The 144179-nt window shown below is 42.4% G+C and overlaps 1 protein-coding gene across 1 annotated transcript; it reads right to left on the bottom strand.

Annotated features, from left to right (window-relative positions):
- Positions 1-54535: 54535 nt before the first annotated feature.
- LOC124606063 (facilitated trehalose transporter Tret1-like) lies at positions 54536-116867 on the bottom strand. The gene is made up of 5 exons (XM_047138025.1): positions 116810-116867; positions 101293-101685; positions 77768-78027; positions 62820-63032; positions 54536-55012 (listed from the first exon to the last, which is right to left on the bottom strand). The coding sequence occupies exons 1-5, from the start codon at positions 116865-116867 to the stop codon at positions 54536-54538; spliced, it is 1401 nt and encodes a 466-aa protein (XP_046993981.1).
- Between the last annotated feature and the right edge of the window lie 27312 nt (positions 116868-144179).

Here is a 144179-nt window from a genome sequence, read left to right as displayed (position 1 = left end):
TCTGCTAGAGTACCATCCCACGTCCATCTTTTTAATGATATATGGAAGGTAAAAAAAATTGAGACCTAAAACAGAATCTAAAAATTCAATTAGTGCTGCACATTCTGCAGCACTGTTCTTGTTATGGGTTAGCAGATTACGTCTAATAATTTCTATAGTTTCTGTTATGGAGACATTACTGTAGAGGTTTATTACATCCACAGAAACTAATGTCACATTGTTTGGTATATGTATAACCTCGATTGCATTTGCAAGCTCAGAACTGGTTTAAAGGCCAGAAAAAGTAGCGAGCATGTAAACTGATTTAAGTTTATACCTAAGAAATTTATTTAATGTATAGCATGGTGATGAAATATTATTCATAATCAGATGAACCGTATTTCCATCTTTATTAATCTTAACTTCAGCCTTAAGATAGAGAAGTTTCGCAATCATCATTTTAAGCGATTTCTTTAAACTGGAAGCTGTCAAGTTTTTACACAGATCATTCTGGAGTTTTTCTGTTTGACCTCTGTAAATTTCTATTATTTCGTTTTTTGCAAAGAATTCTTCCACCTTCCTAACACAGTTATCATCATATATAAGTACTGCCGTTTTCCCCCTGTCTGCTCGAGTGACCACTGCCTTCTCCTGCTCTAACTCTGCATTGAGATTTTGTAAAATACGAATCTCGTGATTAACAACATTGTAAGAGCTATTTTTAATTGGTACAGCGTTATTGACCTTAATGGTTGTGTCCGCAATTTCTAGTTTCGTCATACTAGCTGCTTCGCATGCCATCTTAGTCTCAACTATTACTCGCTTAATACTTTCCTTAGAAGCATTTTTATTGATATTATGTTATAAATCTTTGTTTAGCAAAGTATTTTTCTTCATCATTCAGTACAATGTTTGATAAATTAGCTACCCCATCATTGGGGTATTGTTTCCCAACGCTAACCTTACTTTTTTACGACATTTACATTCAGAAGCATCATCAGTTCATTCAACTTTTTGCTGTGCCTCTTTTCGGGTTTCTCAACATTATTCCTGAGCCTATTAACAATCTTTTCCCAGAATCTAAGTTTTGCTCAGTATCTAAGCTCACCCCCCCCCCACCCCCTAGTTTCAAGAAACTACATGGAGGGGACGACTCAACGCTGTTGCCAATGTGACTGACGAGAATATCACTTATTTCACAAAAAAAGGGAGCGCAGGATAAACTTCCCACTATTTGTGTACAAAACGCACGTTAACAAACACAAGGTTAGCACCAGCTTGGAGCGGTGTTTCTCAATTGTTCGGGTCCTCCCCACCACGTGCAGTGGTGGGACGACTCAATTCAATGGCTAACAAGAATTTTGGAGCAAAAGCAATCATCAACCATCGTTCTCAAGCTAGCTGTGTGGTGACACAGCGTCTCCGCCTTTGAACTTATACAGAAAGGCCAAAACCACAAACTCAGTTATTCGCTAGGGATGGCTGTAGTGTACAACGGATCTTTTAATGGGGAAAAATTTATTGTATTTTTGTTAGATGTTTTCGTTAAATAGCTGAATAAATTGTAATTACGAATAATTTAATAAAGCAGAGTAGAAAAGATAAAGTCAAAGATGTTCATTGGGCGGACACTGTCGTAATGTAACGTCATTTTCGAGATAATTACATTCATCCATAACGCCAAAGTCATTTACTGCCAAAAGACTGCAATGTTACACTACTGGCCATTAAAATTGATACACCAAGAAGAAATGCAGATGATAAACGGGGATTCATTGGACAAATATATTATATTAGAACTGACATGTGATTACATTTTCATGCAATTTGGGTGCATAGATCCTGAGAAATCAGTACCCAGAACAACATCCTCTGGCCGTAATAACGGCATTGATACGCCTGGGCATTGAGTCAAACAGAGCTCTGATGGCGTGTACAGGTACAGCTGCCCATGCAGCTTCAACACGATACCACAGTTCATCAAGAGTAGGGACTGGCGTATTGTGACGAACCAGTTGCTCGGCCACCATTAGCCAGGCGTTTTCAGATGGAGAGAGATCTGGAGAATGTGCTGTACAGGGCAGCAGTCGAACATTTTCTGTATCCAGAAAGGCCCCTGCAGGACCTGCAACATGCGGTCGTGCATTCTTCTCCTGAAATGTAGGGTTTCGCAGGGATCGAATGAAGGGCAGAGCCACGGGTCGTAACACATCTGAAATTTAACGTCCACTATTCAAAGTGCCGTCAATACGAACAAGAGGCGACCGAGACGTGAAACCAATGGCACCCCATACCATCACGCCGGGTGATACGCCAGTATGGCGAAGACTAATACACGTTTCCAATGTGCGTTCACAGCGAGGTCGCCCAACACGGATGCGACCATCACGATACTGTAAACAGAACCTGGATTCATCCGAAAAAATGACGTTTTGCCATTCGTGCACCCAGGTTCGTTGTTGAGTACATCATCGCAGGCGCTCCTGTCTGTGATGCAACGTCAAGGGTAACCGCAGCCATGTTCTCCGAGCTGATAGTCCATGCCGCTGCAAACGACGTCGAACTGTTCGTGCAGATGTTTGATGTCTTGGAAACGTCCCCATCCGTTGACTCAGGGATAGAGACGTGGCTACACGATCCGTTACAGCCATGTGGCTAAGATGCCTGTCATCTCGACTGCTAGTGATACGACACCGTTGGGATCCAGCACGGCGTTCCGTATTACGCTCCTGAACCCACCGATTCCATATTCTGCTAACAGTCATTGGATCTCAACCAACGCGAGCAGCAATGTCGCGATACGATAAACCGCAATCGCGATAGGCTACAATCCGACCCTTATCAAAGTCGGAAACGTGATGGTACGCATTTCTCCTCCTCAAACGACGCATCAAAACAACGTTTCACCAGGCAACGCCAGTCAAATGCTGTTTGTGTATGAGAAATCGGTTGAAAAACTTCCCTCATGTCAGCACGTTCTAGGCGTCGCCACCGGCGCCAACCTTGTGTGAATGCTGTGAAAAGCTAATCATTTGCATATCACAGCACAGCATCTTCTTCCTGTCGGTTAAATTTCGCGTCTGTAGCACGTAATCTTCGTGGTGTACCAATTTTATGGTCAGTAGTGTAGTAAAGGCATTTGTCATCAATAACATATTCTCCTTAGGTTTTACAAAAGTGTGCCATCGCTGAGGTAACTTTTCGATTCCAAGACTGTAGAAATAAAGTGGTTTTGAGGCGAATAACTCTTCGAGCCATATTAGGAGCGTATATTTTTATTGGGAAAAAAAGTTCCTTGAAGGTCGTTCGCTAGAGAGCGGAGAAGGTGAAAATCTGTGGGCGCAAGATCAGATGAATAAGGTGGGTGCGGAATGATTTTCCATCTCAACTCCAGTAGATTGTTTTTTGTTAGTCTAGGAGAATGCGGGCGGCTTTATCACGCAGTAGCGTCACTTTACACAGTCTTCCTGTTCGTTGTTCTTGGATTGCGCCTGCAAAATGTCTCAGTTGTTGTTAACAAATGTCAACAGTGACACACCTCGGGTAAGCAATTCGTAATACGCCACACATTCGCTTTTCCACCAAATGCATAACACTATTTTTTGTGTATGTGCTCAGATTTTTAGAAGGGGAGCTATTGCTTTGTTTGTGTTCAATCATTGCTTCCTTTTCCGTATGTTAGCAAACGACCCATAATAGGACTGGTTGATATTGTTCATGAGCCAATTGATGACGAGCAAGCAGAGATGTACATATGGCCACCCTCTGATTTTGGCTGAGACCATGCGGTACTCATACACTGGGGTTTTGAAACTTTCCCATTGAATGCAAATGTCGCACGATTATGCAATGATCACATTTGACGCGTCTCGAGTACACGCTGGAGTGAATAATTATGTATCAACACTTTTAAACGATCCTCTTGAACTTCGAGAGTTACTAATTGCAAAACGGTTATCCTTAAAACGAGAAAACCATTTTCTTGGCGTGCTCTGTACAGTGCCATTATCTCCATGCATGGTGCTAATGTTTCTGGGTGCCTCAGTTATTGTCACACCTCTACTGAACTCAAACAGATGAGTATGTCGGAAATGTTCATACATCTCCACTTGACACTCCATTTTCTAGCGTCCACAGCTCCACTTACTATCACCAAATGACAAAATGACAATATCTAAACTCAAATAGCAACAGTGAACTACAAACAAAATATGATAATCGATAAATAAACACATAAGAAATGGAATACCAAAACGCAAAAGAAAAAAGCTACGAACTTCCCACCAACTTAATAGTAACCTACAACGTGCCACCGTTTGGTTCAAATGGCTCTGAGCACTATGGGACTCAACTGCTGAGGTCATTAGTCGCCTATAACTTAAAACTAGTTAAACCTAACTAACCTAAGGACATCACAAACATCCATGCCCGAGGCAGGATTCGAACCTGCGACCGTAGCGGTCTGGCGGTTCCAGACTGCAGCGCCTTTAACCGCACGGCCACTTCGGCCGGCGCCACAGTTTGTTGAACAACGGTACGAATTATGTTTTCTGCTACGGTGTATGTCTGGGCTCAATTAATAGAAACATTCCATTACATTATTCTCAACAAGTTCGAACAAAAATTGTAATGAATCTAAACTAATTAGTATGTCAAGATTTAAATTCTGCAATCTGTTCAGTACCCATTAACATTTCCGCTGGTGCCGCTGCAGGTCGACGGGCGTTTTAATGGGTACTAGCAGTTGAGGAAGCCAGCAGGCAGGGACCTACGTCATTTTTCAAATATCGTGCAAAATGTTGAAATCTGATCCATGGCTGATTTTCACTTTTACAAGTATAGTCTCGACTGCAATACGCTCCTCTTCGAGCATAAGAGTCTCGCCTCCATTCCTGCCGTCATTCCCGGTTCTTCTTCACCTTTCAGACTTGTTGAACCACAGCGGAAGCACATACATCAACAGACCACAGTGTCATATGATAGTGCATTATTTCCGTACTGTTTCACTAATCCAGCATGGAGTGATGCACCGTTGTTCCCCTCCATGTGCGGAAAACGCATTACACTACGATACTAAATTGGGATGTACCATTTTGTTTGGGTTCTCTAGCTGAGTGATAGGGTAGTGCGACGCTGGGCTTCTTGACATGTACCTGCAGTGAAACAAATACTCAAATACGTAACTATATTTTTTTCGACCTGATAATTGAAACCTTGTGACTAATCCTCGTATGCAGTCTGCATGCTGGGATAATTCTGCTACGCTCGATTTAATTATACGCCACGTGGAAAGCATGTACAACACGTTACATAATGCGCATCGTTTTAATTAACGCAAACAGGGAATATCACGTTTGAAATAGTGCAGAGCCATTGCGTAAGACTCAATGCTGTTATACGGATGTGCCTCGTACAGTAACTTTCGCATTACTTCGCAAATGACAACCGGTTATATTTCCAGAAGATATACACAAGACGCATAACGTAATACATACTCTCTATACCCGTCAATTGTTGAACGATAAGCTAATGATAAGTTGTTGAATGAATAAAAAATGGTTCAAATGGCTCTGAGCACTATGGGACTCAACTGCTGAGGTCATTAGTCCCCTAGAATTTAGAGCTAGTTAAACCTAACGAACCTAAGGACATCACACACATCCATGTCCGAGGCAGGATTCGAACCTGCGACCGTAGCGGTCTCGCGGTTCCAGACTGCAGCGCCGGAACCGCGCGGCCACTTCGGCCGGCTGTTGAATGATAAAACCAAAATCTGAAACACCAGAGTGGCACCATTACAATACTTACCTACGACATATGTGAGAACATCTACTGACACATGTCTCGCAGAACAGAGCCTATACCAGGGCCGGCCAGAAATTCTGCACGCGTGCGGTGCTCTTGCACATGTGCAACTTCCGGGTCACAGCGTGCACGCCGCAGCCGTCAGCGTTCATGTAGTGCATGTTTCTACCCACAGATGTCGCTCCTCTGTTACACAAAGTGCGTTATCGACACCTCGTATGTATATCACAACCTGGGCTGTAACTGTAAGATCTGTTGCTTCATCGAGCGCAACAGAGAAAGCAACAAAGTATTTAGCCTTATTTATTAGCTGCCTGTGCAGATCGCCGGCCATAGCACTGATACGTCTGGTCACTGTTTGTTTGGATAGACCGATTTCTTGAAACCTGATAACGTTGGTGGGACACACAAGTTCTGCAGCATCAATCAGACACCCTTTCACAAACTCCCCTTCGGAAAAGGGTTTCCCAGATTGTGCAATTCTTACTGAGATTTTAAAACTTGCTCGCAGTGAAGATTTAGTGTGGTTGTCATTCTGGAAAATTGAAAACAGTACATTGTACAGCGTACAGTAAAACAGACATAAATGTAACACAAGAAACTAAGAGTTCAAGAAGTATCAGTTACTCTGACGTACAGTAAAATCGAGCTGATGTGTCTCATCCATTTTCTGAAGGCCATTTAATTTTGCTTGTTGAGTACACTACACTCGTTTTTGTGATATGTATTGTCTTTCAATTGAAAACTTATGCTGGACGCCTATTATTCGGCGGCACAGCAAACACTGTGAGTTTTCACCAACGGCTACAAAAAAGAATTGCAGTTCCCAGTCATTTTTAAACGACTGAGAACATAGATCTCCCGTCCTTTGCTTTTTCACAGTACTTGCCATTTCTCAGTACTTCTCTGTTAAGCTTACGGTCACCAGGAGTAAACGAGACTGGATAGGTTGCGCTCTTGCTTGTACCACAGGGAAGTGGAGCCGCCGCCGTTCATTTAGGACACATGTCTAATAACAGATGTCGCTGTCGCTCGCTGTCGCACACGTGCGCACATGAGCAGCACTTCCGCACGTTTACACAATGTGCAGCGTTTGGCCGGCACTGGCCTATACAGAGATCAAATACGTGGGTAGGAATCTTAATAGTGCCAACTATTTGTTTACAGCTCGTACAAAATAGATACGTGTTTCAATGTTTTACTGACCTTCAGAGTAGTCTCCAGCATTATAACCCGTTGCCAGCGATGTGGAAGTCGTAGGATACTCTTAGCAGTTCCAGTTGTGTTGACAGTTCGAGAGGCGCGGTCTATTGCCCGACGAATTTGTAGCAGTTCTGAAGCGAATCCGTGAAGTGTTTCTTTCAGTTTAGAAATCGAGTTGAACTCACGAGGGCTTAAGTCAGGGGAGCGCAATAGGTGGTATAGCACTTAGCAGCCCCATCAGTGAAACAAATCAGTAACAAACTTCCTGGCAGATTAAAACTGTGTGCCCGACCGAGACTCGAACTCGGGACCTTTGCCTTTCGCGAGCAAGTGCTCTACCAACTGAGCTACCGAAGCAAGACTCACGCCCGGTACTCAAAGCTTTACTTCTGCTAGTACCTCGTCTCCTACCTTCCAAACTTTACAGAAGCTCTCCTGCGAACCTAGGCAAAGGTCCCGAGTTCGAGTCTCGGTCGGGCACACAGTTTTAATCTGCCAGGAAGTTTCATATCAGCGCACACTCCGCTGCAGAGTTAAAATCTCATTCTGAAATCAGTAACAGCTTGCACTGTACGTGCTCGAGCATTGTCCTGCAAAATGATGGTCAGGTCCTGCAGAAAGTGTCATCACTTCTGTCTCTAAGGTGGTCGTAGGTTGTGATCCAAAAATGAACAGCATAGAGACAGAAGTGATGACACTTTCTGCAGGACCTGACCATCATTTTGCAGCACAATGCTCAAGCACCGTCAAGTCAAGCTGTTACTGATTTATCTGACTGATGTGGCTGCTAAGTGCTGTACCACCTACTGCAATCCCCTGACTTAAGCCCTCGTGAGTTCAACTCGATATCTAAACTGAAGGAAACGCTTCATGGCATTCGCCTGGATTGCGAGGAAGGTAAACCTCTATAACAAACCCTCAATCTTACGGTGTGCTGCGCGCCTATAAGATGCAGGGCTGTTGGAGTGGAACAGTCGCAAGCGGGCAACCTCTGGGGCACCTGCCGCAGCCCAGTTGTATAAGGCTTACCTAGGCACGCGGGGCTCTGTCTAGGTGGACTTCTAGTTCTCTAGCTGCTCGTGGGACCGAGATGGAACCCTCGAACTTTTATTCTTCTCCTGCCAGCGGAAAGGGTGGACCGCTGGTGGGTTCTAACACCCAATCCAACAAGAGGGCTCGTGTAGCCAGTCCTCCTGATTCAGGTAGTAGTAACAGAGCGCATGCTGCTTCGCAGAATGTGTTTTTCATAATTAAAAGAAAAGATGGGAGTTTTGAAAAAATTTCGCCCTTTTATATACAGAAGGGGTTAGAAGGTATTGCTGGCACATTAAAATCTGTAAAGCGCTTGCGAAATGGCACCTTGTTGGTTGAAACATCTAGCTTCCAGCAAGTCCAGAACCTTCAGAAGGCACAATTTCTTGGGGAGTTTGCGGTAGAGACTGAATTTCACAACACCTTGAACTACAGCAAGGGTGTTGTGACTTGCAGAGATCTCGTTGACATTCCCCAAGACGAACTGAAGGCTGAATGGTCCTGGGAAGGAACTGTCGACGTGCAACACATTATGAAACGGGTGGATGGTGCTCTCATAAAGACTGACTCATTTATCCTTACATTTAACACCACCAAATTGCCAGAGCATGTGAAGGCAGGGTTCCTACATCTCAGTGTACGGCCTTATTACCCCAACCCCATGCGGTGTTTTAAATGCCAACACTTTGGACACACTACTCTCGGCTGTAGATGGGAAGCCACTTGCGGGAATTGTGGTAAAGCCACCCATGAGGGAGTTGGTTGCTCCTCTCCTCCCAAGTGTGTCAACTGCTCTGGGGATCACCCTGTGTGGAGTAGGGAATGCAGAGTTTTCCTTGAGGAACGGAAGATCCAGGAACTAAAAACTACAAAACGCATCCCGTATGGTGAGGCGAAGAAAATCTACAAGTCCATGCAGCCGCCCACGTTCGCTGCTTCCTTTTCTTCCGTTCTCAAACAACCAGTCTTGAAAACCGATGCCGCTACACAAACGGAGGTTGCTACTGTCAGCACTAGCACCTGCGCTTGTCAATGTACGTGTACTGCTGCCGTTCCTGTGAAGCCTGCTGCTCCCCCCCGGCCTTCTGACCAGGCCGTGGTAGCTGACATCATGGAACTTCCTGCCCCTTCCCGGGTCCAGTCTTGTGCGTTGCCCAGCGCTGCTACACCCCCTACTGCTTCTGAGGTTTTGGCTCCAGTGCCACCTCAGACCATAACATCGAAGCCAAAGACAAAGGTGAAGATTCGCCCACTAAAGGAGACTGCAGTTATACAGTCTCCTGATGTGGATGTCATTCTCTCTGACGTCTCTCTCGACTCCTCTTCTGAGGCGATGGAGGTTGATGTCAGACTGGGGCAATCATCTCGCCCCAAAACTGAGCCTCCACCTCTTGTGGGCTCTTCTCCCCGACAGAAAGTGAGAATGAAGGTACTCCCACCCTGATAGATGGTTCCCATTATACAGTGGAACATGAATGGATTCCAGGCACATGTGGAGGAACTGAACCTCCTAGCACGGAAGGCCCCCTGTGCTTGTGTTTACAGGAAACGCATTTAAAACCATCTGATGCTCCTGTACTAAGGGGCTATACGTCATATCGCAAAGATGACCTGACTGGAGAAAGGGCCAAAGGCGGAGTCGCTGTGTTTGTCAATAATGACCACCACTCCTCTGCTCTCCCCCTGGATACTGACTTGCAAGCAGTTGCAGTTGAAATTCATTCACCTCGGAAGCTTACCGTTTGCTCCCTTTATTTACCCCCTCTGGATGCAATGACCTTAGACGCTCTCACAGATCTTATTGACCAACTCCCCCGCCCATTTCTCCTCCTGGGAGACTTCAATGCCCATCATGTCCTGTGGAGCTCCACTTCTCTTTGCGCTCGAGGTCGAATTTTGGAGAGCCTCCTAACATCTCAAGCGCTGTGCATCCTCAACACAGGTACTCCGACTCATTTCTCTACTGCTACTGGGTCATTCTCAGCCATTGACCTATCTTTTTGCTCTCCAACCCTCACCGACTCTGTTCACTGGGAGGTCATTGACGACCTTCATTCCAGCGATCACTTCCCTATCCGCATTCATCTCCTGGATGGTGTATTGCTGGAGCAGCGGCCACCATCGTGGATGATTGGCAGGGCTAACTGGCCACTGTTCACTCGGTTGGCTGTCTTTGACCGCCACAATAACGTACAGGAATGGGTGGATCACACATCACGCTTGTGGTCCATCATGCTGCTGACCTGTCCATACCACAGTCTTCTGGCACTCTTAAGCGGCGCCTTGTGCCTTGGTGGACAGAAGAGTGCCGTTCAGCCATCCGGGACAGGCGTGCGGCTCTTCGCCGATTTAAATGCCGCCCAACAGCGGTCAATCTTACCGCCTTTCGAATCGCGAGAGTCAGGGCACGCCGTGTCATCAAAGAGAGCAAGAAAAGGTCATGGCAGGAGTCCCTGGACTCCATCAACCGTTCCACTTGTTCCACAAGAGTATGGGAAGCCATCCGGAGGATTTCCAGTAAACATAGCCGTTTACCAACAGCTGCTGTCCTGAACCAGGGACGCCTCCAAACGACACCCAGAGCCATTGCTCAGACGCTGGCACAGCATTTTGCACAAAGTACTGCCACTGCAAATCAGGATCCAGCGTTTCTTCGCTACCGTGCGACTGTCGAAAGAGCGACCTTGGACTTTCTGTCGAACAGTTCTGAGGCCTACAATTCCCCTTTCTCCACGTGGGAACTTGAATCGGCACTTACTGAGACTTCTGACACTGCACCAGGTTACGACCGCATCCGGTACTCCATGCTTCGACATCTGCCAGCGGCGTCAAAGGAAATCCTCCTCGAATGTTTTAATCTCATATGGCAGACAGGAGTGTTCCCCACCTCGTGGAGGGAGGCAATCCTCATCCCTCTCCTCAAACCAGGAAAGGACCACACATATCCCGGTAGTTATCGTAGTATCGCCTTGACAAGCTGTGTCGGAAAGACCCTGGAACGGATGGTTAACCGGCGTCTGGTCTGGCTGTTAGAGACCAGACAGCTCCTTAGCCGCTTTCAATGTGGATTCCGAAAATTTCGGTCCACGGTCGACAACCTGACCCTCCTAGAGGCGGCTATTCAGCAGGCTTTTCTCCGTCAGCATCACTGTATCAGTATGTTCTTTGATACCAGTGAGCATATGATACTACTTGGAGACACTGTATTCTTGCACAAACGCATCAATGGGGCTTTCGTGGCCGCCTCCCGATTTTCATTCGGTCTTTCCTGTCTCAGCGGTTTTTTCGGACCCGCGTTGATAACACACTGTCTGATCGCTTTGAGCAAGAGAACGGTGTCCCCCAGGGCAGTGTTTTAAGCGTTACCCTCTTTGCCATAGCCATCAACAGTATAACGACTACAGTGAGGAGTCCAGTACAGTGCTCCTGATTTGTGGACGACTTTGCTGTTTTCTGTTCCTCCTCCAGTGTTGCAACCGTGGGCCGTCAGTTGCAGCTAACAGTGCGGCGGTTAGAGGAGTGGGCTGCAAAGACGGGTTTTCGGTTTTCTGCCGATAAGTGTGTTTTTGTTCATTTTAATCGTTCTCGTCATCTTTTTGCTTTGCCTGCCTTGCATATGGGGGGTACTGTCCTACATTTTAGAGACACAGTGCGGTTTCTGGGCCTAATTTTTGACTCCAGGTTGTCATGGGTGCCACACCTACGTGACTTGAAAGCCAGAACGCTGAAGGCACTGAACATTCTCAAGTGCCTCAGCCACAGGTCTTGGGGCGCGGACAGGGCGCGCCTCCTTCAGTTTTATGGAGCTTTTGTGCGTTCACGGCTGGACTATGGGTGCACAGCATATGGGTCAGCGAGGCCATCTTATTTGCGGATCCTTGACGCTGTTCACCATGCTGGGATCCGACTGGCCACAGGTGCTTATCGGACCAGTCCCGTACCCAGCCTCTGTGCTGAGGCTGGCGGACCGCCACTTACCATCCGGTGGCAGCTCCTGCTGGTGCGCCAGGCTTGTAAGTTTCTTACAGCTCCCAGCTCGCCTGATCACCGTCTTGTTGCCCATCCACCTCCGGACCGCCTTTTTTCCCGCCGTCCCCGGGCTGCGTTGCCGTTTGGGATCCGTGTGCAACGTGTACTAGAGTCCCTCGGTGTGGAGTCTGTACAACCCCAAATCCAAGGTTTTAACAGCCTGCCACCCTGGTTACTGAAGAGGCCCGGCGTGATTTTAGATTTATTGCAGTACAAGAGAGATTGCACTCCTGCCACCGTTTTTAATGCAGCATTTTCTGCCATTTTATCTGATCACCACGACTATGTAGCTGTTTTTACGGGTGGGTCGAAACAAGGGTATTCTGTTGGTTGCTCAGTTGTTTTTCCATATCGTGTCCTCAAGGTCCGACTGCCTCAGACTTTTACTGTCTTTGATGCAGAATTGTTTGCGATCTTGCGGGCACTGGAGCACATGAGACATTCCTCCTCTCCTAAATTTCTTGTCTGTTCCGATTCAGTCAGTGCCCTTCACTCATTGCAACGTTTGTATCCGGCAGACAAAATTGTCCAGACCATCCAGGATGCCCTCCTCCGACTACAGCGACTGGGGAAGGTTGTAGCTTTCTGCTGGGTTCCGGGGCATGTCGGCATTGCTGGGAATGAAAGGGCAGATCTCGCAGCCAAGGAGGCGTGTCTCGCCCCACAAGTATCTCAGTGTGCTATCCCCTTGCACGCACTCACCTCGCTGTTGAGCTCACGGGTCATGCGTCGGTGGGAGGATGAGTGGCTGGAAGTGACTGACAATAAGCTCCGTATAGTCAAGCCCACAACGCGTGTGTGGTGTACTTCCTTTCAGCCCCATCGACGGGACGAGGTTCTCCTCACTCGGCTTCGAATAGGCCACAGCCCTATGACGCATGGCTTCCTGCTCCGGCGAGAGGACCCTCCAATGTGTGGTGCCGGCATCCAGGTCACTGTGCGCCACGTTTTATTGGATTGCGTTTTATTTTCTGACCAGCGGGTCACGGCTGACTTGACAGCGGACCTGCCATCTCTTTTAGGCAACACTCGGACGAATGTGGTTAAAGTTTTAAAGTTCTGTGCCCTGTCGAATCTTTTTACAAAGATTTTAGGGAGAGGATTTTAATTTGCTCACTGTGTGACAAGCTCGCCCATATTTTATGTAAGTGGCCAGCCAATAACAATTTCCTGTGACATTCTTGTTGCTATGTTTCCCCTTTCCTTAGGTTTTACTTTCTTATGTAGCATTTTCCTTCTTTTCCTGCTTTCTTTGAGTATGTGCTTTAGTTTTCTTAGGTCTGTCCACATTCGTTCCTTTTAATTTGTGTCAGAGCGCTGATGACCTCGATGTTGAGCGCCCAGAAGCCCCAACACGCCACACCACCACCACCACGGGTGTTTCCGCAATAGATATACGAGACTTAATGGAAAATTGAGAAGGATACCTGTTTCAACCAGTTGAAAGTTACTAAGCCAGACGTATTGTGGAGTAACTTCCCTATAATACCAAAAACCTATGAATCGTTGTTTGTACGATATAATAAATTGATATATTACGCAATGTAGAGTAGATCTACACTGTCATCTCAGAAACGTACATTATGAAGGCTGTGGGACAGGAAACACCGCTTATATACAGTATTTGGCGTGATGTATGCGCTGATTTGGTCAGTCCTGATGTGAAGCTCTGCAAGTTTACAATCCATGATTACAAGCTGAATTTCACAATCGATCAGCCCTAGAAAAATGGTTTTGTGCCTGGATTTTCTTATATGCACAATTAAAAGGAAACGGTGTGGAAGGTGACAGGTTGCGTTGAGCTAAGCAAGGTAATGCCGTTTACTTTGCACCGCTATCTAAACTGAATCAAATGTGAAAAATTAGGAGTGAGTATGCTGCAGCATTGTAGCAGCTTCAAACCAGAGCTTACAATGTCATTACTGCAGACAATAAGTTACGAATATTTCGAACGTGTACTGTACTGTCATGTGTGTTTTTATTTTAATGGTTTTAATATATATCTGCTGGTGTATATATAAAAGCTAACAAACGGATTATTTTCCAGGGTGGGTAAGTTGTCCTATAGATTTTGTTAAAAGAGCACTTAATAGCGTAAACAATGAAGTACAGTGTGTTTCAGAAAGGGTGACATGATTTCAAAGCTCCATATTTATTGATAAAAACGTACTACAATCATGGCAGGCATTGTGAAATAGTCACAAAAGCCTAAAGTTTTTGCTAGTCTATTAGAAATTCCTGTGTGTCCACCAGCAGTAGAACGAACAACATCTAGGAGACAGCTAAATTCGTCATAAATTTTACACAATGTATCTGCTTTTACAGAAGTTATGGTGGCTGTTATTATGTTCTTCACTTCTAAATCACAAGATAAAGAAGAGGTAAATACACTTTCCTTTACATAACCCCACTAGAAAAAAACACATGGCTCATTTCCGGCCACCTTCAAAGCCAATAATGCAGGGCAGCGTCTCGGGGTCCAATGCGCCATATCCAATAATGGTTCAAATGGCTCTGAGCACTATGGGACTTAATATCTGAGGTCATCAGTCCCCTAGAACGTAGAACTACTTAAACCTAACTAACCTAAGGACATCACACACATCCATGCCCGAGGCAGGATTCGAACCTCCAACCGTAGCAGTCGTCGGTTCCGGACTGAAGCGCCTAGAACCGCTCGGCCACAGCGGCCGGCACGCCCTATCCAGCGTTGAGGCAGGGAGTCACTGAGAAACTGACGTACGTTGTTGTGCCAGTGTAGCGGAGCTCCAGCCTGCTGGCAAATGAAGTCGTCGGATTCCTCCAGAAGTTGTTGCAAAAGCAAATTCTGCAGCTTTTGAAGAGAGCTCAAAGCTGGATAGGGTGCACGCGACCCCGAGAAATGGCTCTGGATTCTTGGGCTCCAAGATCCCAGACACTGCACCATGCTTCTTTTTCTTGTCGGGATATATGAAGGAAAGTGTGTTCACGTACCCTTTACCTCCTGACATAGGAGAAGTGAAGAACAGAATAACAGCTGCCATAATTCTGTAAACCGGATACAATGTTAAAACTTTGTACAAATTTAACTATCGTCTAGATGTTGTTCGTGCTGCTGGTGGTGAAAACATAGAGTATTTGTAATAGAGTAGCTATAACCTTAAGATTTTGTCACTATTTTGCAATGTTTCCCATAGTCGTAAAATGTTTGTATCAATAAATAAGGTTATTCTTTTTGAAACACACTGTATTTCCTCATTTGCCTGTGCACATTTCAGTTCAAATGGTTCAAATGGCTCTGAGCACTATGGGACTTCACTTAAGGGGTCATCAGCCCCCTAGGACTTAGAACTACTTAAACGTAACTAACCTAAGGACTTCACACACACACAACCAACCTAAGGACATCACACACATCCATGCCCGAGGCAAGATTCGAACCTGCGACCGTAGCGGTCGAACGATTCCAGACTATAGCGCCTAGAACTGCACGGCCACTCTGGTCGGCGAAAATTAAGCAAAAGAACAGATACTGGTGGCGCACTTGCCTTTCGTCAAGTGCGTCAGCATCCTAGTAGGCAAGGTGCTTCACCGAAGGTGCTCCAAACCAGTTTTCCTGAATGGCAGGAAAATCTAGAATCTGATAGGTTCCGCGATGGATGCAGTAAAATACCGCATCAGGAGAAGTCTGTGGGACATTGTGAGTGCAGTGTCGCCTCCATTGTGGAAGCTGGAAGGCCTGTTAGAATCTGTATAGGGCCTTGTTTGACTGGGGCAGCACAACAGATCGGCACTTGCGGAACACTATCGCGACTATGGACAGCCTGTAAACTTTCTAGCATCCAGGGACAGCCAAGGATGCACACAAGCAAAATAAGACATTTAGCTGAAATCCAGGATCAGCCTAACAAGTATGACGGCTCTAGGCTCTCGACGTCCTAGTTGCCGATAGTCTCGGTACGACTGGACGAGTGTGACCACAGGCAGTGCCCCACCGGACACAGCTCCTACTGACTAAACATACAGCACTTCAATGATGGATTCATTTCGAGGCCCTGACGGAAAAGCCTGCCCAACCTCCCCACGAAATTAAAAATTACTGCCCCCCCCCCTTTCCCATCCGGAGAATTCATATCTAATCGTATATAGCATTTGGAGTCATAATAATATATGAATTTAAATTATCGTCTGGGTGGGTGTAATGTAATAACTAATAAGCTTGTATTGCTTTTACAAATTCCAATTGTGCCGCCCGCTGCTGCCTACGAATTTTGGAATCAACAGCGGAGAAGTCGTGATAACTCTGCATATGCTGGTACCACCAAAATATAACGGCTAGCAAAAAAAAAAAAAAAAAAAAAAAAAAAAAATGGTTCAAATGGCTCAAATGGGACTTAACATCTGAGGTCATCAGTCCCCTAGAACTTAGAACTACTTAAACCTAACTAACCTAAGGACATCACACATATCCATGCCCGAGGCAGCATTCGAACCTGCGACCGTAGCAGTCGCGCGGTTCCCGACAAGCGCCTAGAACCGCTTGGCCACTGCGGCCGGCTAACGGATAGCAACTACTTCATACTACGATAATAATAAGCTTCGTGAGCCGTGTGGCTCGATCAGCGATATTCCCACCGCCGGTATGGGTCATCTTTCCGGCGGTGTACGAAGAGCGCGCGCTGGAGCCACCTACCGGGCCGATAGGGAGCGAGAGGAAAAGCTGAGGAAGAGGGAGTGATTTTGCTTTGGGACGCCTAGCGGTAACGGCTAGCACGAAAAGAAAGCAGTACCGAGAAAAAAAAGAAATGATAGGAGAGGGGAAAAAATTTTTAATCCCTGCTTGTCGCCACTTTTTGTATCCCCCTGGAAGACGGCACGTAGGTTTGCTCCTGTAAACTGAAGGGTAGGCCGAATTTAGGAAGTGAGTAGGATCAGGGAAAGGTGAAATACTTTGGTACTGCATTTAACTTTACAGAACATTTAATAGAGAAGGCTAGTAAATGACATACATAACTTCGCACTGAAGAGCACATAGGTGAGAAGCTGGATAGGCATCAACACTAATAGCCACCAGTTGTTGGACAAACTATTATTGAAGTAACGGAAGCAACAAAGTCTGTAATGGCTAGCCGCCTATGAAGTACAAGCTAAGTTGCTTGGTCGTCGGTTCGTAATCAAATGGGCTGAATCTGGAGCAGAGCTCGTAGAGCTGCCCAGCGCCAGCTAGAGGGCGCTGTCGTCAGTGTCGGTGTCGTAGTGCCAAACTAAGAACTTGCACCTACGCCATGGCATTGTAGCTATCGATACGACATCCTACCCGCTGAAACGACGCACTGTCGCTGAGTATGGCTTCCAACGGTGGGTAGAGGGACCCCGGGGCAGTGCAACTGAGGGGGTGGACAGCGGAACTGCCAGGGTGCTTGTCCACCTGCGACCCCGAATTGCTCGCGAGGGGGGCGAGGAAAAAGCCCTGTGGAAAAGCTGCCCAGGCCGCGCAGCACCACTGGGTAAGTTCGGATGAGGAGGTGGAGCAACGACCTCCATGGGCGACGGCGGCAGCGGCGTGATGCCAGCCTCAGAGTCCATCGGGTCCGGCACCACGGTGGGAAGGTGGCGGTGGATGTGGCCGGCGAGACGCGTCCCTCCGGTGCAGGTCACTGGACTGGCAGTGGCGGCAGCATCGGCAGGGGCGACCGCGACGGAGGCGCGAGTGGCGGAGTCGCCGTCGGTGGAGTCGTGGGCTGAGGCGGCGGAAGCCGTGAAGCCTCCAATTCCGCCGGAAAACAACCAGCGGCAGAAAACCGCGGACGGAATAAACGGATCTGGTTTCGGTGTCTCTTGGTAGTGCCGTAGGGAGCAGAAATGACAAATAAGACTCGGCCAAGCTGGCGAAGAATGCGGAACTGCTCCCAGCGCTGCTTGCCAGAGAAAACGCGATAGAACACCAAATCATGTGGCGCCAAGTGTAACACCTTCAGCGTCTCTCGGTGTTGAAAAAACAAAAATAGCTCCCAAATTAGCTCCCATATCCTTAAAATATCAATTCACAAAATGACCCAAGTCCCTCCACAGGTAGTAATTACGAAAAATAAATAAAAAACAAATAGAGGGAAATATCTAGTATAGGAAGCTAAAGAAAAGAAAAGGAACATTTAATTTTAGAAACATGGGAAGGGGGAAAAACAGTAGAAAATATTAAAATATTAGTTATTCCAATACGTAAGAAAATCAATATTATAGTCATAGAACGTAGGTCTGGGAGACCGAGGATAGTGTTTATTAAAGTATAAATAGCCATACGTTGTAATTACGATACTCCAGTCTCTAGTCTGTTCTAGTTCGGAAGTTATTTGGGACGTACAGCTTTTGAGAACAACAATTGGAACTTTATTAAACTGGGATCAAAAATAGATCGTGACGAGATTGTTTTTGAGGGTTGTCAATTCAAGACTAATTTGGACATTTATCAGATTAGACAAACGGGAAGGTGAATAGTAATCTGTTTGGATTTAATGTCAATTCGTGTGAATATTTTAACGCTTTACTAAATTGAGAATTTTAACCGGATTCGGTCTTTGAATTGTGATTGTGGGAAACTAACTTCACGTGACTAGTGATCGTAGTTAATGACAGTGCGCGAATATAAAATAGAAATAACTTATTCACCGAAAGTGACAGGATATTATCTAACATCTCTGATGGTAGCGGGAATCCTACTTAGACATCTAATTAAAGAACTTCTTTGAATAAGATTGTATGAGTGAAATCTTGTCAATAAACTGACGTTGTTAATTTGAAGCACAGTACAAGTCTTGAACATTAATTTAACTTATATTGATAAACGTTAAGGTTACGTGATCCATGCCAAGAACAAACTAGCGATTCGTAATTAAAACAATTGAATGAAAGGTTAAAGTATCGTCGTCTGTAAACATTGGTAGTAAAGCTACTAAAGATATTTTCTCTCAGAGTTGGGAAGACTATACGTGTAGTGACCCACGTTTAACACTGGGTTTTGAAAGTAATCAAACTGATACTTAGCCAGGACAATATTAAATAAAAGTAAAACCCTTCAATGACAGTCAATGTGTAAAAAATAAAATTCACCTATTAGACGAAAAAGCGAAAACAGAAAAAGGGCTGCTACACAAGCCAGAACGAGGCGAAGCAGCGGGAGCGCGTGGCGGAGGATGCAAAAGCTGCAGAAGCGAGGGGCGCGGCCATGTAGCTATTCCGCTAGAGAACAGGTGCTGCGTGGCTGGGGGCGATATGAAGGAAGGAAAGTCCATAGTGCGCGCTCGCGAGAGTACGTGGCACACAACTTGCTCATCTGCGAATTAAATGTACGCACAAAACGTTTAGCCTCACCGTTCGACTGGGTGTGGAACAGAGCTGAGATCAGATGGCGAATACTATGAGCAGCACAGAACGCTTCAAATTCTGAGGACACAAATTCGGGACCATCTTCGGAGACAATAACTTCAGGAAGGCCCTCAATGCAAAAAATAGATGCAAAACCCCGAATAGTACTGGCAGATGTAGTAGAAGACATAGGAACAACAAAAGGGAAGTTCCTGTATGCATCAATAACTATCAACCAGTGGGTGTCCGATAAAGGACCCGAAAAATCGATATGAACGTGCTACCAAGGCGCAGTAGGGGTCGGCCAGGCAAAGAAGCACTGGCGGGGAGCAGATTGATGCTTCACGCAAGAGCGACAGTTAGCAAGCACATTCTCAACTTCTTTGTCAATGTCGACCCAAGCACAGTGATGACGTGCTAATTGCTTCATCCGCACTATACCCCAATGACCAGCAGGCAACAATCGGAGGATTTCCGACTGCAACGAACGAGGTACAACCACATGAGACTGATCATTGTCAGTTCGTAACAAGATAACACCGTGGTGTACAGATAAGTTGTGACGTACTGCAAAGTAGCGTCGAACAAGTGGCTCACGAATCTGCATAGCAGATGGAGGCCATTTAGTACGAATCTACTGCAAAAGGATCTGCAAGGAATCATCGGCGGCTGTCGCGGCAGCAATGCGACGAAAGTCCACCGGAAAACCATCAGCTAATTCCTTATCTTGCGAATCAATAAACATGCATAATAATTTGGAAGAATCAAACACTCCGTCAGGACCGATAGGGAGACGAGACAAAGCATTAAAAAAATGATTCAAATGGCTCTGAGCACTATGCGACTTAACTTCTGAGGTCATCAGTCGCCGAGGACTTAGAACTAATTAAACCTAACTAAGCTAAGGACATCACACACATCCATGCCCGAGGCAGGATTCGAACCTGCGACCGTAGCGGTCGCTCGGCTCCAGACTGTAGCGCCTAGAACCGCACGGCCACTCCGGCCGGCATTGCCATACTGGGCCGTAGGCTGAAACAAAATTTCATTATTGTAGTTAGACAAAAATAAAGACCAACGTTGCAACTTTTGTGCTGTACAGACCGGAATTGGCTTTGACGGGTGGAACAACGACGTCAAAGGCTTATGGTCGGTGACCAAATAGAACTTGTGACCGTGCAAAAAATCATGAAACTTTGACACACCATATACAATAGCTAAAGCTTCTTTCTCCACTTGAGAATAATTTTGCAGGGCAGACTTGAGCAACTTAGACGCAAAAGCGATCGAGCGATCGACAGAATTAATGCAGTGGGAGAGAACCGCTCCGATGCCGTGAGAAGATGCATCGACAGCCAAAACACTGGTTTGGAGGGATCGAAAGGAATCAATCTGCGATCACTCAACAAAGAGATTTGAGTGTGTGGAAAACAGCGTCACATTTCGAAGATCAAACAGAAGGAACGTTCTTACGCCGAAGGCGATGCAAAGGCCCTGAAATCTTTGCTTCATTTGTTATAAACCGAATATAATACGTAATGTTGCCCAACACAGCCTGAAGTTCTTTCAAGTTCCTGGGTGATGGCAAGTCTCTAAATGCACTGAGATGGGACGGCGAGGGGTGGATACCCTGTCCGTTAATCATGTGTCCTAAATACTGAATCTCAGTTTGAAAAAAAAATGCACTTGTCTCTGTTACACTTTAGTCCTGCCTGCAAAAGTACAGTAAATAAGACACGCAAATTCTGCAAATGTTCGTCAGGGGTGCGGCCTGATACAACTATATCGTCGAGATAATTGGAACTACAACGGACAGTGGCACATAACTGCTGCAAGTAAGACTGACAAATAGCAGGAGCCGAAGCACAACCCAAGGGAAGGCGGCGAAACATGAACAATCTAAGGTGGGTGTGGATCACAAAATAACGCTGCCACTGTTCGTCGAGCTGAATCTGAAAGTATGCGTCCCTCAAGTCAATCGTGGAAAAGAATGTTCTCGCAAATTTATCAAAAATGTCTTCAGGACGCGGTAAGGGAAACGTAGCTACCACTGTCTGGGGATTTACTGTAGACTTAAAGTCAGCACAAATACGGAGACGACCGTTTGGTTTCTTCAGACACACTACAGGCGAAGCCCATGGCGAAGCAGAAAGAGTTTCAATGACACCACTGCCTTGCAAATGCGTAAGTTCAGCAGCTACAGCGTCGCGCAGTGTGTGTGGTACCAGGCGTGCGCGTCGGAAAATAGGCATGGCATTGTCCTTAACTACAACATGCGCTGCAAAGTCTGCGGCGCAACCAAGGCCAACAGAAAAGAGTTCAGCAAAATCATCGCACAGTGCGGCAACACTGTCTGCATGGTCACTAGCGTTGATGCAAAGTACATTGTCCTGAATCACGAGGCCAAAAAGTTCAAAGGAGTCCACGCCAAAAAGTAAGGAGCATCATTAGAGCTGAGCACATGAAAAGACACAGTTTCCGTCGTTGCACTATACGTGGTGGGCAAACTACACAGGCTGAGCACTGAGATTTCCTGTCCAGTAATTGCAGTCAGTGTGGAATGTGAACGACGAAGCGGGGACGAACCCAGCAATACACACATTGATTTGTTCAGTAAAGAAACCGACGCACCAGTGTCCAGCTGCATGCGAACAGAACGTCGACAAATGTTCAAAGGTCACAAACAGTTTCCTCGCATCTCGCTGAATGCGAGAGTAAGTGTCTGGCAAAACTTTATCCACACGATGAGCTGTTGAAGCACGTGAAGCAGAAGGCTTTCAATAAATGGCATTAACGTCCTTAGGCTGACGTGAACCATGATTATGGCAGTTTCCGTTGCGGTGACGCCCACGTGAGTCACGCGAATGGGAGACAAGTTGTGAATTAGAGTTTCTCTTACTGCACACAGCTTGCACGTGTCCTTTCCTATTACAAAAATAACACTGTGCTTGATGGAATGGGCAACTGTCCTGTGGGTGGGCATGAAAGCAGTTCGGACATGATTTCAGCTACCGGAATGAGATTTTCACTCTGCAGTGGAGTGTGCGCTGATATGAAACTTCCTGGCAGATTAAAACTGTGTGCCGGACCGAGACTCGAACTCGGAACCTTTGTCTTTCGCGGGCAAGTGCTCTACCATCTGAGCTACCCAAGCACGACTCACGCACCGTCCTCACAGCTTTACTTCTGCTAGTACCTTGTCTCCTACTTTCTAAACTTTACAGAAGCTCTCCTGCGAACCTTGCAGAACTGGCACTCCTGAAAGAAAGGATATTGCGGAGACATGGCTTAACCACAGCCTGGGGGTTGTTTCCAGAATCTGCCAGGAAGTTTCATATCAGCGCACACTCCACTGCAAAGTAAAAATCTCATTCTGGAAACATCACCCAGGCTGTGGCTAAGCCATGTCTGGGTTCTGTGCGGATGACTGTATTTCTTTGGGCGGCCGTCGCTACTCCTACTGAGTCTGCCCTACAATGTGTTGATTTTGAATGGTTTAATACGTAATGTTTTAAGTTGTATGTGGTGTGATCATTTACATTTACGTGGGCCTGGAGTGCTGAGACATTCCGTTGTAAATCCCTAGTGTCAAGGTTTAACCGCCATTGAAAGCAGTTTCCTGGTCATTGTTGAAGTACCACCTGGTTACTGTATTTACATCACAACACGGTGTGCTTATCTCTGAATTGTAATAACATTACTGTTACCTTTCTGTTTGAACTAACAGCGTGTCTTAGGGAAATGTGTATAATTTTGAAATCAGTAGTTTCCTAAATTCTTACCAGTTATTGAGAGGTCAGTTGTTATTGTGTGTTTAATGGGCTGAGACGGATTCTTTCTATTGATGGTGACACTAGAATTCCTTCAACGACAGTAGATCGATATTGTAATTAATTTCATGTACTCATTTTACTAATGTGTTGTAATGAGGTATTGTGTTTCTAGTTATTTAAGGCAGATGTCAGTCTGTTGTAGATACCCACAAGTTCTGGGATTTCTTCTTGCCCATTCATGACCATTGCTGTTGCCATCTAGGGGTCCATGTCGAGCCTGTATTGGAAACAGCTGAACGGGTGGGCGTCTGTCTTCTGAGCATAGTTGTAGAATGTCACAAGCTTTCCTGCTCACATGCAATTTTATGTATTATACGCTAAATTAACTGAATTATTTTGGTAATAACAATCACTGTCACATTAGTTATAAAATTGAATTCCTTTCAGTAAATGTGGAATAGGCCATAAGTGCCGCATTCTTATGAATGTTTAAAATTGAACTAATTTATTTTCACCTGAATGGTGAGTTTTAAAGACGTGTAGTAGTATTAAACATGTGATGGGTTTATTTGTCAAGTTTTCTTGTTTAAAGGTACCATATAAAATGTTAGGAGCAACTGTCGATGGTGATTGCCTGATGTCTTACTTTGGTCCAGTCCTAACACCCTATAGCCTATTGTGCTGAGTTTGTGTTGTTACGTAAAAGGTGTAATTACATGTTGTCTCGTCACTTCACTTCGATTGTTGTAATAAATTTTAAATTCTTGTAGGAAACTATTTTAAGCATTACTTAGTCAACGCAACAAGGAAGAGAGATGTGACAATGCAATGTGCCTGCGGTCTTCATCGGTTCATTGTATAGAAAGAGGTGTTAGTGTAGAAACATAATGCTGAAACAAAAAACTTCATTTTCTTTCTTTTCTAATAAAAGATAGCGAATTACAAAATTAGTGAATGGGTATTGTGAGTCTATTGAAAGACTTCATAGTGAATGTGATGGTCAAACGCGTACTGGCTGATCAGTTACTTTTCCTCAGTTTTCGAAAGAAAAATGTATTTGTGACCTATCCTGAAGTCGTAATCCTAGACGAAGTCATCAACGATATGGAATGTTACAGTTGCAAAAATAACTTATTTATATAAAAGAAATCACAACCTGATTTCAGGATGATTGTCCCATCTTCAGGGCTATATAAAATGGGAGTCCATAAGAAATGGATAACAGAGATTAAAATAGGTTAAAATGTTTTAAAATAATGCATCCCTAGTACACAGCAACCTCTTCAATACTAGGCTTGCCAGAAAGTTGCTCACAGAGGAGATTGGTCCATCTTCATGGGTATGCCGCACAGATGTCCACATGAAAATAAATAGGTGGTCTTTCGAACACAGTGCTGTGTATACATTATCAGACCTGTTCCAAGCACAACCCAAAGTACTCGTAGAAATCATGGGGGTATAAGTGCAGTTGGTAATACTTTGACCGCATTCAGGGTAGGTTTCTTGCCAAATCATATCAAAGCGATACAAAAATTAGGGGGAGTGTTCATTTCTGTACCTTTCAAGTAGAAGCTAAGTGTAGGCCCTAACTCTCTTTTTTCCTAGCTAGCTCACTTTTTGATACACTTCATGAGTCAAAAAGTTGCCTACCTTGTAAGAAAGTTATCCAGAACTTACACTTACCTTCTGCTAGATTCCAGTTTTAGGTCTAACTCACTTACTTTCATTTAAAAAACCCATTTTATTATCAATTACATAGAAAATTAAGGAAATATGAATATTTCTTCTTATCACATTCACTTATTATAAAAAAATATTTTTTTCACAAAAGATTCACATAAGAAAATAAATTTAATGTTTTCTGAAAAAAGGAGAACCTAAGATAAAAAATAAAAACAGTTTTCATTTCTTTATATCTTTAGCTCCATACCTAAAATATCTAACTATTTTACTGGCTCTCTAGTTCAGTATATACTATTATAAGAGGTGAATAACAACTTAAATAAATTCATTCTCAAAAACTCAAAAACAACCCCCACATTGTCCTGAACACAACTTCTGTTTTTGCAGACTCTGCTGACCCAATGTACACAGCAATACATGAAAACTTCTTTGGAAGTGTATCTTCTATTTCAACTCCAGCTTCATTATAGTCTGGGCATCTAAGAATAGGATCTCCAAAATTTGACTCCTTGTGAAAATTACAGTTAAATTCCACATAATTTCTTTAGAATCTTTAAAAAGTGCATGAGGTAGTCCAAGTGGACAAAGTACCTCGTTTTTTACAACTTATTTTTCCATTATTTAAACTACAACCTTCCATACTTATCAGTGACAAATGAAGTCAAATTCAACATAACCGCTGAAGAAATAAAACTATGATCAATTCTAGATGAAATATCATTCCTTTTCTTTATGGTTATAAAAGCGAACAGCTTGTCACATAATTATCAATGTTTTATTATATTTTCCATCATATGTTGGATAATCTGATTCTGATTCATCAGGGTTAGCTATAACAATTTTAAAGTCTATGTACAATAGGACACGATTAGGATGAAGCCATCTATCACCAATAATCATATTAATCTCCCTATTGGGTACATTCAAATTATTTTTACTCTTCTCATTCATAGGGAATGAGTAAAATTGATAACTCTCGATTTTGTTCATGATTTATTAAGGAAACAAAATTGTTAAGATGTTTCTGAATGAAGTGTTACACAAGCACCATTAAGGCAATCAAACTATCGTTTTTATCAGTTATAGTTGTCATAAATTTTAACATGAATTGGACTATATAAAATATAATGTGGTCTATAAATTATTGGTCCAACAAATTCTCCATTTGGTTTAAATGAAGCAATAATATTATTATCTATATGAAGATGATTAGTTTGTTTAACAAACATTTCATCAGCTAGATTAAAATTCATATTTATTGGTTCAAATGGAATAATTTTAGGAACATTATTAGCAACTGTCTTTTCATTAGCTTCAATAATTTGATATTTTAAATCCTAGCACACTTGCTATGTTATCTTCTCGTACATCAATATACAACTTAAAATCGCTCTCAATAGTAACTCTATTTGAATTTTCATAAGCATTAATGTGAATATTTGCGTTTTTCAAATGAATAAATTTTTCTAAATGTTTAAAACCCTACTGACCACAGGAATTTCTATCATTTCTCCATCGCAATATAGTTCACTAGTTTTTGATGTACTATTTTGAGTAAAAAATATTGTATAAAAACCAACTAATGTAACATTCATATATGTTTCTCTTCTTGGAACAGATAATCTCTTTTTGAGAACAGATGATTTATCACTCAACAGAAGTAGACATATCATCAATATGAATAATTTAAATAAATGACACATTAGGAACCAAAAACAAGAATCCCAGAAAATAAATTAAAAATAAGTATGGTAAACTTTCACCAAATACTATTCAATGTCAATAATTGTTCATAGTGGTTCTGGTAAGACACCAGGAATGACTGATAATTATATTCTAGGTCCAGGATGACTGAACTGAAATAAAATTAATCATTTGTGTGTGTATTAAAAAGGTTTACATCAACCAAAATACTCAGAATTAATAAACAAATGTTAGAAAATATAATATGAGTATAACCAAATAATTTCTACTTTTATTGAAAATAATAATGAATTTATTCCATTAGATCAATGTCTAGATAATTCAGTTGTGAAATTTTATGATTTCATTCTTGAAAATCAGGATTTAGATAGAGAATATTTTACTAGTGGCAGACATAAGGGAATTGACTGCTTCTATTTGGCTCAGAAATAGCAAAACTCATTCAAAAATAGCAAAACAATTAGTCGTAGATAATCTTATTTTTTTATCTTTTCAGACAAGGTGACATAAACTTAAACCATGTTTATCATGAATTTGTTGGTGGTGATTTAAAGTTAGATGATTTTAAGAAAATGTGTAGTAAATGTTGGAATGATCAGTTTGCATTTTTTATGGTAGATAAGACTAGATGGATAATTCAGAAATAAAATAAAACATTTCTTAACAACACAAGGGTAACGAATCCAGTATCTTGATTCTGTAACAACATAAATGTTAACCATAAATGTTTAACATTTAAGAAATAATTGTTTAATGTTTTTCCTTCTCTAATAAATATTTACAAAATTCAACCTGAAGGTTGTTAAAAAAAGCCAGACAAAAGAGAAGAGTAAAAGAACAATTCCAAGAAAAGCTTAAAAACTAGAAAAACAACCAAGAACAGAATATCAAAAAGCGACCTGATAATGATGCAATTGGGCAAGTTAAACAAGGAATCGGAGCTTTAGGTGATAATATTTCGAAAGGTATTGAAGAAACCAGAAAAGTTGAAAAACAGATGGTTCCTTATTGTCAGTTTACAGAACATTTTTGAGATTTAACACCGATTAAACAACTACATGATGGGTCTACACAGTATGTTGGTAAGTATGACTATACATTAAGTGAATCAGAAATACAAGATGCATTGAATAAATATGAAGAATAAAGAAACTAGGGAAAGAAGAGAGAAAAATACTAGATCCCAAAAGAGATGGAGAGAGATGGGTGCAAAGACCTACGGAAGAACTGTACCAGAACATGAGAACAATATCCAGGGAAATCAGACTCAAAATGGCAAAATGTGCTGGACATGTGATTAGGATGAATATGGTCAGAATGATGAAGAGAGTGTGGGGAAGAGGGAGGACAAGGGGAAAAACAGGAACCAAGTGCGTTGTTGAACTTTGGAAAGACTGATTGAATCTGAGGATCAAGGTTGAAGGGAGGAAAATTGGATGAACAAATATACACTGACCAATATGCACGAGATAAACGACAGAGAAGAGTACAACAAAAGATTAGTGTGTCACCAGTGGAGCTGACAGGAGAAAAGGACACTGAATATCTCAGAAGAAGATCACAAGAGAAGAAGAGGATGAAGAGGTTTTGGAGGAAGAAGAGGAAAATGCAGTCCACAAAGAAGAAGAAGAACAAAGAAAACTTAGAGTGCAGTGACAAAAGTTAAAGAAACAGTATTAACAGTATTAACCATTATTCAACATTACTGCATTAAAAGCATCTTTTCTTGAAAGATTTAATAGAGCATTAAAATAAAAGATCTGCAAAAAATTTATTCTTCAAAGAAATCATAAATGGGCTGATTTAGTTAAAAATCTAGTTGAAGAATATAAAAACACAAAACAGTCAACAATAAAAATGAAACCAATGGAAGTTAATGAAAAGAATTACAAATGAACTATTGCTCTATCTAATGATAAGGCAAATTTTTCACACTGAATCTGATACTCATTGTATTCAAATTAAACATGACTCAAGAGATGTACATATGAAGAAGCAGAAGAACAGTGTTGTCAATATGAATTTCAGAAAACAAAATATCCTGATGTATATCAATTTGAGAAAGTTTTGGGAAAGAAAGGAGGTAAAGTGTATGTTAAAAGGTTAGGTTCCGATCATTCACATTGCAGTTGGGCCAATAAAGGTAAAAGCGTTTTGTAAAAGTTGCCTTATTAAGATTTATTACATCATTAATCAATTGTTCTCGTGTATAGTCATCCATAATGTTAACACATTATGTCCCACTATCAATTTTTTTTAGATTTTGATAAAATATCAGATTCACTACCAATATGGATTAATAATCACATTATGGTAATTTATGTTAACTTACAATGGTTCTCTTAATTTCATAATTTTTTTACGTATATCATACAGTGTGTAGTAAGGGGTAAAATTATTGAGGTATGATTTATCATACAATATGTAGTAAGGGATAGAACTCCTTTCACAAATTTGTCACAAACAATACCAGTATGTTCAATTTTTCGTGATTACCATTCATTACATGAATAAATGAAGAAAAAGTACAATAATAATTTTCAGGTATTTTAATGTTCATTTAATTTATATGTTAAGGTTACATTACTTATTTGTGTATTAAGTACATGTGAAAAATTCATATAGTAGAATCAACAAAATAACTGTACTGCATTACATGAATAAAGTAAGGCATTGCAATAATAATGGTCTTCTTAGCACCAGTGATACAAAATGAAACTTCACTTTTGTATGGAGTCCCACATTGCATTTTACACAGTGAAATTTTGTGCATCTATCACACTGTTGACATCTTCTTTGTGTGCCCTGCTCATCAATCATGCAACCAGCATTATCAAATCATATGTCTTCTTGCACCTGTGACAGAAATCTTGGCCTCACACCTCTTGTCAGGCAAAACAAGAATTGAAAGTAATATACTGCTGATAAATTCCAGTAAGCTTACATTGTTACTTATCTTCCATTATAGGATCCCCATACTCACAACAACACCTTTTAGGCAGAACCTGATTATTGCCCAATACCATTTCTTTGATCTTATTCAAACATGATACAGGCTTTGTAGATTGTCAAAAAGATTTACCCCTCCCATGTTGCGATTATATTTTTGTACAAGGGAAGGCTGTGGTATGGAAGCCTTCTGTCATCATTCTCTATTCCACCTCAGGCATGTATTTTCACCTAATACACCTTCATGCAGTACATTTGCCCCCAGAGTCACTTGATTATTATTGTTTCATCTTACAAGTGTCATAGAATTCTCTTTATCTTGCAACATATTAGTACCTCGTGGTGCCTTCTTTCTGGCATGGGTGCCTTCTTCAAGCGGTCATTTCTCACAGTTCCTACGCATTTCACTCCATATGAAGTAAGATGCTGAAGCTGGGGCACAGAGCTAAAGTAATTATCAATGTACAATGTGCTGTTATGAGGGATGTAGCCCACACAGAGCTTTTCAACTACAGAATGTCCCAGTGGCTTATGGGGAACTCTTTGACTTGCTTCAACATATGGCTGAAATTTGATGATGTATCCGTAGCTAAACACCACCATGTGAAACTGTAGCTAATTGGCTTGCCTCTTATAAACTATTTCATAAAGTGGTGGCCATAATAAGGCTCCATGGGCTTGTCCCAGATGAAGTTTGATGCTAGAGGCTCTATGATGTCTCGAAATTATTTATTTGGATGTGAAATTAATGGCCATACATTATAAAATTTATCTTCTTTTTCAATGCTGTCATTATCACTTATATTGAAGAATCTATGAATTTTGTCAAAAGTATTTCTCGAAATAAAATTCGAAAAAAGTACATTGTTTATATCAGGTCTTGTCTTCCACTACATACCTGTATGCATGACCTTACAATATCCAGATAACAGCAAAATATTGACATATTTGTAGATGTCATCATGACTTGTTTGTATGTTGTGTCTCTTTTGAGCAGCATATTTTGCTATCTCTCTCGTCGGAATCTCGATCAAATCAGCATGAAAAACTTCACGAAAAAGATCTATTCGAGCCAAGTCTGATGTGTGGAGATGTTATATAATATCAGGTGTCGGTGGGTCCTCCTTCTGCATCCCTACCTGCGTATCTATATCAATGTCCTCACCAACATAAGGTGGAACAAGTGAAAATTTGAGCTCCTGACGTGTATCAAATATGTCAGACAAAGTTTCATCTTCTTCTGTGGAGAAAATGATTTTAAGAACCTCTTAAAGTTCCTCTCTTGTTCCAAATTATATCTCAAATAAATTAGACCAGCTGCGAGAAAATGACCCCTTACTGCTCACCATACGATATTTCCTATGTAAAGATATAAGCCACTACTGCTAAAAAGCAAATAAAGGACTTTTTTCCAATTTCTACTTATATACTGCAATTAAGTATTCAGATTACTAATCCATAATAATATGAGCGAAATTATCAACCATCACATTGTAATTTTTTTATAACTTACAGCCTGTCCATGAAGAGATGCAGCAGAACCAGTAGCACCAGAACAAATGCTTTCCATCAGGAAATAAACAGTCCTTATCTCCACTGTTAATGTTAGTTTCAACAATGGACTTCCAAACTAATAATAAATCATAAAAGAAATATTTCAGTTGTCAAAAAGGGCTTCTGATAACAAATATACCTGATAAGGGCAAGCATATGATAAATCATTCTATGGGACATAACGGGTTAAAATAGTTCAGATGACAGGCAATCCTCAAATTTCCTTTCATTCTCTGCTATAAGTTTATTGTGTTAACATTATACTCAAGGTTGAACATTTGTTCACAGGGACTATGTCTATCAACAATTCCATGTACCTATCTTTGCAAATTTCTCCTTTGTATTCTTATGATGTAATAATTATATTCACTTTCATCATCAGATAACTTTAAAAGAAGAAACATATGTCTCAGCTCAATATTGTCCGTTGGTATAACGACATGTGGTTGTATCACTTTAATGATTTCATCTTTGTAAATGGCAGAGTTAAAAATATCTTCACATTTTGCTCTATCATCAGTATCGACATGTTTTCTAACTGCGTCATCACTATCTTCATACTGTGATATTTTTGCAACATCTTTTCCTTTTAAAAAATGAATTATTCTCTTTCAAACAAATTAAATAGCTTCATTAAAGCATTAGATGTGCCTGGAATTGGCTCCCTTTATTAAAAATTATTATCATTAGCATTTTATTTTTATGTTGCAGCATACAACACAGATTCATTGAAAAATATAGTGGATTTTTCATGATCCTTTAACTCTTCCAAACTGGACGAGTTTATAGTCTTTTGCTTCTTCTTTGTTTTAAAATTTATGAGTATAATCCAGACTCATTGATAAGTGTTGTATGTGGTTGTAGATTTTGAGAGCACCTTAAATCAAGGATCTCTTTAATATGAACATATTTTATTTTCATCATGTATTTCAAGGGGTGCTCTTTGATAGCCTCCTTTATTTGTAAATATTTCTTTATCTTCAGATAGTAATGTTTCACTGATATTCAAATTTTATAATTAAAGAATATAGACCAGAGTCATTAATAAATATCGTTTTATGATCACTTTTATAGAGGTCTCCCACTACGACCTCTTATAAATTTCTTAACTGTAACTTATTATCTTCATCAAATACCCACATTAAATATGTTTTTAAAAATTTTTTCCTATAAATTGAGACTATTTTTGATAATGTAAATCAATTTGGAATTGATTAAAATCTTCGATTTGCTAATTGTTTTATTAAGGACGATAGAATATTGCTAGATATTAAAATAAAGGTCAACAAAAATGATTCAATGTCAGACTTATATGAGAATTTTAAATTTGAGTTGACTGAATCAGAGGGGTTTAATACATTTTCCATCGCAACCTATGGAATAGATCTCATTTGGGAAAAGAGTCTAAAGGACCTGAGGACTCTGGAAGCAGTTAAATCACACTTCTTGAAAACCGCCCTAGGTGTTTCAAAACACACAAAGTCGAGGCTAGTATACGAACTCACCGGCGAACCCTTTTTCATGGAGGAACTGAGTATGAGACTCCCATCCACAGACAATACGATTAAGCTCATACATGAAAGAGAGAAGAAGAAAAGGAAAATTTGGCTGGACTTTTATACACCAGAAGCAAATCAAACAGATCCTGGACCAACACAGATCAAGAACTCTGATACCTGCTGAGCTCAATAGCAGTGCATGGATACTGCCATAAAATATGCATTAGTAGGAGTTTCCACAACCCCAGCAGTAACTGTTGGCATGAATTGTGTGACCAACCTGTGACCTTTATAATGTGATCAGCTATAAAAAACAAATCAAGTCACTGGCAGAATTCTTTAAATAATAAACAATGTGAACACTCAAATGTGACAAACAGGTACGATACCACTAAGCTATGTAATTTGTGTAACTTACGCACAACTTTTGCATATTTATTCCAATAATAAAAAATAATATGTTTTCTTTATTATATGTATTTAACAATCGTTTGAATGTTATATAAAATTTAATTACGAAAAAGTAATTAGAAATGTACTTTCATTGAGAAATAACATATAAAATTGAAATTTTAATTTCATTCTGTGATACTGGTTCATTACTGTTTTTTCTGTTGTTTTGTTCTCTTAAAACAATTTTATTCTTTTGTATTACTAACATGATCAATTTCAACTCTATCGAATAATTGCTTTCTAATTAAACTTAAATTATTTTCAATTATCCAATCATGTAAAACTTTATTTATTTTCTCTAGTCGATCTTCAATCAAAATACTTTCTTTACATAATTCTATTTTGTTAGGATTAATTGGTTCTATCATATATCTTTCTGTGTAGGTTATGTGGTTAATATAATTAAAAGGCTCATTTATATTTTAGTACTCAATTTAACAATCTCGGGTAACAGTGTGTAATGTAAACAGAAATTTCTTTATTTCTCTTGTTTCTAAATCGTCAAGTAATTTATTAATTACTTTTTCTACTTCATTTACATCAGATTCTTTAGCCTAAAAACATCCACAAAATTTATCTTGTTCATTGTGTGAAGAATTAAAATTAGAGTTTCCAACAGTCAAATTGTCTGTTTTTCCCACTTTATACTTAGTGATTAAAAATAACTCTTTTAATTAGCAATGTAAATACACCTATTTTCTGTTTCTTGTTTAATCTTATCAATAAAGTATTTCATCCTATTCATATTGAATTGTTTAACTTTTTCGTATTTTCTGATTGTTGCTTTTCTTCACCTATAACATTTCATTAAAAATTTTTAAGTTATATTGCAAGTTGTTTAGGTTCATCTTTTACAACAATTGGCGCATGTTTTAGATAATTGAACAATATATTTTCTAAAGCAATGTAATAATTTTTAATTCAATTGGAAACTATAGTCCTTAAACAGATTTTTAATTTTTTAAAATATTCGACAGTTAATGAAACCCAGGTTTTTATATGAAAATTATTTGATGTTACATTTTTAATCTGATTTTGTATATATTTGTATTTTAAAGCTACTGAATTTAAAAACTTTTTTGTATACTCCTTTTTAAAACTCTTTAAGGAATGAATAAAATTTGACTTAATTTTTGTAATTTTTTTCAGAGACTGCCCTCAAAGGGCCTGAAATTCCATTACGAATAAAGTTTAAAATATTATTTGTAATTAATACATTTTTCTCTTCAAATAAAGGAATGCAAATATCTACACAACAATTTAGCTGATAATTCTTTTTCTGAATAAATTCAAATATATTCATCATAGAAGATTGTGAATTACATCTACTAGAAATAGCTGTCATTTATTAAAAGTAACGTTCATTAGACTTTTTATTTTATTTTAAATAATACAATCCTGGTTTATTAATAAAATTGGTATCTGAGTGTACATGTAACGTTGGTTACACCTCAATTCCTTATATTTTTTTACAATTTTCAGTGTTCATATTACTGGCTTGTGAGATATCATAGTTTTCCAAACTAATTAAATATAGATTTATATTTTGAAAATTTTCAGAAATTTTCCTCTCCACCTCTGACTATGATGTTCTATAAAATTTTCAAGGATTTAATTTTTAATGTCTGGGATTCATGCAGAAAATTTTAATATTACATTTTATTCATTATATTTTGTCATTAAAAGAATGGTATAAATCTTAAAAAGAAAATAACATTTAGGAATCTTTATTTCTTTACAAATGCAGTAAAAGTTATTTCTAGTAAATGATGAGTCTAAATAGTCTGAAAGTCAATCAATTAAAAGCTAGATTAAAATAATTAGGAGTTAGTTGTTTTTCTAAAATGAGAAAGCAACAGCTACTTTTTAACAATTATATATACAATGAAATGAATAACAGCAACAGTGAAGTGAAAAATGATACTATAATGAAATTAAAAGCTAAAGTAAAGGAACTAGAATAAATGTTATTGTACAATGGGAGTGGAGAAACTTAGTGTATTGATTAATAATAATCTTAAACTTTTCATTTGAAGGGACTATATAAATTATATTTGACAACAACTGAAACATAAAAATCAACTTGTTGTGTATATTAGATACAGTGACACATATTGTTACAGTAGAAACTGAGTAGCACAGGCACTGTGGTGTAGTGGTTACGATATTAAACTCTTGCATGGAGGGTCATGAGTTCAAAACTCACCTGATCTGTACGATTTTAATTTCTATATTCAGTTTGAGTACATTCTAGAAGTATCCACAAATGTCAAGAATCATTGTACTGGAATGTTCTGTACCTGTATATACACCATATGTGTTCTGGCCAGAGGCAGTTAGCTCCATGCCCTTGAATATGCAAGTGCTGAATAAACCTTCATTAAGTGAAGTTACTGTTCGCCATTCATCAAATTACACCTTCTTCTATGTGAAATTGATAGAAATATGTATCAGGACATTATGCATTTTCTATAGATTTTATGCAATAATATAAAGATAAATTAACTTGGGAAGCTATATAGTAGAATGAAATTTGCATGATGTTTTTATTACAGGAATTCAAGATAAAATTAATTTGGATATTTGATCAAGATATATTGTATTAAATGAATATTTTATGAGACAATTCCAAGACAAATTGAATTGAAATTCAATATCTTTTCATACTTTAACTAATAAGTTCATACAAGAATTCCAAGACAAAATAATATGGGATATATAGTCAATCAGACAACAGTTATCTGAAGATTTTATATGAGATTTTAAATATAAAGTAAATTGAAATAGAACTGCAAAACACAACTTAACTCAAAATACTATATCTAATATATATAACTTACCTAAAATGGTCATAAAAGAGTTTCAAAACAAAGTAGATTGGAATAGTAAATCAAATAAACAAAATTTATCTGCAAAATTTATAAGAGAATTTCAGAATAAAGTAGACATGAATATTTTTAAAAAAGAAATTTATCTGTAGATTTTAATAGAGAATATCAAGACAATTTAAACAGGGGTGAAATATTAACACAAGAAATAATGTCTAAAAATTTTATTCGAAAATTTGAAGGTAAAATAAACTGGAATATTATATCATTACTGTACATCAAAAATTATCCATAAGCTTTATAAGAGAATTCCGAGATAAAGAAAATCTGGTTATAATATCAACAAGGCTGAATTTCTCTGAAAATTTCATCACAGAATTTCAAGATGAAGTAAACTGTTAGTAGATATCTTTACACTAAATTTTATCTGAAATTTTTAGAACAGATTTTCAAGATATTATAAATTGCGATGTTAGTTCAGGTGATCAAAAATTATCCAAATATTTTATAATAGAATTTAAATATAAATTTAATTGGGGGTATATTTTACCATAGCAAAATCTCTCTGAATAATTCTTAGAAGAAATATTGAAACCTTATGAACTACTTGAGCAATCTGAAGATAATGATCATTCTATATCCTTAAGTAATAAAAATAATCAATTTGTGAAAATAAAATGGTAATCATATTTTTCATAAAGAGTGTATTGACCGATGGTTAAAAGTACAAATTAATTGTCCAATGTGTAGAAAAATTATTAACAAAGGATCAAATAATTTAAACTAATAAAAATATTTTTATATGTAATTTTTAAAAATCACAGATTTTTAAGTGGGACTATTTTATTTGAAAGTCCATTGTGCTTGCAAAGTATGGTACAAAAATCGATATTACAGTTTCATTTTGAAACAAAGTTCGAATTTTCATGTACAATCTCAGATCAATAATTATACTTTTATGTCGATGTCCCTTTCCACCATCATCAGGTGGTTCTGATGGAATGGTCTGTCTGCACTGCACACTGCACAAAGGAGTAGACTGGCACGTGGTGTGAGTGTGATAGAGGGTAAGAGCATGGCTGCTGTTCCCCATTAATCCTCTTTGGTGATTCGATGACCTCTCATTCGGATGGGCATACTCTCTCTCTTACCTTTTACTTTCCCCTCTTTGTGGAAGCACCTGGAAGGGTCTGTAGCCTGTTGGCTTTTGCTCCACATTGTATGCTTCTGTGTGTGGTTATCTTTGATAGTTTTGGCTGTCTGTGTATTGTGATAGTGTTCAGGTTGTGTCTTGTACTTGCCTGAGGTAGGCGAGACGTTGGGTATTTTTAGGATAAGGATTGGTATTAGGACTCAGAGATTTTGGGATTTTTCTCTTTGACTCTGTATTTGAAGATCGTCATAGGGTGTTTTTGCTTATCACAGGACATGTCATACCGACCTAGGGATGGGATGAGGTTATTTCCACATCTGGCAGAGTGCTCATAGAAAACCCTTGCTGGATTTGGAATTTTTCTTTGAGGAATGGGATTTCAGCAGTGGCGTGCAAGTAGTCTGTTGGAAACCAATGGTGTAGATGCAGAGCCCTCCTGAGGGTGTAGTTCTGCACCCTATGGAGCTTGACCAGGCACTGCTTCGCCACATACCCCCAGGCAGGACACTCATATTAAGTTATTGGACATGTGAATGTTATACATACATTCACCCCTGTCGAGCAGGAGAGGGAGCTGGTTGTGTTGAGGATTGGGTATAGAACAGACACTGTGGCACACACCTTACTATGTACATCGTCTATGTGGGGTTCCACGTTAGTCTCGAGTCCAAGGTTATGCCGAGATACTCGGCGGATCTGCGCCAGGGAAGTTGGTATCCATGTAGATCGTAAGGCACAATATTTTGTGGTTTACTTATTCTAGGATTGAAGACAACTGTGTAAGTTGAAATGACATGTTTAATGTCGCAATATTAGGACAAAAATACATGTTTTTACAAAGTTTTCAGTGTGACAACAAAAAACAATTGTCAGGATAATGCATTTCATCAACATCAAACAGTGAAATAATCCTAAACACAACAATATTAAATATTAACTCTCAGAAGGTTAAATTATCCTTAACAAAATAATATTAAAGTTTAACTAGAAGTTTCTTTACAAACTGTTCCTACACTTACGTTATGATGGTCGGTACTACGAAAATCGTCCGATTCCGGTCCAAAATTCGGTAGTAATTTGAGGATGACAATCAAGTATATGGCAGGTAGTTAGTTATGTGACAAGTTAAGCAAAGGATAACCCAAGGTCGCTGCAGTTTACAGTGGATGCAAGCTTTTGAACCAACAAGTTTATGCCTCTGCACATGGTATTTACCTTAAGCTGTGATGAGCTCTCATCTCCTAGGCCGCTCTCTTCCGATGAAATTCCTGTAAAAGTAATTACACCTTTGCTGAATTTTCCCGCAGAAACTTTCCCTCTGCTTATGCGAGAGAACAGGTAGACTACTCTTCCCTAGTCTTAGAATGTGGCGACATACACACACATCGTTGGAGCAGCATGCATATTACAATGCCCTCTCCATTCTTGCAAGAACAATTAACTAATGGGCTGGTTCGTTTCTCCACAGTTGGAGCTATACAATGCTACAGCTAATTTCTAGCTGGATATCAGCTGCTGTGAACCCAGTGTTCACCCAAATTATTCCTCTGCATCATACAGTCCATTCTGCACTTGATACCACTTCAGAGAAGAGTCCCCAAAAATTTCCATCTTGTCTTACTCATAGCCAAACTCTCTCCCCACCTGAGTTCTTTCATTCTTCACGTCACGGCTTTTTTCGACCAATAGGAGCGTTCCTCCTATTTTGTGGAAACTCTCTAACAGTCGCAGGGTCCCTACCATTAAATTGCGTCGAAACTTTGACTCTTTTCTCCTTCCTGGAGCGTTTCAGCCAATCGGACGTTTTGTGCCCATTCCGGAGCCCTAAATGCATACATTGACTCTGTCACGTGTGTACCACTCACTGGACATATGCTCGAAAATGCGTCACTGGTCTTGTTTCGTATTAATTTGGAATTCCAAAATGCAGTTTTCTAAAAGCTTTCTTTCCTGTCCTCTCTCAGATGGGCCATTATACTCACTCTCCCCATCTGAATCACCTGGTTGGTTGCGGACTTTCTGCCTGGGACTCCCCTTTAAGTGGTTTCAGTGGTACCCCCTGTAATGTGGCCTTGTCTCTGTTTGCCCCTCTGAATTCCAAACTAAAACGCATCTCCTTGCTTGTTTCACCTTCCACTCAAGCATGCATTATAGGAACGGCTTGTATATCAATGTCAATTGAAAGTCATCCCTTTTTGCATTATATACTGCTAGAAAAATTTGCTCATTATCACTGAATTAAGCTAGTTGCCATATTCACCTTCCTGTTGCGGTGTGTAAAGCTTTCATGTAAGATGCGAATCTGACCTTCATTCATTCTGCCACCTTACATATCTTCCTCCTGTGTTCAGTTTTGTGCTATATCAATCAATGTTTGAGAAATTGACTGAAGTCAATGCAAAATTGGTTCCAGCTGCTGACTATAGCACTTGACATATTTATGAACAACTTCCTATTTTATTATTTTGTATAAGTTAAACAGTGGTTCGATTCACTTTCATTATTTTTCTAGATTACATTTTTCTCGATTTCTTATTTACAGATTAGACGTGATTTTCTTTTTTCCTTTTAAACTTTAACATTCTTATTAAATTTATGCTTTTTATACAATTCTGTTTAACTAACCTAAGGTATTTTGTTTTCAGAATCGTTGTGCACATTTTAAATGTAATTTGAAAATCAAGCAATTTGAGTTGATGTAAAAAACTGTCTCATACCTATAGTTCTTCTACTTTGAGACTGATCTGTTTCTTGCTTGATTTATGTTAAATGATAATGGATGTGTATTGAAGTTGAGGAGACCTTCATTTCACATTATTTTCCCCTTTTATAATAATTTTTTCCATATCAGTTATAATTTATTCAGTTAAATCACTTACAATAAAGCTTTATGATCTTTAACTCAACGATTCCCATGCCTTTACAGGCATAATCCTGTACATGAACAAATTTATATTCAATAATTCAAAAACAGTCTTAATCACATTTGTTATTATTATTATTATACTGCGATTAAGACTGTTTTTGAATTATTGATTAATCACACGAATCGCTTCTTCTGTCCACAACCATGTTGTCAAAAAATTTATATTCCCCAAAACTCTTAACTCTATGTGTTTATTAGAAAGTTTTTCAAATTTGACTTTCACAAACATATTAAATTTCTAATCCTACTGATTACTTTACAAAATTTTAAATTGTTACTATGGAATAGCTAAACCTCTTCATATTTATCTATCCTATAATTATAATGAACACATCACACTAGAATCTTAACCCTCCAGAAATGTTAGTATTAGGTTTTCTTAACTTAATCATGTAAAAAAATGCAATATAAGAAAATATTAGTGACATGTCTAGATAAAATTAAAAAAAACGTCGTTAATAAAGATCTATTGCTAACACCTAAAAATCTTCAGATTCAAATATTTTAACCATAGAAAAAAGTTTTCCTTTTTTATTATAATAGTTTGTCACAGACAGTTCTTTCTCCTACATCTTTAACATGGTTTCTTAAAAATTGTCACTTCTTTCCGAGTGTTTCGACGTATCTCCATCGAACATGGAATGACGGTTGGTCGTGTTCCTCGCCGTGTCTCTGCTGAGCATGGAACGACTGTTGGTACGCGTGTCGCCACGTTTCTGTCCAGTATGGAATGACGGTCGGCAGAGAGAAAGGCTGCTGAAGGTCTGAGAGTGTCGTGTGTGCGTGGTTTCCTTTGTTTCATGTTGCATATGCCCATGGTGACGTTGTATTGGGAATCCCTTTTCGGTAGCATAAACTTTTCTTTATCTTTCGTTTAGTCTTTATTACGGTTCATCGTTGGTTACTTCGTCTCTAGGTTTCCATACGATTTGTTATTTCTCATTTTTCGGTATGACATCTGAAGTTGTTGCAGTTTGCCATAAAGAATATCGGATGTTTATATCGCTAGAACAGTTAAATTGGATTCTCGTTGGTAGTTAAATGCAACAATGGTCTTGTGTGGGAAGGGATTTGAAAAGGTTTTTTGATCTCTTCTGGTCCAGGTTCTTCCTTCTTCCAAATCTTCTGCGTTGCATCTTCTGTTCTTGGTGCATCTTGCTGTCTTCTCACTTGTATGTTCACTCTTCTCTGGACTGGGAATTAGGATTGAAGACCTGTTTAACCTCGTTCTCGTTTAATCTATCCTTATGGCGTCTTCTTTGCAATTGTTGTGTACTTTTCATTGAAATTGGTTGTTCATCTAGATAAGTTGCACAGGCTTCCATAGTTTTCTTGTTCCGTCCCCTGAGTGTTCAGGGATTGTTTCGCAGTTGTCGAATTTCGTATGGTCTGATAACAGTTTCCGCTATTCTACACATTGAGTTACAGAAATGCGTATCTTCTTCTTCCTGTGGTGGATGTAAATCGCCGCTATTACTTGCCCTAATATGTCCGCCTCCATTCCGGTTTGGTGGACATCCATTATCTATTCATGTGCTGCTTTGAATAGTTGACGATAAAAGTGCCACGTATCGAACACTTTCGCAAAATCATTGTAATAACGCTTGTGTGTGGCTTTCATATGAATAAAGCTCACGTCATGGTACATGTTAATTGTATCCAGGATGCGTTGTAGCTCTCCAAACCTTTCCACAGGGGAGTTAACGCCTATGAACGTTGCTTCCACCAAGGCCGGGTCTATCGTCATCTCTTAGCTGACGTACCAGGCACTATCACACCTAACCACTCTCCTCAGTATTGTCGTCGACCTAGCTGCAATGATGCTGCACCTTGTCTGCTGAGTTCAATCTAATACAATGTCTCTCTCTTAAATTACGCTAAAACTTCACAAACATTTAACTTTTTATGACTTTACAAAAAGTGTTATTACTCTGTCCGAAACAGTTTTTCTTATCCCTATATAAGTTTTATTTTCATTCTTTCCCCATTGTTTTACCTTAATATAAAGGTCATCGTTTCCTCACCTTCATCACGATGTTTAGTAAGAGTGGAATTCATGGTTATGACGTTAATAAGTTAGTGAGTTTCAAATTTTACTTCTTTTTAGTTTTCTAACTACAAATATATTATGTTATTTTGAAAACTTCGCATCTTGACTCCGACTCCAGCGTCCTTTTCTCCGCAATCTCTTCTTTTTGTATTTAGCTGTAATGGAACTTCAAAATACACTTTATCTCTGCTATTGTTCTTTTGCCTTTCAAAAATCTTCTCTATTGATCTATTGCATTGTTTTTAAAGCTTAAAATTTCTTTTTATCAGTTCTACTGATTCCTTTCTCCTTCCTTCTCGATAGTAAACTGTTATATCCCTTTCTTCCCTCAACACACTCTTTCTTATTGAAATCTTTTCTGGGTTAGTTTTTCTACCCAGTGATTATCTCCGTCCACGAAATAACATATTTCTTGCTTAACTGCATACTTCAATTCTCTCTCCTAATTAATACATCCTTACGAGTTCTAATATTTATTTCCCTCCTGTCTCTCTTTCAACATCAGATTGTGGTACTTTCCAGAAATCATATACGCTTCTCATATTCCCCCAAATATCTCCTCAATTATTTGTTCACCATCCTCGATGGAACAAATTAAAAGTGCCTATCTCCTTCCCACCTAGTTATCTATTGCCTTCCTACTTCTTCACTTCCATTCATCTACAAAAATCAACTTCCTCCTCCTTCACACTACGACTTTAAGAAAGCATCTACTACTATTTCGTCAAACTATTCACATGCTGATCTCTATTTTCCTCCTTACTTTTCACTCCTTCCCAAGAACACATTTCGTCTGTAGAAGATTTGCTTTAGTTCTTATTCATCCTTATTTCTTATGTGAGTTATTTAAAACTCACATGGTGCAAACCTAATGATTTCCCTGTTTCTGGATTAATCAATTGTATTGCGTTTTCATGGACTACTCTACTTACTTCCATGGGGCTTTTGTATATAGATAAGAATTAGTTTTCAATGCTATAACCTTCCTATTGCTTGGTGCTAATTTTACAAAATGTCGATGTTTTACATTAGGTACTGGAGAGACTTCACTTCTAACTTGGGTATTACTATTGGTCTTCGTATCGTTCATGTCGTTAATTCTTTTACCTGGGTTAGATGGCCTCAACTCGACTTCTTCTAACGGTTCATTTCGCGTGTTTTGTTCCGCTGAAGCTTGATTTTCCCAACCTTTCTGCGTTCTGGTCATTCCATTACCACCTGAATAACCTGGATTTTGCTACTGAAAACCTCTAAACCTTCCGCCTTCTTTCGCACGGCGACTGTATCTCGGATCATAGTTACCACCGTAGTTTCTAGGACCGAATGCACCATTGTAATTCCATGGCCCAACAAAACCATAATTGTTATTTGCCCTCTGTGCGTTTCCAAAACCATAATTATTATTGTTAGCCCATGGGCGATTACTACTCCTTCCAAAACCATTACCTTTTTCTAGGATATTATTGCCATTGGAATTATTATTATTAAAACCGGATCGGCTGCTGTTATGCCCCCTATTATTGTTTTCTCTGATTGTACGTTTTTCCTTTGCGTCATCTTCACTGAATATGAATTCAAGTTCTCTCAACATTCTTTTAAATTCTTGTATATTATCTCCTGTCCTACCAACCAATGACTGGTGATAACGTAACGCTAACTTCATTGTGCACATCCGTACCAGTTCCCCATCACTGACTGACACTTCCTCGAAAAATCTAAAAGGTTTCTTTTTTCCTGAATTTTCGAACAAATCTTTCTGTAATAACCCATAGTTTACTCTCTTTTGTGTTTCTGTGGACCAGTATCGCTCCAAGAATACGGATTTAAACTGGTCATGCGATTGACAGTTTACAGCTACTCTTTGCACGTATTCTGTTATTGCGCCGTCCATATGCCCACAAATGAAGTCAAGTCTATGGCTAAGTGGCCAATGCTCTGGTAAACCGATCTGAAATTGATTTATAAATGTGCGTGGATGTAAGCCGTTCCCGATTTCTTTGTGATGTTGGAATTTTCTGACTGTCAAAAATGATCATTGTCACGACGTTTGTGTTTTCACAACATTACTCCTTCCCTTAGACAGTGCCATACTCGTTCTACCACATTTGAGTCTAGATATGACGTATTTATGTCCCACCTAGCATCGTATCTACGCAGTGGTGTGCAGTTATCTACACCGTACCGTTCCTCGTGTATCGGACTGAAAGATTCGTTTACATTTCCCGTTAATGGTTCAGTATTTTGCCCTTCTATTATATTCATATTGTCTTGGGGTCCATAACCTATTGTACTGCAACTTGGAAATCGCTAAATTGGTACATGTATCGCCGTAACTTGATCTGCTCTCGCGTCACTCGCGTACGTTCCGAGGGTCGGAATGCGTTCGTGTACCATTTCTGGCTCCCTTGTCTGCTGTGACCGCACACCACCTGCTTCCTATTTGCTTTTGTTTCACTCCGTAATTACCGACGCAACCTCTTGTGATTGTACGATTGTAATTTCATGACGTTTTTGTGTTTCCGCTACTGCTACGGAAGATTGCACACCTGACTTGTTTACTTCTGAATTTCTGTCCACCACTGTCGGATGATACCGCCGATTTCGTTGCCTCACTATTGCTTTCTGTACAATTCTCAATGCACTGTTTCAGTTCTGTACGAAGGTCTTCATACTGTTACTGATTTTTCGCGACTTCTTTTTCAGTGCGTGTGTCGAAACTTTTTAAAAGCGGCTCGCATGGCACGTTTTCTGACATTGAGCTCTTCCACGATTACTTGCGCCTTACTAGACGTCTTACGTGCTAACTTATCCACTCTTTGATTAACGTTAGACGCTGCATCCTGCACCTGGTCAACGTCAGAACGCATCTTTTTCTGGTCAGCCATTAACGATTGTATAGCCTCCCGCGAGTCTCTCGCCTCTCTCCGAATTTCAAGAGCTGTTCATTAACTTTCGTTCGTAGTTTTTGCTGATCTTCGCGGACTTTTTCGAACCCAGCGTAAGTTTCAAATTGGAGACTACTTAAGGCAGCATTTGTCTCTGTTTTCAAAATTTCTAACCCTGCATTTGTTTCTGCTTTTAAGTCTGCTAATCCTGCATCTGTTGCTATCTTTAAATTCGTTAACCCTGCATTTGTTTCAAATTTTAAATCTACTGTTTCTGTTTTTAAGTCTGCTAACCCTGCATTTGTCTACTTTACGACCATAGTGAGTTGCTTCAATACTGAAAACTCACTGTCTGACTCTTCGCCATCGTCACCTGTCACCATTTGATGAAACTTTTGCCTTTCGAGTCTTTCGCGTGGCGTCTCACCGACTTCCGTGAACAGTGCGGACGCACTTACATATATTCTTTGTGTTGGAAACTGTCCCGTTTGGTTCAAAATTACTACATTTGGTTCAACATACCGAAGTTGCTCGTCCTCTGATTGTATTTCTGACCCACTAGACCCGTCATTTGCTTGCTTTCGTGCATTCTCAGTCTGTGATACCAATCGTGAAGCTGCTACCATTCCCTCTGCACTATCTCTACGTTCCGTTTCGTGACTCGCACTCGATGCTTTTTGTTCTAGGTCTATCTTTATCTTGCCAAGATCTTCAGTTTGACCTACCTGCGACACTCTCCGTTCTTCCACCATGTCTGATCATCTCGCTAACTTCTTTCTCGAATTGCGCTTATTTACACATCGTTAGCAACACCATTCACTGTGTGTGGATTTTCAAACCCAACCCAGCAACGCTGTGAATAACTTCGTGCACGCCAGCAATGTCATGCGCAAGCTACTTCTACACAATGACAAGTGTTCTTCTACTTGCTAATATAATTTTTCTACACTCTGCATCAGACATTTACTGTATTCTGTCCACTAGACATTTACATACATTGGGTAACCTCGTCATAAAGCAACATACAATTTTTTTATTTTTCTTACTAATTTGACTAATTGCCATCCAGGCAGACCAATTGCCATCCTGGCAGGGTCACCATTTGTAAGGTGCAATATTCTGTGGTTTACTTATTCTAGGATTCAAGACACTGTGTAAGTTGAAATGACATGTTTAATGTCGCAAAATTAGCACAAAAATACACGCTTTTACACACTTTTCAATGTGACAACAAATATGTAGGTGTAGGTGAAGCGGAGGGGGGGGGGGGGGGGGGGGGGAATTTGTGTCTCCCAAGCCTCCAGGTGATCAGCATAACCTGTATCTTTTCAGGGTTGATGGTGATGCGCCAGCAACAGGCCCAGGTTTCTGTGTCATCCAAAACCCTTTGTAGCCTATGAAACACCAGGTCCTTCTTCGCATTATGAGTGTAAAAGGCTGTCTTGTCAGTGTGCTGTGTGGTGTGCACCAGGGGGCCTGTGGGGGTGTATGCAGTGTACAGACTGTACAAAACGGGTCCCAGGACCGATACCTGTGGCACCCCAGCACAAATACGCCTTTTGGTGGAGGTGACTGTTTCTACCTTGACAGAGAAAGTTCTGTTCATGAGATAGCTTTGGATTAGCCTGACTACGCCCCTTGGGGACCCCTGTGTGTATAACTTGTATAATAGCCAAATGGTTAAAATGGCTCTAAGCACTATGGGACTTAACATCTGAGGTCATCAGTCCCCTAGACTTAGAACTACTTAAACCTAACTAACCTAAGGACATCACACACATCCATGCCCGAGGCAGGATTCGAACCTAGCGGTCACGCAGGTCCAGACTGAAGCGCCTAGAACCGCTCGGCCACACCGGCCGGCGTATAATAGCTCTTTATGCAATATTGAATCGAAGGCTTTGGCTACATCAAGTAGCACTATCCCACAGTAGCCTCTGCAGTTGAAGCCCCCTGCGGCTGCCTCCACCAGTCTCATGGTCTGTTGTGGAGCTCAATGCTTCTGCCGGAATCCGAGTTGGATATCAGGCAATAGTCGCTCGTTGGTGATGTGATCTCGTATGGGTATTAGCAGGAGGAGCTCATAGAACTTGCTGAGAGTTGGCAAGGAGGAATCGGCATGTAGCGCTGCGGGAATAACGGGTTTTTCCCTGGTTTGTGTATCACGACTACTTCCGCGAGCGATATTAGAGGCGACAGTTTCTCGTTATCACTCCCAAGCTGTACGTTTGTAAGACATCTCGTACCGTTGGAGTGCTACCCATTCTCCCAAATCGACCTCTGGAATCACTGGGTTGTGGTCGGAGGACATTCTGTTGATTGTCCTTGCGGACACAAACCCTGTGTTCCTTCTAGTGACGGCTATGTCCAACACGTCGGGCTTACCTCCATATTTTGGAAAATGTGTGGGGTCGACCGGACCCCATGTTTCGAAGTGGTGATCACGCACTAGTAGTTGCAGTTTGGCTCCTGCTCTGGAGGTTACTCTATAGTTACAATCGGGGTGTTTGACACTGAAGTCGCCTCGTATTAGGAGTTTGTCTTCAATTTTCCCTGGAGCAGCTATGTCTTCCTCGTCTATCTCGTTTTGTGGGGGTCGGTAGATTGCAACAACTGTTAGGGGTCCGGTGGCAGTGGTTACTTCCACCACCACTGCTTCAATTTTATTGGTAGCTGGTAAGTATACCTGGTAGCGGGGAATCCCTCTTTTTATGTATATGGCCACTTTTCTAACTTGGGTTGGCCTGTCTTTATCGTAGCTAATGTATTTGGGAACTGTCGCTTTTTTCCCAGTTTTAGGTGGGTTTCACACATCATGCATATGTCGATGGAGAACTCCTTCATGAGTTATCTGAACTCGACCTCTTGATTAACAGTGCTGTCTGCGTTAAAGATGCACATTGTCAGGCCTTAGATATCTGCTCGCCTATCCATGATGGGGTTTTGAAACTACTGAGGAAGTCGCAGAGGGGAGCGACTGCTGGACTGCTGCCTGAAGGGCAATGAGAATCTGAGTATTCTGCCTCTGGGCCTCTCTGAATTCCTTCATCATCTCCATGACAAGGTTCATGGTCTGGACCATAATGCCTAACAACTGATCCGACGGGGTGGACTGAGTGTGGGGTTCCCTAGAACTTCCTCTGTCTTGGTGGACCTGGTCCTTGTTCTGTTTTTCCCAGTGTTGTTCTTGTGTGTGCGTCTGGTGTTGTAGTGACTGGCCTTGTTTCGATTTCTCGACATTTCCGTGGTTTTTTGGTGGTTAGGTTAGTGGTGTTTAACGTCCCGTCGACAACGAGGTCATTAGAGACTGAGCGCAAGCTCGGGTTAGGGAATGGGGAAGGAAATCGGCCGTGCCCTTTCAAAGGAACCATCCCGGCATTTGCCTGAAACGATTTAGGGAAATCACGGAAAACCTAAATCAGGATGGCCGGAGACGGGATTGAACCGTCGCCCTACCGAATGCGAGTCCAGTGGGCTAACCACTGCGCCACCTCGCTCGGTGCTTTTTGGTGGAGAAACCACTTCCATGTACGTAGCCCTTGGTGTGTTGGGCCTTGGTTTTACCCAAGTTTTGTCTGTGTGAGTTGTCCTGTATTGTCTCTGTGTGGTTTGATGGGTTGGTGGTGTCTTGTTTTCGTGTGTGGGGGAGTGGCCTTCGCACCCTTTACGTTCTGTGTCTCTTTGACGTGGACTTCAGAGCCTCGGTACACTGCTGTGTGGTTCTTCCAACACAGCGCGCACCTTATCTGCGAGTCCATGTGTTTCACTGTACAAGTCCTGGTGTCATGGAGTTTGGCGCATTTTCTGCAGCGCACGGACATTTGGCAATGGACGGCTATGTGATACAGTCTCTGACACCTGAAACATTACACTACCTTGTTCTTGCAGCGGAGCGGCTCCGTGGTGACAGGGACCGCTAGAACAACCTTGATCTCACGCCTGTTCTGGGGTGTGTCTGGCAGAGTGACTTGGAACAATGGCCACTTACTCTCTGCCCCAGTTTTGCTCATCTGCTCAACGGTTCTTACAACAAATGCCTGGGCAGTCACGTAAATAATACCAATGCCACACGCGCCTAGGCCATCCCAACAAATCAGGACTGGAATAACACTGCTTGGAAACTAGACACAATGAGAAATACGAGAGACCAAGATTCTGGCCCCCACCAGCTTCTACTGCGACAGCATCTTCAAGGAGGCCATTGAAATCCGCGCCACGGACAATCTCCTAAACCGAGACACAGATTTTCAACTCAGCAAGGCAGGGAAATCATTACTTAGCTCCGTCAAGGAGTCACACCTCAAGCGGGCACAAGATCCTGCCACGACGGCCGCCGGGGACACTCCACGGGATTCTGCATCTTCCACCACCCGGCGCGACGCCGAGGGCGGCGCGGACCTGGGTCGGCTCCCGCAAACAGATTGTCGGCGACCGCAGCAGAAGCGCGGCCGCAATCGGATCGTCGGCGCAGGGAATCGAAGCCCGACTGACGGACATAAATAACATCGACAGTGAGTATGCTCATCCGAACGCGAGGTCACCGAATCACCCAAGAGGATAAAGGAGGGTGTAACGGAACCTATTAAAGGCTTTACTTTACCGAAGTATGCGATACCCTCCAAATTCAACCAGTTTAACGAGTATTTATGATTATAGAAAAGTTATTATGTATGTTAACAATGATTGCATAACATGTCCCCATAAACAGTCAACCTATTAAATTATACTGAATAACTGACCCACACAAAAGTTAATATCACTTGATCACTGATACACCAAATGTCATCATGTAAAAACACTAAGTTCATCTTAAATAATTAATATGAAGTACGAATAATAGTGGCCAACTTACGTATTTTGGATCTCCTTAAATAAAAATCACCCAGTTAAACCTATTTGTTCACTAGGAGCATTTTCACTCAGTATTCACGTAAACACTCCTATTTTAGACGAAAACTAATGTAATTCTTAATAATTCATGTTATTTACTTATTAATGCAAATTAGAGAAGTCAATTGACAAACTTCTAAAAAACGCCCTTTTTGTAACAAAGAATTATTCTGTCAAGTTAACAAATCTGTCTGTCATTTTAATAACCTTTTAAATTACGACACTCGATATAAATTAATAACTTTTCTGCACAAATTACGATAACAGATGTACATGTGACTTATAAACTGTATCTATTTTTAGTAGTTCTTTGACAAGATTATAAATACAAACAGCAAGAAGGGTCGGGAGCGGAGTCTGAACGTCACTTTGGTAAAGTGTATGTGTGTTATTGTTCGAGGTGGATAAACATTGCAAAGACAATGTAAAAGACGTGTTATTTTGTGTTGTGTCATTTTCTTTGGTGGACTGTGGAATTAAGATGGCCACCAGAGTAATAAATATTTGAAGTTTAAATATTTGATGGTTTCGCTCATTATTTATCATCAAAAGCACATCAAAAACACGAGACCTCATCTTTCTACCCTTAGACAACCAGATTTAGAGCCAGCATTAGCATCGAGACACAGCAGCGAACCAGCAAGCAGCAGCGATTACAATTCATTTTAATGGCACCAACCTAACATCAAGTGCTAACAAGCTCCGTAAATGGGAGTGAAATAGTGCGATTATGGCAATATCTACGACTAGGCGACCATTATAAGGAACAGCAGCCATGCTGCTTACCCTCCATCATAATCGTACCACTTGCCAGTCCGCTCTTTTGTGCAGTGAGTAGTGCGGACAGACTATTCCATCAAAACCACCTGATGATGGAGAATAGGTTATTCGCCGAAATATCTTGGGACTTCAACGATTGCATCCGGCTGGACACCCTAGAGCCCTGGAAACATTTCATCTGTCTTGTTGCTCCACTGTCTTTGGCTATGTTTGATCCCTTCTTGTTCCAGCCCCATATGTTGTGATGCAAGTTAATGGTGCTGAAGTTCTCTTAATGTTTTACGAAAATATGCAGTTTAAGAGGAACATCACAATGAAATGTCGTCAAAACACTTTCTTCCCTTTTCCCTAAAATCATGTTTCATCAGTTCGTTTGTGTTTTGGCTACTTTATGTATGTGTGATTTTAATTTGCGTATTTTGATTATATTTTGGTGTTACTTAGTGGATGATTGAAGGAAATACGGTTTGTAAATGTTTTAGAGAACCTTGGGACCGTGTTTCCGATCGGTAAATATTGCAGCAGTTCCTGTAAGTTCATTTTCGACATAACCCCTAGTAAATATAAATCATAGGTGAATGAAAGGCATTATTAGGCTCCAGAATGGGATTTTCACTCTGCAGCCGTGTGTGCGCTGACATGAAACTTCCTGGCAGATTAAAACTGTGTGCCGGACCAAGACAGGAACTCGCGACCTTTGCCTTTCGCCGGCAAGTGCTCTACCGTCTTTTCTTATTTTTTTTTTTTAGTTGAGCTCATTTTTTTATGTATTGTTCGTTGAATTTGTTTGGGGCTGACGTCCGATGACACCCGTTCAGGTTCTTCATTGATCCGTTCACTCAGTTTTTTTATTACAGAGGGTAGCTAACCCTCTGACCGAACACGCTGAGCTACCGTGCCGGCAGTCCGTCGGAGCTACCCAAGCACGACTCATGCCCTGTCCTCACTCACTTCTGCCAGTACCTCGTTTCCTATCTTCCAAACTTTACAGAAGCTCTCCTGCGAAGGCAAAGGTCCCGAGTTCGAGTCTCGGTCTGGTACACAGTTTTAGTCTTCCAGGAAGTTTCATTATTAGGCTGTTAATAACATCAATTATATTTCCAAGGGTAGAATATCATGCATTGCCTATGCGCCACCCACCCCCAAAGTGGCACTTGATAAAGTAAAAACATTATTGAAACTTCCTGGCAGATTAAAACTGTGTGCCGGACCTATACTCGAACTAGGGACCTTCACTTTTCGCGGGCAAGTGCTCTACCAACTGAGCTACCCAAGCACGACTCACGCCCTGTCCTCACAGCTTCACTTCTGGCAGTGCCTCGTCTCCTACCTTCCAAACTTAACAGAAGCTCTCCTGCGAAACTTGCAGAACTAGCACTCCTGAAAGAAAGGATATTGCGGAGAAATGGCTTAGCCACAGCCTGGGTGATGTTTCCAGAATGAGATTTTTCACTCTGCAGCGGGGTGTGCGCTGATATGAAACATCCTGGCAGATTAAAACTGTGTGCCGGACCGAGCGCTTGCCCACGAAAGGCAAAGGTCCCGACTTCGAGTCTCGGTCCGGCACACAGTTTTAATCTGCCAGGAAGTTTCATATCAGCGCACACTCCGCTGGAGAGTGAAAATCTCATTCCGGAAACATCACCCAGGCTGTGGCTAAGCCATGTCTCCGCAAAATCCTTTCTTTCAGGAGTGCTAGTTCTGCAAGTTTCGCAGGAGAGCTTCTGTAAAGTTTGGAAGGTAGGAGACGAGGTACTGACAGAAGTGAAGCTGTGAGGACGGGGCGTGAGTCGTGCTTGGGTAGCTCAGTTGGTAGAGCACTTGCCCGCGAAAGGCAAAGGTCCCGAGTTCGAGTATTGGTCCGGCACACAGTTTTAATCTGCCAGGAAGTTTCATATCAGCGCACACTCCGCTGCAGAGTGAAAAACTCATTCTGGAAAAACATTATTGGCTGGAATACCTTCATCTGTGTTTTTTGGCAACCTGGTACCAATCATTCTATCCGACGCATTTCCGGCGTTGATGAAGATGAGATGAAATAATTAGGGCTGGACAAACCACTAGTCCCTGAGAGAAGATCAACACTGCTACGAATAGAAACCAGGACCCTGTGATCTGGAGGAGATGTGTACCTTGCTAAGATGATAAATTATTAACAAACTTGTAAAACGATAGGCGATGTCAGTGCGTTCTATGAAACCATCAGTAACATAAATTGAGATTTAAATGACGTCAGTTTTTACGTACTTTAGATGTGGAGATATAATTGTAGCACATAATAAACTTCGTCGAACAATTTAGATGTGAAAAATATTTAGGGGAGATAACAATATGACATTTGGCATAAACACTGCATTTTTTGTAACTTAGAAGTTTTTTGCATACGTTTTGGCTTGGAAAGAACATTATGACACCTGACAAGCATCATAGGATAATCTAGGTATGAAAAATAATTAATTTGAGACTCCAGTGTGCCCTAAGACATGTGAGGCACAGAATTCGCACTTTGCAGGTTCACTAGTGCTGCTTAATCTGTAAATTCGTGGCATAAACAATGTGTGCCTGCCTGTGTGTGTGTGTGTGTGTGTGTGTGTGTGTGTGTGCGTGTGTGTGTGTATGTTTGTGTTTCGATCGTTGAGACACATTTGAGTACAACTAATATTTACTGCTGCTCATGGGCTACATTATGATTTCATTTTAATATTCGTTAAAATACTATGCTGTGAATGGTTGTTTCATTTTAATGTTACACTGATATGGGCTGGAGAGCGAATGGGAGGGAAATGGTGGGAAAGTAAAACTGTGACTGGAATTTGAGGATGTCACTTGTCATGTGATAGGTAGGGGGTAGGAGAGGGGTGGCCACCATCTTGCATCTTTGTGTTTATCATCACCTCCTACAACTTCAGCACCGTGACAGCAGTGGCGATTAACGGTGGAAGCATGAACTGTGAAACTCTATAACTACCTTTTCAACACTAAAAACACACCTGTTCAATCGGTGAGAGTCATGCAAAACTTTCTTTGAACTATATGGATGACCAAGATTGAGATGAAGTTATCAACCTGGCTGACCCACAGAATATTAAGGTACGAGATGTCCACAAAATATCGGAAATCTACAGTCTTTCCTGTATGACTCTCATGTAAAAGCTTCACTTTTCTTATAATTTGAGTTATTTTCATAGCCAGTAATCAGCCTTTCACGTCATGCGCAAATATCGATTGTTGGTGTGTAACTTATCATCTACGTTGCAGTAAGTGGTCTCTACAGCCAAAATCAGCCATACTCATTTATATTTTCTCACAGCTGCGACTGAATCCTACTCCACTTCATTAACAGGTGATGTAACCTTCGAAGTCCATATGCCAGCCTTAATTAATAACGTTCATCTGAAAATTCAGTTAAGACTGACATCAAATATTAAACTTACATTCACAGTCATAAAAATCGAAATGTTCTACAGTTACAGAGGAATGAGAGTCGTGGACTACATACACCAATGACATTAGGTATTTATTCTATTTAAAATGTTAAATACAACACTCATTACAGCATTTCACTGTATGTGATTGAAGAATCACTGAATCTTCTAACAGCAATATTCCAGTACTATAAAAACTATTTAGTCCAGACCTGCAGTAGAGTGGCAGAAATAAATGAAACCACAGAACGAAAAACAGACAAAACAGTTATATGTATAGGAATTCAGAGAAAAAGTTGTAGTACACAGTTTTAAGAAGCTATTGTGATTACAATAAAAGAAGCTGTGAGAACAGATGGAGATGAGAAGTTTATATTTGATGACAATTTTCGAAACGAAATTCGGAAGAAATGAAAAGGGAAAAAAACCAGAGGTAAGGCAACATAAACTGAAATATGGTAATGGAGGATAGATTAGAATTCTTCTTGTGTTTGATTATTAAGAAGAAGAATGCCACAGGATATCCACAGGAAATGAACTTTATTCGGTGCAACAGCGAACTGACTTTCATATAGTGAAAAGAAAGTAACTAATCTATTCGCCAATAATTTCCTTCGTGATTTCATCCAGTGTCTTGTTTCTCGTCTCAATAACGCGGAAGAAGATCCAAACGGTGGCGAGGAAGCAGATGCCAGAATATAGCCAGAAAGTGGCGTCAGTCCCAATGGCGCCTACCAAGTTGACAAATGTCTTTGAGACGATGAAGGCGAGTGTCCAGTTGGTGCCACCACAAATGGAGGCGGCGATACCCTTGATCTCTCCTGGGAAGATCTCCCCAATGACGACCCAGGGCAGGGGGCCGGCCCCTAGAGAGAAAAAGAGCAGGTAGAGGCACATGGACAGCAGGGGGAGCCAGCCGATGTGGTCTGCGGTCTCTGGATCGCTGTTCTTGAGGTTGAAGTACACTCCCATTAAGAGGAGGCATATGCCCATGCCACTCATGGACAGCATCATCCATATTCGCCGGCCTGCGCACTCTACCAGCACTGTAGACAAAAAGGTCGCCAGCACCTGCAACGCAAAGAGTCATCAGTATTGTCTAACACATACCTAAATGTGAACACCTAAAGCTATAGCGCAGTGCGTGGGGACGTCAGTTAGTGCAACTAACAGAAGACAGTTTACTGTAGCGAAGAAAAAATTGATATATTACAAGTACTAATAATACTGCCATCGTCTTTTAACATTTTTTACCTCATTTGGCATCCAATTAACAACATCCTGATTTAACTTCCGGTTTTTCTAGTAATTTTTCATTACATCAATGTTCTGTTGTTTTCGAACTTCTGACCAAACGGATCTGAGCACTTAACTTCTGAGGTCATCAGTCCCCTCGAACTTAGAACTACTTAAACCTAACCAACCTAAGGACATCACACACACTCATGCCCGAGACAGGATTCGAACCTGCCACCGTAGCGGACCAGCCGCACAGTCCATGACTGCAGCGCCTTAGGCCAAACCTTTTCACTTAAATCACCTAAGTACAAAAGACAGCTCTGCCAATACACTGTCGTTTTATACCTTCTGTACGTGATACTACCGTCATCTGTATATGAGCATATTATTATCCAATTACTTTTTTCCCCTCCAGTGTACACTGCTCAACCAATCTCACCGTGAGACTGAGTGCCGCCTTGGTGGTAACGCTGTAAGGAAAGTTTATAAACGGAGCATAAACGAATGGTGAATTATTCTAACGACGATGGGGTTCGCAAATATGGAAATCCTCAGACATGAGAGACTTCCACGAAGGGCAGATGCTACGGCCCGCCTCTTCGGAACGAGCACATCGGAGACACCGAAGACAGTCGGCATCTCACGAGCTACTGTCCTGAGCGTCCATGTTGTAGCATGGTGAAACTAAGAGAAGACGACATGAAGCTTACCACAGAACGTGGTTATCGGACGCTTGCCCGCTCTGCAAATCAGGATGTGCAGCCGTCTATGCCATATTTGACGGCAGAGTACAATGCTGGGCAAGCACAAGTACAGGGTGATTACACACTACTGGCCATTAAAATTGCTACACCACGAAGATGACGTGCTACAGACGCGAAATTTAACCGACAGGAAGAAGATGATGTGATATGCAAATGATTAGCTTTTCAGAGCGTTCACACAAGGTTGGCACCGGTGGCGACACCTACAACCGATTTCTCATACACAAAGACCAGTTGACCGGCGTCGCCTGGTGAAACGTTGTTGTGATGCCTCGTTTAAGGAGGAGGAATACGTATCATCACGTTTCCGACTTTGATAATGGTCGGATTGTAGCCTATCGCGATTGAGGTTTATCGTATCACGACATTGCTGCTCGCGTTGGTCGAGATCCAAAGACTGTTAGCAGAATATGTGATCGGTGGGTTCAGGAGGGTAATACGGAACGCCGTGCTGGATCACAACGGCCTCATATCACTAGCACTCGAGATGACAGGCATCTTACCCGCGTGGCTGTAACTGATCGTGCAGCCACGTCTCCATCCCTGAATCAACAGATGGGGACGTTTGCAACACAACAACCATCTGCACGAACAGTTCGACGACGTTTGCAGCAGCATGGACTATCAGCTCGGAGACCATGGCTGCGGTTACCCTTGACGCTGCAACACAGACAGGAGCGCCTGCGATGGTGCACTCAAACGACGAACCTGGGTGCACGATTGGCAAAACATCATTTTTTCGGATGAATCCAGGTTCTGTTTACAGCATCATGATGGTCGCATCCGTGTTTGGCGACATCGCGGTGAACGCACATTGGAAGCGTATATTCGTCATTGCCATACTGGCGTATCACCCGGCGTGATGGTATGGGTTGCCATTGGTTACACATCTCGGTCACCTCTTGTTCGCACTGACGGCACTTTGAACAGTGGTCGTTACATTTCAGATGTGTTACGACCCGTGGCTCTCCCCTTCATTCGATCCCTGCGAAACCCTACATATCAGCAGGATAATGAACGACCGCTTGCTGCAGGTCCTGTACGGGCCTTTCTGGATACAGAAAATGTTCGACTGCCGCCCTGGCCAGCACATTCTCCAGATCTCTCACCAACTGAAAACGTCTGGTCAATGGTGGCCGAGCCACTGGCTCGTCACAATACGCCAGTCACTACTCTAGATGAACTGTGGTATCGTGTTGAAGCTGCATGGGCAGCTGTACCTGTACACGCCATCCAAGCTCTATTTGACTCAATGCCCAAGCGTATCAAGGCCGTTATTCCGGCCAGAGGTGGTTGATCTGGGTACTGATTTCTCAGGATGTATGCACCCAAAGGGCGTGAAAATGTAATCACATGTCAGTTCTAGCGTAATATATGTGTCCAATGAATACCCGTTTATCATCTGCAATTCTTCTTCGTTTAGCAATTTTAATGGCCAGTAGTGTAATTAAAGTTAAACTTTCAAAACGCTGTGTAAATAACACCAGTAGTCAGAATCACTTCAAATTGCAACGGAGTATTATCGGAGAAGGGGGAAAACGTATGGCAGAAAAAAAAAATTGTGTGAAAATTGATCAATAAATGGCGCTGTATGTGTCAGAGTACGTAAATGAAAACACTTGCCATGCGCACGACCCATTGAAATTGGTATAAACACGCCGGGTACACGGCTTCTCCTTCTTTCGCGCCTGCAACGTTCGCCATGACTGTCCCAATGCAGGATCGAGCTCTGCTTGTAAAGTTATATTACAAGAATGATGACTGTGTACACGTAGCTCTGCAGAAGTTCCGAATGCTAAAGGGTTTGAAGGCGTTGGTCCGTTGACAGCCATGGCTCAGGAGAAAATGACTTGGAAATTCGAAAAGACGGGTTCTTTCGGTGTGCAACCTAGTAGAGGGAGGAAACGAATTGATTCGAGGTCAATGGAAGCAGTGGCCACAGCAATGCAGGAGGAGACGAGTGGTGTGCAAACGTGTAATTGACGGAGAATTGCCCGAACGTTGGACAAACTCGTGATCACGGTGGGTAAAATCCTACGAAACATCATTGTGCCCCAGTTGCTTCCTCTTGACCTGCCAGGAAGAGAAATCTTTGCCTTAGAATTTCTTGTTCGCATGGATGTGGACAAGGATTGGCCGTGGAAGATTTTGTGGACAGACGAAGCACACTTCCATCTGGCACGTTATGTCAATACACAGAACTGTCGAATATGGGCAACGGAAAATCCAAACGCAAATCAACCAGTACCACTTCATCCTGAAAAGGTCACTGTGTGATGCGGCTTTACGGCATCATTTATCATAGGGCCATATTTTTTCGAAGGGGCAGATGCTGCTGTAGTGTTACTGGTAAGCGCTATGAGCGTCTTTTGCGCAACCACGTCATTTCAGCTCTCCAACAGCGTGGATGTGTGGATGGGATCATTTTTACGCAAGATGGCGCACCTCCGCACATTGCATATGCAGTTAAGCAGCTGCTGAAGCACCATTTCGAAAATGCTAGACTTACCAGCCGCCATTTCTCTACAGCCTTGCCGTCCCGATCACTTGATTTTAATCCGTGTGACTTTTGGCTGTTGCTCTATCTGAAAGATGTTGTGTTCAGTGTTCCGATTGCACTGAAGGCACACATTGCGCAACACATAATGAGCGTGACCTCGTAGACACTTCGATCAGTTGTGGGACATGCTGTTTCTCGATTTCAACTTGTTGCAGAAAACGGTGGAGTGCAAATTGAACATGCCAGTCACACGGAAATTAATAATCCGATTAGATTTTGATTGATGATTTTTATGCGGTCTTTGTCATCAGGATAGTTAAAAACCGATGTGATTGATGCTTGTTATGCGGTGTTTGGCCTCGGTGCAATTAAAAACCGACTTTTCCCATCCCATGTGATATGACCTTGCCGTGGTGCATGGGCTTACGTAACTAACATATCACACCTGTACTCCCATGCACACTGAGTAGTACAGTTTGTTTAACGTCAAACCTACACCTTAGGCATTTTTGTATGATTCATTTGTCATTTGTAGTCGACGAATATTCAATTATGCTTTCAGCGTCATCTATTGCTACATTTTGTACCTATTTATTTTTCTTCTGCCATACGTTTTCCCCCTTCTCCGGTTATATTCCTCTGGAATTTGACGTCATTCTGACCAGTGGTATTATTTCTACAGCGTTTTGAAAGTTTAACTTTAATTACAATCATCCTGTATTTCGGGCACAACGTTCAGCACAAATTGTTAAATATTGGGCTCCACAGAAAATGATCCCCACGTATTAACATATAACCTCTGACATGCATTTATTTAATGTTTTTATTGGTATCCCGTAGCTTTTTGTACGTAATTTCTTGGACAGTTTCGGTGATTAATGTTGCAATAAAGGAAATCTATTTGAGCCGCTACGTTTTGCGGACCCCCACGTGATACCCAATGCTAGCCGACACCTCGTACGGTACCGCGTCGCGCGCTAGATACGGAATATCCGCATGAACCACGCCGCGCATCTTCTGCGCATTTCACCTCCATAACTTCGCTATGCAAGATCAGCCACCGGCTGTTGACCTACCTACAAGCATGCTTATCAACCGCGTCATATTTAAGCCGTCACTATTCTGGCAACAGAGACCGGTTTCATGGTTTGCGCAGCTGGAGAGTCTGTTCATGCTTGCTCACGTAACTGCTGACGACACAAAATACAGCTACGTTGCCGCTCAGCTAAATGAGCTCATGGCTACTGAGGTGCAGGACATTTTAGCATCGCCACCGAGCACCGATCGTTAGATGTCCTTCAAGAATACCTTGATCATCCCCCTGTCGCAGTCTGAGACAAAACGGCTAGAAAAGTTACTACGTACTGGCGAGCTAGGCGACCACACTCCTCTGTAGTTACTACGCCTCCTGCGGACTCTAGTGAGCAACACCGTCAACGGCGACATATTACAGAATACCTGAAACTTCCTGGCAGATTAAAACTGTGTCCCGGACCGAGACTCGAACTCGGGACCTTTGCCTTTCGCGGGCAAGTGCTCTACCAACTGAGCTACCTAAGCACGACTCACGCCCCGTCCTCACAGCTTCAATTCCGCCAGTACCTCGTCTCCTACCTTCCAAACTTCACATAGACTTGGTAGAGCACTTGTCCGCCATAGGCAAAGGTCCCGAGTTCGAGTCTCGGTCCGGCACACAGTTTTAATCTGCTAGGTAGTTTCATATCAGCGCACACTCCGCTGTAGAGTGAAAATTTCACTCTAGATACAGAATACCTAATTTCCGTGCTTTCCATCTGATGTGTAGAAGATACTGAAGGTATGCACTGGTGATCTCGACGCGTTCGCACTGACAGCAGATCGCATTGTGGAAATGTACCCGTCCGTTTGTGTTCCAGCTGTTAGTCCACAGCCTCAAGTAGATAATACTCCAGACGCATTGCGAGCACAGATTGCTGAACTTGTTCCATCAGTCCCTGCCTTGCAGACACAGCGTTCCAGTCACCAGACACATCACTATCATTCAGTGAGAATACGCAGCCGCTCACTTTCCACTGCGAAAGTCAGTTGGTACCACTCACGATTCGGTTCTGGGGGGTGGGAATGCAGTCCCACATGTGCGTGTGTCGAGACCTGTGTAAGGCTTCTTGATAAGAACGACGGTTACCACTGCTTCCCTAGCCTGCCGTTCGCCTGACATGTCGCCCATCGAACGTGCCTGGGATACGGTCGGTCGGCAACTTCTTCGTTCAGGTCCTCTTGCAGCCAGCCACATATGACGCTTTGTGGACGCGGCTACAAACAGCTTAGCAGGTCACTCCCCAGCAGAATATTCAGGCGCTCTTTGATTCCATGCTACGACGTCTAGTGATTCTGATTGCAGCACTTGGTGACATTGCTCCGTACTGAATTTCCAAAGTCACGGTGCGTGTACAGATCTGTAATGCTAATCATTTGTGTTTGTGTCATGTTCCTAATCGGTAGAATAAGTTTCATTATCACGTTCTCGGTCTTGATGTTTCACTTTTTCCAAAATTAGTGTATTTCGAAAAAGACTTCAAGGAAATCGCATTGTCCATTTTACAGCTGATTCGGTTATTTTCTTAAATAAGCTCTTTAGTACATCCAGATATCAGGTTTTAGGAATATAATGACAAACATCATCGTGTTGATCTGTGCGTCATACTGTATGTCCATGTTTTAAAATGAGAATCAAAATCTGGTTTATTACTGCTTACATTATAATATTCGCTAAAGCCAATATCTGAAGATAGCAAGGATTACCGCACCATCTGTTCAACAGCTTATGTGTCCAAATAGCTGAAAACAGGCTTTAGCGAGGTAAAGGCACCAGAGAGACAGTTCTGACGTTGCGGTTGATATGGAAGCAAGACGGAAGAAAAATCAAGACTCATTCATAGGATTTGTCGACCGGGAAAATGCGTGTGACATTGTAAAGTGGTGCAAGATGTTCGCAATTGTGATGAAAATAGGGATATGTTATTGGAAAAGACGAGTAATACGCAATATATACAGTGATGAAGAGGTAACAGTAAGACTGGAAAAACAAGAACGAAGTGTGCATAAAAAGTGGTGTAAGAACGAGATATAGTCTTTCACCCCTACTGCCCACTGTTCAATCTATACACCAAAGAAGCAATGACTGAAATTAAAGAATGGTTCAACAGAAGTATTAACATTCATGGTGAAAGATTATCAATCATAAGATTCGCTGATGCTATCCTTAGTAAAAGTGAAGAAGAATTACAAGATCTGTTGAATGGAACGATCAGTCTAATAAGTATAGGATATGGACTGAGAATAAATCCAAGAAAGACCAAAGTAATGACAAGTAGCAGAAATGAAAACAGCGAAAAAATTACATCAGAATTGGTGATCATGAAGTAGATTAAGTCAAGGAATTCTGCTACATAGGCAGCAAACTAACCCATTACGGACGCAGCGGAGATGACATAAAAAGGAGACTAGCCCCAGGAAAAAGGGCATTCCGTACCAGGATAAGCCTACCAGTACCAAACATCGGCTTTGATATAAGACGTTGGGAGCACAGAAACGTACGGTAATGAAGCACGGACTATGTGAAAACCAGAGCAGAAGTGAATCGAAGAATTTGAGATGTGGTGCTACAGAAGAATATTGAAAGTAAGGTGGACTGATAACGGAAGGGATGAGGAGGTTCTGGAGAGAAGCGGCTAGGAACGGAATATCGGCGAATAATTTCCATGGTAATAGAGGGAGCGGCAGAGAGAAAAAAATGGAAATAGTCATTCTTGATGTTTTATTCAGCTACAATAAATCTGAACTTTGTGCTAGACCAGAATAAAAGTGGAGTACGATAGCTCGGACGGCCTGCATGTTTCGATGTCGCTAGTTACAAATAATGCTTGTCTCTAAAGCACTGAGTGGTCAGCGCGTCGGTCTGTCACGCCAAGGGGCTGGGTTCGATTCCCGGCTGGGTCAGAGATTTTCTCCGCTCAGGGACTGGGTGTTGTTTTGTCCTCATTATCATTTTATCATCATCAGTGGAAGGCAACGGAAAACTACCACTGGAATCACTTCCCTAGACGCTCATGCGGTGGACCTCTCTGACGAGGCTTCCCCCCTGCCGTAAGGTAGAACACAATGTTTTTTTAAAGCATTTGGCAGATTTATCAAATACTAAAAGTGGGCATTTCCTCATCATTTTTCTACACGTCATCATACTCCATCCGATCAGGCCTTGAAGGTCCAACGGTACCGAACGACCGCCGTTTCATTGCCAGCCCATAGGGGCATGTGGTCATGACACAGCCTTCTCACATACAAAGTAACAAGACATACGCCTGTGATATTTGTAAGGGATACAGGTTGTGCTTACCTGTACGACGCCGACTATGATGGCACAGTCGCTGGGGTCCATTCTGCTGCCCGCAGATACAAAGATGGACACAGAATAGAAGATAATGATGTTGATACCGGACAGTTGCTGGGAAAACTGTAGTCCCAAGCCGATGCCCAGGCAACGCCCTGCTGCGTGTGAGACGAACATATCCTTCAACTTCCCCTTACGCGCCCTTGCGTGGGCCACTGTCTGCAGGAAACCAAAAAAATGATGATTATTAAGAAACTTATGGATTAAGTTATAGACGTCGTTTCCAAGAAATCTCACATTCGTGGACAAAGTTATTATTACTACAAAATTTTAGTTTAATTTCTCGTCGGTGTTCTTTTATAAGATGGGAAGTACGAGCCGTGGCTGTGGTCTGGTGGCCAAACCATACCGGTATTCATCATGAGTGATTCAAGAAAACCACGGAAAAGGGTGCTTGTTATAATAATTGATCATCACCATCAATACAAATGCCTACTGCTATGTGTCATTACCCGCGTAAACGCTTTGAGGTCGTAAAGCACTATTGATGACCAAACGTCAGTTTGGTAACAATTTTTTTCTTAAGGTTCTCTCCTGCTTATGATACGGAAGTGCACACGGCTTGTGTAAGACAATGAAAACGGTCATTTCTTTAAAAAACTGTATTACGATCGACTGAGGAAATTTTTTTTTATTGCTATCAGAAATGTGATCACTACACCCAGAGTGACGATGTCGTCATTGGTGCTCTTGGAGGAAAACGGATTACGTACAGACTTGAAATTCGATCTTTTTGACATAATCGTAAGCCAACAAGAACACTGCCTTTAACTTACATAAGACGCAGTTCACTTTTATCAGGGACGACATCTCTACAATGAGAGTTGAAGATTTTTTGACTAACAGAAACCAGTACAACACACGGGGTTGTGAATGTTCCCGAAGGAAGTGTAAGAAGGCTGCTAAGGCTCTCAGTATACATTCGTGATTTATTTGACAGAGTTAGCAATACTCTCAAATGGAAATCTGACGATGCCTTCGACCACGCAAAAGTATCATCGCTGAACGCTCGAAAGGAAGTAAAATTAGAAAAATTAGCCAAATTCGAGCAGAACTCGCGCACTGAGTATTCCACACAAAATTAATTACGCCTATAGTTCGTCCTGGGAATCAAGAATATAAAGGAGTTTTGCCTGCTATCGATACCAGCATTGGCAAGACATTAGTCCCGGGAATTCCAAGACGGCATAAAAATCTCTACAGTAATCCGTCAGAGTAGCTCAGACATAAAAAAAGAAGCGAACATATCAGTATTGGCAAGATATTAGTCCCGGAAATTCCAAGACGGAATAAAAATCTCTACAGTAGTCCGTCAGATTAGCTCAGACATAAAAAAAGAAGCGAGCAGGAGACTTTTGTTTATATATGTACAAAGACAAGGTTTAATAATACATCTTTTATAACTTCTTACAGTTTACATTTGCATCCAGTAACGTCCATTTATTACGATTTCGACATATGATGAATGCAATGTATTTTCAAATGGCAAAATGATATTTTTCTGTGATATAATTACAATTTAACAGGGTTCAGATTTTTTTTTTATTTGTGCTGTGAAGCCTTGCTTGTTACCGAATGTCAAGATTCTAGGTCAACGAGAACTATTGTGTAAGTCTTACTGAGTGAGTTTGCGCGTTTGAAAATATGTAACACGAATGGAGGAATATTTTCATCGAATTGACTTAGTAGCTTATATTTTTAACACCGCCAAGAAGCTTTAGTTTTTTGTAGTACCAAGGGACCATAGACCCTAGTATGTGACAAAAATTCCAGCTTTATACGTCTACCCATTCTGGAGAAAAAGGGTTTCCAACAGTCGGACAGACAGACATAGATACAGACAGACAGGCAGACAGATGTAAACCAAGTTGATCCTGTAAGGACTCCATTTTTACAGATAAAGGCTCGACCCTTAAAATGTTAATACTGTGGACAAAATTTCCACTTGGTGTCTTTAATGTCTGCTGTTATGCTATTAAATATGATTCCCATAAAGGGAAAGTATTTGGAAGTACACGTTTCCAAGATTACAGCTAACCTTCTCGAGCCCATCACATCCTTTATGTAATTATGGTTCAAATGGCTCTGAGCACTATGGGACTTAATATCTGAGGTCATCAGTCCCCTAAACTTAGAACTACTTAAACCCAACTAACCTAAGGTGATCACACACATCCATGCCCGAGGCAGGATTCGAACCTGCGACCGTAGCAGCAGTGCGGTTCCGGACTGAAGCCGCCTAGAACCGTCCACAGCGGACGGCTATGTAATTATAGATCATACTTACAAGTAGTATGAAATGGGACTCTTTCGTTAAAGCAGTAGAGGCGAGCGAAACGGGAGGCTTAAGTGTTTTGGGTTGGCTCTGGGAAAGTGTAGTGTGGTTGTGAAAGTCGCCCAGTACGAAACACTAGTGCGACAATTTCTAGATCACTGCTTCAGTGATTCACGCCCTCAGAAAGTAAGCATCGCAGCAGATTTCGAACGAATTCAGAGAGAAGCTGCTAGGAATATAACAAACCGGCACTGCGGATGCGAAAATATAACGGATATGGCATGACAATTTAAACGGAAATATTTGCGGGAAAGGTTTACATTGTTCTTGCAAAATTTGGGGATTAGGTGTTCGAAGAAGACGGATAGGCTGTTCTATTGTTTTCGCCAAATACCTCGCAGAGGGATCAAGAGAGCAATACGAGAAACTATAGGCATATGGACATTGAGATTTGGCCCATGTGAATGGACAAATACACAGAACTACTATCTTTAATTTGAAGTTCAGTCCACCATGACCAGAACTGTGATTTTTGCGGTATGTACAGAATGCCTACAATAACACCGTCTGAAAAGTAATAAAAAAAAATGAAAGGGGAACTAGGACTTGACGTATGGTCGACAACAGGGTACTTATAAAGCTCTTGTTCGACCGATTCTTGAGTATTATTCAGCAACCTGGGATTATTACCAGGTAGGACTGACAGAAAAAATGAAAGGGAAACTAGGACCGTTCGACACCTGGATACTAATAAAGCTCGTGTTCGACCGATTTTTGTTTATTGTTCATCAATCTGAGATAATTACCAGGTATCACTGACAGAAGAGTCGGAGAAGGTCCAACGAAAAGCGGCGCAGTCGGGGCGAGAGCCTTACATTCATATAGTGCTTATGGACAGCTATCCAACGATTGGAGAGTGCTAACCATACGCTCGTTCAGCTTAATTACTTACAATTTTAGGACTCATTCATCAGATACACTCTAAATTTATTCTACCACACAGTCTGTCATCGTAAAAATTGTACTTTGTTATGGTAAGTTCTTGGGTTTTGAATCACTTCAGCATTAAATTTGTGTATTTTTTTAACTTTTTTACTTCTGGCAGCATGTTCGCATATAGTGTCATCTATACTTAGGTACAGGATATTACTTAGGCACTGCCACTTATAATAGAAGAGATATGATGGAATGAAAATAATCAAGAGTGGTCCATATCACACATAGGCTCATGGGTGAGATGGACCAGTCTACTGGGAGAGATGGACCATATAAAAATAGCTAAACATGAAGAAAAAAGTCAGTTAAAATTATATGTTTTTATTTCGAATGTGTTGTGATCAATACGGAATTATATTATTAAATATTTTAGTCTAAAACAATTTTCTCACTTTATTATAAATATTGGTTGAACCTCAGATCTCTAATTAGTTGTTGATTTTATTCAAGCATTAGCCTGTTATCCTCTTATCACACCAGCTGCACTTACTTCCAGATTCGAACACCATTCATGTGATTGTCGTCAATAGGAAACGCACTGAATCCTTGTCTTTGTTATTAGTTTCGTGACACTTTCAACACATTTATCTTCATCTCATTCATCAAAGCTACTTTTGTAATCTTCTACAATGTCATCAGTGTTGTTGCTTTCTGCAACTGATTAACAAGTTGAGCTGTTTCGAGTATTTTTCTTTTACAGATTTTTCGGTCTGTTTTTCTCTTCACTGTTGTTCGCTTTCTCTGTTTCCTTTCTTTTTTCATCACTCTTTTTCTTTACAGTTTTACTATTTTTCTGGAATGTTTAGCATTTTGTAATCAATTTTCACTTTCCCATTAAAATTCGTTGTTTAATTAACAAAACGAACAGGCGATATTTATTCAAACAGTTTTGTCGAATTAGCTCAAGAGTAGAAAGTTTTGAACTGGTAGTCCTGAAAGTCTTAGTTTTACTGGGAGTGGAGCCCGAAATTGTATCCCTGAAAGAATCTGAGTTGTGCAGATAACTCTGATTGGGATCACTAGGTCGTTTGAAAAGCATTGAAATGATTGGTCTGCCTGTGTGTGAGATTCTGCTTCCACATTTGTTGGAACAGACGTATGTTCCAACAGATAAGCATAGTCTGGGACTGCGGCCCTATTCAGTGAGATTACTTCGTGTCTTTGGGCCACTCGTACCATTTTCAACTGTAATTCATTTAGTCCACGATGAGATGAGCAGTTTTCCAAATTGAATAGGGCTAACTTTCCTGGCTGGATTATTCGTCATAAAGAGTTTTGGAGGCGCTGTATACATACCTTTTCAATTGTTTGAAAAATGAGTGGACCAGGGGTTGCGACCAGTGGGATGCTTCTCTGCAAACTCTAATGTTTCCAAACGACCTGCGTGAGATGTGTGTATTGTACCAAGTAGTGAAAGTTAAGATGGAACCAATGCCTTACGATTAATCCCAAAAATTCGAAACTGAAATTAACAATCGTGGTCCCGTCAAAGCAACAAATCAGAAATATGAAGGTGATTTGTCCAAAGTAAAATCGGAGGTAAAATTCAATGTTACTGAGAAGTTAGAACCAATTTCTGATGATGAGGTAATTGAAGTTGAGCTCAAAAAAAAGAAAAAGTAGAATTAATAGAGTTATCAAATAATGAAACTGACTTCAATACTTCTGAAATTATAACAAGTCAGAGAATGCTAGAAATGGCTATAAAACTGGTTGAAATGCCAAGTGGCAAGGTAGACGCATCAAACTGGATTCAATTACTGTTTTAAAAACTTGAATAGCATCGTAAAGAACTGAAAAGTAAGACGGAATCCAGCAGTAAACAGTTAAGTGGTAAGACTAGGTCTAGTAATAAACAACCAAACATTAAGACTGAATCTAGTAGTAAAGAACACTATAGGATGAAATGACCTCAAAAATGAACGACTTAAATTATCATGATCTGAAAACTATCATGATATGCAAGTCAAAGCAGGGCAACAGCTAACTAAACTGCATAGTATTTTCAAAACCGAAATTAAAGTAGTTCGCAAAGATTTCAAAGACGCAGGTGATCTCATGGAGGGAGAGTGTGAGAAAGAATCGACAGTGTATCCAGACTTTGCTCTTATCGATTTGAGGAAATAAGTAATAAAGTAAATGTGCAAGTAGGCTGTTTAGGTTTTTATGTTGGTAACGCCACGTAGCGCTCTGTATGAAAATCACTGACTGTGCTGCGTGCAATCTGTGGCTGGTTGGACTCATTGTTGGAATATTCGCTTGCGTAGTGTTGGGCAGTTGGATGTGAGCAGCACGTAGCGTTGGACAGTTGGAGGTGAGCCGCCAGCACTGGTGGTTGTGGAGAGAGAGAAGCCAGAGTTTTGAGAGGTTACTATAAGCGGACGATCTGGACATGTGTCCGCCAGAAAAAGGAGATTTGCAAAGATGGTTGTCATGAATTGAGAGATATATATGATGACTTTTGAACATTATTAAGGTAAATACATTGTTTGTTCTTTATCAAAATCTTTCATTTGCCAACTATGCCTATCAGCAGTTAGTGCCTTCAGTAGTTAGAATCTTTTATTTAGCTGGCAATATTGGCGCCCGCTGTATTGCAGTAGTTCGAGTAACGAAGATTTTTGCGAGGTAAGTGATTCATGAAAGGTATAGGTTATTGTTAGTGAGGGCCATTCTTTTGTAGGGATTATTGAAAGTCAGATTGCGTTGCGCTAAAAATTTATGTGTCAGTTTAGTGATGATCAGAATAAGTAAAGAGAAAACTATTTGATACGTTGAGTTTTGCTCAGCTGTTTGAAAATCAATTTACGTAGAAGTTTACCAGCACAGTCATTCATAATTTTTCAAGGGGATGTTTCAAATGCTTGTCAGAATGATATTAAGAAAATAAAGTCTGACTGTTTGAAATTATATGAGGATTAAAGTTTTCTGACAGAGTGGATTCAGTAGAACTACAGGTAGAGGAAATACGAACATAGGAAACAGAGCAACGTCTGATGGCTCTTGAAATACTACTGTACAGCATGCTGTTTCAGTTGACTCCGCTTTCCTCAAATGTCGTCAGTTCTTACGTTTGGTCCAGACAAACAAATTCACCAATTAGAGTTATTCACCAATTAGAGTTCTGGAATGATTTTGAGAATGTTTAGCCAAAGGCATGGTCAGAAAGAGAGAAAATTTCTTCCATAAGAAGTAATTTGTCAGGAGATGCTTTGCGATGGTCAGCTGACGCAATGATTAGATGCAAAGTTCTTTCTTAATTTTAAAGTGCATTTATTAATGAGTACTGGTCACATATCAAACAAAACGATGTTCTGAGAGAATTTTGGAGTGGTGAAAAGTTTGCTACAGGTCGTGAATCAGTAAAAGAGTTCTCTAGAAAGCGGGCCTCGCGGCTGTTACATCTGACAGAAAAGATGAAGCGGGAAATGATTATCATGGGACCAGTAGATAAACTGTCTTGCTATTAGAAAAAAGAATCATTTCCGCTCATAGAGGTAATGTGGGTAGGTTCTTCGAATATCTGAAGTGAGTGGAAAGAGTAGCTGCTGTTGAGGAGCAGATACAGAATAATAATACGTCTTCTAGCAGTCATGTAAACAATCGAAATAATGGCAGTGTAAATGTGGATGTTAGAAGTATAGAAGTTTAGAACACACAATCTGATTATCGTTGTCAAGGCTGTGGTAGAGGAAAATGAGATAGACAGCCACTGTGCCTTCGCAGTGATTATTACGGCGAAAAAGAAAACTAAATAATGTGCCGTTGAGACAAGGCGGAGAGCCGAACGCTACCCTATCTGATTCTGAATCGAATGAACACAATAGGCCGCGCTTGGGAAACTAAGTCCCGTCTATGAGGAAACTGGCGCTCACCGGGTGGAAAGACTTTAATGAGGAACGTGTTCAGCCTACAATAACGCACGCATTATAAAAACTAACATCCTGGGGTAACAGTGCGTTGTGTTCTTGATAGTGGCAGTGAAGCAAATGCTTTGTTCCATGCATTCTTTGATTCTATTTCTCAGAAGAATGAACTAACTGTCGTGAAAGTAAGTGGTTTAGGAATAAATGTTGCTACTGGAAAAGCTTCTAGACCATTACAGCACGAACCTTTGATGCCGATTGGTATAGGTAACATAATAATCATGCACGGTTTAAGTGTGTAGACTGGCACAGATCTTTTAACGACATAGCAAGGAAAAATTTTCTTTGATGGGAGCCACTTAATATTAACTGTACTAGATTCTCGGGTGATTACGGGGACTTTCATTGCCAATTATGTGGCTACTAATAATGAAGCATGGGAACTACCTATTACAGTAATAAGGAATAAGGGATATTTGCACGAAAATACTGAATTTGGTAATAATGTGCATGATGCTAATGTGGAAGAGAACTTAATCCTATAAGAAATAGAGGCTAAAGTACAATCAACATATCAAATTTCAGTTAAAAGAGCTTTGGACAGAAAAAGACGGCGTGACTCAAAATCTTCGCCCACTAATTTTAACATTGGTGAACTAGTGTTAGTCAAAACTAAAGAAAAAACTAAGAAAATTTCAGCGAAAACAAATAAATATATGCGGGATGAATCTTTATTTTTCTTTCAAGTTTCATTGTCTTCTTCTGTCCTCTCTATAGTAAGTAAGGAATGCCGTTAGTTTTAGCATCTTCATAGTAAGTAATAACTTATTTCCATAAATGGCTATACCCTTATGATGAGTTGCAAGAGAGTATGAGAGGTTGTCTGCAGTAGTAAATTCTAAATGTTAAAATGGCAGTAGGTAACTTACGTGTACCAATGATAGAAAAATAATGGCAGAAGTAAATAAATAATAAATGATATCCACAAAAAGGATTAGTAGCAGTAAAATACAGATACTTTCCGCTAAGAGAAGTAATTAAAGATGAAAATTTCTAGAACCTGAAACAGTAAACTCTGCATAGATTAATAATCTTCAATTGGAAGTAAGATTGTCTATAGATAAGAAAGGGTAATAAAGTGGTGCCACTAGTGGTAAGCCAAAGCGTTTCGATATCAATTAAACGAGATGGGTGGGGGTGGTATGAAGATCGCACCAAAATATATGTAAATAATGAGGTGAGTAGGCTTACGAAGATAACAGGGAGAAAGAAGCGTCAGAATATATGAATAAATCAAAATAGGGAGAAACAGGAGATATGAAGTCTGTAGGCTGACTTATATAGTAAAATGGAGGGAAAATTGATGAGGAATTCCCTCACACCTCGTGGAAAGGTTGATAAATGCGTAATTTTGCTTAAGGCAGATGGTCATTTAACAGATACAGATTGACACATACAAACAACAATACAGGTAAGCAAATGTGTTAAGAAATGCTGATTGTAGAGTAATGTTATAATAAAAACAGCCCTTTCATTATGTGTGTCAGAAACCTAAGTAACTGCTGTTAAACAAATGACTTCTTTAGCATACTAATCCATGCAATAATGAACCATTTGAAGATAGAATATACCATGGTTACTCGATTTTCTAAGTAAAGCAACAGCTAATGAAATAAATTGCAGACTATCATAAGTGCGACTATTTAAATTCTATGTTGACTTTCAGAATATGATATCTACAATTTATATACAAAAATTGAAAGTTTTGTGATTCAAGCTTAATAATGAAATAAAATGTCACTATTTTGTGAAGTAGCGTATTGCCAATAATCATTCTGAAAAAGTTAATAATAGTTTTCCAACTAATAAATTTTAAGAAAAATTTAAAAAATTCTTTCTAGTAACTTCTCTATGGTTACTCAAATTATGGAAGGAAAATAGAATACAGAACGTGTTTTGTTCTCCTTTAGATGTAAGCTGAGAACAGAAGCTTAGGCTATGTTACATGTTTCTCACAGACCTGGAGGCATCATGAAAGGCAGCCTACAAGTTGTATTGGAGATACACCTTGTAGGCTGCCTTTCATGATGCCTCCAGGTCTGTAAGAAACATGTAACATAGTCTAAGCTTCTGTTCTCAGCTTACATCTAAAGGAGAACAAAACACGTTCTATATTATATTCAGAGGAGGAGAAGGAACAGAGGAGGACACATACAACTGTGACTCCCCCCCCCCTCCCCATTCCCTTTCTGAATAGAGTATCGTGAAGAACACCGTATATAGTGACTGCCCACTCCCTGTCTTCAATGTTTTAGTGAAAGTAGTTTGCATGGACGCACACCACAGTGCCTAAGATTGTGATTAAATAAGTAGTGAAAAGCTGTGAAAGAGTAAAATGTTTTATGTGTTTCTCCTTCAGGTAAGGACTAAAATCTCTAAATCAGAAAATTAATTTTGTAGTAATTGAAAATTTTATTTCGTGTTTCTACGTTATTTCATTACATGATTAGCAGAAGTTCATTATGTCATGTTTTTCTGTGTATGCCCTATTTATCGTTAATTTTGTGGATTTAGTATTAAGGAAAATTTATCTAAAATCAACTTAATTTAAAAGAGGGCAGCTGTAGTAACATCAGTTGTATCTAATACTTAATTTTGTTCAAAAATATTTTTTTCACAAAAAATAGGCATGATGTGGCGAATCAAGCGCTGTATCATTGTGAGAGATACAGAGGAGAGTGAGTGTGCTGGAACTTACCCCAGTTAACTACTACCAACGCCACATTGTCATTATGTTCCCGTGCATAGAGTACAAAGTATTGCGCCATAATCTGAAAGTGAAATTAAAAATTAAAATACCTTTTTCAAACGTTGTTGGTGTATGATGTTAACATTGTGAAGTCTCAGAATGATCTAGTCAATATGTTTCGCTAAATGCGTTATTTTAAGAAAAAAATAAGTGGCACTTAATAATGAAGATAGAAGTCTGACAATTTTTTCAGAATCTGAAAATTTATGTCGCAATCAAACGTTGCGAGTTTCAAGTTGATCGGTTCAATATTTTGGTCAAAATTGGTGTTTTTACGAAAAATTGAAGACACTAAATATTAGACTCAGAAAGATGAAAATTCATATGTAGTCTCAGTTTGATATAAAACCACTAAATATGTAACACCAATAAGCTACCTCTATTAATTTTCAAGTTATTCACTAAAAACTAAATTTGCGACGAAAACGTCCCTATTCATATTAGTTTAAGTATTATTTGTATTTATTAATAGAAAGTTCTAATTACAGCACTTGATTACTTTCATTAAATAATGCAGCTGTACCAAGATTCAAGACTGTTCAAAAATGGTTCAAATGGCTCTGAGCACTATGGGACTTAACATCTGAGGTCATCAGTCCCCTAGAACTTAGAACTACTTAAACCTAACTAACCTAATGACATCACACACATCCATGCCCGAGGCAGGATTCGAACCTGCGACCGTAGCGGTCACAGACTGAAGCGCCTAGAACCGCTCGACCACACGGCCGGCTTTCAAGACTGTATTGTAAATAAAAATCACTACAAGGAATCTTAATGAGGCAGCTCAGAGGTCATGTTCTACTGCCAGTTCCGTTCTAAAAATTCTAGCTAGCAAAATTTAAATGTAGTCGGGCTAAAACTTTTTCAGTAACTAAAACCAGCTTAACTCCATTCACATAAAAATTAAGAAAATTGTGAACTATTAAATGACAGAGGTAGTAATTAATACGTTTCCGAGAGAGGGGCCATTTAGATGTTGCTACCTGTGCCAAGACAGGTTGACAGCAAAAGTTACGTCTGATGATCTGCTGCGCCCATATATACAGTAAATACGGCCAGAGTGGCACTAAAAGGAGGCACATCGGACTGAGATATCAATCTGTCCGCGTCAGTTAAATGCTTGCGAGCACTGTGCCTTGGGTGATGTCACAGCCGGAGAGCCGCCAAATACGTTTATGGTAAAAGTAGGAAAAGAACCCATGAGGACTGTACGCCGTCCTGGATCGCTTATATTTCACTAAAGTAACTGTTTGTGTGCTGCCCGTAGTGTCGACAAAACCACGTGGTAAGTGGCGAGATTATTTCCCAAATTTAAGGCCAGCAACTAACTTTTGGTGATCAGAAGCCAGACGATAGACCATTTTACTTGTAACTTACGCAGAGGTAGCCCCTGAACTGCTAAGAGTGCTGTTTCCGATAGGACGTTATTATTATTACCAAGAATGTTATAATGTTTGTGTGTGTGAACTTTTACTGAATATATTAATCAGTTACAGCTCTAAACTGAGCAAAAAAAAAAAAAAAAAAAAATGGTTCAAATGGCTCTGAGCACTATGGGACTCAACTGCTGAGGTCATTAGTCCCCTAGAACTTAGAACTAGTTAAACCTAACTAACCTAAGGACATCACAAACATCCATTCCCGAGGCAGGATTCGAACCTGCGACCGTAGCGGTCTTGCGGCTCCAGACTGCAGCGCCTTTAACCGCACGGCCACTTCGGCCGGCTAAATAGCAAACAGGAACATTTTCTTTCAGTGAATACAACGAGTAATGTCGACTTGCAGACTGGAAATTATGGTCAGTGTGTTCTCCATCGCTTTCTGGCTGACCGCAAAAGTAGTTTTCAAGCTCTTGCAAACGGCGAAGATGAATGGGAATGATGATATGACATGTGAATAGTACAGGAGAAGAACGTGCTTTGTCCACGTTTTTTTTTTCAAAAATGTGTTATGTGTGCTATAAGATGCAGTATTCATTGTTGTTTAACGTTTTTAACCGACCAGTGTGATAATATGAATAGTCCACATTGTGTAACCCATTTTAAGTCAGGCATCCAGGGTAACAGCGCTCTAATTTCTTTCACTACAGGGAATAAATTTGCTTTAACCAGTATTGTATATTATGTTTTAGATTCCTTGTGTATAGGTTAACAATGTTAGAATAAGGAATAGAGAATTTTCCATTTATGTGTATTGTTGGTACTAGTGAAATCCGTTGCTTTAGTTTCAGACATTTTGTTTATTAATGCATATGTTGTAAGTGATTCACTTTATTCTGAATGACGAGTACTTAATTTTAGCTTGAAAGACAGACCTTCATGTACTAACAGTGTTAGTAAAAGGAAAGTACGAGGGTGAATGTGCACCGCCATAAAGAAATTAAACGTTCATTCGCAAGAATTAGGAGAAAACTACATCTGTAAACCAAAATACTTTGAGGATGTAAGTGATGAAGAAATATCAAATTTTATAAGAAAATTTAATGGTTTGGAAGACTAGAATGGACAATAATTGCGTCTGACAGGCCTCATTACAATACCCGAGGTTCACAGAAGGCGAACAAGGAAGGACGAAGATGAAGCACACCTTCCAGAGTATAATTTGAAGTACAACGCAAGAGCGGAATGTGACGACGTTATACGATAAGTTGTTAAATGCAGAAAAGCGTTCATGGCATAACAACAAAGTGATGATTGATGCCAGTTTAGAAATGTATGAAGTTGTGCAAGTCTCCTCGTGATGAAAGGTGTAAATATGGCCGTAGGCCATGGAAAATTACGGAAGAAGTAGAAAAGGCAGTTTATGATCACACTGGTCTACTTAAAGGTAGATCACGGCATTACAGCAATGAAAATACCAAGAATTTTTACCTTCTAGAGGAACTTTCGGGGAATAAAATGTATGAAATATTCCAGGACAAATATCCAAAACTTGACCTTTCATATGAAACGCTTAGAACAGTACTCAGCACGAAATTTAATTAGCTATTGGTATACAAGGAGTGGTACATACTCACCCTGTGATAAATACACTGCTGAGATGAAATTCTGAATGCAAGATTATCTGAAAATTTGGATTTATGAGGCGAAAAAACTAAGTCTTGGTATAAACTGCTAAGATCACCAGTGACCACATGATACACAAAGTCAAAGATGAAACATTTTATTCCAGAAACAGAAATGCTCGTTTAAGAAGCCGAAATTCTAATGATACCGAGACAAATTGCATGGGCTACCTCAAAACTTTATGGTTATCAAGTACTACAGTAAGTACTAATGACATCTAGTACAAAAGGCAAATGCCTGTTTACTTTTTCAACATTCATCAGCTTCCATGTGCAAGTTCAGTGTTCTGTACTTGCACCTAAGATACTGGAAGAAAAGCGCCGAATGAAGTTGTTTCCTTTTTAAATCACCTTGCAACAAAATTATTGAGCAGGGAATTCAAAGACTTTTAAGTTTTTTGTGATTCGTGTTCAGGTCAGAATAAGAATAACTGTTCTAAGTTATCTTAATTGCCTAGTGAATGAACTAAATATTTTCCCTCTTGGGGGATCTTTTTATGTAGTACGATAAGCGTATCGGGGTAATTAACATCAAGCAGTAGCAGAAGTTCCAGTGGACTGGGTGCGGATCATTGATTGAAGCCCTATGTAAACCTAAACCATTTTATGCTGTGCTGGTCAGTCAGGATTTGAAAGAAAACTGGGAATCATTTATAAAGAAAGAATATTTGAAAAAATGCTGAAAAGACCCTTTCAGAGCGGTAGTCAACACAAAAAACACAGCTCTGCCTCATTCAGTATCGTGAAAATTTATAATGGAGTTTGGATTTCATAGATGGTGAGGGCTTCACAGTGACTTCAGGAGCAGCAGGCTAGAGAATATGATTACATAACTTGGTAAAATTTGAGGTAAAATTTGAAAATATTATAAAATATTATTTAGAATATTTTTATAATAATAGTAATAATCATTTGTCTTTACAAGTCCTCTAACAATATCGAAAGAAAAGTGTCAGGACCTCTAGATTTTGAATGAATATTAAGGACAAGAGGAAGAGAGTTTTACACAAACCTTTTACACTAGGCTTACAATTACATATTGGGACAAAGTGATATTTTACTTTATTCTCATTACCACTTTATCACATGACGTTAAAACAGCAAAGACAAATTATTTAAATAGAACTATCTTTATTGTTTCAAACATCGTATTTCATTACAAAATATTCTTACAGCTAATGTTTAAGAAAAAGTACACTTTTAGTTACAATGTCTTCTATTCCGCTACATACAAGTAGCACATTCGTCTTTTTTTACGCATGACTTTACTTTAAATATTACGCCAATAAAACTACTATTTTAATATTTAAGTTATCAGTTTGTATTAACTTTAATGCATACAACCATCCTTCCAAACAACTTAAGTATTCATTAATTTTATCCATTAGTGCCCTTGAATTTCTCTTTCAACCTTTACTATTTCTGTCTTGAAAAACTTGTTCATGTAGGCAAAGCACAGTCTTTTTCTGTGCTCTTGATATGTTACAAAATTAAGGAATACCTTTTATGGTGCTAGAGAGAGCTGCATAAGGTAAAACCTGTAGGGAAGACAGAGACTGGAATATATCAAACAGAGGACTGCAGGTGTTAAATGATACAGGGAGTTGAAAAAGTTGGTACAGCAGAGGAAGTCGTAGCATCAGCAGCAAACGAGTCACAAGACTGACAACGATAAAACCGTAAGGTACTATTTGCGATGAAAATATGCTGTTCATATGGAGACGGAACTTTGGGCTAGCCCGAGAAATTCATTCGAATGCAACACAGTTGACCAGAATATTGTGATAAGGCCATGAAAGCCTACATTTTGCTAACGTGAATGGTTAACACGAAACACAATGGGGATGATCCGTTACATAGTACGGTGAAAAGTCTGCTTACCTCGGTCATCTCAGCGAGGTCCGCATTGATATCGGCGTTGGCGCCACCACGCAGCCACCGCAGCGCCGCCGTCGCGTTCTCCGTCTTGTCCTGGCTCAGCAGGAATATCGGCGACTCCGGCACGAAGAAGAAAAGCACGAAGAATAAGATGGGCGGGATGGAGCACAGCAGCGACAGCCACATCAGATTCGACCATTTACCCACCACGTAAACATACAGGATGCCTGCAGGTGGTCCACAACATGTAGCCCTCCACCCATCTTCATCAGAATACCACACTTATCTTATTATAAGGCACAGCTTTAATTTTTCCTACATAATACCACCTTTCCTACGGAGGAACTATTTTACTTTCAGAAACGTCTGTTGGTTTTATTTACCTTACTGTGAGAGGACGCGTTAAAGAATGGAGAGGACATATACCAATTATGAAAACGTGAGCCCATGCCTTTTACTGATTTCTGCCTTACTGCTATGGTATTCCTGCAAAAAATGTTTTCTCTTCTATACGTGGCTGTTCATCTATAGTACTATGTCGTTTCAAAACATTATTTGACGTAGTTACAAAAAATTTCAAAAAGTTGTTAACCAGTAGGTCCTAAATATAAAACTCTGACCAGATGCTCATATATATATATATATATATATATATATATATATATATATATATATATATATATATATGGTGTTATAAAAAGGTACGGCTAAACTTTCAGGAAACATACCTCACACACAAAGAAAGAAAATATGTTATGTGGACATGTGTCCAGAAACGCTTACTTTCCATGTTAGAGCTCATTTTATTACTTCTCATCAAATCACATTAATCATGGAATGGAAACACACGGCAACAGAACGTACCAGCGTGACTTCAAACACTTTGTTACAGGAAATGTTCAAAATGTCCTCCGTTAGCGAGGATACATGCATCCACCATCCGTCGCATGGGATCCCTGATGCGCTGATGCAGCCCTGGAGAATGGCGTATTGTATCACAGTCGTCCATAATACGAGCACGTAGAGTCTCTACATTTGGTACCGGGGTTGCGTAAACAAGAGCTTTCAAATACCCCCATTAATAAAAGTCAAGAGGGTTGAGGTCAGGAGAGCGTGGAGGCCATGGAATTGGTCCGCCTCCACCAATCCATCGGTCACCGAATCTGTTGTTGAGAAGCGTAGGAACACTTCGACTGAAATGTGTAGGAGCTCCATCGTGCATGAACCACATGTTGTGTCGTACTTGTAAAGCCACATGTTCTAGCAGCACAGGTAGAGTATCCCGTGTGAAATCATGATAACGTGCTCCATTGAGCGTAGGTGGAGGAACATGGGGCCCAACCAAGACATCACTAACAATGCCTCCCCAAACGTTCACAGAAAATCTGTGTTGATGACGTGATTGCACAATTGCGTGCGGATTCTCGTCAGTCCACACATGTTGATCGTGAAAATTAACATTGATCACGTTGGAATGAAGCCTCATCCGTAAAGAGAAAATGAGCTCTAACATGGAAATTAAGCGTTTCCGAACACATGTCAACATAACATCTTTTCCTTATTTGTGTGTGAGGAAAGTTTCCTGAAAGTTTGGCCGTTTTTTTAAAACTCTGAATATATATATATATATATATGGTGGTCCTTTAATCGTGACCGGGGCCAAATATCTCACAAAATTTGCGTCAAACGAAAAAACTACAAAAAAAACCTACAAAGAACGAAATTTGTCCAGCTTGAACGGGGAAAACAGAGGCGCTGTGGTTGACCCGCTAGATGACACTGCCATAGGTCAAACGCATATCAACCGCGTTTTTTAAATAGGAACCCACATTTTTTATTACATATTCATGTAGTACGTAAATAAATATGAATGTTTTGGTTGGACCACTTTTTTCGCTTTGTGATAGATGGCGCCACAAACATATGGCTTACAATTTTAGAGGAACAGCTGGTAACAGGAAGGTTTTTTAAATTAAAATACAGAACGTAGGCACGTTTGAACATTTTATGTCGGTTGTTCCAATGTGATACATGTTACTTTGTGAACTTATCATTTCTGAGGACGCATGCTGTTACAGCGTGATTACCTGTAAATACCACATTAATGCAATAAATGCTCAAAATGATATCCGTCAACCTCAATGCATTTGGCAATACGTGTAACGACTTTCCTCTCAACAGCGAGTAGTTCGCCTTCCGTAATGTTCGCACATGCATTGACAATGCGCTGACGCCTGTTGTCAGGCGTTGTCTGTGGATCACGATAGCAAATATCCTTCAACTTTCCCCACAGTAAGAAATCCGGGGACGTCAGATCCGGTGAACCTGCGGGCCATGGTATGGTGCTTCGACGACCAATCCACCTGTCATGAAATTGCTAAATTGCTATTCAGTACCGCTTCAACCGCACGCGAGCTATGTACCGGGCATCCATCATGTTGGAAGTACACTGCCATTCTGTCAGGCAGTGAAACAACTTGTAGTAACAGCAGTAGAACATTACGTACGAAATCAGCATACATTGCACCATTTAGATTGCCATCGATAAAATGGGGGCCAATTATCCTTCCTCCCATAATGCCACACCATACATTAACACGCCAAGTTCGCTGATGTTCCACTTGTCACAGCCATCGTGGATTTTCCGTTGCCCAATAGTGTATATTATGCCGGTTTACGTTACCGCTGTTGGTGAATGAAGCTTCGTCGCTAAATAGAACGCGTGCAAAAAATCTGTCATCGTCTCGTAATTTCTCTTGTGCCCAGTGGCAGAACTGTACACGACGTTCAAAGTCGTCGCCACGCAATTCCTGGTGCATAAAAATATGGTACGGGTGCAATCGATGTTGATATTCTCAACACCGACGTTTTTGAGATTCCCGATTCTCGCGCAATTTGTCTGCTTCTGATGCCGCGACAGCAGCTAAAACACATACTTGGGCATCATCATTTGTTGCACGTCGTCGTTGACGTTTCACATGTGAATGAACACTTCCTGTTTCCTTAAATAACGTAACTATCCGGCGAACGGTCCGAACACTTGGATGATGTCGTCCACGATACCGAGCAGCATACATAGCCCACGCCCGTTGGGCCTTTAGATCACAATAGCCATACATCAACACGATATCGACCTTTTCCGCAATTGGTAAACGGTCCATTTTAACACGGGTAATGTATCACAAAGCAAATACCATCCGCACTGGCGGAATGTTAGGTGATACAACGTACTTATACGTTTGTGACTATTACAGCGCCATCTATCACAAAACGAAAAAAAGTGGTCGAACTAAAACGTTCATATTTTTTTACGTACTACAGGAATATGTAATAAAAATGGGGGTTCCTATTTTAAAAAACGCAGTTGATATCCGTTTGACCTATGGCAGTGCCATCTAGCCGGCTAACCATAGCGCCATATGGTTTCCCCCTTCAAGCTAGACGAGTTTCGTTCATTGTAGTTTTTTCGTTTGATGCTTATTTCGTGAGATATTTGGCCCGGTCGCTATCAATGGACCACCCTGCATTATATATATCAAAAAAAGGTTTGCATCATCCCAGTTCCCAGAACTCCCGAAGATAGACATTGACTGTGGATATTATATCACATACAAAGTCCCTTCGACTGTCCAGAGATGCCACTAAACGACGTAAACAACCATGCATGAGGAGCGCCTATAAGACGGAGCGGGTCCGACAGCCGATCATTTCGAATCATTCCACCAGGAAGGAGGTACACGGCTCGTGTTGTCTGTAGTTCAACTACGCCTATCCAGTCAATACCCCGGTTCGATCGCCTCCGCTTTGTTACTTTGTGCCAGGGGGGGCACTCAACAAGGGAAGTGTCCAGTCGTGTCGGAGTGAACCAAAGCGATGTTTTTCGGACATGGAGGAGATACAGAGAGACATGCCTCGCTCAGGCCGCCCAAGGGCTACTACAGCAGTGGATGACCACTACCTACGGATTATGGCTCGGAGGAACCCTGACGGCAACGCCACCATGTTGAATAATGCTTTTCATGCAGCCACAGGACGTCGTATTACGACTCAAACTGTGCGCAATAGGTTGCATAATGCGCAACTTCACTCCTGACGTCCATGGAGAGGTTCATCTTTGAAAACCACAACACCAGCGTGGTACACATGGGTCCAGCAACATGCCGAATGGACCGCTCAGGATTGCCATCACGTTCTCTTCACCGATGAGTGTCACATACACCTTCAACCAGACAATCGTCGGAGACGTGTTTGGAGGCAACCCGGTCAGGCTGAACGCCTTAGACTCACTGTCCAGCGAGTGCAGGAGGTGGAGGTTTCCTGATGTCTTCGTGTGGCAATATGTTGGGCCGACGTACGCCGCTGGTGGTCATGGAAAGCGCCGTAACGGCTGTACGATACGGGAGTGTCATCCTCCGACATATCGGCAGCATATTGGCGAGGCATACGTCTTCATGGATGATAATTCGCGCTCCATCGTGCACATCTTGTGAATGACTTCCTTCAGGATAAAGACATCGCTGGACTAGAGTGGCCAGCATGTTCACCAGACATGAACCCTATCGAACATGCTTGGGAAACATTGAAAAGGGCTGTTTATGGACGACGTGACCCACCAAAGACACTGAGGGATCTACGCCGTATCGTCGTTGAGGAGAGGGACAATCTAGACCAACAGTGCCTTGATGAACTTGTGGACAGTATGCAACGACGAATACAGGCATACATCATTTGGTGTTAGAGGTACCGGTGTGTACAGCAATCTGGACCACCACCTCTGTAGGTCACGCTGTATGGAGGTACAACATGCAATGTGTGGTTTTCATAAGCAATGAAAAGAGCGGAAATGATGTTTATGTTGATCTCTGTTTCAGTTTTCAGTACAAGTTCCGGAACTCTCGGAACCGAGGTGATGCAAAACTTTATGTACACTACTGGCCATTAAAATTGTTCATCACGAAGATGTGCTACAGAAGCGAAATTTAACCGACAGGAAGAAGGTGCTGTGATATGCGAATGCTAAGCTTTTCAGAGCATTTACACAAGGTTGGCGCCGGTGGCGACACCTACAACGTGCTGACATGAGGAAAGTTTCCAACCGATTTCTCATTCACAAACAGCAGTTGACCGGCGTTGCCTGGTGAAACGTTGTTGTGATGCCTAGTGTAAGGAGGAGAAATGCGTACCATCACGTTTCCGACTTTGATAAAGGTCGGATTGTAGCCTATCGCAATTGCGGTTTATCGTATCGTGACATTGCTGCTCGCGTTGGCCACGATCCAATGACTGTTGGCAGAATATGGAATCGGTGGGTTCAAGAGGGTAATACGGAACGCCATGCTGGATTCCAACGGCCTCGTAACACTAGCAGTCGAGATGACAGGCATCTTATCCACATGGTTGTAACGGTTCGTGCACCCACGTCTCGGTCGCTGTGTCAACAAATGGGGACGTTTGCAAGACAACCACCATCTGCACGAACAGTTCGACGACGTTTGCAGCAGCATGGACTATCAGCTCGGAGACCACGACTGCGGTTACCCTTGACCGTTGCATCACAGACAGGAGCGCCTGCGATGGTGTACTCGACGACGAACCTGGATGCACAAATGGCAAAACGTCATTTTTTCGGATGAATCCAGGTTCTGTTTACAGCATCATGACGGTCGCATCCGTGTTTGGCGACATCGCGGTGAACGCACGTTGGAAGTGTGTATTCGTCATCGCCATATTGGCGTATCACCCGGCGTGACGGTATGGGGTGCCATTGGTTACACGTCTCGGTCACCTCCTGTTCGTATTGACGGCACTTTGAACATTGGACGTTACATTTCAGATGTGTTACGACCCGTGGCTGTAGCCTTCATTCTGCTCCCCGAAACCCTACATTTCAGCAGGATAATGCACGACGGCATGTTGCAGGTCTTGTATGGGCCTTTCTGGATGCAGAAAATGTTCGACTGATGCCCTGGCCAGCACATTCTCCAGATCTCTCACCAATTGAAAACGTCTGGTCAATGGTGGCCGAGCAACTCGCTCGTCACATTACGCCAGTCACTTGAAGTTACTTGAAGCTGCATGGACAGCTGTACATGTAAACGCCATCCAAGCCTTGACTCAATGCCCAGGCGTATCACGGCCGTTATTACGGCCAGAGGTGGCTGTTCTGAGTACTGATTTCTCAGGATCTGTGCTCCCAAATTGCGTGAAAGTGTAATTATATGTCAATTCTAGTATAATATATTTGTCCAATGAATACCCGTTTATCATCTGCATTTCTTCTTGGTGTAGCAATTTTAATGGCCAGTAGTGTATATATATACTGACAGAAAAAACACCAAAAAGTAATTAATGTAGAATAATGAAATTTCGAGAATACATTTAAGTGTGTAACACTGCAAGATCGCCACGCATACACTCATGCATAATGTTGTACTTTTGTACAGGGGCCGGATATCAGTTTCTGGTATGGAGCTCATTGCATGTTGCATTTCGTTGGTCAGTAGACTAACAGTTAATTCCGTTTGTGGGTGACGCTGAAGTTGTCGTTGGATCATGTCCCATATGTGCTCGATTTGCTGATAGATCTGGTAATGGAGCAAGCCAACGCAACATGATGACACTCTGTAGAGAATGTTGGGTTACAGAAGGGGTATGTGAGCGAGCGGAATGCTGTTGGAAAATACCCCGCTGAAGTACCGTTCATGAATGGCATCGCAACTAGTCGAATCAGCAGACTGACGTACAGATTTTCAGCCAGAGTGTGTGTGATATCACGAGAGTGCTCCTGCTGTCATACAAAATCGGATCCTAGACCGTAAGTCCAGGTGCAGGTCCAGTGTGCCTAGCACGGAGACAGGTTGGTTGCAGTCCCTCAGCTGGCCTCCTTTTAACCAACGCGCGACCATCGTTGGCACCGAGGACAGCTGCTTTCACCAGAAAACACAACAGACCTTGACCCCCTGCCCTCTAATGAGCTACCGTTTAACACCATTGAAGTCACAAATGAAGGTGGTTTGGGGTTAGTGGAACGCACGCTATACAGGGTGTTACAAAAAGGTACGGCTAAACTTTCAGGAAACATTCCTCACACACAAAGAAAGAAAATATGTTACGTGGACATTTGTCCGGAAACGCTTACTTTCCGTGTTAGAGCTCCTTTTATTACTTCTCTTCAAATCACATTAATCATGGAATGGAAAAACACAGCAACAGAACGTACCAGCGTGACTTCAAACACTTTGTTACAGGAAATGTTCAAAATGTCCTCCGTTACCGAGGATACATGCATCCATCCTCCGTCAAATGGAATCCCTGATGCACTGATGCAGCCCTGGAGAATGGCGTATTGTATCACAGCCGTCCACAATACGAGCACGAAGAGTCTCTACATTTGGTACCGGGGTTGCGTAGACAAGAGCTTTCAAATGCCCCCATAAATGAAAGTCAAGAGGGTTGGGGTCAGGAGAGCGTAGAGGTCATGGAATTAGTCCGCCTCTACCAATCCATCGGTCACCGAATCTGTTGTTGAGAAGCGTACCAATACTTCGACTGAAATGTGCAGGAGCTCCATCGTGCATGAACCACATGTTGTGTCGTACTTGTAAAGGCACATGTTCTAGCAACACAGGTAGAGTATCCCGTACGAAATCGTGATAACGTGCTCCATTGAGTGCAGGTGGAAGAACATGGGGCCCAATCAAGACATCACCAACAATGCCTGCCCAAACGTTCACAGAAAACCTGTGTTGATGACGTGATTGCACAATTGCGTGCGGATTCTCCTCAGCCCACACATGTTGATTGTGAAAATTTATAATTTGATCACGTTGGAATGAAGCCTCATCCGTGAAGAGAACATTACCACTGAAATGAGGATTGACACATTGTTGGATGAACCATTCGCAGAAGTGTACCCGTGGAGGCCAATCGGGTGCTGATAGTGCCTGCACACGCTGTACATGGTACGAAAACAACTGGTTCTCCCGTAGCACTCTCCATACAGTGAAGTGGTCAACGTTACCTTGTACAGTAGCAACTTCTCAGACACTGACATTAGGGTTATCGTCAACTGCACCAAGAATTGCCTCGTTCATGGCAGGTGTCCTCGTCGTTCTAGGTCTTCCCCAGTCGCGAGTCATGGGCTGGAATGTTCCGTGCTCCCTAAGTCGCCGATCAATTGCTTCGAACGTCTTCCTGTCGGGACATCTTCGTTCTGGAAATCTGTCTCGATACAAACGTACCGCGCCATGGCTATCGCCCCGTGCTAATCCATACATCAAATGGGCATCTGCCAACTCCGCATTTGTAAACCTTACACTGACTGCAAAACCACGTTCGTGATGAACACTAACCTGTTGATGCTACGTACTGATGTGCTTGATGCTAGTATTGTAGAGCAATGAGTCGCATGTCAACACAAGTACCGAAGTCAACATTTCCTTCCTTCAGTTGGGCCAACTGGCGGTGAATCGAGAAAGTACAGTACATACTGACGAAACTAAAATGAGCTCTAACATGGAAATTAAGCGTTTCGGGACACATGTCCACATAACATCTTTTCTTTATTTGTGTGTGAGTAATGTTTCCTGAAAGTTTGGCCGAATCTTTTTGTAACACCCTGTAGATCATCTGACTGGAAGCGATCCTTGAAGTAACCGATTTGTAACAATGCATTTTCTCAGTTTGGTGCCAACTACGGATCAAATTGCTGCTACAGATGCATACGATGCGACAGAGCCGTATACAGAACATGATGGTCTTTCCTCTCGGTAATACCACGTGGCCGGCCAGAACCGGGCCTCTCTGTGACCGATCATTCTCGTGAACAAAGCTGCCAGCAATCGTGTTTAGTGGCTACATTCCTACCAAGCCTTTCTGCAGTATCGCAGAAGCAACATCCATCTTCCTGTAGCCCTATTACACGACCTCGTTCAAACTCAGTGAAGTGTTGATAATAGCGTCTTTGTCGCCTTAAAGGCGTTCTCGACTAATAGCAGTCTTCCACGTCCAGTCTCAAGGGTAACGAACGCTCATGACCATTACAGTCCGTATTTAAAGCAAAGCTGATTTTCACGCTCATTTTGGCGCTACTAGCGCGAAATATGAATTTCATCTTTAAGATGTAGAAACACTACTGCCAACTGTCCTTTATGTCATACAACTCCTTCTTGGTGTTGTGATTCTTTTTCCTGTTGGTGTATAAAGCGCAAGTGTCGTTAACAAAAATGTCGAAAATTTCAGATGGACACAGACTACATATTTTTTAAATATATAGGGTAAATAAGTACATATGCAATACATGAAGGGCAAACATTGTTAGCAAAAATCTGGAAGTTTACTTGAAACTTTTACATGATACTTTAATAAACATCTGGATGGACATCGGAAATAAATCTTTTAATATATATATATATATATGTTTGAAAGATTTATTTCCCATATCCATCCAGATCTTTGCTTTGTCCAACTTTGTTACGCTAATTATTGCTATTCTGATCAGATGAAGCGCCATCTGTCAGACATTTTTTGAACATTTGTATTTTTTTGGTTCTAATAAAACCCCATGTCATTCCAAGTATGTGTCTCAATTTGTACCTCTCTATCTACATTATTCGGTGATTTATTCAGTTTTCAAATAAATCTTTTAATATATATATATATATATATATATATATATATATATTTGAAAGATTTATTTCCCATGTCCATCCAGATATTCATTAAAGTATCATGTATCATACATATACTGGGTGATCAAAAAGTCAGTATAAATTTGAAAACTTAATAAACCACAGAATAATGTAGATAGAAAGGTAAAAATTGACACACATGCTTGGAATGACATGGGGTTTTATTAGAACCAAAAAAACACCCTATATTGCTAGACACGTGAAAGATCTCTTGCGCGCGTTGTTTGGTGATGATCATGTGCTCAGCCGCCACTTTCGTCATGCTTGGCCTCCCAGGTCCCCAGACCTCAGTCCGTGCGATTATTGGCTTTGGGGTTACCTGAAGTCGCAAGTGTATCATGATCGACCGACATTTCTAGGGATGCTGAAAGACAACATCCGACGCCAATGCCTCACCATAACTCCGGACATGCTTTACAGTGCTGTTCACAACATTATTCCTCGACTACAGCTGTTGTTGAGGAATGATGGTGGACATATTGAGCATTTCCTGTAAAGAACATCATCTTTGCTTTGTCTTACTTTGTTATGCTAATTACTGCTATTCTGATCAGATGAAGCGCCATCTGTCAGACATTTTTTGAACATTTGTATTTTTTTGGTTCTAATAAAACCCCATGTCATTCCAAGCATGTGTGTTAATTTGTACCTCTCTATCTACATTATTCCGTGATTTATTCCGTTTTCAAATTTATACTGACTTCTTGATCGCCCGGTATATATGACATAGAAACAATGTTAGCAAGAATCTTAAAAAGGTATTGACCGATTGACACGATATTTCATCAAGAACTCTTAAAGGTTTTATGCTAAAACCGACTGTGAAAAATAATACTGTGCTGCGAAAACGTGTGGTTTAACTTTCATTCTTGAAGTCAATTTTAACTACGATAGCAGGATATTTTAATCATTTGACGAATTGTTTCTCCCAAATATTCTTTATCCTTATACACGAAAACGTGTGGTTTAACTTTCTTTCTTGATGTCAATTCTAACTACAATAGCAGGATATTTTAATCATTTGACGAATTGTTTCTCCCAAATATTCTTTATCCTTATACACAACGTGCTGCTTTGTTTTCTTCCTCACAGTCGGTTTTAACAGAAAACAGGAAAGTTGTATTTATGGACCGCCAGCTTATGGTCAGAATATTACTAAGGAATCAGTATCATCCGAAGCTTAAATCCTACCTGTTCATACATTAAAAAAAGTGTGTGAAATATTGTCGTGAAAGCTTCTCTCCTCACAGATACTGCAAGTGGGGCTATCTTTCTCATACCAACGCTCCCAACCGATTTAGCCACTTGTTTTTCGAGATTTCAGCCCCCAATCAAAGCTTTGTTCAAATGGTTCAAATGGCTCTAAGCACTATGGGACTCAACATCTTAGGTCATAAGTCCTCTAGAACTTAGAACTACTTAAACCTAACTAACCTAAGGACATCACACACACCCATGCCCGAGGCAGGATTCGAACCTGCGACCGTGGCAGTCCCGCGGTTCCGGACTGCAGCGCCAGAACTGCACGGCCACCGCGGCCGGCTCAAAGCTTTGTCTGCAACAACAGAATATAAGGCTCAAGGACAGTGAGAGGGGGGGGGAGGGGGGGGATTATGGACAGAGGGGGAAAGAGGAGACGAGGAGAGAGAGATGGGAGAAGGAGCACATGGACAGGGAAATGGGGAGAAGAAGATGGAAGTAGAGAGATGGGACAGGAGAAAATTGAGTGGGGGAGGGGGAGGAGGGGATGGAGGGAGGGAAAGGGGGAGGAGCTAGATAGAGAGAGGGGGGCAGAAGGAGATTGTGATGCATATCCAACTGCAATACATGTTTAGGAATTGCGAAGCACTGCAGGGTTTGCTAGTTCACTATAAATACGATGGCCACGCTGAGCTCTAAGTTATTCATGAACCATCTAACCCCTGAAGTTAAAATGATACACGCCCAGATTAATCCTGCACAAGGTAAGCGCCCTAATTCGGGACAACCTTACGGTGACGACTTGCTTTGTTTTATATTCAGTTCCAAACCTAAAATATCTCAGATACCACATGCTAAGGTACATTAGGAGTGTCAATAAGCTGAATAGGTCTGACAAATTATAAAGGTAAAGCGATGCTGACAGTTGATTAACGTAGGATGAACAGAAAATTAAAGAATACCATTTTTTGTTGTTTTAACTATGATGGTCCCGTTCCCATATATTGTGGAAAATGTAGACATTTCGCTTATGGCTCAGCATTGGAATACCCTGTGCTTTCAGAGATAATCTGCTAACGAATCGGTTCCTAGCCAGTCAGGCGCTACAACTTCTCCATTAAACAGAGTAAAGAAAGATGAGTTGATTCTGGGTTGCATTTATAGTAGAACGAACCCAGAACCGAACTGGGGTCGAAAGGGTAGAGTTCCATCATATAAGTTGTCTACTACCAAGGACAGGACGGATTGCCGTGAACCAAGATTTTCGACGCAAGTGACACTGGCTCTTTTCGAACACTGAAGTCATGGCATCAAGTTTGACTCGAAAGTCTAAGCCCTCACACAAAGGTAATTTGAATACCAAACTAGCACTCCCTGTTCCTGAAAGCACTGAAGCCGTCAGCATTTTGCGCGTCATAATATCCCACATGACCCGACTTCCGCTTCATCCGGAGTTCTCTTCACAACCACTCCATCCTATGTCCTCTTCCCAGCAGCCTTCGGCTAATGTCCAGCAGACGCTACGTGCCACGACTGAGTTTATTTATTTATTTAGCGTATGGCTCATAACATCACAATAAAAATTACAGAAACAACACGATTAAAAAAAACACATATGCATAAGCAGAACAATAAATAACAGTTTGTATATAAGGACACAACCAATTGTAAATTTACACTCACAGAAGAGCAATCACAAACAAACGTCCAGCTTAGAAAATATATAGTCGATTGCCTCTTGGCTCGCCGTTAGTAAATCCTGTGGGTCACCCTCATATGCCCTTAGTGGGCATTCCTGCACGATGTGTTTGACCGTCTGACTCTCAGCGCCACAATCGCAAGCGGCCGAAGGAAGTTTACCCCATCTGTGTAAGGAGTCGGCGCATCTCCCATAATTGGTTCTGATGCAATTAAGAGTTGACCAGACTTTGCGGGGGCAATCAAATCCTTTTGGTTTACTATAGATGCCTCAGCAATTCCTCTGCGACGTCTAGGTTACCGTCGTCGCTGGCGGCGCAGTGTACCTGTGTATCGGCGCTTAAAAGCTATTAATATTGACTTGTCTGGACAGTGTAATAAACAGCAATTGATTGGTGGACCAAAAGTTTTTCGTGGACTGCGTCTGAACTTCACCTGTGATGTACAAGCAGTGTTTGGAGGCAGTACATGGCTTACGTTGGCTGTTGTTTGGGGCAATCACGCAGGCTATGGTGGCCTTGAACCGTTTCCAGATGCAAATATTATTACTTGGAAGACGTGGAGTATAGCTGAGACTACAGGACTGTTGGCTAAACAGCCTTATGGTACTCTTGTTCCTAGTATGCCATTTGTTTTGTCTACCAGCAGAAAGAAGAAGTTGAATGCTGATGAGTACCTGTTTATATGGGCGAAAGTCGGCAATGGCAATTGTAAAATAAAGATCAATGGTGACTGTATGTTGTATTATAGTAAAACTAAGGCCCGTGCGCCCATGTTGGCCAAAGAGCTTAGCGCCACAGATAAAATACTCAAAGTCAGAGACCGAACGAACAATTCCTGCCCCACATCACAGTGAAACAGAACGGCTGAAATTTTTGGTGGGTACTAAGTGGCCAATCCGCGGTCTGGCTCCGAAACAGTGGCGCGCAGGCCAAATCAGGATATGGGAGAAAGGGCGGGAGGATGTCACCGTAGCCTCCCTCCAGAACAGAGAGAAATTGAAAATATCGAAGCTTTTACAATGAATCTAGAGGAGTCAATGTAACGTCTCGCTATTAAAATAAGTGGAGAACTTCGCTTTTTCCGCTGAAGCTTCATCTCGTGTACGCCGAACTCGCCGTGTGACCACCTAGGAGTGTACAGCTATACCGCCTGCACGTTTTTTTGGTAGATCCCTCCGGCTGTTGTGCCGAGAAGGTTAATGGAAACTCTCCGTCGCCTTCCCCAGAAAGAAACAGAAGAAAACAGTTACAGCCCACTGCCAGGCTTACAACATGTGTTTCATGTAGAGTACAGAATATGCACGGACTGTTGGCTGTTGATCACATTGAGCGATATTGGGGAAATGAAATAAAATACGTGCTCCACAGAACACTTGTTCTGCGCACTGGTACGAGCAGTTATCATGTGAATCAGACAGGATAGTCAACATGGTACTGTTACAAGTCAGACATATATCTGTTCATGTAAGATGTATGACTTTATATTCCATCAACAGTCATTCAAAAATACATATACAGAGGGGTCCAAAAAAAATGTATCCACTGTTTAAAAGTCCATAACTTGCAAACTAATTGACGGAGTTGTCTCATTTTTGGTGAAAGTGTAGTTTAAAGCCCAACTTAAAGATATCACTGCAGGTGTTCGAAATGGTCACCATTAACATCCACACAAACGATGCCGCCGAACTGCAGCGCGAACTACTGACAGCAACGTGTTCAGTTGGATATTCGCACATGAATGTACGATGGATTCTCGAAGTTCATCTAATGGGAGTGGCATTTGTCGATAAACGATGTCCTTTAGTGTTTCCCATAGGTAAAAGTCCAGAGGAGATAGGTCTGGGGAACGTATTGAATACTCCACAGCACCTCTACGGCTTTTGTCGATAAACGACGTCCTTTAGTGTTTCCCACAGGTAAAAGTCCAGAGGAGAAAGGTCTGGGGAACGTATTGAATACTCCACAGCACCTCTACGGCCTATCCATCTTCCTGGTAGATTTTCGTCCAGATACGCCCTAACACGATTTTGGTAGTGGGCTGGGGCACCATCTTGTTGAAAGTAAATTCTTCCGTCTCCATACAAGTCTCAGATGGCAGGTAAAATGGAAGTCTGAAGCTATAGTAGGTACACCTCACCGGTAACTGTGCCGTCAAAGAAGAATGGCCCAATCAAGCCCCGGTAAGACAATTCACACCACACATTTACTCCTGGCAAATTCACGGCTATGTCTACATGGACGTTCGTATTTTAGGTGGCCCAGTAGATGCAATTGTGGCGAATTACTGTACCATTGAGTTTGAACTGCAAACTCTTCATCGTTGCGCACCATGTTAGTAAACCACTCGCAGTACTCCATTCTACGATCTGGGCCGTCCTCGTTCATTGCGTGTAGCAATCGTGGGATGTAGCACTTCCACTTTGCTGTCTTCAAAATTCGCCGAACACTTGAGCGACTCACTCCAGTTACACGGGTACACTGTCTCACAGACTTCTGTGGTGAGCGAGTGAATTGTTGTAAAACACGACGGGAGTTAGCTGGACTTGTTACTGTTACAGGTCGTCCAGATCGTTGTTTGTGTACATCTTTAACACAGCGTTCGGCTTCGAATTTGTCTCGAATGCGACGAATCGTTAAACGTGTCGATGGCTCTGTTTGATACTCATTTCGCCATTGCCGTTGAACTTCATTAATGTTTTCGTACTTAAAATACCACTTCAAAACTGACTTCCTTTCATCGAATGTAAGTCTTGTTCCAGCCATGTTTACTCGAGTAACTAGGTGCAACTAAATACAAAACACTGACTGTCTGGCGACTGTCATCTGACAAAACAAAACAACGCAATACAACGCTTATGTGGCGATTGCCGGAACTACAAACTATTACACTACCAATTAGTTTGCCAGTTATGGACTTTTAAACAGTGGATACATTTTTTAGAGCCCTCTGTATAACTCCGGCAGCACCTGGAAGATATTATACTGGAAGTGCATAAAAATAGGGAAACACCAAAAGCACAATACACTGTAGGAATACCGTTAGCGTTTAAAACAGCTTCTAGCCATCTCGGGATGGTGGCCGAGGAAGATGTGACACTTCATCCTCGTGCACACAGGACCAGTTCTGAATGACGCGAGCTGTGAGAACAGGCAGCTGGCGTCTTAGAATACAGTATCACGATTGGGGGACAAACATTGAACCATGGCATCGAACTGATCAGTCAAAATGGTCACGAAGTCCTTGAATGTAATGCGATCTTGCAGAGCAGCAGTGGGGCCCATGGAATGCCACGATATGACTGTCCAAACCATCGCCGAATTCTCATCAAATTTCACTCTTGGGACATAAACTCGGCCAGAAATTGGTGTGTGAAACACGATTCATCCGACAAAATCACTTTTTTTCCTTTGCTCCCTATTTCAGGTTGTATGGCTTCGACACCACGTTTTCCTGGTACAGGTATTTGCATTACTGAGGAGTTGTTTTGGAATTCCAGCTCATCCTGAAATTCCTTGTTTTTAGAGCTCCTTTTGGGTTGGTTTGGTGCTGTCAGGGCTGCGAGAGCGACAGCCACTTCTGCAATGACTTTTTCAACCATCGGCCTCTTATTTTTCATCGCAGTCCTCTTCAGTGACCATCCGTCAGTATCACTCAACACATACTTCCTTCCGCGTTGTGACTTAGTGGATGATGTTTTTCTGATTTTCTCTTATACTGGATGGTCGGAAATTCCCGTTACCAACTTCTAGGACATGTAGAGAGTAGTGAGTACATAACATTTTGAATAGGAACCCATGTCCGGAAGCCGACAGGAGTGGTCGTGCGGTTCTAGGCGCTACAGTCTGGAACCGAGCGACCGCTACGGTCGCAGGTTCGAATCCTGCCTCGGGCATGGATGTGTGTGGTGTCCTTAGTTTAGTTAGGTCTAAGCAGTTCTAAGTTCTAGGCGACTGACGACCTCGGAAGTTAAGTCGCATAGTGCTCAGAGCCATGTTCGGAAACGTATCGTTTCCGTTCTATGACAGTTTCAATGCAGATGATTATCTCATCCACACCCACGTGAGGAATGTACTTAGGCGTGACCCAGTACAATTGTTGTAGTCCATTTGAAAAGAATACTGACTCGTTCCGTTATTATTTACGCATTTGCATTACACCGTACACCTTATGCTTTACATTAGTCGAAAACAATAAGAACCCAACATCTACGGCACCAGCCGCAACGTACCGATGCATTACAACAGCGACTCGATGTGACGACCACCAGCGTTGTTACACACATTGTACCTCCGAAACATGTTCTGGTACACTCTCTCCATCCCACCTGTGCAGTCCATTTAAAGAACAGGGAGGCAAATCTTGAATTAAATGTAATATGGAGAGGTGAACGTCTCGAGCATTGAAAAACGCCCGAATATCTTGGTGTCACGTTGGATCGCACACTGACCTACAAACATCATTGTAATGCCACAAGGGAAAAAATCTCAACTAGAAACAACATCATCAGGAAACTAACCAGCGGATCCTGGGGATCAAACCCAAAAGTCCTGAGAACTTCAGCCCTTACGCTCAGCCGCGGAATACGCCGCTCCAGTATGGTCTGCATCAACACACGCGAGAAAAGTTGATGTCGCGGTGAATGAAATGGCACGGATTGTTACCGGATGCTTGAGACCAACCCCAGTGCACAAGATGTACTTAATCATGGGGATCGCACCGCCCAACATACGACGTGACATCGCTGCTCAAGCCGAAAAACCAAGCAAGAAAAGGACATGCGACATCCTTTATATGGACACCAGCCTGCTGACCGACGGCTTTGTTCGAGCAAGAGTTTCCTGTCACGTACCCGTGCCCTGGAAGGGTCGGCTGCAGAGAATCGTTTGAAAAGGTGGGAAATAGACCTGAGAGACCCCCATCAAGATGTAAAAGAAGAACTGGCGCCTGGTGGAGACCTACCATACACAGTCTGGAGAACCCTAAACCGTACGAGGGTAGAAGTGCCAAAGTGCAAGACAAACCTGCAACAATGGGGTTTCCTTAAAGAGAATGAGAACACACTCTGTCTGTGTGGTTCTGTCCAGGATTATCAACACCTGCTTATCTGTCATATTTAGACCAGCCCTGCACAATGAATGACTTATGGGAGGCAAATGACAAAGCCATATTGGCTGCTGATTTTTGGAAGTCTGAAGTCTAGTTCCGGACACGGAAAGTAAGTAAGTACCTGGTGTCTCATCAAGGTCTTGTGCAGCGCCTAGAACTCGTGCCAGCAGATCTTCCTCTGTCTCTACAGGTGTCTCATACATTAGGCTCTTCATACGACCCCACAAGAAGTAGTCCATAGGGGCTAAATCCGTCATTTGTGGCGGCCACGCGGTTGGACCACCAAGGCCTATCCATCTTTCACCAAGCCGTCTGTTGAGATGTCCCCGGACAACCGGTGAAAAGTGAGGTGGTGCTCCATCATGCTGAAACCACATTTCCTGACGGACATTCAATGGCGCAGCTTCCAAGAAAGGGTCCATTACCGTCACGGCCCCCGGCTGCGATCAAAACAGAGGCCAACAGCGCGTGGTTCCAGTCACCGCGGTACAACCGAGCAAAGCCTAGCGGGCTGACGTCCGAGCGTCCACTGGCTACCTTCGTCGCTGCCGAGAAAATTAAGAGCGGAAGCAAACTGGCCCAGAAGGCCAACAACCAATGTATTACTGTTGATCAAGAAATTTTGTTATTCTGTTATCAAGAGCCATCCGTAGACAAACACCCACCATCCTCTTCCTTAAGCCCAGATGAGAACCCACCTTTGAATCTGATGACGGACAATGGAGTCTCATGCCTGTTTACACTGGTATCTGGAAAACTGTTGAAGCATCGTGGAGGACGGGCTTTGCGGAATTAAGGGTCAGCAGTGTGGAGCACCTACAGCAGCGGTGTGCCACGCAACAAAGAAGTGCCGATTTCTGTTATTTTCGTTTCGAGCCAGGTGGGTTGTCCCTTTTCCTGTCTTTTGCTGGATCACTTTTGTATTCTTTCGGTTCCTTTCAAAAGATGGTTCAAATGGCTCTGAGCACTATGGGACTCAACATCTTAGGTCATAAGTCCCCTAGAACTTCGGTTACTTTCCTCTTGATTAAACTGTACATATGGGGAAGGAACTTTCAGCTGCTAATACTATTGAATAACTTAGGGATCAGATAGAGAAATGGTACTGCTGTTTACCTCGTGCTCAGGGAAGTGAAGATGTTTTTACCTTTTTGACAATTTGGCTACAGTCACCAAATTGGGGAGGGGTTTAAGGAGCATTTACTACGCGCTGCTAGACTGAAGTTAACGGGAGATGCTAGAGTACATGTCATGTGTAATGAGAATCTGAGGGAGGCTAAAACATTTGACGATTTTTAGGAAGGGTCAATACAGAGATATCGGAAGAAGAACACGGTAAGATACTGCCGGAAACAGCTTACAAGGGTTTTTTGTAAGCAGAATTAATGGACTGAAGGTTTCGCAGACAGTATTCGTAAAATCAGTGTAGGTACCTATGAGCTCACGGATGGTGATAGGGCAAACTCGGTAATTTTGCGAGAAGCAGAGCAGAGGGTTCATAACGCATTTTTGAGGGGGCTACAACCGAAAATGTCAAGAAAGATTCATTTGGAATATCCTAAGTATTTGAGTGAAGTAGTGTATATTGAATTTTCATTAGAGGAAGCTGAGTCATTGGGTAAGTCACCGGACGTTGTGTAATATGGACATAATTTGTTTTCGCTGTGGACGAAGGGATTATGTACAAAAAGATTTCAGACATCAACGTTGCAGCCAATGTCAAAAATTTGGTCATTTAGCCCGGCAGTGCTGTAACAGAAATCAGCAACAGCAGAAATTTCAGTCTCAGGATAAATCTTACGCGCAGCAGTTAAACGGCGCAAGGAGCGGATTGTCCACTGTGCCACGCTCCCAGTAAGAGTTAGCGCATGTAAGAAAGCAGTGGCAGAATTTATTCTGACCAGCTATGTGGGGGATAAATTCTGTAAAATGTTGTTGGAGACTGACTCTCAGGAATGGGTTGTAAGTAAGTGAGCATTGGAGCAAATAGGTTAAGTGAACCATGCTAAAGGTTCAGTGGCGTAGGTGGAGGGCGTGTAAATTCACTTGGTGCTGGAGTGCTGAAGTTTCAAGTGGAGGAACTTTACTTCCAAGTGGATGCAGAAGTTCTTCCAATGGTAGGTACGACATTATTCTCGGACTCGACTTTCTGGTTGCACGCCACACCATAACTGACTTGGAACGGCATCGGTAGAAGAGCTGGATGGAACTTTGTTTCAACTAGGCTCTTCAACCACAATACTTTCAACATAGCAAGGTCCACTCCACGGCCAGGGGAATACCGGGTCCCTTAAGGTCAATTCGAGTTATCACGATCGAATGAAAAGAGGTTTGTGAATTTGTATGTACTGACGGTTCGAATACCACTGAAAATGATCCTAATTTCTTGGAAAGAGTGATAACGTGTGACGAATCTTGGTTTTTCACTTATGGTCCAGAAACTAAGCGCCAATTCACGCACTGGAAGGCCCAACTTCACCGAGAGCGAAAAAAACTCAAATGAGCAAATGAAGCTTCAAAGCGATGGTGGTTTTTTTCAATATTTATGGAAATGCGTACCTTCGCTGGCTTCCTGAAGGTCAAACTATTAATCAGCATTACTACCTTGAGGTTCTTGCTCAACTTCGTGAGACAGTAGGAAAAAAACGACCGGAACTGTAGAAGAACAAGTCATGGGTTCTGAATCAAGAGTACGTACTCATACCGCATTGTCTGCTAAGAGACTTCTAGCGTTGCCTGACCTAGCAGCACGTGACTTTTATCTATTCCCCAAGGTCAAATCTGCATTAAAAGGTAAAAGATTTCAATCCGTTGAAGCAGTGAAAGAAAAAGTGGCACGCGTCATCAAGGAACTCATAGCACTATTTCCATCGATGAAAAATCCGCGTGAAGAGTTGTAAGGACACAGGATGGGAGTATAGTAAAGGTGACAATAAATAAATACGTTGTTGTTGTGGTGGTGGACTGGTTTTATGCAGCTCTCCATGCTACTCTATCCTGAACAAACCTCTTCATCTCAGAATAACTACTGCAACCTATATCCTTCTGAATCTGCTTAGTGTATTCGTTCCTTGGCCTCCCCCCCCCCCCCCCCCCCTCCGCCACCTCAATATTTCCCTCCAGCGGTAAATGAATGATCCATTGATATCTCAGAATGTATCCCATCAACCGATCCCGCTTCAAAACAAGTCGTGACAGAAATTCCTTGTCTCCCCAGTTCTGTTCAGTACCTTCTCAGTAGTTACGTGGTCCACTCATTTAATCTTCAGCTGTCTTCTTCGGCGCGACACTTCAAAAACGTCTATTCTCTTCTTTTCTAAATTGTTTGTCGGTCGTCCGTGCTTAACACCCATATATGGCTACACTGCAGACAAACAGCTTGAGAAAAGACTTCCTCGCACTTAACTCTGTATTAGATATTAACAAATTTCTCTTCTTCTCTTTCTGCCATTGTCAGTCTATATTTTGTGTCCTCGCTCCTTCGGCCTGCATCACTTATTTTACTGCCCAAATAGCAAAACTCATCTACTACTTTCAGTGTCTCGTTTACTAATCCAATTCCCTCGGCATCACCTGACTTAATTCGACTATATTCGATTATCCTTGTTTTGTTTTTGTTGATGTTCATCTTATATCCTTCTTTCGAGGCACTGTCCGTTCTGTGCGTCCGAGTTCGTTGCTGTCTTTGACAGAATTACAGTGTCGTCGGCAATCCTTGAAGTTTTTATTTCTTCTCCCTGGACTTTAACTCCTATTCCAAATTTTTCTTTTGTTTCCTTTACTGCTTGCTCAGTATACAGATTGAATAACATGCGGAATAGACTACAACCCTGTCTCACTCCCTTCTCAACCACTGCTTCCCTCTCATGCCCTTCGACTCATATAACTGCCATCTGTTTTCTGCACAAATTGTAAATTGCCTTTTGCTTCCTGTAGTTTATCCCTGCCACCTTTAGAATTTGAAAGAGAGTATTTCAGTCAACATTTTCAAAACCTTTCTCTAAGTCTACAATTACCATAAACTTAGGTTTGTCTTTCCTTAACCTATTTGCTATGGATGTCGCAGGGTCAGTATTGCCTCATGTGTTCCTACATTTCTCCGAAATCCGAACCAATTTTCTCCGAGGTCGGCTTCTACCAGTTTTTCTATTCTTTCGTATGGAATTTGTGTTAGTATTTTGCAAGCATGACTTATTAAACTGACAGTTAGTTAATTTCAACATCTGTCAGCAGCTGCTCTCTTTGGATATGTATGTTTCTGAAATAAAATGTTTTACAGTAAATGTCGCATTATCTTAGAGCCACACTTCCTACTTCGAAATTCGATTTCCTCCTTGTCACTGGTTAAACTGATTGATACAGATTTGGATAGGCACACTAACACGCTGCCAAATGCGTCTCGTCAGACTGGACCCCTGTTTTGGATGTTGCGTATGCGACACGTGTTACAAAATTTAGGTTTACCTGAAGTGACCATGAACTGGAAAGAGACGCCTTGTGTATGTAAGTAGGTTGTTTACGTTTTTATGTTGGTAACGCCATGTAGCGCTCTATATGAAAATCAGTGACTGTGCTGTGTGCAGTCTGTGGCTGGTTTTCATTGTTGGAATTTGCTATTGTAGTGTTGGGCAGTTGGGTGTTAACAGCGCGTAGCGTTGCGCAGTTGGAGGTGAGCCGCCAGCAGTGGTGGATGTGGGGAGAGAGATGGCGGAGTTTTTAGAGCGGATGATCTGGACGTGTATCCATCAGACACAGTAAATTTGTAAGAGTGGATGTCATGAACTGATATATATATTATGACTTTTGAACACTATTAAGGTTAACAGATTGTTTGTTCTTTATCAAAATCTTTAATTTGCTAACTATGTCTATCAGTAGTTAGTCCCTTCAGTAGATAGAATCATTTATTTGGCTGGCAGTAATGGCATTCGCTGTATTGCAGTAGTTCGAGTAACGAAGATTTTTGTGTGGTAAGTGACTCATGAAAGGTATAGGTTATTGTTAGTCAGGGCATTCTTTTGTAGGGATTTTTGAAAGTCAGATTGCGTTGCGCTAAAAAATATTGTGTGTCAGTTTAGTGTTGATCAGAATAAGCAAAGAGCAAATTGTCTGAGTACGTTCAGTTCTGCTCAGCTGTTTGAAAATCAAATATCGTAAAGACACAAGATCAAATCGATCTTCAGGCCTCCAACGAAAATACGTCAATTGCTGAGACCAGTTAAAGACGCTGTAGGTCTCAGAACACCTGGAGTTTAAGAAATACCTTGAGTGTGGCCAGAAGTACATCGGACAAACAGTGCGCACTGTGGAACAACGCAGGAAAGAACATGAGAGGTATTATCGCCTACGCTATCCAGAGAAATCTGCGTTAGCTGAGCATGCGTTAGAAAACGGTCACCACATAAAATTTGACGATACCTCTGTCGTGGCTCGCACTAACGGCTTCTGGGACAGTTTAATACAGGAAGCTATTAAAATAAAAATTACCACAAACACCCAGCTCAGCGCTGCGTGGGATCCAGCGATCGCGCAGTTGAAGAGGGCACATCGAAAGCCGACTCAAAACGTGCCCATATATGGCAATGTCACGGGCACCAGTGACGTCACAGCCGGCAGCTAGCGTATATAAGGGAGCACCAACAGCCCACTGGCAGTCATAATACTTGACAATGGCCAAGGAGTGCTTGGCCGAAAGCTCGTGTAGTTTTAACCAATTGACGCGGTTGGAAACCCGAGAACATTTTACTCAAATAACGTAAGGGGTAAACTATCAGCACAGTCATTTATAATTTTTCTAAGGGGACGTTTCAGTGTTACAAAATTTAGGTTTACCTGAGGTGACCATGAACTGGAAACAGACGCCTAGTGCGCCGCGGATTTCCTTCTCGGAGATCTCTCCAGTGTAGACAGGACAGGCTGTGCAGAAGGCGCCACCACAGAAGCCAGTGATGAAGCGGCCCACAAGCAGGACCCACGCGTCCTTGCAGAAGGAGAGAAGCATCCAGCCGAGCACGAAGGGCGGCGCCAGGCAGAGCAGAGGCAGCCTCCTGCCCACCCTGTCCAGCGTGAAGGACCCCATCACCATGGCAGCCAGTGCGCCCAGCGGCATGATCCCGCCACACCACGAGACGGTCTCTTCTGACAGCTCCAGCTCTTTCTCCAGGAGGGGGCCTGCGGGCGACGACCAGCCCAGCACGGTACCCAGACAGAAGCCGCCCAGAGTCGCTGCAGCAAACACTCAGTGTTACCTGCAAATCAACTGAACGTCCAGCTGGGTAAGAGAGCCAACAAGAACATACACTACTAGCCATTAAAATTGCTACACCACGAAGATGACGTGCTACAGACGCAAAATTTAACCGACAGGAAGAAGATCCTGTGATATGCAAATGATTAGCTTTTCAGAGCATTCACACAAGGTTGGTGCCGGTGGCGACACCTAAAACGTGCAGACATGAGGAAAGTTTCCAACTGATTTCTCCTACACAAACAGCAGTTGACCGGCATTGCCTGGTGAAAGTCTGTTGTGATGCCTCGTGTAAGGAGGAGAAATGCGTACCATCACGTTTCCGACTTTGATAAATGTCGGATTGTAGCCTATCGCGATTGCGGTTTATCGCATTATGACACTGCTGCTCGCGTTGCTCGAGATCCAGTGACTGTTAGCAGAATATGGAATCGGTGGGTTCAGGAGGGTAATACGGAGCGCCGTGCTGGATCCCAACGGCCTCGTATCACTAGCAGTCGAGATCACAGTCATCTTATCCGCATGGCTGTAACTGATCGTGCAGCCACGTCTCGATCCCTGAGTCAACAGATGGGACGTTTGCAAGACAACAACCATCTGCACGAACAGTTCGACGACGTTTGCAGCAGCATGGACTATCAGCTAGGAGACCATGGCAGCGGTTACCCTTGACGCTGCGTCACAGACAGGAGCGCCTGCGATGGCGTGCTCAACGACAAACCTGGGTGCACGAATGGCAAAACGTCACTTTTTCGGATGAATCCAGGTTCTGTTTACAGTATCATGATGGTCGCATCCGTGTTTGGCGACATCACGGTGAACGCACATTGAAAGCGCGTATTCGTCATCGCCGTACTGGCGTATCACCCGGCCTGATGGTATGGGGTGCCATTGGTTACACGTCCCGGTCACGTCTTGTTCTCATTGACGGCACTTTGAACAGTGGACGTTACATTTCAGATGTGTTACGACCCGTGGCTCTACCCTTCATTTCGATCCCTGCGAAACCCTACATTTCAGCAGGATAATGCACGACCGCATGTTGCAGGTCCTGTACGGGCGTTTCTGGATACAGAAAATGTTCGACTGACGCCCTGGCCAGCACATTCTCCAGGTCTTTCACCACTTGGAAACGTCTGGTCAATGGTGCCCGAGCAACTGGCTCGTCACAATACGCCAGTCACTACTCTTCATGAACTGTAGTATCGTGTTGAAGCTGCATGGGCAGTTGTACCTGTACACGCCATCCGAGCTCTGTTTGACTCAATGCCCAGGCGTATGAAGGCCGTTATTACGGCCAGAGGTGGTTCTTCTGGGTACTGATTTCTCAGGATCTATGCACCCAAATTGCGTCAAAATGTAATCACATGTCATTTCTAGTATAATATATTTCTCCAATGAATACCCGTTTGTCATCTGCATTTCTTCTTGGTGCAGCAATTTTAATCGCCAGTAGTGTACATTTTGTGTCATCTATGGGACAGCAGAAAGTCTATTATCCGATCACACACCTCAGTGCTTCACCCTGGCAAGAGACTAAGTGCTCTCGTTAGATGGCTGGGCATCAAGTGATGGCCAACCAAACATGGTGCTTAGCGAGAAACTGCCTAAAGTACGGGCAGAAAATACAATGTTCCGTCTACAGGCCGTTGTAATGAACACTCATGTTAAGAAAGAACAGAACACCTCGAACAGCTGAAATAGGACGTTCATATTCACACGACATATACTTCAGAAATGATTAGCATTTCAGTGACCTCGCTTCAGCATGTATTCTGTTGCCTTGTAAGCACATTGTGCGCCACGGGCCCTGATACGTGGTGACATCCGCGCATATAACGAGCGCATGGCATCCTGTGGTATAGCCATCCATGCAACACTCACCTGGTTCCAAAATTCATCTGTGGTGGTTGGCATTGGGTCACAATGCTGCACCTGTCGTTTCACTGTATCCCATTTATTTTCGACATTTTGGGACAAGACTGGTGATCTGGCGGGCCACGGCAAAAAGCTGACATTCCATGACACGAAGAAGGCAAGCGTTCATGCAGCAGCATGTGGTCGTGCATGGTGTTGCTGAAAATTGGCACCTGGTGTGTTGCGCAGAAAGGGTATTGCCACAGCTTGCGAAATGTCATTCACGTAGGTCACACTGGTCACAGTGCCTTGGACACGCACCAACTGTGATTTGTGGTTGCACCCAACAGCACCCCACACCGTTAGGCTTCGAGTTGGCGCTGTATGTCTTGTGCGAATGCAGTCACTATGATGCCATTCTCTCTGTCTGTGCCGAACCAGAATGTGGCCATCATTTTCAAACAAACATAACCTGGAATAATCCGAAGACACTATCTGATGCCATTCGTGTCCTCCGTGAGGTCACCGAGCGAGATGGCATAGTGATTAATCCACTGGAGATTAGATTAGATTAGGTTAGTTTTTCGTTCCATAGATCCGTGCTGAGGAGATCATCGTGGATGTGGAACATGTCAAATGTTTTTTAAGCTGAAATAACAATACTAATAGTATGAGTATATACAATACATTATTTTTTTAAGCTGAAATAACTATACTACTAGTATGAGTGTATACAATAAATCATTTGTTTCTTTTAAAAAATTCATCAATGGAGTAGAAGGAGTTGGCCACTAGTCAGTCTTTCAGGCTCCTTTTAAACTGATCTTTATTTGTAACTAAATTTTTTATGTTTGCTGGAAAATTATTGAAGATGAGTGTTCCTGAGTAGTGGACCCCTTTTTGAACTAAAGTAAGTGCTTTTAAGTCCTTGTGCAGATCATTTTTGTTCCTGGTATTGTATGTATGAACTGAGCTGTTTGTTGGAAAAAGAGATATATTATTTAGGACAAATTTCATTAAGGAGTAAATATACTGAGAGGCATTAGTTAGTATACTCAGTTCTTTGAAGAGGTTTCTACAGGACGTCAGTGAATTTAGTCCACAAATAATACGTATTACACGCTTTTGGACTCTGAAAACTTTTGTTTGACTTGAAGAGTTACCCAAAAATATTATACCATATGACATTATGGAATGAAAGTAGGCAAAGTACGCAAGTTTTTCATTAGTTAGTATACTCAGTTCTTTGAAGAGGTTTCTAAAGGACGTCTGTGAATTTAGTCCACAAATAATACGTATTACACGCTTTTGGACTCTGAAAACTTTTGTTTGACTTGAAGAGTTACCCAAAAATATTATACCATATGACATTATGGAATGAAAGTAGGCAAAGTACGCAAGTTTTTCATTTTTATGTCACCTATGTCTGCTAACACTCGAATTGCAACACTGTAATTCGGAAGGATGACAGTTCAATCCTGCGTCCGGCCATCCTGATTGGGGGTTTCCGTGATTTCCCTAAATCGCTTAGGGCAAATACAGGGATGGTTCCTTTGAAAGGGCACGGCCGACTTTCTTCCCCATCCTTCCCTAATCCGACGAGACCGATGACGTCGCTGTTTGGTCTCCATCCCCCAAATCAACCCAACCCAGTGACGTTCCATATGGTGGGTCTAACCCCCTCATCTCGTATAGGATACCTAAAGGATGCTCCATTCTCGGAATGCTATACAACAATTCAAGCATATTAAATTAGTAGTTTTATTTCTATAAATCAGATAGACAATACTTAACTTTAATGCACAAAGGTGTCGCAAGGGACGGGCGACGTGCAACGTAAATCCCAATCCTTGCTATACACAATGTTCAAACAAGCAAGACTGTCACACGGTTTGTTTATCACTGCTAACTGTTCTTGTAGCACTCTCTGCTAGGCCGTGCTGTGCTCTGCGAATACGTTCCACTAATGTCCGCTACTGAGCACTAGTGTCCGCTAACGTCCGCTCGAGGCTGGCATAGGCGGCAGCTTTTATTCGCTTCTTGTAGGTGTCGCTCCTGTCGTGGCACGGTCCTGATCAGCGCACCATTGGGCGACGTCGTTTCACCTCCGTCTCTGATCTTGCGTTCTTCGTCGTCGTTCCAGCGCCAGAACATTCCTCCCCCTAAAGCGACGGACCGTCGTCTTTTAGGGAGTGCGACCACGGCGGGAGGATGCAGGATGGAGACTCACAATGTGACACCTTTCAAACTCGGCAGGTGCTGATAACTCCATCTCACACGTGTGTGGGCGCAACGTCGGGCCGGAAGCTGTGGTTGCAGGGGACGTCAAGCCTCTGGCGGTACCCCGCCATCCGGCCTGCGCTCTGGAGGAATCGTCCCCCAGAAAACGACCAGAGGGGTACGTTTCCACCTCCTGTTTCCATGAACCAGATGAAGAAGGTTGCGACTGCTGCATTGTGGGCGAGTCCAGCTCCATCGGTAGAACGAGAGGAGGCGAAGGCTCCGTCTCCATGGGATCGTCCCGCGGTGTGGTAGTGAAACCCTCTATCGTCTGCTGTGGCCGCGTTGCCCTCTGAACCAGTGAAACTGGGGGTAGAGAAACTGAAAGATCATCGTGGACACGACAGAGGCGAAGTTGATTTTTATGGCAGCGCTGTAAGCCATCGAGATCTGAAATAAGGAACATGCAAGCGCAAAGTACACGGACGATCTTGCCTCGCACCCACCGTCTGCTGTCGCTGAAAACACTCTAAAAGACAATATCATGCGACACGAAGCGATACTTGCGGCCTTCCTTCGGCACCGGATGCTAAGGAGGATGGAGCAGGTCTTCAGTGTCCGATGGCGGCGGCCGTGAAGCAATTCCGCCATTGATGGTCCATCTCGTGGGTGCGAGCGATATGAGGCCAGAAACAGTGTTTGATCCCTGGTGTGTGCGGACCAAAGTTTGGCCATCCGCTGCTTGAATGTCCTGACAAAACGTTCCGCTTCGCCGTTTGACTGTGGATGGAATAGTGCACTAGTTAGATGCCGTATGCCATTGCGTTCACAGAAGGTTTCAAATTCATTTGAAGTGAACTGTGGTCCGTTGTCTGACACTATTACTTCAGGTAAACCTTCTAGACAAAAGATCGATGGCACCTGAATTGTGCTACGTGACGCTGTCGAGTTCATTGGCACAGCAAAAGGGAAGATGCTATACGAGTCAACCACAATCAACCAGCGGGTGTTCCGAAATGGTCCCGCAAAGTCTATGTAAACATATTGCCGTGGTGATTGCGACTTAGGCCAGGCAGAGAATTTCTATGGCGGAGCGGACTGATTTTCCGCACATGCGTGACACTGTGACGTCATTGTTCTATTTGGGCGTCCATACCCTACCAAGTACAATGCCGACGCGCTACCTGTTACGTACTAACAACCCACCCTCCCCCCCCCCCCCCCCGTGTCCATGGTGAAGTAACTGTGTAACTGTATCACTTCTCTTGTAAAGCGCCGACCGGGGTGACCGAGCGGTTCTAGGCGCTAAAGTCTGGAACCGCGAGACCGCTACGGTCGCAGGTTCGAATCCTGCCTCGGGCGTGGACGTATATGATGTCCTTAGGTTAGTTAGGTTAAAGTAGTTCTAAGTTCTAAGGGACTGATGACCTTAGATGTTAAGTCCCATAGTGCTCAGAGCCATTTGAACCTCTTTTTTTTTTTTTTTTCAAAGCTTTTGGGGTCAACAAACGTGATTGGCCACTGTCGCTCTGAACAACAATCACACCTGTCTATACAGCGAGGCTATGCCGACGTACAAAGTATCGGCGTACTAAGGAATTCTCTATGTAATGCAAGGAACGAGGCCAAGATGTGCGAATGTAGTTGAGCAAAATGTTCAAATCTGGATCAGCTGTACAATTTTATTATAGTTCAGCGGAAAAGATTTAAGCAATTTAGAATCCTGAGCATTGATGTGACAGCAAAATGCAGCAGAAGCGTCTAAGTCTGTATCAGAACCAATCGAAAAACGTGAAAGCTCGTCCGCATTACCATGTTGAGCCGCCGGACGATACACAATCTCGTACTGGTATTGAAACAACGACGAAGCCCATCTTTGCAATTTTTGGGCAGTTCGTACAGGAACCTGTTTCGTCGAATGAAACAAGGACTGCAAAGGCTTGTGATCCGTTACTAAGTAGAATTTTCCGCCATATGGGTACTGATGAAATTTGGTGACACCGTACACAATAGCCAAGCCTCTTCTTCAATTTGTGAGTAGTTACACTGAGCTTTGGACAACACTTTTGATGCGAAACCGATAGGTCTGTCTTTATCATCAATTCTGTGCGAAAACAATGCACCAATTCCGTAAGAGGAAGCGTCAACTTGCAATACAACTGGTTTGTCAGCATCAAAGTAAACTAAGCAGCGATCACTGAGAAATGCATCTCTAAATTTTTGTGAAGCTACCTGCCACTCATCTGTCCAGACAAAGGCGACATTCTTGAGACGCAAGCGATGCAATGGAGCTGCGATTAATGCAGCATTCGGTATTAACCAAATATAATAGTTCATTTTTCCTAAAACGTACTGCAATTCTGTGATACTGCGAGGAACTGGAAACTCTCATATGGCTAAGATATGCGACTGAAGAGGATGTACACCTTGACTGTTTATGACATAACCAAGATACTGCAAATCAGGTTTAAAAGATCACACTTGTCCAGTCTACACTTTAGTCCTGCATCAGATAATTAACGAAAAATTTTAAATATGTTCTTCAGGGGTATGACGTACTACTACAATATCGTCCAAATAGTTTGAACAGTTTGGCACTTGTGCAGTCAGCTGTTCCAAATACGGTTGGAAAATGGCGGGTGCGGAAGCACTGTCAAAAGACAAAAGCAAATATTTTTAACAAGCCCTAACGAGTATTTACTTACTACGCACACTTTTTGAGAGTCTTCATAGAGCGGTATTTGAAGATATGCGTCAAGCAAATCAATTTTTGAGAAGTAGCGTCCAGCGCCTAATTTGTCCATGAGATCATCTGGGCGTGGCAATTGATAAGTATTAATCACAGTTTGTGGGTTGACTGTAGACTTAAATACACTATATGATCAAAAGTATCCTGACACACCCAAAAGCATACGTTTTTCATATTAGGTGCATTGAGCTGCCACCTACTGCCAGGTCCATATCAGCGACCTCAGTAGTCATTAGACTCGTGAGAGTAGAATGGGGCGCTCCGCAGAACTCACGGACTTCGAACGTGATCGGGTGATCGTGTGTCACTTGTGTCATACGCCCGTGCGTGAGATTTTCACACTCCTAAACATTCCTAAGTCCACTGTTTCCGATGTAAGAGTCAAGTGGAAACGTGAAGGGAAACGTACAAATGGTTCAAATGGCTCTGAGCACTATTGGACTTAACATCTGTCCCCTAGAACTCAGAACTACTTAAACCTAACTAACCTAAGGACATCACACACATCCATTCCCGAGGCAGGATTCGAACCTGCGACCGTAGCGATTGCACGGTTCCAGACTGAAGCGCCTAGACCGCGGACACGTACAGCACAAAAGCGTACAAGCCGACCTCATCTGTTGATGGACAAAGACAGCCGACAGTAGAAGAGGGTCGTAATGTGTAATAGGCAGACATCTACCTAGACCGTCACACAGGAATTCCAAACTGCATGACGATCCACTGCAAGCACTACGACAGTTAAAAAGTTGGATTTCATGGTCGAGCGGCTGTTCATAAGCCACACATCACGTCGGTAAATGCCAAACGACGCCTCGCTTGGTGTAAGGAGCTTAAACATTGGACGATTGAACAGTGGAAAAACGTTGTGTGGATGGACGAATCACGGTATGGCGATCCGATGGCAGGGTGCGGGTGTGGAGAATTCCCGGTGAACGTCATCTGCCAGCGTGTGTAGTGCCAACAGTAAAATTCGGAGTCGGTGGTGTTATGGTGTGGTCGTGTTTTTCATGGAGGGCCCTTGCACCCCTGGTTGATTTGCGTGGTACTATCACAGAACAGGCCTACATTGATGTTTTAAGCACCTTCTTGCTTCTCACTGTTGAAGAACAATTCGGGGATGGCGACTGCATCTTTCAACATAATCGACCACCTGCTCATAATGCACGGCCTGTGGCCGAGTGGTTACACGCAATAACATCCCTGTAATGGAGCGACCTGCACAGAGTCCTGACCTGATTCTTACATAACACCGTTGGGATATTTTGGAACGCCGAATTCGTGCCAGGCCTCACCGACCGACATCGATACCTCTCCTCAGTGCAGCACTCCGTGAAGAATGGGCTGCCATTCCCCAAGAAACTTTTCAGCACCTGGTTGAACGTATGCCTGCGAGAGTGGAAGCTGTCATCAAGGCTAACAGTTGGCCAACACCATACTGAATTCCAGCATTACCGATGGAGGGCTCCACGAACTTGTAAGTCATTTTCAGCCAGGTATTCGGATACTTTTGATCACATAGTGTAGTTATTTTTGTATGCGTCTGGACTGTGGGACACTTGATGTGAATGTGGAGAGGTGACATTCCGGACGAAAATGTGTGAGTATGGGTTCCGTGCGGCGTTACAGCTAGCTGCGCGGGTCTTCAAAATGGTTTAAATGGCTCTGAGCACTATGCAACTTAACTTCTGAGGTCATCAGTCGCCTAGAACTTAGAACTAGTTAAACCTAACTAACCTAAGGACATCACACACATCCATGCCCGAGGCAGGATTCGAACCTGCGACCGTAGCGGTCGCTCGGTTCCAGACTGTAGCGCCTAGAACCGCACGGCGATAATATGAAACGAGATGCCTTTCTCTGAACCTTTTCGATGTTCTCCGTCAATGCCATTTAGTAAGGTTCTCATACCACACAACAGTACTCTAGCAGAGGGCGGACAAGCGTAGTGTAGGTAGTGTCTTTAGTGTGTTTGTTGCAGCCTCTAAGTGTCCTGGCAATAAATGCAGTCTTTGGGGTTCGCATTCCCCACAACACTATCTGTATGGTCGTTCCATTTTAAGTTATTCGTAATTCTCATCGCCAGATATTCGTGTTACTTATAACGTAAGTGGATTCTTATCAGCACTCATATGCATATCCTCAACGCTTTAGTGTCACCTGCACTTTAACAACATCTAGATTTCTTATATAAATCATTGATCTTATGATGACTTTACTAGACGGTAAGTGACTGAATCACCTGCAAACGATCTAAGATCGTCTCCCAAATAATTTATTCAGATTACGAACAGCAGCGAGCCTTTAATATTTCCCTGACGATCGCCAAATATCACTCCTCCTTTTCTCGATTACTCTCTGTCAGTTACTACTAACTGCGACCTTTGTGACAGGAAATCACGAATCCAGTCGCCCAATTGAGACGATACTCCATAGGAACGCAATTTGATTAGAAGTCGCTTATGAGGAATCGTATCAAAAGCCTCCTGGAAATCTAGAAATACGGAGTACGCGAAGGAACTTGCCCCCCTTCTTGCAGCGGTGTACCGTAGGTCTCTAGAAGAGCGCAGCATTCCAAAAGATTGGAAAAGGGCACAGGTCACCCACGTTTTCAAGAAGGGACGTCGAACATGTGCAGAACTATAGACCTATATCCTAACGTCGATCATTTGTAGAATTTTGGAACACGTATTATGTTCGAGTATAACGACTTTTCTCTCGTGCGGTAGCGTTCTCGCTTCCCAGGCCCGGGTTCCCGGGTTCGATTCCCGGCGGGGTCAGGGATTTTCTCTGCCTCGTGATGACTGGGTGTTGTGTGATGTCCTTAGGTTAGTTAGGTTTAAGTAGTTCTAAGTTCTAGGGGACTGATGACCATAGATGTTAAGTCCTATAGTGCTCAGAGCCATTTGAAGCATATTGAACGACTTTTCTGGAGGCTAGAAATCTACTCTGTAGGAATCAGCATGGGTTTCGAAAAAGACGATCGTGTGAAACCCACCTCGCGCTATTCGTCCACGAGACTCGGAGGGCCATAGACACGGGTTCCCAGGTAAATGCACTGTTTCTTGACTTCCGCAAGGCGTTTGATACAGCTCCCCACAGACGTTTAATGAACAAAGTAAGAGCATATGGACTATCAAACTAATTGCGTGATTGGATTGAAGAGTTCCTAGATAACAGAACGCAGCATGTCATTCTCAATGGAGAGAAGTCTTCCGAAGTAAGAGTGATTTCAGGTGTGCCGCAGGGGAGTGTCGTAGGACCATTACTATTCACAATATATATAAATGATCTTGTGGATAACATCGAAAGTTCACTGAGGCTTTTTGAGGATGATGCTGTAGTACAGTATATCGAGAGGTTGTAACAATGGAAAATTGTACTGAAATGCAGGAGGATCTGCAACGAATTGACGCATGGCGCAGGGAATGGCAATTGAATCTCAATGTAGACAAGTGTAATGTGCTGCGAATACACAGAAAGAAAGATCCTTTATCATTAAGCTACAATATCGCAGGTCAGCAGCTGGAATCAGTTAATTCCATAAATTTTCTGGGAGTAGGCATTAGGAGTGATTTAAAATGGAATGACCATATAAAATTAATCGTCGGTAAAGCAGATGCCAGACTGAGATTCACTGGAAGATTCCTAAGGAAATGCAGTCTGAAAACAAAGGAAGTAGGTTACAGTACACTTGTTCGCCCACTGCTTGAATACTGCTCACCGGTGTGGGATCCATACCAGATACGGGGAGAGCAGCGCACTTCGTTACAGAATCATTTAGTAATCTCGAAAGCGATACGGAGATGATAGATAAACTCCAGTGGCAGACTCTGCAAGAGAGACGCTCAGTAGCTCGGTACGGACTTTCGTTGAAGTTTCGAGAACACGCCTTCACCGAGGAGTCAAGCAGTATATTGCTCCCTCCTACGTATATCTCACGAAGAGACCATGAGGATAAAATCAGAGAGGTTAGAGCCCACACAGAGGCATACCGACAATCTTTCTTTCCACGAACAATACGAGACTGGAATAGAAGGGAGAACCGACAGAGGTACTCAAGGTACCCTCCGCCACACATCGTCAGGTGGCTCACGGAGTATGGATGTAGATGCAGATGTTGATTCTCTGTTGATAGAACTCATTACTTCACCAGTGTAAAGAGACAGTTGTATTTCACAAGAACGGTGTTTTCTCAATCCATGCTGTGAGTCAATAAGTCATTTTCTTCGAGGTACTGCTTGCAGTAGCCCGAAAATTTGAACTGGCGGAGAGCACACAGGCACTGTTCTAAACACACAGCCCGCGGAGTGATATCAGCTTGATTCTTGGACAGCATGTGATTCGCAAAGCTAAAGTAGTGCTTCCGATTCTGGCATTGCTGTCGCACGTTTTTGTGATGCTGTCTGGGGTACCATTTCAGAAGAGGCCACCTATGTTCGAAGTCAACCTGCAATAACCACTAACAGATGGCAGAAGGCAGCAGTAGCAGTGAAGGGTATACAAAGCATGTCGGGAAACTGTGGGGCCCAGGCCGGAAACAGTACGACCTTGTCATAATGAGAAAACAGAACGATTTTCTAACGTCCAAAAGAGCATGATCACTGGCTTTCAGACAGAGAGTGAAAGCATTTCCCAAACGGCTGAGTCTGTAAGCTTTTGATGTGCCACTGTGGTAAAAATATACCGAGCATGACAACAGTGGTGCACCACAGGGCACAGATGACAGGAGTGAACGGAATGTAGCGGCACCATCGCTTAGGATAAGGAAAGTTAGTTTTGTGCAGTATTCTGAGCACAAGTTACGGCCAGGTGCAGGCTGAATCGCAGTGAGTTATGCATACCAACAGTAGAATAGAGGCCACAGAGCCGTCAAATTGCTGAAAGCGTATACATAGAAATTTTGCATGTCGCAAATCACAGCCAGAAGGGACCCACTGGCCAACCTAGCGTGTTATGATTACGTGACGCGAAGTGACACATACGGCAAAACAGAGGTGCACAGCCACATATAAGTGGGTGTGGGTTTCTAACGAGATTCATTCAAGTGTGGCTGCTCTGCTGGACAGTGGGGCGTGTCAAAACACCAGCTACATGCAGCAACAGATGGGACGCAAGCGTCCAAGTCCACGGTGGGTAGTTGGTTCGACCCTCTGAGGCCGACGTGGGGTCCCTAGGCAGCCAGCCTGCAGCAGGACACTCTTTGGCTCACTACCAAGGGCAGTCTCCCGGGCTCCAACATGCACCAGTGACATCCGGGATGAGGGTCGCAGATTCAGCCACGGATCACAGGTGCTTGTTGTCGCCGCATCCTAAGCCACACTGGCGAGCGAACATGGTGCTGACCATCTTGCAGCTGTCAGTGGGCTGCTCGGCGGCTCCTCAGAGTGACACGGAGGCAACAAGGATGGGGACACTTGAGTCAGCAGCCAGCGCATCCTGACGCCAGTGGAATTCCATGGCTGGCCAAGGCTGGCTTGACACAGCATTGCATTGCACGGGCCACTGGGGCGCTTCCTCAGCATTGTGGGGCCCAGTGACGCAGACTGAGAGGAAGAGGGACACTGTAGCTGGAAACAATAAATCACGTAGAAGGCTCAAGCTAATCTTAATACGGTGCCCTCTACCTCTTCCCGCCTCATTTGGTCATCCTGATACATTCTGTGGCAGAAGTTGCCACTACAGACGGGTGCGGAGATCTGTACGGGCGAATAGACGTGCAACTGTTGCGCAACCCATCACCCAGATGAACCTAGGAGCTACCCACAGTTTCCCCTCAATGACCACTACGCAAACGTTGCTGTGCATGGACCTCCGTAGCAGGCACGTGGTTCATGCACCCAAGCTGACTGCTGTTCTTTGCGACGGAACTTACGCCAATACCGCAAATGGACATCCACTGAGTGGCGAATGGTAGCCTTTCTGTTCGCAACATTCTCTGGGTGATGTAGTTCTGGAAGGCACAATGGATCAACACAAGTATGCACCTGTCCTTGGGGACCATGTCCAACCCTACATGCAATTTGTTTTTCCTCAGCAAGATAGCATCTACAAGTAGAACACTGCAAAGTGTCATACAGCTTGCAATGCACGTGCGTGATTCGAAGAACAGCATAATGAGTTTACAGTACTCTCTTGCCGATCAGACTCTCCGGACACTTACCCAGTCGAGAACCTGTGGACAACTTCGATCGGGCTGTTCGTGCCATGGATCCTCAACCGCGAAACCTAGCGCAGCTGGCTAAAACACTGGCGTTGGCATGGCCCCATATCCATGTCGGTAACTTTTAGAACCTCATTGACTCTCTTTCTGCACTCCTCGTAGCGATCGGCACTGCAAAAGGTGGTTATTCGGGCTTTTGACGGGTGGTCACATTGATGTGACTGCTCAGTGTATACCAGTCACATCATCCCTCTGTGACGACTTTGAATTAATTATTTTATACACTATGTGATCAAAAGTATCCGGGCATGTGGCTGGAAATGACTTACAAGTTCTTGGCGCTGTCCATCAGTAAAGCCGAAATTCAGTATTGTGTTGACCCACCCTTAGCCTTGATGACAGCTTCCACTCTCGCAGGTATACGTTCAATCATGTGCTGGAAGGTTTGTTGGGGAATGGTTCAAATGGCTCTGAGCACTATGGGACTTAACTTCTGTGATCATCAGTCCCCTAGAACTTAGAACTACTTAAACCTAACTAACCTAAGGACATCACAAACATCCATGCCCGAGGCAGGATTCGAACCTGCGACCGTAGCGGTCTCGCGGTCCCAGACTGTAGCGCCCTGGCCGGCTGTTGGGGAATGACAGCCCATTCTTCACAGAGTAATGCACTGAGGGGAGGTATAGATGTCAGTCGCTGAGGCCTGGCACGAACCTCCCAAAGGTGTTCAGTAGGATTCAGGTCAGGACTACGTGCAGGTCAGTCCATTTCAGGGATACAATTGTCGTATAACGACTCCGCCACAGGCCGTGCATTATGATCAGGTCGATCGTGTTGAAAGATACAGCCGCCATCACCGAACTGTTCTTCAACAGTGGAAGAAGGTGCTTAAAACATCAATGTAGGCCTGTGCTATGATAGTCCCAAACAAAACAACAAGGGGTGCAAGCCCCCTCCATGAAAAATAGGACCACACCACAACATCACCGCCTCCGAATTTTGCTGTTGACACTACACACGCCGGCACATGACGTCCACCGGACATTCGCCATACCCACACCCTGCCATCGGATCGCGACATTGTGTACCATGATTCGTCACTCCACACAACGTTTTTCCACTCTTCAGTCGTCCAATGTTTACGCTCCTTACACCAAGCGAGGCGTGTTTGGCATTTACCAGCGTGATGGTTGGCTAATGCACAGCCGCTCGACCATGAAATCCAAGTTTTATCACCTCCCGCGTAACTGTCATAGTACTTGCTGTGGATCCTGATGCAGTTTGGAATTCTTATGTGATGGTCTAGATACATGTCTGCCTATTACACATTGCGACCCTATTCAACTACTGGCGGTCTCTGTCAGTCAACAGACGAGGTCGGCCTGTACGCTTTTGTGCCGTACGTGTCCCTTCATCTATCCCCTTGACTATCACATCGGGAACAGTGGACCTAGGGATACTCACGAATGTGGAAATCTCGCGTACAGACGTATGACACAAGTGACACCCAATCACCTGACCACGTTCGAAGGCCGTGAGTTCCGCAGAACACCCCATTCTGCTCTCGCGACGTCTAATGACTGTTGAGGTCGCTGATGTGGAGTACCTGGCAGTAGGTGGCAGCACAATGCACCTAATATGAAAAACGTATGTTTTTGGGTGTTTCCGGATACTTTTGATCACATAGTGTGTTACTTAAGACCATTTCTTTTCTGTTGTAGCTGGCCTAACAGAAAAATCTGATTGGAAACGGTCTGCTGCAGTCGCTTGGTATCGTTCCAGATACTAGAACGTCAAGATGCATAGAAAATATGCCCAGTAATCAGAACAATAAAGATGGGATTCCGTTGCGAATGGACTAGCCACATGACTGCCTTACGTAGAGGGACGTTTGATTACCTCATACAGAAATGATTATGCGATTAGACTGACCACATGATTACTTTATCCGACCTTTGTTGTCATCACTTGTGATGCCTTACTTGAAATAAATAGACTTAATATTTCCGCAGTGTATCTGAAAATTATAGCACAGTACTTTCGCGTATCCGCTTCACAACCAAATTATAGTGTTAACCTGAAAAAGTGGTAACACAACGTACGTACATACCCGATAGAGCGGCGAACAGCTGAGGCAGCCTCCTCCTAATCAAAGAAGGTTTGTCCATGACTGCCACAGTGATTAACTCCTTTTTTTCACTGTCTGAAACAGATATTACACACTCCTTAAATATCAAATCTGATGGTACAAAGAAGAAAGTTACACTTAACAAATAACAGGCCATAAGATGCTATGATGACTTCTTAACAAATGGACTATGCAATAGTTGTTCTTCAATGAACTGAGAGCAGAAAGTCTCAGTCAGTTTTCTTTTCTTTTTAATTCCAGTGTTTTCTCAGGTTTTCCGTTCTTAAAGTAGTTGTGTTACGGCCGTAGAACAGTAACTTATCGATATACGTCGAGAATAAGAAAAAATAATAAAAAATTAAGATCTCGCAAGGTTTTACATTTTCATTGAAATATTGACAACGTATGTGTGAAAACGCTACACAATTCACCAAAATCTCTCGTTTGCAACTAATTTTTTTTTCCTCTTAACCTTTCCCTTCCTGCAGGACTCGGAACATTGAGCCGGCCGAAGTGGCCGTGCGGTTAAAGGCGCTGCAGTCTGGAACCGCAAGACCGCTACGGTCGCAGGTTCGAATCCTGCCTCGGGCATGGATGTTTGTGTTGTCCTTAGGTTTAACTAGTTCTAAGTTCTAGGGGACTAATGACCTCAGCAGTTGAGTCCCATAGTGCTCAGAGCCATTTGAACCATCGGAACATTGTGGCCCATGGAAAGCATCTATTTGATCTCAAAAATAATTTTGTGCTATCACTATAAGACTGGTCAAAACAGTTGCCTTTTTTTCTTTTTGGAATGTGTTCTTTAATCTCATTGACAACTATATATTGACATTAACCAGTAAAAACATTTACACCACAATGTGTGTGAAAGTTATGTACAACACACTGGTTATGTACGCAAGATAAAACTTTTATGGTTACCTTATGTTTAATAATTTATGATGAACTCTAAGCAAGTAGTTAACTTGCAGATATCCAGAAGTTTGTGAAGCTGTAATGTGAATGGGATATTGTTTATACAGATTGACAAAAAATGTTTCAAATGGCTCTAAGCTCTATGGGACTTAACATCAGAGGTCATCAGTCCCCTGCACTTAGAACTACTTAAACCTAACTAACCTAAGAACATCACACACATCCATGCCCGAGGCAGGATTCGAACCTGCGACCGTAGTCCTGATGTCAACAACAGTTCAAAAAACTTCCGTTATTCATTGCTTACCTATTACGCTATCATCTATAGGGTCCTGTATCTGATGTCTGGTAAATATACACACCGAGGTGACAAAAGTTATGTTCAAAAAATGTTCGAATGTGTGTGAAATCTTATGGGACTTAACTGCTAAGGTCATCAGTCCCTAAGCTTACACACTACATGACCTAAATTATCCTAAGGACAAACACACACACCCATGCCCAAGGGAGGACTCGAACTTCTGCCGGGACCAGCCGCACAACCCATGACTGCAGCCCCAAGACCGCTCGGCTAATCCCGCGTGGCGACAAAAGTTATGAGATAGCGTTATAAAAGAGCCGGGAATTGGCGGAGCTGTCATTTCTACTCATGTGAAAACGTCTCCGACGTGGTTATGGCCGCACGATGGAAATTAACTGACTTTGAACGCCGAATAATGGTTGGAGCTAATGACATGGAACATTCCATTTCAGAAATCGATAAGGATTTCGATATTCGAAGATCAACGGTGGCAAGAGGAATACAAGGACAGTTATCCAACAGACGTTAACAGGTACTATCTCGAAATTCAAATTAACGAGAGAAACTTCAGAAGCGTTTCAAATCCATATGGGTGTTCGCCAAGAAAATGGAGTCTCCCCTCTCCTATTTAACATAATTCCGCAAAAATTTGAGAACGTTTCAGAAACATCATAAAAAACATACTCCTAAACAAAACGCCACGGAAAAGATTACAGAAAAATAAAAGATCTTGAGAACGCAAGAGTGAACACGGCTAGCATATGAAGAGAATTGGAGACTCAAGGCGAGCTACGAGAGGAAATCGGCAGTCTCTGTTTCAAAGGAACCATCCCAGTATTCATCCTTATCGATTTAGAGAAACCACTAAAACACAAATATTGATAGCGGGGAACAGATTTGAACCCTGCTCCTCCGAAATGTTTTTAGATGTAGTTTTTTTATCTTAGGTAGGAGAATATGCTCATAAGGTTCTCGTTTTTCTTGCACGTTGCTCAAGAGAGCTTCGAGATTTGTATGTCAAGCAATAAGTAATCATGGTTCGCAGTTGATGTTGGCAGTTCTTTTGAGGATCGATAGGACATTTGTATTTTTACAATCGTCTATGAATGTTTTAATCGGCATTTAAATTGTTATGATAATCACTGACGAAGTGTTTCGTATTACGCTGGTGGCATCATACAGTCGTTTCTATTCATGCACGAAACTTGGTGGTGGTGGTGGTGGTTAGTGTTTAACGTCCCGTCGACAACGAGGTCATTAGAGACGGAGCGCAAGCTCGGGTTAGGGAAGGATTAGGAAGGAAATCGGCCGTGCCCTTTCAAAGGAACCATCCCGGCATTTGCCTGAAACGATTTAGGGAAATCACGGAAAACCTAAATCAGGATGGCCGGAGGCGGGATTGAACCGTCGTCCTCCCGAATGCGACGAAACTTGCAACGTGGTTTATGGGGACAGTTACTTGTTTTAAAAACCGTGTTGATTGTTTCTTTCGCTTATCAAAATATCCCATTATTATTTCTGGAGACCATCGGTTCCATTTTCCTGCAAGACATCATCAAGCTCTTCCACGCAAGTTTCAACACGAGCTATTTCACATCGAATGGCAACTTCTACGAACATCTGAAAGGCGTCACCATGGGTAATCCTCTTAGTCCAGTGGAGAACAACTTCATCATGGAACATTTCGAAGTACAGGCACTGGGGTTGGTACCTTTTAAACCTAAAGTGCGGTACAGATAAGTCGATAACATCTTCGTTGCGTAGAGCCATGGTGAGTAGCAGCTCACAGACACTTGAACAGCCTTCATGCCAACTTAAAATTTACCATGGAAGTAGAAAAGGACAACCTTTTAAGATGTGTTGGTCGCAAGGGATAGTGAAAACCTGGGACACAGCGTGTACCGCAACCAGACACACACGGGCCGATACCTGTTCATACTGTGAAATCAACACATGAGCCAGTAATCAGTATGATTAATACGCTCATAACGCGAGAAAGACGAATATGTGAGCCGCAGCGCGTCAGACGCGAGATACAACACCTGGAAAGCGTTATGAGGTGCAATGGGTACTCCCCCAGTCATATAAGACGTGTAACAGAGTCAAACAACCGGCGAAGCGACACATTGGAAAAGGGTCATTCCACACCAAGTGGTCTAAAACTGAAAAAAGTTCCCACCATCATGGTCTCCAATTTTCGTCAAATTTTAACTGTAGCTTTAGTCAAGTGTTGAAGTAAGTTTCCCAAGATTTCAGGCCTCTAGCTGCAATAGCTGCTGATCTAGACCCCCTTGTCTGAAGTGTACTTAGTCCGTGTGCATGCAACATAAAAAAAATGTCATATTTGGAGTCTAATAAAATCGAAACTAATTCATAAGAATGGTTAGTAAGATGCGACCCTGTACAGTTTTTTTTGCTGATTCCAACGAAATTATGTATAACATTACTCATGCAAACCCCGGTCAAATAACTCGACTCAAAGTATACTTCAAAATTTGTCGTGACACAACGCGACAAATTTTGACCAATATTAAGACTGCAATGATTTCCTTGCAGTTGAAGATATGGACTTGAACTTTTGGCCAAGCTTCATGCTTGTGCTAGACATAATGCAGCCGGATTTGCAATGATCCAGGCCATATGGTCGCCCTGCAGTATCTCTTCAAATTAGGCAGTGTCAGCACAAACGGTAAAATTTACCAAAGTTTCAAGCCAATTACTAAAAAATAGTTGGCCTGAATCTGCTTGTGAATAGTATCACCTAAAAGAGAAACTCTTGCTCTACAAGACTGACATTTGTTTTTTTTGCAACGCGACCATTAAGTACTCATTAACTCACATCAAAGTTGTTATATTTTGTATGCGCGATGCACTAATTTTTCTTCATTTCTAGGAATTTGAATCTTAATAGTCGCTTAGAATTACTGATATAATTGGATATTTCATTCGTGTTTTATTCAGTGATTGGCCAGTGAGAGATGTCAGAAGTTAATGAAGAAGAAGAATCGTTGGCCCCCTGTTCAATTGGAAAAGATGCTGCTGCATCGAAGTGCCATGTTATCTTCTATGCTAAGAAGACTGGATTCAAAGCGTTTAGTGATTTCACAGAATGTGACCAGAAATTGCTTGTTTCGCGTTCAGAAGCCAAACTTGACGAAAATTCCATCATTTGCTTCCACCATGAAGCCCTCTTCCTACATGAATATCAAGCGATGCAAAAGAAATGTTGCAATCCATTCAAGAAGAGGAATCACAATGTAAAAGCTGGACTTAGACTGCTTGATAATGAAACAGCTGCCAAACTTTGCCTGTTAAAGAAAAAAGAAGTGATTGATATAAAACCTGGTCAGAAGCTTTGCCCTCGCTGCATGTCGGCACTGAACCAAAAGCTAGAAGATTCATCATCACTATCAACCCAATCTGAACAAGATTTCACAACGGATGAAACTGAACCAGCCATCAACAAAAGTTTATCATTTATTGGTGCTTCACCATTGAAAAGAAGACAACTAAGTAAAAGAGATAAGCAAAGCTATGCAAAAAGAAAGATCTTGGATGCACAAAGTTTAATTGGGAATCAAATTGCTGCTGCTGTAGGAATCAATTACGATGAACAGCCAAGTTCAAGTAAAAGTCGCCCATGCAATAATTGTGCAGATCTTGATAATCTTATAGAAGAGTTGAAAGAAAAATGTAAAGTGTCAAATCGTAGGACAAAAGTTCAAATATTGACCTTGGTTCCAAGAAGCTGGACAATTAAAGATACGACAACAGCATTTAATGTATCAGAAAGAATGGTAAAGCAAGCGAGAAAACTGAAGAATGAGCAAGGTGTTCTAGCTTTTCCAGCAAATCGGCAAGGAAGGAAGCTTTCAGATGAAGTTGTTCAGAAAGTACATGACTTTTTTCAAGATGACGAATTCAGCAGACTTTGTCCAGGGAAGAAAGACTGTGTGCCTGTGAGAATTTCAGGAACAAAGGTGTACAAGCAAAAGCGGTTGTTGCTTTGCAATTTGAAGGAAATGTACGTGTCTTATCAGAAGCAAAATGGACCAGAAATTGGCTTCTCAAAGTTTTGCGAGCTTAGACCAAAATGGTGTGTTACAGTTGGCTCTGCTGGAATGCACTCAGTTTGTGTCTGTACAATACACCAAAATGTCAAGCTTATGCTCACTGGTGCATCAATCAATGAAGACTACAAGGAAATTCTTAGCAAAGCTGTTTGCAGCTTGGAAAACAAGGATTGTATGCTTCATCGTTGTGAAAACTGCCCTGGTCCAGAAGGTGTAGAAGCAGTTATTGCAACATATTTTGAAGATAATGACCCTGAAGAACTGATTGAGTACAAACAATGGATTCATACCGACAGGGATACTTTAGAAACAAAGCAGCTTTCAACAGAAGAGTATGTTGAAGATATTGCAGCAAAAATTTGGAACCTGTCTTGTCATCACTACATTGCCAAGCATCAAAGCCAGCACCTGAAAGCTCTCAAAACTGATTTGAAAGAAGGCGAATTCATAATACTAATGGATTTTGCTGAAAACTATTCATTTATTGTTCAAGATGCAGTGCAAGGCTTTCACTGGGAAAACAGTCAAGCAACAGTTCATCCATTTGTAGTCTACTACTGTGAAAACGAAGAGGTGCAATGTGTGAATCTTTGTGTTATTAGTGACTGCCTTCGACACGATACGATTACTGTCCATGTTTACATTGGAAAAGTAATCAATTACCTGAAGATGCAATTTTCCAAAATAAGCCACATCCACTACTTCAGTGATGGTTCAGCTGCACAATATAAGAATTTCAAGAATTTTCTCAACTTATGCTATCACAAAGAAGATTTTGAAATAACAGCAGAATGGAATTTCTTTGGAACAAGCCATGGAAAGTCGCCTTGTGATGGCATTGGAGGCACAACAAAACGGTTGGCAGCAAGAGCAAGTTTGCAACGTCCATATGAAAACCAGATTCTAACACCCAAAGATCTTTTCAACTTCTGCAATGATAATATCAATGGAATCAAATTCTTTTTCATCAGCAAAGAGGAAGTTGAAGAAGAAAAAGCTTCTCAAGAAGAAAGATTCCTGCAAGGGCACACTCTAGCTGGCACAAGAGAAAACCACCATTTTTTGCCCATTGATATGACGACAATTAAGGTCAGTAGAGTTTCTAATGATGCGACATCTTTTTTGGCCAAAATTAGTGCTGCTGAAGTAGTAGTTCAAGTCATGGATCTTCAGCCTGGGCAGTATGTTGCTTGCATTTATGAAAAGAAATGGTGGATTGGAAACATCGTTGAAATCTCAGTCGAACAGAAAGATGCTTTCATAAGCTTTATGCATCCTCATGGTCCTGCAAGTTCATTTTATTGGCCCTTAAGACGTGATACTTGCTGGATTCCAGAACAACTTATCATTGGTGTTATTCCAGCTCCATCAGTGACATCATCTGGTCGGCAATACAGTTTTCCTGAAAGCATTCTCTTGCAAATCAACGATGCTTCCAGAATGATGAAGTAACTGAGGAAGACAGGCTTGGGAACCTGCATAAAGAAACCCACAATCAGGCTTGGGATCCTGTGGTAAAGACACCCTGTAATCAGGCTTGGGAACCTGCAGTAAAGATACCCACCCGTGGCTGTTACTGCATGGCTATCGGGCGTGGCCCCTATGGCGATGGGGATGCTGGTTTTATTGTGATAACCAGTAATGGCTCAGCCATCATGGACCAACGCAGGGCACTGCGCACACAAAATATAAGATACTTTGACCTGAGTAAATAAGCACTTAATGGAAGCGTTGCAAAAGAAAAATATATCCATCTTGTAGAGCAAGAGTTTCTCTTTCAGATGATACTATTCACAATTAAATCCAGGCTGACTATTTTGTAGTAATGGGCTTTGAACTTTGGTAAATAAAGCCATTTGCGCTGACACTGCCAAATTTGAAGAGATTTTGCAAGGCGACTATAAAGCCTGGGTAGTTGGAAATCCAGCTGTATTATGTCCAGCACAAAGATAAGACTTGGTAAAAAGTTCAAGTCCATATCTTTATCTGCAAGGAAATTATTGCAGTCTGAATATTGGTCAAAATTTGTCGCATTAAGTCACGACAGAATTAGGGGTACACTTTGAGTCGACTTGTTTGACCGGATTTTGCATCAGTAATCTTATAATTAATTTCGTTTGAATCAGCACAAAAAACTGTACAGGGTCTCATCTTACTAACCATTCTTATGAATTGGTTTCAATTTTATGAGACCCCAAAAATGGCATTTTGTCTGATGTCGCGCGCATGCGAACTTACTACCCTTCAGACAAGGGGGTGTAGATCAGCAAGTATTGCAGCTAGAGGCTTGAAATCTTGAGAAACTTAATTTAGCACTTGACTAGTGCTACAGATAAAATTTGAAGAAAATTGGAGACATGATGGTGGGAAGGTTTAGACCACTTGGCATGGAATGACCCAAAACAAATGTCGGGCACGGCCTTACCGCCATACTTCCCAGCGTTGCGGACAGAATCGGCCGTATATTGCTCAAACACGGCGTAAAGACTATTTATAAATCGACAAAGAAGATCAAAGGGTGTCTCAGATCAGCAAAGGAAGAAAGGGACCCACTTGCAATGTCGGGAATATAACGCATACCATGCACAAGAGGAAAAGTTTATGTTGGAATGACTGGACGAGTCCGCAGCTCGTGGTCGTGCGGTAGCGTTCTCGCTTCCCGCGCCCGGGTTCCCGGGTTCGATTCCCGGCGGGGTCAGGCATTTTCTCTGCCCCGTGATGACTGGGTGTTGTGTGACGTCCTAAGGTTAGTTAGGTTTACGTAGTTCTAAGTTCTAGGGGACTGATGACCATAGATGTTAAGTCCCATAGTGCTCAGAGCCATTTGAAACATTTTTTTGACTGGACGATCAATCAACACCAGGATCACTGAAAATAAGCGGCATTGCGGGTTGGGGCAGGTGGAGAAATAGGGCGTGGCAGAGCACGCGCTGTGTGATGCCGACCACACTGTAAAATTCGCCGACACGGAAGTTCTGACTGTAGATGGTTCAAATGGCTCTGAGCACTATGGGACTTAACTTCTGAGGTCATCAGTCCCGTAGAACTTAGAACTACTAAAACCTAACTAACCTAAGGACATCACACACATCCATGCCCGAGGCAGGATTCGAACCTGCGACCGCAGCGGTCGCGCGGCTCTAGACTGTAGCGCCTAGAGCCGCTCGGCCACTGCGGCCGGCCCTGATTGTAGAGGTGTATGAGCTATTACACCCGCTTGTTCAGAGAAACTATAGAAATACATAAACATGACAACAGCTTCAAGAAGAAAGCCTCAAGGTGAACGAATCCTGGACCCGTTGCAAGTAGCAAGAGGAAACCTCAACGGAATTTATCACAGAAAAGCCCTTGGACATTGGCGCGCCAGGTACATACAGTCTGCGACCGAGAGCTCGACTCCAGTCTACCACCAGCAATGGAGGGTGAAGCTTTGACAATGCCAGCCACTCCTGCTAGCAAAACGTCAGGAATATCATCAGACAAACTTTAGCCAAAGAACCCGAGAAAGAATCCATCGGGTAGTTTGTCGTTTACAACTTTGTCCAGTTTTAGTAGTTTTGTTTCACCGATATAGAGAAAAATATGTGTTACAAAGTTCGACAGTTTAGTGAGATTTATTTTTCAGGCCTCCCTAAAATCCAAAAAATTATTGCAACAAAATAAGATCTAAGAAAGCAACTGGCTTGAATTAAGGAAGGTAATTAAATAAACCTGTCACACACTTATTAACGTATCTGTTCAGTGGAAGCGTATGAGAAAGTAAACCAGATCACAACAAGTACATTTAAAACAATGATCTCTAAGAAAGGTAAGTACATCAAACTGATGCACAATTACTTGCAGTTTTAGTGGTATGCGAGGAAACAAAATAATAACACATTTAATACAATATTCCTAGCAAATGTATGCTGTATTTAGAAATAATAATAATGGAAACCAAACAACGTCCTTTTTTTTAATAAACCGCCCACGAATGTTCCTGTTTTAATTAAAGAGAGTTGTTTCCTCCCGCTTTAATCTATCGAAATAACTGTTTTCCTCTTTCCAGTGGCTGATGAAAATGATAGTAAAATTTAACTCTTTCACTGAATAGTCGGTATATATAACTTCTTTATATCGACATGCATTGTCAGTCAGCTATTCAGAGTTCTAGGAAGTGGAATAACGTTTCCAACAAAACCACAAACACGTTTATCCATCTACAAACAAAATAGCTCTGTGATCGTCTTAGATGTAATGCACGCGCTTGTAACTTCCATCATTAATGATATCACTATGCAAGAACACGCTACCGCAGAGCTATCTGTTGAATTGTAAACCGGGTTGCAGAATTTAACAATAAAATGCTCAAGTGCGCTTTGTCATAAAGTAATGCCTTAGTCGCAAAACAGGCCACTTTTAAGCTACAATGTTCCATTTATTTACGGTAAATAGCATTTTAATTCGTACTGTCTGTCCTTTACAATTGTTGAACTTGTTTTTAGGATACATGATTCGTTTCCTTTCCGAGAAATGTGTTCTTAAAACATGTCTTTGACCATAATAGCTGTAATACGGATTATTTTTTCCCATTGCAGTAAATTCTCGTAATAGAAGCAGTGTATCGCCGATGCTACTAGGTCAGATTCGTCCTGTTGTTTACGTCGTTCGTCGTATGTTCTCTGCTTCATTGGTGAAACACAATGGCTAATAATGCATTTTTATCTTTACCCCGCATGAAGTGAATTCACTGCAACATTCGCAAGTAATATAAATTATGCAGAATATGGGTACATCAAAACACATTACTATCACGTGAAGCTATTGTGCTTCGTCAGGTTTATGATATGATCTCGTCTTCATCCAACCTGAAAAAGTACTTATGAGAATGTTACCGATGCTGGGAAACCCACATTTTAACGTAAGGTCTCGATTTGAACTCGCTCCTTCTCATATGCACAAATTGCTGGAATATAGGTTTAGGAGTTAGTAACAAACTTTGAAGTAATACAATCGCTATCTCAAGGAGCGTAATACTGATCCTTGTCTAGTTTCCAGCTACCGGGAACTGTTTGTTACCTAAGGAGTCGGATATGAATTAGTTCAGGGGCAACTTCGTTTGTATATCTCAGACTACTGGTTATTACAAATGCCGTGAAGGAGAGATACATTTCTTATAGCACAGCTGCATGCTAGCATTGTAGCTGTACTTCGTCACAATGGAGCAGACTATACAATAAGATGTACATATCGAATGACTGTGGAAGTTGTTATTTATTCTTAACGCCGAAAACAGTGCGCTAAAAGATTCTTTCTCAACTGCAGGCTATTGCTGCGTCGTGTACTACTGTACACAGTAATTGTATTAGGCTCAACGTAGGACAATACATTCGTCAACAAAGACAAATAAACTGCATGAAGGACCAGCTTGTTAAAAGTTATCTCATACTTACGTTATGTTCTGCTGGTGTGGAACTGGTATCCCAGCAAGTCACCAAGGTACGATTAGAGCTCTTTTTTAATCTTGAGTTTTCAATTAATCGTTAGTCATTTTGTAGTCTAAAATGTCGATAGTTTTTTTACTCTCCCCACTTTCACCAAGGTATTCGTTGTTAAAGATAAAAGAAACGAGAAGCATGAGATACAGGGCGCTTTAAAACAGATTATTCTGTAGTATTAGTGAAGCTTCGTCGATGGCATCATCAGTTTGGCCAAACACTGTTTTAAAACCTCCTCCTCAAGTGCACTGGTGCAAATGATTTAAAAACTTTTCCTCTTGCACAATTCTGGGCAGTTCTTGAAAAATTACGAACAGTTGCTGACTCCCTTCATTTGTCACGGAACTACGAATCGAAATGTCAAAGATATACACAATGCTACGATGCGTTCGTTGATAGTCGTCTGTTCTACCGCGAGCTAATGTCCTCACTTATTCAAGATCGTCATTTAAATCAAACGCTACCTTCCACACTGTATCTAAGATATGATAGCTGCAAAATCTCTAGTTCGTATAGTAATTCTATTAATTCAGAGAAACCAAGATGGCGTTAGTTACAATATTCTTATGCCTTGTATTGCGCGATAAATGAAATTGCAAAATATTCATATGTTTAGTACTAGATCACGTATGCCTCAAAGTGTTGTATGGAAATTTGCACAAAGAGTTATACTCTCTAAAACTCTCATATAATACGCTTCTCATGCAATGCATCGGAAATTACTACTGATAATTACACTCATGAGGCTGATTTAGTCACTATGAAATAACTTACAGACATTCGTTGTTGTAATCGGTTAGCTAATAGGAATGTAAGACCTATTAGGATAAAAACAACCGCCGGCCGAGTGGTTCAAGGCGCTACAGTCTGGAACCGCGCGACCGCTACGGCCGCAGGTTCGAATCCTGCCTCGGGCATGGGTGTGTGCGATGTCCTTAGGTTAGTTAGGTTTAAGTAGTTCTAAGTTCTAGGGGACTGATTACCTCAGAAGTTAAGTCCCATAGTGCTCAGAGCCATTTTAACCATTTATTTGATAAAAAAACCCTATGATATAAATTGAAGTATGTGACTAATGTAGGACAATGTACAGTGCAAGAAGATCCAACTGCGTGTGTGGAGAGGGTGTTTGGAATAAGGTCGTGAGAGCGTGAGATTTTTTTCGTGTTCTCTTTTTCAGTACTACTATTTTAACATGTCACGCAGAATTTATCAATCTCTGATCTCTTTTTAAATTTAAAATATTTACTTAAGACGCAAGAGTTATTCGGAATTTATTAAAATATTCAGACAACATGTTAATAAAATTAGTGACTGTCTACATATTCGACAAAAGAAGGCTATCTGCCCACTGTGATTATTCTCGCCAGATGGAGTCGCAGGGAAAAGTTATTGCTATTGCAATAACATAATATTCAGTTAAAAGTATTATACCTATTTTCGAGCAATCTGAAGATAATTTGCAAACACCCGTCTCCTTAAATAAACTGATTTGTTACTTGGAGTGGAAGAACAAACGCCTTACGGCATCTGTAGATTGCTCTTGTAAATAAGCTGTGCAGTATTCGCTCGAGGTCTCAACTGCCAACGTTTCCCGCGAAAATTAATAGTGATTATAAACTCTGTAAAAAATTAGTACAATAGAGACAGATGGTATTTTCAAGACGAAAAAACAGTAAAAAGTCTAAATTGAAGCTCATTGTGGTCAGCAGACTAATAAAAATACGTGTGTGTGAATATACTTTCTGATATGCTTATCTGAACGCGAACGTCAAACGATCTGTAAGTGTATTTTAACCAATCATCGACGGTAAATTCTAGTAGTTTTCTAAGTACTTTTAAGATCGTCAACAGCTTCCACCGAATTTCTTAGAAATCTTATTTGTAGTCTCTTTTTAGAGAATTCATTGTGGCAATCATCGTACACGCTGAATTTACTTAGGTATTTACTAGCTCAGTAACCAGCGTTGCCCGAGTGTATCTCTATTCCAATTCTGTTAGTTCGTTTCCTTCTTCCCCTACCTTTGTCCACTTCCTCCGCTCTCATTTATGTCCATCTCCTACTCCTCTCTCACAGTCCATTCCTCGAGCCCCACACTCTACTCATCTGCTTCTTCCCCTGTTACATCCGTCTCTCTCTCTGTCCATCTGCTTCTTCCCATTCTCTCTATCCCACTTCTCCTCCCCTCTCTGTCCATGTGTTCCTATCCCTCTGCCCATCTCCTCCCTCTGAGTGCATCCCTCCTGCCCTTTTATCTCTCCCCCATTCCTCTTCTTCCCTCTTCTCCCTCTCTCCATCCATCTCCTCCTCTTCCTCTCTTTGTCCATCTACTCCTCTCTCTTTCTCTCTCTCTCTCTCTCTCTCCCTCTCCCTCTCTCTCTCTCTCTCTCTCTCTCACACACACACACACACACACACACACACGCACACACACACACTCCCTCTCTCTCTCTCACCCTCTCTCTCTCCACCTCCTCTTCCCTTTCTCTGTTTATTTCCTCCTCCTACTCTCTCTGTTCATCTTGTCCTCCACCCTCTCCCATCTCTCAGACTGTCTCCTCTTCCCCTGTCTCTCTGCCATCTCCTTCGCTTCTCTTTCTCTGTCCATTTCCCTCTCCCCATTAGTAAGTCCACCTCCTTCTGCCCTATCTATGTCCAAGTCTTTCTTTCCCCTCTCTGCGTGACAATCTCTTCCTTTCCTTCCTCTCTCCATGTCATCACCCCCACACCAACGAGAGTCTACTGCTTCTTACCGCCACTGCACTTTTCTCCAGATAGTGAGTAACATTTTCACCAAGTTTAGGAGAAATCGATCCAGGGACTTGTAACGCCGGAAATGCATATCCTCCTATTTCCATCTATTGTACTATTATTTTTTTTCCTTGTTTTGTTAACTCAAGATATGACATTTCTGTCTCTTTATATATTGTAATTGTTTTACTGTTTGTATATATAGATTTATGCACTTATGTCGATGTATAATTGGTTTGTTTCGTAAATATTATTTGTATTTTTACGCTGGGTCTTGCCTAGGGAAAACTACTATCGAACGATTACATCGATGGGTCGTGTGAAGAATCAAAGTGTGTAGGATCTTTGGTAGTGTTAACTCGGCCGCGTGGAGCGCGGGCAGCGCAGAGGGAGTCTGGCTGGGGTAGCGAGTGGAGCAGGTGTGTTGTGTGACGCTCCCGCGAGTTGCCGCGCTTTCGGGGTTTGGCAGCATGTAATTGCGCTCGACTTGCGATGATAGCTTCTGACATGGTGTCGCGGACGGGAAGCATTAGCTGGCGCACATCAAGAGCCCGTTTCGTCTGGTGACCGTGTCGAGAAGAAGGCGCGCCAACATCCAGCTTCTGCAACAGCGACGGCCGACAATGAGTGACTGTCGCCACCTCCTCGATCGACGGCTTCAAACTTACAATCAACCAACAAGGAAGACTAAAAGCACGTAAAGTTTCAGAACTGTATGGCAGACCTCAGCTTTTCAAATTGTTCCATTTGCCTCGCAAAATTACAGCAACTTAGCATGAACCTTTGTTGCTCATTGTCCCAATTGCATTGCCAAGCAGGGTCCCTTCCTTTTCCGAAATGAACCCGAGTGTCGTTGAAATTCAAACCCCAGCATTAAAATAATATAATTCATTGTCACTGCCTTAATTTCAGAGTTCAGTTAAAGTATTCATAGCTGGCTACAATACTTACATTACACAAGCACAAACAAAGAGTGCGAGTTTTGTTACCATATTTTAGCTTACCTGTGACTGCAGCTCAGCTTGGTACGTACTAAATTTTACTATTGTTAATTCTTCAGAATCATTTAATTCAACTTCAAAGTTAAATCTCTTATTTCTAAATTGCGTAGATTCAAGTAGCTTTTGAAATGATTGTTGAGGTAGTCCAAGACTAACCGTATTTTACTGAATTTCGATGTGCTTAAGAAAGAAAGCTTCTTATTAATTTCAGTCACTAAATTAACTTTCAGTTTTCCGGTTTTATTAATTCTTTTGCTAAATTAAGTCAGAGTGTAGCGAAATTTATTACTTCTGACAAACTTTCAGTTTTCACACTACACATGTCAACCTTCAGTTGCCACGCTTCTAGTGCTAATTATATGTGTAATAACCTTCCTTTTTCAGTTACTATAGTAATTGTCCTTAGGACTGGCGACCGTAATTTCCCCCAAATCTCAAATATCTAATTACCGCTAGTTAATTGTTAACGTAACGGCCGCACATTTACTTTCTTTATTAACTTTACCCCTTTTCAAAATTAATTTCCACCAGTTTCATTTGCATTTTTCCTTTCATTTAGATGTAACCCTTTCCTCCCTCTTTATCGACAGATTAACTTCGGCGACGATTGCTTTTCCCAAATTTCCATTAGGTACACGCGGTTTAATTTTTCACTGTCATTAAGGTCGATAAGTGAGGGGGAGGTTACAGACTCAGGAGGAGATTTTTACCTGCCGCTTTGCGGAGTATACACACGTCACATATATATTTGTGAACGTATTTCACCTGTATCTGTAGCTAACTTGGCTCGTGTATCCTGAATTATGGTATCTATAACGATAAAATTTCGCAAAAACTTCCAGTGTTGTACGTGAATACTATTTACGAAATGCTTTGCAGAGCGTAAACACGTCACATATATATCTGTACACATATTTCACCTGCATCTGTAGCTAATTTGGCTCTGCAGTTTTGGATTTTTAGTAGATCAATCTCTATGAATTCGTGTATCCTGAATTATGTGTTCTACAACGATGTAATTTCGCAGAAACATCGAGTGGTGTACGTGGATACTGTCTACGAGACGCTTAGCGAATAGGATTGGTAGTGAAGAAATAATAAATTAAAACTTCATGCGTAATGGCGTGTGTATGACGTCATATCTCCTGAACTATGTGTCGCACAACGATACATTTTTGCAGGTACGTTTAGTGATGTAGGGGAATACTGTCCGCAAAATGTGAGTGAATAAAGTTATTAGTAAAGAAGCAATAAATTAGAGAATCCTGCAGGATGTGGCATTTTTTCACAAATCTCAGTGTTTATGATGTTACCTATTCTGAATTCTGTGTCGTCCAGTGACGTACTTTTGTAGGTACATTCAGCAACACATGCGAACACCGTCTATGAAATTTGTTAGGTATAGAAATAGTAGCAGAGAAATAATAAATTTAAACGTCAAGCACGAGGCCCCAGTTTTTCACACAGTTCACTGTTTATGAAGTCATATCTCCTGAATGATGAATCGTATAATGATATAATTTTCTAGGTACATTTAGGAATATAAATGAGTACTATCCGCAAAATGCATGGTGAATACTGTCGCTACTAAAGTGGTAATAAATTAAAACGTCATGCATGATGCGATAGTTTTTCTCGCATGTCAGTGCTTGCGACGTCATATCTCCCGAACTATGTGTTTTAGAGTAATATAATTTTATAAGTACATTCAGTGGCATATGTGGACACTGTTTGCGAAATTTGTTGCCAATGCACTGATGTGCCAAAGCATTAAGACAACCTACTTCATAACTTCTTGGTCTATCGATGGAACGCAATACGTCACTGATTCTGAGTATCATGGATTCGACAATCTGTTGGTAGGTTTGTGGAGGTATGCCGCACCAGATGTTCACGCACAAGTCATGTAACTTCCCTAAACAGAGGGCGGGAATTCGTGTACCCGGTGATGGCACTTGATAGTTACCCGTACGGGTTCCTTTGGATTCACATCAAGCGAATTTGGTGGCGAAAACGTCAACGTGAGTAAACTGTCTTACTCATGGTGTATACACGGACAAGGAAAAAAAATTCCCGGATTTTTCCCGGATTCCCGGTTAAAAATACGCTTTCTCCCAAATGAAAACACTTTTTCCGTGTTATTAAGTGACTGTATATTTGCCCTCGGAACTGTAAAACTTATCAATCCTTTGAATGGTTATGTTTTTATACATGGGCATAGATTTTCCCGGCACTTTAGAAAACTAAACTCAGGGAAGAAAACTCCTTTTGGAAACATTTTTGATGTGCAGCAACATGTACGCTGCATATTTTCGTATTACGAAAGTATAAATTCGAATTCCACCAAACACCGCATGTTACTTTCCGAACCACTGTAATCGAGATTGCGATGCGCTTTTGTAAGCCAGTCATAGCTCATGTCACGTGATACCGCCAGCCGATGACAGTGGATATTCAGGCCACAGGACACGTGATGTACTCAGCTAATAGCAACATCACTTACGTAGCGCGGATACACAAACAGGAAAAGTTAATGTTTTAAGTTAATGTACATAGTGTTGCTACAAGAAAAGCAAAGCTTTCACATATAATATTGGTCTCTAAGGTTAATAAGCTGCAAGAGGAGCTAAGCTTTCATATATAATGTTGATATTTTTTGCACGTGTTACACTTTAAGGTATACCACACAAATGCGCCAGTAATATTTTAGCTGAGTCCAGTGACTTGTCCTCAAAGTTTTCCACAAATAAATTAGCTACCGCAGAGGAGAGAGAGCTTCCCGTAGCACTACATCAATTTGCTCATAATGACGACATGAATGTCTGATCTGGGCTCGAAATACTTCTAAATGGCTCGTCATCAAACGCTCTGTGATTTAAGAAATTCATCGTACATTCTCGCACATAGTTCAGCTTGCGTAAAAGGGAATTTACTGTGAGAGTAACGCTTTTCAAACCACCATTCGCAATATTTTCCCGCGACCTGTTAGAAATAGGTTCATTTCAGTAGTCGTCATAGAGTGCCAGATAACAGGCGCCACCGCGCTTTGGCAGCTGCTATGACGCAGGAAGCCCGTATGTTCGCACACGTAAAACATTAAAAGATCTTACATTACGTCACAAAAGAAAAAAGACATCAGAGGATACCCCAAGAGCATCAGAATTTCGTGAACCCTGCTAAAATGGCACATTTAAAGCGCATACGTAAGTGCACATTCGTATGTCCAGATTCGTAATGAAGTAGACCTCGACCTGACATTAAGCTTTTGAGAGTGGGTTTCGGGATGTAAATTTTCTTGGAGTACCAGTACTGTATTAACACATTTTTGATTCTTTATTATGGTATAATGCCATACGTGCTAGAAGATGAAAACGTGCACTTGAAATGCACCGAGCAGTTGAAATTAGTCAATAGAGTGGAGCTGAACACTTTGTTTCAAACACGTTGACTGCCTCAACGTAAACGATTAATAAAAGCCAAATTTCTTTAGCAAACCGACAAAAATAACTTCATTGTTCTACAAGGCGATTAATGCATGGCTGTCAGAAAAGTGGAAATCCCGTCCTCCCCCCCCCCCCCCTCCCCCCCTAGAGCGTTTGAGATACGACGTCAAAAATTAAAAAAATCGAATTTTCAAATATGTGTTCATTTTGTAGCGCACATCTTTCTGAAGAGTCTGATACATAAAACATATATGTTCGAGAAATGTAAGACATGTTATTTGGTCTTAAGTGTGCCAGAGTGCAGTGCCACCCCTCTTCACACAGCATTCTTCTATCGCGCGTCACTGTATTTCGCTCCGTGGGATTGAAACGTGTATATTCTGCACTGGATGCCATCAAACTATATTCAGGACAGTGGAAATTATGTCCTGTGGTGTCTCTCCTGCTCCCAGTCGCCTGGTTTAACATCCTGCCCCTCTTTCTTTTAAAAAAGAAAACCCTCTCGCAAGTATTTGTAATCGGGAGAACAAGAGCTCTTTACAAAATTTGCACTCTTTATTGCCTGTTAGCTGATAACTTTCTGTTTCGGGGGACATAAAATTGAATATATGATACATAAAACAAGTAAAGACAACAGACAAGCAATGCAGTACACATTTCTTCAATCCTTAGCTGCTAGTATTGTTTTCTCTCTAATCTTGCTACAGCTTTACACGGCGTGCTTTTTGCGAAAGAATCTATTACCTCATCAAAATTCGTCAAAGGTTTTGCTACATGAAAAATCGAAATATCGTTGTCTAACACTGCGTAAGCTGTTAATACAAGTAGTACCCAAGACTGGTGTGGTTTCTCGGTCTGATTACGTCTATTTTGTTACTGTCTGCTAAATAAAACAAAATAGGCCTTTCTAACACTGCAGAAATTGTAACACACACCAAATAAAGAGACTTGGCACAAATGGTCATTTTTATAACACGACAGAATATAATTCACGAAGGCCAACATAAAATGCCTATTAGGCTTACTACAAGAAAATAGCTTCATTTTAGAAAATAGTTTCACGTTTCATTCATACGCTCCAGTTTCTCGAGCATGAGATCGAAAAATAGTAGTACGAGATTTTAATATAAATATGGAATCGTCATATACGTCCCTAATTTGTGTGATGTCCCTGTTTCTTCTCCTTCCTCGTTCTAACAAACAATCTAGTCATGCCTAATTCCGGAACTATTCCTGCCTTTGTCAAAATTTATTCGCCGGTTAACTTCACTAACCCTGCCACAATCACCGGTTTAGTTATCCCTGATTATTCTCCGGTTAGGCGTTGTTATGTTCATACAAACCATTTTCCGCGCTACTTACAGAATAGAACTTAAGGGGATGTTAGACGGGGACTGTACAACTGGCCCTTACTAGTGTAGCGATCTGGCCAAAAATTTTCTGACAAAATTTCATTTTCCTGGATACACCGAGAAGATAATACGTAATCTTTCTTACCTGCTATTCCCGTTAGTCGTTTATTTCAACTCTGGTAGTCTGAATCTATGGATTTCCCTAGTAATTATAACACCGCTGATCATTATCAGACACAAACACCGGCCGCGGTGGCCTAGCGGTTCTAGGCGCTCAGTCCGGAACCGCGCGACTGCTACGGTCGCAGGTTCGAATCCTGCCTCAGGCATGGATGTGTGTGATGTCCTTAGGTTAGTTAGGTTTAAGTAGTTCTAAGTTCTAGGGGACTGATGACCAAAGACACCGATTGGCGTTCACTCGTTCGGCTTTACTCCGCTCAGCTTGTATAGCACGGTCCCCTTTTGCCTGCAGGAAAGTTTACTTCTAGATGCGACGAGGATTCCCCTGACAGAGACATCACGTGCACTATGCACACATTCCAAAATCAACTTAGGAATTTTTTTTTTTAACCATGGGACCAAACTGCTGGTGTCATCAGTCCCTAGGCTTACGCACTACTTAATCTAAGTTACGCCAAGGACAGCACATACACCCATGCCCGAGATGATGCCCGAGGAAGGATACGAACCTCCGACGGGGAGGGGGGGGGGGGGGGGGAGCCGCGCGAACCGTGACCCGTGACAAGTCGCCTCAGACCGCACGGCTTATGATTCATTCAGAAATCAACTTCAGAGTGTGTTCAAAAACCAACAGGGATGCGCATCAAAATCATATGAGTAATCGATAGACCAACGTGCGCTGTATGTTAGGCGCTTTGTGAAACTACGTTTTTACTCCTCAAGAATATGAATTATTTGGCGTATTTCCCGGTTGCATCTAGCTGCTTACTGCGACTGCTTACACAGCAGCAGCCACATATCTGTAGCCAGAAACGGGAGAAAGACTACTCATACGCCATTCAACTGCGCATGAGCCCGCTCGTAACTGCCGAAAGGAATCTAACGTAAACAGTTGTGATGTCACGCTCATCGGAGGCAATTTGTTGTTATGAAGCACTGCATAGCTTTCCTAAAGCCTTTGACACATTTTGCTGTTGGCAAACGCTTGTATGAGCACTGTGTTTTGTTGTTGTATATGACATATTTCCTTTGTAATTTATGTTTTATTTTCGTTTTTCTTCCTCGTTCACGTTTTATTGTTGCAGTATTATTCTGCAGTAGCGGGATACAGTAATAGCCTTTGCTAGAGTATCGATTCTTACCAGTCAAAATTACAAAAATTTAACTGAAAACTAAACGAAAAATTCACGGAATTCAAAAAAATTCCCGGGTTTTTCCCGGTTTTCTCCCAGATGGAAAAATTCCCGGGTTTCTCCCGGATCTCCTGGTTGTCCCGTGTGGTATACACCCTGTACTCTTCGAACCAAACTGTTCTGACTTTGAGACACCGAAAATTATCCTACTGGAAGATGACATCGCCGGCGGGGAAGTGATCAAGCATGAACGGGTGCAGGTGGTCCATAGACGTTAGTGTGTCTTTGATTACAACTACAGGTCACACGCGAGAGCACCAGAATGTCTCCGATAGCATAATGCTGCTCCCGGCAGCACGCGTTCTTGGCCCGATGCAAATTTCGAACCTCCGTTTGAGTGTGTGACAGAGTTTTTGGAGACGGCCCTCGACCTACCAACGAGGCGACGCGTGTCAATTGATCCAAGGTTCAATCTCGACGATCCTGTGGCCACTGCAGTCATAATCGACGATGTCGTTGGGGTAACATGTGAATACGTAGCGATCGTCTGCTGAGGAGCCCTGTGTTCAACACTGAACGACGAACGGTGTGCTCCGAAACAATTGTACGTGCACCAGCATTGTGCCATTTCGGACAGAGATGCCACAGATGTCCACTTACACTGCTTTACACAGAAGGCAAGCCTCCAAATCACACGTTCTGCGAAGAGTCGTGAACTTCTAACCACTTATCGCCCACTGATAGCATCACTGTCGTTCTACCACTTTCCACAGATACCCACAACAGTAGCACATGAACATTCCATAGCAAGGCCGTTTTCGAGATACTCGTTCATAGGCTCCGGATAATAATAATATCGCCTTTGTCAAAGTTATTTATGTCAGTAGATTTCCCAATTTACGGCCCGTGTCGTCGCTAGAATGATTCCCCATCCACCTTTGATCCACTAACATACTTTCCTTACCTTGTCACATTCCGCAACGCCACCAAGCGGATTCATACTTCGCGATGGTCACAGGTCATAATATTTTGGCTTGTCAGTGTAGATTTAGTAGGAGAGAACTTGCAAGTTTAAATGTCACGCACGATGCTGCAGTTTTGCTGTACGAACTGCAAAAATGTAGTTAGCGATAATTTTTTTCCTTTCATCAATCTATGGTGGTGTCAACGATGATAAGTTTCGTAAAGGCTTGAAATTATCTGTAAATTTTGTTGGATGTCACTAAGTGCACTCATTCTCAAATAGGGGATGAATGAACTATGCGAATTCGCACGTTGTGAGCTACACTACTTTTTCACTCTCACCCCCGCTCCTATTATAAGTATATGGTTCTTACCCCCTCAGCGATTCTTTCCATGCAGTAAGTGGTATGCATAACTTCCTTAACTTTATGTTCTGGCTTACAACAGGTCTTGTCATGCGGGAAGCCTCGTCAGAGAGGTCCACCACACGAGCGTCTAGGGAAGTGATTCCAGTGGTTGTTTCCTGTTGCCTTCCACTGATGATGATGAAATGATAATGAGGACAACAGTCCCTGAGTTGATAAAATCTCCGACCTAGCCGGGAATCGAACCCGGGCCCCTTGTCGTTACATACCGCCGCGCTGACCGCTCAGCTATCTTTTTTTTTTAATTTTTTTTTAGTAAACAAAAATGAGTCTCCTTCGTCTTGTTGGCGAAGAAGCAATCTTTTGGAACAAAAAAAGTTTCTCAAAGCCAAATCAAATTTCTTTTTCCTTTAAGAACAAATTACGAGGAATAAATAAGGAAAAGCTTGTTAAGTCGTCGTGCGACTTGTAGATAAAGGCCAGTTCTTACAGGAGCTCCTGAAGTGTATCCGCCTACAGCATGCCAGCTCGTCCAAACGTATCTTCTCATTGCGTATGCGTGGGTTCTGGGTAGCAGATCTATTCAGTTCGGTTCGGTTTATACAGTTTTCAGCTTCTCAGGGCTTGGACGTTTCAGCTACTAGGTGGGTCATCGAAAGTGCTCCGTAAGAAATTGGAAAAATATTGTTTGTAGCGTGGGTTGCGTATCAGGACACAGTGTCGTTCGTTGAGATAAGTCCAATATCCTAGCGTAGACTTGTCGCCAGAAGTAAAAAGATAGCGGATCGTGTGGCCACAGATCCAATTCACAGAGTTAGTTTTGGCGGAGGCGTAGAAAGTCTTATCGGGGTACAAAAGCATGGGGACGTCGATCTGAGCCGGTGTCTGGCGAGTAAGAAACGCCAAAATTCGCCGCGCAAGTGTCCAGACGTCTAGCGCTGTGCCACAGTGGAACCGGTGGACATCCGTGTCATCCACTCCACAGTAGGTGCAGAGGGATGAATCGGCGAGATGGATGCAGTGCAGACGATCTCGGTTAACTTGTTTGCCATTCACGGTGATGTACCACGCTGATTGAACGTCTGATTCGAGAAAACGCGCATGGATCGCCTTCCATATGTGTCGCCACACGTACTGTGGATACTTACGTTCGATGGGATTGGACGGGCGGCACTGTTGTAACAATTCGGAGACTGTTTTCGTGAGGTACAAACGTGTAAGTGGTAAGGACCGGTAGATATAACTGAACTCCAGGAAAAATCGTTGGATGTAATAAAAGGGGGTTGGAATGGTCGATACCAGTACTGGGGCGGACAAGGAGGCCGGTGCAAAGTTGTGAAGCAGGAGGCTAGTAAGGCTCTGCGGGCAACGATGCCAAAGTTTTAGTTGGGAGCTGACGTATAGTGCCTTGACACGAGTCGGCACGTGGATGAGTCCCACCCCGCCACGATCTCGTGGCAGTGCAAGGGATTCATACTGCACCTTGAATAACATCCCCGAGCTGACGAAGGAGCCGAAAGCCATCAACAGTCGTCGCGCCAGGAGATTTGGGACTGGTAGTACTTGGGCTACGTGTTGTATACGGGAAGCATGATACATGTTCACGTATTGCGCGCGTTGGATAACGTCGAGAGCTCGTAGCCGGTGATCTGCGAGATTTGCTCTGATTGTCTGTAGCAAGCGTCTACCATTGATAGTCGCTGATCGGCGCAGGTCTGCTGTGAAATCAACTCCAAGACACCGTATGGTGGCGGCGACACTAAGGGGGGCAGCGCATCTCTCCGGCAAGCCCTCACCAATGAGCAGGACCTTGGATTTTGACACGTTGAGGCAGCTTCCCGACGCTTCTCCGTAAGTCGCCACCCATGCCAGTGCTGCTCGTACTTCATCTTCACTACGCAGATATAGTACTATGTCGTCTGCGTAGGCCGTACAACAAAAACGGTGGCCGTGCACAGCCATGCCTTCCAAACGTTGGCGCATGCCCTGGAGCAGGGGTTCCAAGGCGAAAGCATACAAAATCGTGGAAAGAGGCCATCCTTGTCGTACATATCGTGCGATGACCAGGGACGGTGTAAGACGACCATTGTACATGATTTTAGAGGTTGCGTTATTCAACAGGCGCATAACCACTGTGACAATACCGCCAGGAAAACCCATATGCTGAAGAACTGTCCATAAATAGAAGTGGTCAACACGGTCGAAAGCCTGGCTAAAGTCCAGTGAAGCCAAGGCGCCAGGGAGACGCTGATGATGCGCTAATGCTATCATGTCTCTGTAACGGCAAAGGGCCGTACGGACGTTGTTGTCGCCTCCTAGGGAAATCTGGTCGCAGGATGTGACGTAACGTGCGACCTTCTTGAGTCGCGATGCCAGTAGCCGTGTGAATATTTTCATGTCGCTGTTGAGCAAAGTAATTGGTCGATAGTCCTGGACCCTCGATAACCCGCGCGGTTTATGTACGGGGATAATAATTCCTTCTAGAAAGGCGCTCGGGACCACTGTCATCGGTGACATCAGCTCTTGTGCGATTGCCGTTCACGTGGAAGCCAACAAATAGTGAAAACTTTTGTAAAATTCTATGGGTATACCGTCAGGTCCAGGAGATCTGTTATCGGAACCCGCTTTGATAGCGTCTACCACTTCATCTGTGGTTACGTCGTCTTGGAGGTCATGCACTGCATCCTCCGGAAGAGTGTTCGTAGTAAGCTGAGCGACTTCTGTGACCAGTGCTGCAGAATGCGGTACGGCTGCGTAGAGCCCGGCAAAATGAGCATGGAGAGCACGACCGATGCTTTGTTGGGTGTCGTGCCGGCGCCCTTCCACATCAGTGAGGACTTGGATCAGAGCTCGTCGTCGTCGTTGTCTTTCCTGAAGGAGGTGGTACATCGACGGACGTTCTTGAGGGATTCGATTAGAAGCTCGAGAACGGACTACAGTGCCTTCCAAGTTACGCCGCATGATCAAGGAGATCTGCGCCTTCGTGCGATGGACCATCGACTGCCGGGCTGGCGAGAAAGGCATCGTCGTACAATCACGTAGAATGGTGTAGTAGAAGTGTAGGGTATTAGTTTGCCACGCCTTTAATTCCTTCCCATAACTCATCAGAGTCTTCCTGAGGGTCGGCTTTGCACAGGAGAGCCACCATGATAAGGTGGAGTCATAGGCTTCTCGACGATGGTGGCAGCGTGCCCACGCTTCTTCGACCATACGGCGACAGTCTGAGGAGGTCAGGTGAGCGACATTGAGTTTCCACAGACCACGACTATGCCACACTTGCTGTCGGGCGAGAGTGACGTCACAGAGGTACGCATCATGGTCTGAAAAGGCCAAGGGCCAGACTTCCGCATGACGTGTGCCATCAGCAAGGGAGCGGGTAACGTAGATGCGATCTATGCGGCTTGACGAGTGAGAGGTGTAGAATGTATAGCCCGGTTGAATTCCGTGGAGCTTCTTCCATGTGTCAACAAGTCGGAGACGGTCGATGACCACTGAGAGAGATGCACAAGGGGAATGTCGCGGGAGTTGGTCCGCGGGCTCTTGTGTCGAGTTAAAATCCCCACCGAGTACCATATCGTCCTGCGGACCGGTGAAGAGGGGTGTGACGCTTTCGGCAAAAAAAGTTTGTCGGTCATGACGGCAGCCAGTGCCGGACGGAGCGTAGATATTAATAATACGCACGCCGAACAGTGTGAGGGCCATACCTCGCGCAGTGGGGAGGTAGATGACGTCCTCTGCAGGGAGTCCGTCGCGTAGCAGGATGGCGACGCCGCTACCGGTATCGGATGCGGGGGAAACATGGGCGCTGTATCCGGTGGGAACTAGGAAGTCAGCCACAAACACCTCTTGTAAGAGTGCTATATCCACATCCGCAGAGTAAATAGTGTCTCTGAACATGGCCAGTTTATGGGGGGCACGAATGGTGGCCAGATTCATCGTGGCGATACGATATTGCTGTGTACGGCCACCCTCAGTATTTGCAGAACGTGCGTTAGATGTAGCCGGCAGGTGGAGACCCGCCGGTGGTCCCGCCGTGGTGATAATTACTGGCGGGGCGCCAGCCCCAGTGTCGCCGAGGTGGACTCCTGTGCAGACACGCTGGCAGTCTGTTCCACTTCTTCTTCAACGTCATCGGCCCAGGAAGCTGAGGACGTGGACATGTGACGGTCACGTACTTCCGGAACGGGTGTTGTGGATTCCGCAACATGAGTGGCAGGGGGACCGCCTTCATCATTCGTTGACAACGGCGAGGACACGTCCCTGGCTGGGAGAGTGGGCGTCACAGGAGGGGCGTCTGTTGCTGCCACCTCGCGTGACTGGACGCAATGTGGGAGATCACCGTCAGACATCAGGTCGACATCTCGTGGGGCCGTCTGAGAAAGGGCGTCATCGGAAGGCGTTCGTCGTCGTTTCCTGTGTTTGCGAGGCGACCGCTGTTTTCTGATGTGGCCTTCTGAATCAGAATGTGGTCGCCCGTCGTCTGACGCCGAACCCGTCTGGACAAAGGCAGACGTCGGCACGACACCGAGGTCGACGTCCATGGTTCCAACAGGAACATCGGTTTCGGTCTGCAAACCGGACGGTCCTGAAGCGAGCACTGGAGGCGACGCCGTGCTTGTGTCCTCGGCGCGTTGTGCTGCGGCGGGTGGCGTTGACGATGCTGCTGACGCAATCGAGATTGGTACGACGGGGTCCTGTGCAACCTTGGCGTAGGTGATGGGTAAGGACGTGATCGTCGATGCCTGGGTCTCTTCACGTAACGGCGTCTGTATTAAACGGCGGCGTAAGCATTCGGAACGTACATGTCCCTCCTGGCCACATCCTGCGCACGTTCGTGGCTGCCCATCATACATGACGATGGCCCTCACACCGCCAATCAGCAGGTACGATGGGACATGTTTCGTCAGCTCAATTTTTATTTGCCGGACGCCATTTAATACGGGGTAGGTCGTAAATGTTTGCCACTTCTCCGTGACGTGACCCAAGACGGTGCCATATGGTTGGAAAGCGGCAATGACCACATCCTGAGGCACCTCGAACGGGAGCTCAAACACCCGCAATGTCCGGAGACCGAATCCAGCATGGGCGACCGTCACAGCACCCATATGTCCATCAGAGTGTTTAAATTTCAGTCCGGTGGCATGACGGTGAATTATGTCATTGCAAATTTCCTCCGTCGACATCTTGATGTAGACAACGCTTCCAGTGATGGAAAAATGTATGCCGATTACGTCCTGGGGGTTCAAACGTAGATCCTCACGTAGGAACTGTTCGACTTCGAAAGCTCTGGGTCGCGGATGTTCGGCCTGAAACGTTACTTTGATCGTTGCACGGCGGTACGAGTGCGCCATGGTGTACGTTAGTACTGGACGCGATAGACACAAACACCGCGACGCGGAA

This window comes from Schistocerca americana, chromosome 3 (assembly GCF_021461395.2).
Source record: "Schistocerca americana isolate TAMUIC-IGC-003095 chromosome 3, iqSchAmer2.1, whole genome shotgun sequence".
Classification (NCBI taxonomy): Eukaryota; Metazoa; Arthropoda; class Insecta; order Orthoptera; family Acrididae; genus Schistocerca; species Schistocerca americana.
This window is presented reverse-complemented; position numbering and strand designations above follow the sequence as displayed.

Bases quoted from the DNA above. Each gene is read 5' to 3' on its own strand.
- LOC124606063 (XM_047138025.1), bottom strand. From the start codon at position 116,867: ATGGACAAACCTTCTTTGATTAGGAGGAGGCTGCCTCAGCTGTTCGCC. The intron at 78,028-101,292 runs GTAAACCTAAAT...ATTCTGATGAAG, and splicing joins CCAGTTCATGGTCACCTCAG to ATGGGTGGAGGGCTACATGT. The intron at 63,033-77,767 runs GTAAGCAGACTT...GGTTTCCTGCAG, and splicing joins ACCTCGCTGAGATGACCGAG to ACAGTGGCCCACGCAAGGGC.